Source organism: Balearica regulorum, chromosome W, assembly GCF_011004875.1.
Source record: "Balearica regulorum gibbericeps isolate bBalReg1 chromosome W, bBalReg1.pri, whole genome shotgun sequence".
Classification (NCBI taxonomy): domain Eukaryota; kingdom Metazoa; phylum Chordata; class Aves; order Gruiformes; family Gruidae; genus Balearica; species Balearica regulorum.
In genome coordinates this window covers 18550588-18694766 of record NC_046219.1, presented here as the reverse complement: position 1 = coordinate 18694766, position 144179 = coordinate 18550588, and the positions used below count along the sequence as shown (strand labels likewise).

Here is a 144179-nt window from a genome sequence, read left to right as displayed (position 1 = left end):
TGGGACAGCAAGGGAAACAATCAGCAACGGTACTGATAACGGAATATTCACAATGGGTGATAACAGAAAGCAATTTACCTATCCAACGACCACCAAGGGGATGCTCAGCCCGTCCTGCAGCCACTCCGAACCCACCCCTCCCCAACTAGCCCCCTTTTATGGTGAGCATGATGTCACATGGTATGGAATAGCCCCCAGCCAGCTTGGCTCACCTGTCCTGGCTCCTTGTGAAATTAACTCTATCCTAGCCAGAACCAGGACATGGGGCCTGTTCTCGTTAATATCTTAATCAATGATCTGTATGAGGGAATTGAGTGCACCCTCAGGAAGTTTGCAGATGACACCAAATTGGGCGGGAGTGTTGATCTGCTGGAGGGTATGAGGGCTCTACAGAGGGATCTGGACAGGCTGGATTGATCTCTCTCTGATCTCCTCCCTCTGGTGACCAGTGATAGAACCCGAGGGAACGGAATGAAGCTGCGATGGGGGAGGTTTAGGTTAGATATCAGGAAAAGGTTCTTCACTGAGAGGGTGGTCGGGCACTGGAACAGGCTCCCCAGGGAAGTGGTCACAGCACCGAGCTTGACTGAGTTCAAGAAGCATCTGGATAATGCTCTCAGTCGTATGCTCTGATTTGGCTGGTCCTGTGTGGAGCCAGGAGTTGGACTCAATGATCGTTATGGGTCCCTTCCAACTCAGGACATTCTATGATTATATGATTCTATGAAAGTAAGCTGGAATAATATCTTTCGAGCTCAGAACTCATTACAGAGCAGATAGAGATTGCCATCAACCCCGCCAGTCTACAGAGTTCCTCCTACTAGTGACACACAGAAAGAGGCTGAGTTTTTCAGTTTGATACAAGCTTAGTAGCCTTAGAATATTTGTAAAGGTGAATTTGAATGCCATTGTAATTCACCTATACAATACAAATTTAAACTCATGTGAGACAGCAAAATATGCCTGCTTATTAAGGTTGTTCCCTTTTTTCAAGGATTTCAGTCCTTCCCTAATTAAAGGAAATTGCAAAACTCCTGCCCGTTTCACTGGGAGAAGAATCAGATCCTTTCAGATCTTTACTAGGGACTACACCCTGCTATGCATGTTTTCAGATAAATAACAAATGAATAAATCCATATAATCAAAAAATATTTTTGCAATGGGACTTAACATGAAAAATTAGGCCTATAACACAGAATCCAGAGTAGACAGTCAGTACTGTTTTCTCAACTCCATAGCATTTTGCTATCTTATTCAGTCCCAACAGGCTAGTTATCTATTTCATAGGCTTTAGGATGTACGAAAGACCCAACAGTATTTAGCTGAAAAAAATAATAATTGTGGAGCAGGGAATCTCACTTGCTTCATTAACAAGCCCTCAGCATACATGTGCTCAGCTGAGTGTCACGCTCAATCACACTGTAGGGCATCATAGTAACCAAAGCAGCGCTCACTGTAGTTGCTTTGTATCCGTATCAGACTGTGCTACCCTTAGGAGAAGGACTGTGGTGTATGATAGGCACGGACTCCATAGGGTGCAAGTACAGAATCAACGTTATTACAGAATTTTCTGATTATATAGTATTTCTTGTTAAAAGGGGAGGCTCTTTTATTCCCCAGTCATCACCCGATTCGTGTTCCCCGCAAGATCTGCTATTCTGTTTTTCTCTTGCACCTGGCAGGCGCCTGGCTGTCTGTTCTCAGCTCCTTATCTCCTGGATTCGGCCAGTCACATGTTATTTACGAGCTACTGAAGAATGCAAGGCCTGTTTTGTGCATATCTTTTCTTTGAACTGCTGTTTTTTGCTGCTTTAGTGCACAGGTCGAAATCACTCGTTTCCCACGCCGTATTTATTAGCTAAAGCATTGTTCTCCACAAAGGACTTGGGGCTACTGATTGATGAACAGCTCAACATGAATCAGCAGTGTACGCTTGCAGCCCAGAAAGCCAACCATGTCCTGGGCTGCATCAAAAGAGGCGTGACCAGCAGGTCGAAGGAGGTGATCCTGCCCCTCTACTCCACTCTCGTGAGACCCCACCTGGAGTACTGCATCCAGCTCTGGGGGCCCCAGTACAGGAGAGACATGGACCTGTTGAAGTGAGTCCAGAGGAGGGCCACGAAGCTGATCAGAGGGCTGGAGCACCTCTCCTATGAGGACAGGCTGAGAGAGTTGGGGTTGTTCAGCCTGGAGAAAAGGCGGCTCTGGGTAGATCTAATTGCAGCTTACCAGTACCTGAAGGGGGCCTACAGGCAAGATGGTGAGGGACTGTTTATCAGGGAGTGTAGTGACAGGACAAGGGGTAAGGGGTTCAAGCTGAAGGAGGGTCGATTCAGATTAGATGTTAGGAAGAAATTCTTTACTGTGAGGGTGGTGAGGCACTGGAACAGGTTGCCCAGAGAGGTTGTGGATGCCCCATCCCTGGAAGTGTTTAAGGCCAGGTTGGATGAGGCTTTGAGCAACGTGGTCTAGTGGATGGTGTCCCTGCCCACAGGAGGGGGGTTGGAACTACATGATCTTTGAGGTCCCTTCCAACCAAAAACATTCTATGATTCTATGGTTCATCCCAGGAAAAATAGTCAAATTCTCCACTTGGGCACACCTTACAAAACACTAAAGTCTTGGTATACAACCATTTCTAACATTTCCATAATTAGACTGAGCTCTGACTTGGAGGGGGTTGGGGAAGGAGCAGGAGGAGAGAAAAAGCTGTGTGTTAAATATTGTAAGACTTCCGCCATTTTATATGTAATATCAGAAGGAGAGAACTTCTGCATAAGGTCATTCTCATGGTTTTCATTACTACATATAGTTAATCAAAACCACCTCAACTCCAGTTGTCGTGGTTTAGCCCCAGCCAGCAGCTAAAAGTGCCATGCGCTGCTCACTCACCCCTCCCCCGGCGGGATGTGGAGGAGAAGGGAAAAACAAAGGCAAAGCCTCGAGGGTTGGGATAAGGGCAGTTTACTGGGACAGCAAGGGAAAGGGAAACAATCAACAACAGTGCTGATAACAGATAGTAACAATGGGTGATAACAGAGAACGATTTACCAATCCGAGGACTGATGAAGCCATGCCGAGCTGCCCCTGCCCGACTAGCCCCCTTTTATGGTGAGCATGATGTCACATGGTATGGAATAGCCCCCAGCCAGCTTGGCTCACCTGTCCTGGCTCCTTGTGAAATTAACTCTATCCTTGCCAGAACCAGGACAGCAACCAAGACACTGCAAAGAGAATATTAAGAGGGTATAAAACCATCATACTTACTTGGAAACTAATTAACTTGGTTAAAAATGAAATATTTTTTTAGAAAGTACTGTAGTGTCAGGAAGGGCTTGTTCATACCTCAGATTTACTATGTGTGCACACAAATGAAAGCCACTTTTACTTCTGTTGAAGGTAATGGCAAAAGTCCAACTCCAGCACAGGCAGATCAGGCCTGTAACATTAGACTTAAATCTTGGAAGATATAGGATAGCCTTTTATGTACTTATATTTTAGGTAAAACAAATTCAATATACTCTATGGATCTTGAACCCCAAAATCCCACTTCTAGGACATCTCAGTTTTGGAGCTACATAGCGGCTCAGGTTTTTAAAAAAATAGGTTTTAGGTGCCTGATACTTGTTTAAGAGCAATTTAGGCACTTAATTACAAAATAAATGCCCTGAAAATTCTTCTTCAAAAGCTTCCTAAACTTTGCAGGTGCCTCTGTTATCATAAATATCTTTTTCCATTTTGGCACAGACTAAACAGCTTCTTTCTTAAGTGTTATAGCGCTCCCTACTTAACTTACCACTTACCCATGGCAAGATGTAGCCCCAAAGCTCTGGGACCAAGACCCTTCCATCAAATTGCAGGGGTCTACAACATAGGTGCCCCATTCTGATATTGTCAGCAAGAATCATTCTATGGTTGAGGGAGATCAAGGCACTGTAGCTAATGGAGTTTGGGGCACAACTCACCTTCTCCCAAAATTTTCTCAGAACTATGGTATAGATTCCATTCACTTTATCATCAGCGGGACAAGCACCTCAGACATTGATAGAGTTAGGCAAGAAGAGCTCTGCATTTGGGGTCACTCTTCCTATTTCTCTTATCACACACTCATTCTCTGAGCACATCTACTGAACACCAGCTGAAACAGGATCTGCATAAAATGCAATAGCAATTCCTTTCATTTAGAAGATGCCTGGAAGAACTGCCTTCCCTTTTACACCAAGAGATCAGAGCAGACGTGCAGATTATGAAAGAATCATTTTCTACCCAAGGACATTTGAGTTCATGTCCCCAGGTGTGCCTAAACCCTCCAGGTATTGGCTAGTCTGATGACTATGTCAGGTAGGAATAGATGCTTTCAGACCCTTGTGATGAAGCTGATCCACTAAACAAACAAAAAAAAATCAAAATTTATTGATGTGGAAGAAGACAGCAAGAAGGAGCAAGGCTTTCTGCAGCATGGTGCGCAAACCCCCACTCTCCCGGAACAGACTCCAGAAGCAAGCAATGCATCCTTTCTTTTCTGAGGAAATCTACCTCTCAGCATGAGCCCATGTTCCCACCTATCATGAGATGGCTGTGCTTGAATGTGCCACTTGGCACCCTGCAAGGTTTCCAACTTGAGGTCCCTCTCTGAAATCCTGAATAAAATATATAAAACATCCAAGAGCAGAACAAAACCCACCTTTGTTCACTACATTTTACTCAGACTAGCTTGGGTGACTCTAATCAGCTGGTTTGGATTCCATCTTGAGTTTTTTCTCTGTATGGAATTGATATTAATTCTGTGTTATTTTCCAGGCACCAGTTTGATAAGAAGAATGCAGCTTCCTTAAGATGTGCTCAGCCTCTGCCAATTTCAGTCCTGACCTTGCACTGAAAGCCTCCTGGCTGGACCCTATGTCTATATGGGAAGCAAGTGCCTTAATAGGTTATGGGAGTTTTTAAAGAACGGAGGCACTAATGTGAAATTCTCCCATATTGACATGGATTAAAATTAGAATAGGCAAAATGAATATGAATAGTTCTATTTAAAAAAGTGTGGTGGATTGACCCCGGCTGGAGGCCAGGTGTCCACCAGAGCTGCTCTATCATTCCCCTCCTTCACTAGGCAGAGGAGAAAAGGTATAACGAAAAGCTTGTGGGTCGAGATAAGGACAGGGAGAGATCACTCACTAATTATCATCACGAGCAAAACAGACTGAACTTAGAGAGGAAATTCATCTTATTTATTACTAAGCAAAACAGAGTAGAGGAATGAGAAATAAAATCAAATCTTAAAACACCTCCCCCCACCCCTCCCATCTTCCCGGGCTCAACTTCACTCCCGGCTTCAACCTCCTCCCACCCCTCAGCGGCACAGGGGAACGGGGAATGGGGGTTATGGTCAGTTCATCACACTGTGTTTCTGCTGCTCCTTCATCCTCAGGGGGAGGACTCCTCTCATCATTCCCCTGCTCCAGCATGGAGTCCCTCTCACGGGAGACAGTCCTTCACGAACTTCTCCAACGTGAGTCCTTCCCACAGACTACAGTCCTTCACGAACTGCTCCAGCGTGGGTCTCTCCCATGGGGTGCAGACCTTCAGGAGCAGACTTCTCCAGCGTGGGGTCCCCCATGGGGTCACAAGTCCTGCCAGCAAACCTGCTCTGGCATGGGCTCCTCTCTCCACGGGTCCACAGGTCCTGCCAGGAGCTTGCTCCAGTATGGGCTTCCCACAGGGCCACAGCCTCCTTCAGGTGCCTCCACCTGCTCCGACGTGGGGTCCTCCACGGGCTGCAGGTGGAATCTCTACACCCCCTCATCCTTCCTCCATGCGCTGCTGCACGGGGACAGCCTGCTTCACCATGGTCTTCACCACGGGCTGCAGGGGATCTCTGCTCCGGTGCCCGGAGTACCTCCTCCCCCTCCTTCTGCACTGACCTTGGTGTCTGCAGATGTTCTTACATCTTCTCACTCCTCTCTCCGGCTGCAAAAGCTCTCCCTAACTGTTTTTTTCCCTTCTTAAATATGTTATCACAGAGGCGCTGATTGGCTTGGCCTTGGCCAGCGGCGAGTCTGTCTTGGAGCCGGCTGGCATTGGCCCTATCAGACACAGGGGAAGCTTCTAGCAGCTTCTCAAAGAAGCCACCCCTGTAGTCCCCCTGCTACCAAAACCTTGTCATGCAAACCCAACACAAAAAGTCACATCAAATCCTACATTAGAGTATCTTTAAACATAGCATCATAATTATTTAAACAAGGTTCTCAAAAACTGAGTGTAGAATAGATCAGGAGTCTTTAAAATTGTTACTGATGTCTATTGCACACTGAGATATTTTAAGAGTTATTTTCTTGCACTGATTAATAATAAATAGAGCACATTAGAGTAGTTTTATTTACTAAACTTTCTCTCACATGAAACTAATCCACACATACATTATTGATAAATAATGCACTCCTCCCCAGTTCACATCATCTAAATTATGCAGAATTAGGAACAGCTGACAGACTAATACACATAACTGTTTATCCTAGTAGATATCACTGTATTTGTTGCCAGCATACTTGAACTGCAGTTTTGAGTAAAATCTATATAGGTGGACTTTTTTCCATAGATGCCACAACAATATTTGGCATTCAGATCAATACCACTCTTATTATTCTTTTGTTCAGATAAAACCTATTAGAATTAACTTAAATATATACAGAAGCATAATTTGAAAGCAATAATGCAGTTTAGTGCTTTTAGTCAGCCTTATAAAAATAAAAAGTTTTGCAGTATTTTAGAGTGTATTAATTTGCAGATGTTTCAATACTGCATTACACTATAGTTGTTCCATCAACATTAAATCATCTTCTACCAATGCTCACTCCTGTGTTTATTTTCATCTAGGAACTAAACGTTGCCAAGCAACATCTCTCAACAGTCATGAAGTATAATATTCACCAAAACAGCACAATAGTCACCTAAGAGCATCACCTAGCACAGATTTTCAAAGCAATAATCTTAGGTTACATTTTCATTGGGTTTCCAAGAGGAAGTATGTTTTCCTATGCAGATACACAAGGCCAAATTCACCTCATCAGTTCGCTTAATTCATGTCTGGAATGAATTTGGGCTATTCTCTATTCAAGTGTGTTGAATTACACTTTGCATATGCAGTTTTATTTAGATGGAAGTAATTACCTGAGAAAAGCCCCACAGAATATTCATTGCTTAATATTCATAGAATCATAGAATTATTTTGGTTGGAAAAGACTTTTAAGATCAAGTCCAACCATTAAACTAGCACCGCCAAGTCCACCACTAGACCATGTCCCTAAGCACCACATCTACGCATCCTTTAAATACCTCCAGGGATGGTGACTCAACCACTTCCCTGGGCAGCCTGTTCCAATGCTTGACAACCCTTTTGGTGAAGAAATTTTTCCTAATATCCAATCTAAACCTCCCCTGGTGCAGCTTGAGGCCATTTCTTCTTGTTATTATAGTATTACAGATATGTAACACTGTATGTTCTGCCAGTTATAACTGGACAACTTAGGTGAACAATTCGTAGGGCCAACTACATACATTGTGGGGTTTGGGGCTTTTTTGATCACTGGGGCAATACAAGTATGAGACGAAAGCTTAAAACTCTAAAAGCAAGCCATTCTTCAAATACTGAAATCTAAATCCCATTTTATTATGCTGTCAATGAATTGCCAAGATTCTCCTTTGCTTGTTAACATGATAGTGGACAGATGAGAAGAAATAAAAAGTACTGACCTGTGAAAAGCAAAACAAAAGGGGAGATTGAAGGGATTTCTCGAGTTACTCAGGTGAGTTTTTATGCCCCAGCCAGTGACCCAGCCAGTGGTCAGAATGGCTCAGAATGCTTAGACACAGTATCCAATTGTCTGCCCAAAAGGCTGAGAATTTGCAGTTTCATTGTAAGCTCACTGCACAATAAACAAAAGAAGGGAATTTGATACTTACTAAACAGAGAATGAATAGTCAGTAACATTGTATAAGCTTTTTCAAGTCACAAATCTTTATGCAGCAGGAAAAAATTTGCATGTTACTGGAGTCTTTTACTGCAAAGATTGCTTTTTTGTTCCCTCCACTCATTTTTTAGGTGTAAAATGTATTTTTCTAAAATGAAACCCTCACCTGTTCACAGATAACAGCATTGAATCCCTAACTTCTATAAAAGAAAGGTAAACCACAGATTAAATACACATTAAACTAAATGAAGGACACTGAGAGCACTAAGATTACAGAGATACTTAAATATTCTGCAGAAGTGCAAAATAATTATTTTATGACTTTCAACATGGGTGGCATAATGTTTATGAAAAAAGATTCCAGTAAAATAATACCCCTTGTCCTATCACTACACTCCCTGATAAACAGTCCCTCACCATCTTGCCTGTAGGCCCCCTTCAGGTAGTGGAAGGCTGCAATTAGATCTCCCCGGAGCCTTCTCTTCTCCAGGCTGAACAACCCCAACTCTCTCAGCCTGTCCTCATAGGAGAGGTGCTCCAGCCCTCTGATCAGCTTCATGGCCCTCCTCTGGACTTGCTCCAACAGCTCAATGTCCTTCTTATGTTGGGGCCCCCAGAGCTGGACGCACTACTCCAGGTGGGGTCTCACAAGAGCGGAGTAGAGGGGCAGGATCACCTCCCTCGACCTGCTGGTCACGCCTCTTTTGATGCAGCCCAGGACACGGTTGGCTTTCTAGGCTGCAAGCGCACACTGCTGGCTCATGTTGAGCTTCTTGTCCACCAACACCCCCCAAGTCCTTCTCCTCAGGGCTGCTTTCAATCCATTCCTCGCCCAGCGTGTAATTGTGCTTGGGATTGCGCCAACCCACGTGCAGGACCTTGCACTTGGCCTTGCTGAACTTCATGTGGTTCGCACGGGCCCACCTCTCCAGCCTGTCAAGGTCCCTCTGGATGGCATCCCTTCCCTCCAGCGTGTCGACCGCACCACACAGTTTGTTGTCGCTGACAAACTTGCTGAGGGTGCACTCGATCCCTCTGTCCATGTCACCGACAAAGATGTTGAACAGTGCCGGTCCCAATACCGACCCCTGAGGAATGCCACCCGTCACTGTTCTCCACTTGGACATTGAGCCATTGACCACAACTCTTTGAGTGCAACCATCCAGCCAATTCCTTATCCACCGAGTGGTCCATCCATCAAATCCATGTCTCTCCAATTTAGACACAGGGATGTCGTGCAGGACAGTGTCAAATATATGGAGTTAAAAGGCTTAAGGTTTGCAAAAGTATAACAGTGAGTGAAATTTCACCCACTTTTATTGTTTGTTGAACAGAATGAATTCCTTGGCATTGCATAAGACAAAACATGAAAACAAATACTGTGTCTCAGAACCTACAGTATAGAAGAGAGGCTCTGAAATGACAGATCATACTAGGAAGCCTTGAAACAGTCATTAATTATTGTCATTGTTAGGAGTGAGCCTTTAGGAAGAACTTGACTGCAAACAAGGATGGGAAGACACTGTAGCATAAGGAGCTGCAGAGGAAGAGAAGTGAGATGAGTTTATTATTACAAGCTCAGCCATAGCAGCCCCTTGGCACAACAGTGTAGAGATATAGATATAGGCACACACCTTCGCCCCATAGCTAAGAATCATTTCTATATTGCATAAAACAGAGAAAATAATTATATCATAGTCATGGAAATTAGATTATGAATCTTTCAGTTGAAAGCACCTGAAGAACTGTTACATTGTGAAAAATTATGAATGCCTTGGTGACTTTCAAACAGATTTCATCTTCCACTGTTTTCCCCTGTTCCTGTGCATTTTTTTGTGGATGTTCCCTGAGAAAAGTTTCACTGATTAGAACTGTAAATTTAAGATATAGCTTGTAATACTCTAGATTATTCCATTCCTGAAGTATTTTTTTTCCCCAGCAAAGAAAGTTTTCTTGGCATAGAAACAGAAATAGTGTGCAAAGATTTAAACAAACACCTCTGGAGCAAAATTAACCTCACTGAGTCTAAGCGCGCAGTCACCCAGTTCAGATAACCAATGTGACCACCACCAGTGAAGTTTGTTTCCACAGAAACATGCACGAAACAAACCCATCAAGATACAGTTTAATATAACATCTTGCATCTGGCTTACATGATAAAAAATAAACTAAGTTATGTCAATATGACTGTTTGGCAGCCACTGTTAAGTTACTTGTAACTATCTCAAAATCATCATTCTGTTAGCAGCCTCAGTAGAAAAATACTATATCTAGATATTTATTTAGGTGATATTCTTTCAGGGAACAAGTGCCTTTTTCCAATCAAAAGCCCCACTTTACTATTATCTACTTATTACAACCAGTATTACATAAGAATTATTCAGCAGTTATTATTATTACATAAGAATTATTCAGTTAGATACAAACACTAAGTACATATCCATGATATTCTCATTTTCCATGTCAGGGCTTGAACTGTGTGTTGCTAACAAACACAGTGATTAATTGTGTATTTCTCCAAAACACTTTCTCCCTGCCCCAGTGTGAAATGCTACTTCCCTGTAAGAATAGTTATTTTTAAAATATGACATATCTGCAGTACTTTCAGAGACCAACAGGTTTTACATCGAGAACTGGAAAAGCAAAGTGTCAACGCTTTAGTCTGATTGATAAAAAGTTTTCACAAATGGTGGCAGCATGCCACATTTTTTCCAGTACAATCACGCTAACTTTAGGACTACCAACAGAAAGGAACAACACGCACTTTGAAAGAGAGTCTAAAGGAAATGCGGGAATGGAGATATGGCAAATGTTTTACAGAGCTCCTTTCTGCCTTCAGTTGCTTATTTCAAGCTTGCTAGAAAGGAAACACTACGAGGTGGGAGCCCAGAGAACATTTTCTTTTCAATTTTCTGTTTAAATGCAAGTTTGTATCTTACCTTTTTGCTGTATTCTAAGAAACTTTTATTTTACCTTCTTATTTTTCTTCTATTATGGCAGGCTGGTGTGATTAGGAATTCCTCCCCACTGGGTAAGTCTCTGCTTATAGACCTAAGGAGGCAAGGTACCTTATCTGTATAGCTATTTATACAGATCACATCAGTTTATTCAGAAGACTCTTTGTATACCTGTGGAAGTTCAGGACTTGATATGACAGTGCTCCCATTTGTTAAGCATCAACCTTTTAATGCTTAAAAAGTAAGAATATTTCCAAAGGAAAGCAGCAGCAGCAAAGAATAAAATTCCCAACCAAAAGGCAGGAAAAAAAATGCATTCAAACTAGACACCCCACCCTCCCACAACTAACTGGCACAAAACTGATTAGCTGTCTGAGGCCACTGAGAGGATAGACATGAGATGTTTCCCTGAAAGAAGAAGGAGTTACTTTGACCTTACAGGTGCTCTAAGGGACTCTTCTGGACAACAGTGATGCCAGTGTCACAGCCAAAGTTGCACAATTACCTCTGCGTCTTTCCTAGAATGAAGGAGTCAAGTTTGCACGGCTCTTCTGACCCAAACTGTGCCAGCATGGCAAAGAAAGTTGGGCACTATTTCAAACAAGCAAGAAAAAAATATTTCTCAGGATGTCATCACAGAACCAATAGTGAGAGAAATAGAATATGCTGTGGTGTTCCCAACCTCTAGTATCTTGAATCTCTCCAAAGATTTATAGGTGCTGTCCTAACAGTGTTGCTTGTTAGTACGGTCTCAGGTTTGTATAAAACAACCCTAACCATAGAAGGTGTACACAGTAGACCCTTTGGCCATGATATTGGTTCAAGGATAAATCTGACTGTAAAAGTTTAAGAAGTCAATTGTTTGGGGTTTTTTAATGGAGGTGAATGATTGCTTGTATCATCCACCCAGGAAACGTAGGGCCCTCTGTGGGACGAGACCTATCATTTATTATATGGATATGCAACTTTTAGCATATTGTAAGGTCTTGGACAATCTTCAAGCAAGAAAGAGATTCTTCCCCTCTACTAAAGTGACTGGTATTTGATCTGTCATCAATTACCCACAAGAGAGAAGGAAGGTAAAAATAACCATTCTTCACTACAAATTCCTTTCCAAATATTTCACATTCCCTGTCAATGCCTTTTCTGCGGTTACTATTCTTGCAGCTACAGGGGACCATGGCCAAAAGGATGGCACACCAGCCATACAGTGGAAACTCTGTGAAATCTTGAGATTGGCACAGAAAGATGTCAAAACTTGCCAACAGAGTTACATTACTGCAATGACTAACAACAAGCCGGGATACCGCAATCTGGTTGCCACTCTTGCAAAGACTTGTATATAACCCCAAATTAACACACTCCTAGCCTTATCCAGAAAAGACTGATATTAATGGAGACCTTTTTCCAGCTAATGTCACAGACCTTTGGCTCAAGAACTGTGAACACCTTTGAGTGAGTAGGGTTTCTTTCACTATGTGAAAGGCTTGACAGGCTGGAGAGCTGGGCCCGTGCAAACCGCATGAAGTTCAACAAGGCCAAGTGCAAGGTCTTGCACATGGGTCGGCGCAATCCCAAGCATGACTGTAGGCTGGGTGGGGAATGGATTGAGAGCAGCTCTGAGGAGAAGGACTTGGGGGTATTGATTGATGAGAAGCTCAACATGAGCTGGCAGTGTGCGCTTGCAGACCAGAAAGCCAACCATGTCCTGGGCTGCATCAAAAGAGGCGTGACCAGCAGGTTGAGGGAGGTGATCCTGCCCCTCTACTCCGCTCTTGTGAGACCCCACCTGGAGTAGTGCGTCCAGCTCTGGGGGCCCCAGTACAGGAGAGACATGGAGCTGTTGGAGCGAGTCCAGAGGAGGGCCACAAAGCTGATCAAAGGACTGGAGCACCTCTCCTATGAGGACAGGCTGAGAGAGTTGGGATTGTTCAGCCTGGAGAAGAGAAGGCTCCGGGGAGATCTAATTGCAGCCTTCCACTACCTGAAGGGGGCCTACAGGCAAGATGGTGAGGGACTGTTTATCAGGGAGTGTAGTGACAGGACAAGGGGTAATGGGCTTAAGATGAAGGAGGGTCGATTTAGATTAGATGTTAGGAAGAAATTCTTTACTGTGAGGGTGGTGAGGTACTGGAACAGGTTGCCCAGAGAGGTTGTGGATGCCCCATCCCTGGAAGTGTTTAAGGCCAGGTCGGATGAGGCTTTGGGCAACATGGTCTAGTGGAGGGTGTCCCTGCCCATGGCGGGGGGGTTGGACCTAGATGATCTTTGAGGTCCCTTCCAACCCAAACCATTCTATGATTCTATGATTCTATGATTGTATGAACTTAAATCATGAAGGTTATGAGAGCAGCACCTACGTGGGACATGCTGGGATATTGCAGCCAAAAGCATTACGAAGGAATTAACACAGCGTGCTTTTTTTTGTGTCATGGTTTATCCCCAGCCGGCAGCTGAGCGTCACGCAGCCACTCGTTCACTCCTCCCCCGGCAGGATGGGGAGGAGAATGGGAAAAACAAAGGCAAACCTCGTGAGTTGGGTTAAGGACAGTTTACTGGGACAGCAAAGGGAGAGGGAAATAACAACAACAGTACTTAGAACAGAATAAACACAACAGGTGATAACATAAGGCAATTTACCATCCTGACAACCAACCAGACACTCAGCCCACACTCAGACCATCCCAGAGCCATGCCAACCCACCCCTCTCCCGACTACCCCCCTTTTATGGTGAGCATGACGTCACATGGTATGGAATAGCCCCCTGGTCAGCTTGGCTCACCTGTCCTGGCTCCTTGTGAAAATTAACTCTATCCTAGCCAAAACCAAGACATCTTGAAATATTCTCTTTATTTCTAATGTTTGCTGACATTTAATCTTGCATCAACAAGAAACTTTAAATAAAGACAAACCAGCCATTTGGTTTTGTCTTCACTGTTCAGAAATTTCCTCTCTAAGGTTTTCATGGGAAGAAAATAAAAAACAAATCTTAAATTTCAAACTTCTAGAATAACCCATAAGCTCAGACATGTCCATTTTTTTTCCCACGAAAATGAACAAGTATGTTTTTCTAAAGGAAATGGCATATGAAAAACTTGGCACTGTAAGATCTGATTCACTGCAATGTCTTCTTCCATTCCATTCCATTCCATTCCATTCCATTCCGACTAACACAAAAAAACAGTGATGTAGAAATGTAAGCCATCATTTTATATGATATAATATTTTCCACAGCTTTGATGATACTCTAAGACAAAAATTACAACAGAATCAGTTCTGCTATCTTTAGGTTTAATGAAGAAAAATTTCAGCATTTTCTAAGATTCACAGAACTCTCTTTTCTTTCATCAGAGCTAAAAGTTAATTTGCCACGGCACAAACAGGAAAGAGAGAGAAAAATTATTTCTGAATGCATCTGTTGGTTATGAGCACAAATTAAGCTGAGTTTTTGTTCTTTTTAACTGATGGAAAAGTTTTAAACCTCAAAAATACAGTAAGAGCAGAAAATAAAATGTGGCAGTTTCTTCAATATTTCATCCAAAAATAAATGTCCTGAACTTAATCACTAATTACTTCACTTTTATATAACTGGAACATCTTTTCATTGTTTCAGTTTTGATTTTTGGGGATAAGGCTATTGTATAGATTCATGAATTTCTAGTCCATAAGCCAATGGATGTCATACTCGGGGCTTGTTCCTCCTCACACTGCTGGCTAGCATCCACTGTTGGAGGCTTCTGGAAAGTTACTTTTAACTACAAGTTATTGTACTACCTGCAGGAATTGTGTGGAAGATAGATACGGGAAAGAGGAGGTTTCTGTAGCATATATTAGAAAGCAAGTTGGATCTGATAGCCATAATACTTATTCCTAGCTCTTAAGTTGGTGAAAAGAAAAGAAGCTTAATAAATAACAGATGTAAATTTTATTCCATATTTTAAAGAAGCCTACCGTGCACAAAGCTACAGAGCTGGTAGTAATAAAAATAAGAAAGGCAAGATGTAATTGAGAAATAGAGAAGCAAATTCAATCGTTTATTTCTTAAATTTTAAACTACATCAAATGAGCAAAATAGCAAATGAACAAATGAGCAGATGAACAAAATCTGATTTTGTCAGCTATTTTACAATAAAAGGTAAGTGGACAAGACACTGGAAGAAAGAATTTGCTACATAGATGGAGTAGAAGACTAGGATTCTGGAGATTTGGCTCTGTCATGGTTTAACCCCAGCTGGCAACTAAGTACCACACAGCTACTCACTCACTCCTCCCACCAAGGGGATGGGGGAGAGAATCAGAAGAGTAAAAGTGAGAAAACCTGTGGGTTGAGATAAAGACAGTTTAATAAGAAAAGAAAAAGCCACACATGCAAGCAAAGCGAAACAAGGAATTCATTCAATGACCTGGATTAAGGGACAGAGTGTACCCTCAGCAAGTTTGCTGATGATACAAAACTGGAAGGAGTGGCTGTGCTGCCATTCAGCGAGACCGGGACAGGCTAGAGAGTTGGTGTGTTGTTTTTGCGTGGCAAGGTTTTGGTAGCGGGGGGGCTACAGGGGTGGCTTCTGTGAGAAGCTGCTAGAAGCTTCCCCTGTGTCTGATAGAGCCAATGCCAGCCGGCTCCAAGACAGACCTGCCGCTGGCCAAGGCCAAGCCAATCAGTGCCTCTGTGATAATATATTTAAGAAAGACAAAAACAGTTAGAGAGCGCTTTCGCAGCCAGAGAGAGGAGTGAGAAGATGTAAGAACATCTGCAGACACCAAGGTCAGTGCAGAAGGAGGGGGAGGAGGTGCTCCAGGCGCCGGAGCAAGATTCCCCTGCAGCCCGTGGTGAAGACCATGGTGAAGCAGGCTGTCCCCCTGCAGCGCATGGAGGGAGGATGAGGGGGTGTAGAGATTCCACCTGCAGCCCGTGGAGGACCCCACGCCGGAGCAGGTGGAGACACCTGAAGGAGGCTGTGGCCCCGTGGGAAGCCCGCGCTGGAGCAAGCTCCTGGCAGGACCTGTGGATCCGTGGAGAGAGGAGCCCACGCCAGAGCAGGTTTGCTGACAGGACTTGTGACCCCGTGGGGGACCCATGCTGGAGCAGTCTGCTCCTGAAGGTCTGCACCCCGTGGAGGAGACTCACGTTGGAGAAGGTCGTGAAGGACTGTCTCCCGTGAGAGGGACCCCACGCTGGAGCGGGGGAACAATGAGAGGAGTCCTCCCCCTGAGGATGAAGAAGTGGCAGAAACACCGCGTGATGAACTGACCGTAACCCCCACTCCCCATCCCCCTGTGCCTCTGAGGGGGGCGGAGTTTGAAGCCGGGAGTGAAGTTGGGCCCGGGAAGATGGGAGGGGTGGGGGGAGGTGTTTTTAAGATTTGGTTTTATTTCTCATTCCTCTACTCTGTTTTGCTTAGTAATAAATAAGATGAATTCCCTCTCTAAGTTTGGTCTGTTTTGCTCGTGATGATAATTAGAGAATGATCTCTCCCTGTCCTTATCTCGACCCGTAAGTTTTTTTTTCCATTGTACCTTTTCTCCCCTGTCTAATGAAAGAGGGGAGTGATAGAGCGGCTCTGGTGGGCACCTGGCCCTCAGCCAGGGTCAACCCACCACAGCTGGGCAGAGAGGAACTTAATGAAATTCAAGAAAGGCACATGTAGAGTCCGCCACCTAGGGAGGAATAACCCCAAACACCAGTACAGGTTAGAGGTTGACCTGCTGGGAAGCAGCTCTGCAGAGAAGGACCTGGAGTTCTTAGGCATTGGGGATTTCTGGTGCATGCATGTTTCCCATATTACAGATTGTAAGCCCTCTCTATCAGGTGACCTGGAAGAAGAACTATTTCAAATGGGGCCCTGAGCAACGACAAGCCTTTGAACAAATTTAAACATGAAATAGTTCATGCTGTACCCCTTGGGCCCATCTGGGCAGGACAAGATTTAAAAAAATGTGCTCTACTCCACAGCCAGGGACAACAGTCCTACCTGGAGTCTCTGGCAGAAAGCACCAGGGGAGACTCGAGGTCGACCCCTGGGGTTTTGGAGTCGGGGATACAGAGGATCCGAGGCCTGCTACACTCCAACTGAAAAGGAGATATTGGCAGCCTACGAAGGGGTTTGAGCTGCATCGGAAGTGATTGGCACTGAAGCACAGCTCCTCCTGGCACCCCGACTGCCGGTGCTGGGCTGGATGTTCAAAGGGAGGGTCCCCTCTAACACATTATGCTACGTGGAGTAGAGTGGGTCGCAGTGATCACACAGCGGGCTCAAATACGAAACCCCAGTCACCCAGGAATTCTGGAAGTGTTCATGCATTGGCCAGAAGGCAAAGATTTTGGAATATCACCAGAGGAGGAGGTGACACGTGCTTAAGAGGCTCCACTGTATAATAAACTAACAGAAGATGAGAAACCATATGCCCTGTTCACTGATGGATCCTGTCACACTTGAGAAAACATTGAAGGTGGAAGGCTGGTGTATAGAGTCCTACACGATGAGTCACAGAAGTTGCTGAAGGACAAATTGAATTGAGCCAGTTTGCGGAAGTGAAAGCCATCCAGCTGGCTTTAGACATTACTGAACAAGAAAAGTGGCCAGTACTCTACCTCTATACTGGCTCGTGGTTGGTGGTTACAGCAATGGAAGCAGAGCAACTGGCAGCACAGAGGCAAACCCGTCTGGGCTGCCTCATTGTGGGAAGATATTGCTGCCCGGCTAGAAAAGCTGATTGCAACAGCACGTTATGTAGATGCCCACACACCCAAGAGTCAGGCCACTGAGGAACATCAAAACAACCAGCAGGCGGATCAGGCTGCTAAGACTGAAGTAGCTCACACTCCCAGAAACCTGCCAAGGCAGGCGCTATGTACTTACAATGGTGGAAGAAACCACCAGATGGCTGGAAACATACCCTGTGCCCCATGCCACTGCCCAGAACACTATCCTGAGCCTTGAAAAGCAAGTCCTGTGGCGATACGGCACCCCAGAGAGAATTGAGTCAGACAATGGGACTCATTTCTGAAACAACCTCATAGACACCTGGGCCAAAGAGCATGGCATTGAGTGGGTGTATCACATCCCCTACCATGCACCAGCCTCTGGGAAAATCGAACGATACAATGGACTGTTAAAGACTACCCTGAGAGCAATGGGTGGTGGGACCCTCAAACACTGGGACACACATTTAGCAAAGGCCACCTGGTTAGTTTACACTGGGGGGTCTACCAATCGAGCTGGCCCTGCCCAATCAAAACTTCCATGCACTGTAGAAACTGATAAAGTCCCCATAGTGCACATGAAGTGTATGTTAGGGAAGACAGTCTGGATTAGCCCTGCTTCAGGCAAAGGTAAAACCATCTGCGGGATTGCTTTTGCTCAGGGACCAGGGTGCACTTGATGGGTGATGCAGAAGGAAAGGAGAGTCCAATGTGTACCTCAAGGGGATTTTATTTTAGGTGAGAATAGCCAATAAATTAAATTGTATGATGTTAATTGTTAAATAACCCTGCCATTGTATGTCATCACTATTACAGTTGCTATGTGCTCTATCAATGTTATTACAGTAAGAATCACCCAAATTAATGAAGGATGAACTTTGATGAAACCGAGCAAAATGCCGTGATGGTAGTTTTGGCTGGGACAGAGTTAATTTTCTTCATAGTAGCTAGTATAAGGCTATGTTCTGGATTTATGCAAAAAAACAGTATTAATATTATAGAAATGCTATTGTTATTGCTGAGCTATGCTTACCCAGAGTCAAGGCCTTTTCTGCCAAGACACACCGCCCCACCAGCGAGTAGGCTGGGCGTGCACAAGAAGTTGGGAGAGGACACAGCCAGGACAGGTGACCCAAACTAGCCAAAGGGGTACTCTATACCATATGACATCATGCTCAGTATATAAAGGGGGCTGGCTGAGGAGGGATCACTATTCAGGGACTGGACTGTCCTTATCCCAACCCATGACTCTTACCTTTTTCTTCCAATTCTCCTTCCCATCCCACTGGGGGGAGGACTGAGTAAGTGGCTGTGTGGTGCTTAGCTGCTGGCTGAGGCTAAACCACCAGAAATAGTCATACTGTCTGACAGGTATTCAGTGAACTATGTAAAACAAACTGCTAAGTCAAGCTTCCAGTGGATGTGCACACATGACACAAATATATTACCCTGGAAAAGCTATAGGCAGAATGAAAAAAAAAAATCAGCATGCATTGAGCATTAATTACTTTCTTCCTTAGTCTGTGCTAGGAATTTCCAGGGAATTTCTAGAATTATCTGCAGTGTGGTCAGCACAGGAAAACTACATAGAATCTGTTGAAGTCAGCTACCCAGAATCATCTGAAATTTGAGTCCTGTTTTTTCTCTAATTTTTGCAAAATTAGAGTTTTAGAGGGAGAGGATCATCATAAAAAGAAATGGAAAAGAAATTATTGTGAAAGGATGAGAGAGCTTGGTCTGTTCTTGCTTATGCTGTAGTTTTGCAGGAGATGTCACTTAGTAATACAAGCATTTTGTTAAGCTTTTAATTGAGATTTATTTGGTTTCTTCAACATAATAAAAACTATAGAAAAAGAATCCAGCGATCATCTAAACTGATCCTTGCATCAGATTATACAACATACTGGTTCCTTGTAATGCTCATCAAAAGCACCAAACATTGTGTCTGTAATAATGATCTTCTCCTGGGAGCATATATAACAGCTACTTTGAATCACAGAATCATAGAATGGTTTAGGTTGGAAGGGACCTCAAAGATCATCTAGGTCCAACCCCCCTGCCACAGGCAGGGACACCCTCCACTAGACCACGTTGCCCAAAGCCTCATCCAACCTGGCCTTGAACACTTCCAGGGATGTGGCTGCCACAGCCTCTCTGGGCAACCTGTTCCAATGCCTCACCACTCTCACAGTAAAGAATTTCTTCCTAATACCTACTCTCCTTCAGTTTAAGGCCATTACCTCTTGTCCTGTCACTACACTCCCTCATAAACAGTCCCTCACCATCTTGCCTGTAGGCCCCCTTCAGATACTCCTATAAGGTCTCCCCAGAGACTTCTCTTCTCCAGGCTGAAAAAGTCCAACTCTCTCAGCCTGTCCTCATAGGAGAGGTGCTCCAGCCCTCTGATGAAATTTATAGCCCTCCTCTGGCCTCGCTCCAACAGCTCCATGTCCTCCTTATGTTGGGGCCCCCAGAGCTGGACGCAGTACTCCAGGTGGGGTCTCACGAGAGCAGAGTAGAGGGGCAGGATCACCTCCCTCGACCTGCTGGTCATGCATCTTTTGATGCAGCCCAGGACACGGTTGGCTTTCTGGGCTGCAAGGGCACACTGCCGGCTCATGTTGAGCTTCTCATCAATCAATACCCCCAAGTCCTTCTCCTCGGGGCTGCTTTCAAGCCATTCCTCGCCCAGCCTCTAGTTGTGCTTGGGATTGCGCCGATCCACGTGCAGGACCTTGCACTTGGCCTTGCTGAACTTCTTGCAGATTGCATGGGCCCACCTCTCCAGCCTATCAAGGTCCCTCTGGATGGCATCCCTTCCCTCCCGCGTGTCGACCACACCACACAGCTTGGTGTCGTTGGCAAACTTGCTGAGGGTGCACTCGATCCCACTGTCCGTGTCGCTGACAAAGATGTTGAACAGTGCCGGTCCCAGTACAGACCCCTGAGGAACGCCACTCGTCACCGTTCTCCACTTGGACATTGAGCCGTTGACCACAACTCTTTGAGTGCGACCATCCAGCCAATTCCTTATCCACCGAGTGGTCCATCCATCGAATCCATGTCTCTCCAATTTAGAGACAAGGATGTCATGCAGGACAGTGTCAAATGCCTTGCACAAGTCCAGGTAGATGATGTCAGTTGCTCTTCCCAGAATCCTCACCCAGAAGCTCTCAGTCAGCTCCTCATCCATCCCCAGGTGGGGTTGCATGCACTCCAGCTGGGCACTGACATAGAGGGCAACATCCTTTCGTCTACCCTTACTAAAAAGCCTGTACCCTTCCATCCCACCACTCCAGTCATAGGAGCTATCCCACCACATCTCTGTAATGCCAATAAGGTCATAGCCTTGCAGGCGTGCACACGTCTCCAACTCCTCTTGTTTATTCTCCATGCTATGTGCATTTGCATAGTGGCATTTAATTTGTGCCCCCGATGAGGCTGACTTATTGGCTGGAGTGGCTGGAATTCCTTTGATGCAACTTCCCAGTGTTACCCCGTTGGTTCCTGTTGCATCCGGAGCCCCTGGCTCATCTCCTCTAGGCTTCAAGTGTGCTGCAGTGTGTCCAGCACATCTCTGAGCAGCAGGCTGAGGGCCCTCACCAGCACCCTGTCCCTCCAATCTGGGCACATCATCCCACAACATGTTGCTGGCAAGCCTGATGTTATCCCCCTCCCCCTTCGAGCCTAGTTTAAAGCTCTGTCGATTAGCCCGGCTAGTTCCTGGGCAAAGATCCTCTTCCCCCTTTGAGAGAGATGAATCCCATCAGGGTTCATCAAGCCTGGTGCTGTGTAGGCTGTCCCATTGTCAAAAAATCCAAAGTTGTGGCAGTGACACCAGCCACGGAGCCATGCATTTATGGACTGCGTCTGCCTGTTCCTCCGAACGTTGCTGCCCTCAACTGGAAGGAGGGAAGAAAATATTACCTGCGCCCCCGAATCCTTCAGTGACTGTCCCAAGACCCTGAAGTCCCTTTTGATTGCTTTTGCATTACATGTCTCAGCTTCATCCCCACCCACATGGAGGAGCAGCAGTGGGTAATAGTCAGAGGGCTGTACCAGGCTGGGGCGTTTCCTTGTAATGTCCTTAACACAGGCCCCCGGGGAGGCAGCAGACTTCCCTAAGAGGAGAGTCTGCCCTGCATATCAGGGCCTCTGTACCCCTCAGAAGGGAGTCCTGGACATCGTTGGACTCAGTGATCCTTATGGGTCCCTTCCAACTCAGGATATCCTATGATTCTATGTCCCCTACAACTATAACCCGCTTTTTTTTTTTTTCCTTTGTGGGGGTGGTCACGATACAAGGTGCGGGCCTTTCTGGCCTAGGTGCTACCTCTGGAGTAGATCAACTATCATCCATATCCTCCTTCGAGTGGCCTTCCACAGCCAGAGCCTCGTACCTGTTGTACAGGGGCACTTGGGAAGGTGAGGTGGGCAAGGAGGACAAGGTTCACCTGCCATGCCGAGTGTGGACTTGCTTCCATTCACTCCTCCTTTTTAAGCTACTGCCTTCTGCCTGGCAAGGGGAGGATACAGGGTCCCCTTCAACTTGTTTTTTGTCTGTTAGTTGTCCCTATTTCTGTCTCAGGGAGGGCAGAGCTTGGCTCTACCAGTCTATCTCTCTCTCAGCCTCTCTGATGCTCCTTAACCTCTCCACTTCTTCATGTAGTTCTGCCACCAGGCTGAGCAGATCATCCACCTGGTCACACCTCACACAGCCAATCTCATTACTGCCATCCCCCACCAGTGCCAAGCTCAGACATTCCCTGCAGCCTGAGATCTGGGTGGCTGCATGTTTCTGTGGCAGCTCTGTCTGGGTTGCCACATGCCTTCTGGCAAGCACGGAGGTTAGAGCTTTCTGCCAGGTGGGTGCCATGGCTAAACTCCTTCTGAGGGGGTGATGACCACCAATGGACTCCCCTATTGGGCAGGTAGAGTGACTAGGCCCTACTCGCATGCCCTGCCTGCGTGAACTGCTGTGCAAACTGATGCGCCATGCCCTTTAGTACCATTCTTTCCAGTTATGAAAATACCAGACTTGAAAATGTGCCATGAAAAAATAGGTTTTCTTCTCACAGTTTGCATAGTTTTTAATCCCTTAAAAATCTTGATAATCTCACTCCTAATACCCAGATTTGTAGAAGAGGACTTCCATACCTGAGGAACTTTTTGTAAGCCAGCTGAAAGTTTAAGTAGGAAAAGTTCAATGATCCTGCCCTAAGAGTACTTAAACACACATATAGCTTTGAATATAATGTGGTAGGTTAACCCTGGCTGGAGGCTAGGTGCCCACCAGAGCTGCTCTATCACTCCCCTTCCTTAACCAGACAGGGGAGAAAAAGTATAATGAAACGCTTGTGGGTCGAGATAAAGACAGGGAGAGATCACTCACTAATTATCATCATGAGCAAAACAGACTGAACTTAGAGAGGAAATTCATCTAATTTATTACTAAGCAAAACAGAGTAGAGGAATGAGAAATAAAATCAACTCTTAAAACACCTCCCCCCCACCTCTCCCTTCTTCCTGGGCTTAACTTCACTCCTGGTTTCTACCTCCTCCCCCCTCAGCAGCACAGGGGAACGGGGGTTATGTTCAGCTGATCACACATTGTCTCTGCTGCTCCTTCATCCTCAGGGGGAGGACTCCTCTCATCGTTCCCCTGCTCCAGCGTGGGGTCCCTCTCATGGGAGACAGTCCTTCACTAACTGCTCCAGTGTGGGTCTCTCCCATGGGGCGCAGACCTTCAGGAGCAAACTGCTCCAGCGTGGGGTCCCCCACGGGGGTCACAAGTCCTGCCAGCAAACCTGCTCTGGCATGGGCTCCTCTCTCCACAGGTCCACAGGTCCTGCCAGGAGCTTGCTCCAGCGTGGGCTTCCCACGGGGTCACAGCCTCCTTCAGGTGTCTCCACCTGCTCTGGCATGGGGTCCTCCAGGGGCTGCAGGTGGAATCTCTACACCCCCTCATCCTCCCTCCATGGGCTGCAGGGGAACAGCCTGCTTCACCATGGTCTTCACCACGGGCTGCAGGGGAATCTTGTTCCGGTGCCTGGAGCACCTCCTCCCCCTCCTTCTGCACTGACCTTGGTGTCTGCAGATGTTCTTACATCTTCTCACTCCTCTCTCTGGCTGCAAAAGCGCTCTCTAACTGGTTTTTTCTCTTTCTTAAATATGTTATCACAGAGGCGCTGATTGGCTTGGCCTTGGCCAGTGGTGGGTCTGTCTTGGAGCCGGCTGGCATTGGCTCTATCAGACACAGGGGAAGCTTCTAGCAGCTTCTCAAAGAAGCCACCCCTGTAGTCCCCCCGCTACCAAAACCTTGTCATGCAAACCCAATACAAGCTGCTTAAATCTTTAACATGCTGTAAACATTTTAAATAATGCTAGAAAGAAGAGACCATATTGTTATCCTTTGTCTCTGTGTTTAATAAAAAGCTAAACAATCTGCTAATAAACATAGAACTAATTAAGCTGCATTTCCAAAACTATAATCAGCAGCTGGAGAGTACCTTCTAACAGAAGAAAATAATCTTTAAAAAATCACAATTCAGCAATAAGCTGACTTTGAGGGACTTGTTCTTTGATATAGAGCCTAGCAGAGCAGTAGAGCCTTGCTGTTCTTTCTGAAATCCAGGACTAAATAACAAGAAGGGTGTATCTAGCTCAGCAATCATAGCTGAGTAACAGTGTTCTTACTAATAACATTAAGGGTACTAGTATGCCCTAAGCTATGAAGTGTTTAGGAAAAAATCCAGCATATTTCAGCTGATTCCATTCACATTTAATTTTTGTCTTCATGGTATCTTCAGTGACACATAGTTGTCACATATATGCAAAAAGGTATGGTTAAAGCCTTAGGAAAGGCGGTATCCAACCCTGCACAGCACTTCTGTGGAAACACAGGTGGAACGTACCCTATAAGAAATACTGTGCTACATATCTCCTGAATTATGCCATACATAGGAAGGCTGACAGGTGCCCAGCCTGGCTTACAGCAGCTCCAGCACCGCCCACCCAGTGGGAGGCACGGGGAGCTGTCCTTTGCTTCCCAGCCCTGCCCCACACTTCTTAGCTAGCAAAGGACTTGCTTCCATCACCCTTCCTCACGCTGAGAGATGATTACTCACAGAAGTAATTCAAGTGACTGCTATAAATTAACTGACAAAGGCAATGTGTGAGCAATTAACTAGCTCAGAGGGAGCCCAGCTGGATACCCTGGTTGCCTGTGGTGAGGCAAACATGTTCAGCTGTTGGGCTGATGTTCGTAGCTATCAGCTGTGTTTCAAATAGCTCCACAAGCAATGCCTAATAATGACGACTTTGCTCCCTTCCAGTAGCACTCAAGGAGGATAGAGCCTAGCAGAGCTGCAGAGTTTTGGTTTGGCTTTGTTGCTTTTGTAAAAGGGATCTTGGCTGGATCCAGAAAAAGTACTGGATAATTAGCGCCTTTCAGGGTACATACCCCTGTTCATAAAAAAGTTTGTATCACTTTGGTTTTGTCTCAGTTACATCCCATACAAAGACCTTTTCCAGTAAATTAATAGATACAGTTCAAAGATACAAAGATGATCTTACATATTTAAGTACCAAATTATCTCTATTTCTGGAAAGCTTCCTCTGGGGAACAGGAGCTTCAGTGTCACAAATAAACCAACACCTTGTTTCAGCTGAAGGTTTGGATCCTGGGAATGATTAGTGAAAATGTTTATAGTATATCTTCAGAAGAAGAGAAGAAGTTGTATAAACAGAATAACCAGTGTGGGAAAAAAAATAAATTCATTACCTTCATTACCATCAGCATTATCCATTACAAGGAAAACCCACAGGTGTATTAGTTTATGTAAAGGGAGCATATATCAGAATGCACAACGTATTTCCTCAGAGGCCTGGTAGGTTTCCCCATGGAAAATGTAGGCTTAGATGAGATGGGGGGGGGGGGGGGGAGAAAGAATTCTGCATAGACCTGACTAACACTTGACTCTTCCTGGCAGTTTCTGACAGTTTTTTTTCTCAATTGTTTATATTTATAGGAGTATTTAAGTGGTCTGCGTTCATGGTAGTTCTATATGAAATGAGAAAGAAAAATGCTCTAATATTAAAGTAATTCCCTGAAAATATTGCCTTTTTAATTATTTTTGTGCTGCAGTGTATGCAAAACTGGCTGCCAGCAGACCATTACTAAACATGGTCAGTGTCCAACCCACACACATAGCTATTTATGGCACTGCAGTTCAATGTCTGGGTGTCTGTAGTCTCCTCTAGCTGACCTCTGTAGAATGCTTTATTTTTTTTTAACTTATTTCTTCTTCTTTTTTAATAGCTATATTTATTGAACAAAAATAACACAGACATAGCACAACCATAAACATATTCTAGAGAATAGCCGTAATTAGCATTTTAAGAAGAATAAACAATTTTCTTAATTGTCTGCTTGAAGTGCAGCATTCAGACAGCTTTGCCAGTACATCCATAAGAGAGAAACACATCCTACTAATCTAAGTAACAGGGCAAATTCCAATGACCAAATCCTGTCTGGTCCCACAATTTATATGTCTGTATACAAGATGACCTGTGTGGTCCTAAGAGCTGCCATATTTTGATTCTGTTTCTTAAAAGAAAAACATAAACCATGGTATATTCCAGCTAATCATTACTTATTGCCAGTGGCAGTGCTAGCCCAACCAACTCTTCATTCTTCCACCAGATCTCAGAGCGTGAGGACCATCTTACTCTTCCTAAGGACTAGCCTCAGCCTGGGCAAGGCACTTGGCCATTCTCACTAGCTATTCTGTAGGCTGGGTGGAACCAGGTATGGCTTAACTAAATTTTGGTTATCTATCTCAGACTCATTTTTGCATGTGTCTGTTGTTATACCTGACCTAGAAACACAAGTGGTTTTGAAATAAAAAAGAAATGCTGAAACAAGCATTTTATTAACCTCTGCTAAACTCTGCTTGAGTTCTTTTCCAGTTTTGGATGCTTAGTTGGAAAGGAGTGTGCACAGAGGAGCCAAGGAGTATGTTCCACACACTACCAAATCCCAATACAGGCAGCCAAAATAGTATTTTGGCTTTCTATGTCTTATTCCAGCTACATATGGCACACAGATGAGTTACACCTCTTTCAGTCTTGATCTTTGACAACTTAAGGAATTATTTTATACCTCATTCTATATATAAAATTAGAATAATATTAGTATTTGGACACTTTTTAAATGACATGGAGGTACATGAAAAAGTAAAAAATAAAGACAAATACAACGATGGTGATTTTTCAGATTTCTCAGAAGAAAACAGCTGTAATGATTTTTTTTTCAAGCTTTAAGACACTTAATTCAGATAAAATGCAACGGCCTTCAGTCCCTGTTGTTGGTGGGCATGAACTCTACAGTGTAAAAATTTCAGCAAGTAGTACTGCATCTCAAATCAAACAGCTTGTCTCATTACTGGTTGGTGATTGTGGACATTTTGCGCCACTGCCTTTTCTTTATAACCGAGATTAGTGTTTTACAACACTGCCAAGTTCTGCAGTTTGGAACTGGCATCTAGATGGAGGCATCTGAGCTATCACTGACATTTGGCATTCCTTGCCTCATTTCTGGCAGTGACATTCCTGGCCCAAATCTCTCTCAATGAAATCACTGGCAAATTTCCCAGCACCTTGAATAAGAACAGAATTGGGTCCCATGACCAGAAGATGCATATGCATCTCATCATACTGTAAGCAGCAAATGGTCATGACTGCTATCTAGCAATCTAAACTGAGGGGCTTGTGTCATCTGAGAGTGAATTGATTATATTAACACTCAAAGGTATAGACAGAACTTATTTACAACACCAGAAAAGATAATGCCTTGCCTAAGGGAAATCATACAAGGCAAAATCTATTCCAACTACCTTAAAATATTCCTTCTCTGATTAAAGTTATCTACTTACCACGGGGAGGGGAAGCAACTTGAAAACATGCCTCCTTGCTGATCAAAAGACAAAAATATGACATAAGCAATTGCTAAAAGTATAAAAAAATATTTTGTTTAGACTATTTTTCATTAAAATCCACCTGTGCAATTCATTTCCCTGAACATTCTTTGGAAAGAAAACAGCCCAAAAAGAAAATCCTTAAAATGTATTTTCTAATTTTTGTACATTTTTTAGAAAGGGTTTTCTTTATTTCATTCTGGATGACTCAATGTAATTCAGCATTTATAAAACTGCAGTGCAGGAAACTTTTCACAAAATCTTAGAACAGTAAGAGGCAAAACAGAAACAGTGTTTTAGAAGCAGCAGGTACCATTTCTAATCTAGGACCTGTACTGAAGGTCAAAACTTCACAAGGGAACAATTAATAAAGGAACCCATTAAGGTCTGATTGTTGCTGCTAAAAAGGAAGGTTAAATTTCAGTCCTTTGAAGTAACTGAGAATGATTCAGGCCTCATTACAGAGATATAATCTACATTCATACATTTATGTTAGTGATTCAAATCTATTGGGACAGACTGAATTCCATTAAATACTGCATCTTTCCTGTGGAACTTTTCTCAGGCTTTCTCAGGCTAACCTAAGAGGTGACCTGACAATACATAGTAGTGGGGTATTTAGGAATTCAACTGTGCTACAAAAGAAAGGCTATACAGAAAGTAGAAAAAAGAATGAGATATAATCTAAAAAGCTATGTCAGTTTTTCATTTGGACTCTGTTTTATAAATGCCCTCCCTGTCATCACACAGGATTGAAAAGGACTCTATGCGTTGTAGTAGTTTTAAGTACTGCACTGAATGCCAGAAGCAGATTTAATATGAAATTCTAGATATGTGGGTTTTGTTCTTAACCACAAGATCTTACAACCAACATACAGCCAATTACAAGGTAGAAATAGGTCTAAGCAGAACTCTTCTTGAGAAGAGTAAATTCAAGATGGTACCTATTTTTTTATATATCTGTTTGACCCTCACACTGCTATTTTCTCCTGCCACCAGAGATCCTAAAATGCCAATTTACTGTATTTTCCAGCATTTGACAGGAAAAAGAGAAAAAATTAAAGGTTTCTTCAAATGTATAGTTTTAAGACATTATGGTAATTATTTATAATTTAAGCTGTTGGAATCAAAAGAACATTTTAGAAATGTGTTGTACCTTTCCTGACCTAGACAGCGAGCACACACTGACATCAGCTTTGTAGACATACATGTAAGCTGTCAGGCATTCATTGAAGAGTAGGCTTTTGCTTTTCATTTTGGTTTTATTTCTTTTTTCATTGGTTGCCACAAAAGGAAAGCCTAAATCAGATTCACCAAAAATTTTCTGAAATCCTTTGCACTCAGTGCAAATACATGCAGAATAAATACTCTGAAGTACCATAACCAACATCATAAAACATATTGATTCTAACATTAAATGGTTTCATATTTAAGGCTGTTTAAATGTCAACCCCTAGAAGCTGAACACATAAATTTAGGAGCCGACTCTCTCAAGAATAAACACCATAATTGGAGAAAATAATTTCTAATTTCTGTTGTGAAGTTAACAATATATTTAACACCCTAATCTAACGAATCAGTCTAATTTTAGAACTATTTGTTCTTTTTTGCATTTTCTGTTGTTTAAATTAAGATTGACTCCAAATGCCAAATGTAATTGCATAGGCAGTTTTCCATTGTATTCCACTGATCTGTGTTATTAAACTGCCTCTACTTCAAAAAAGTTCTGGTTTTATGTATTGAGTAACTCACTGCGTTTCTGTACCACTTCTCTGCTACTCCATTCTCTTAGTGAATGTTCCACCTACTTGCATTCCAAAACAATTATTTTACAATACTAAATACTAAACCATAATTTAATGTCTTGCATGCTGCCCACATCCTGTCAGTCCCTGATCCTGTATCCTGGTGTTAAAAGATAGTACATCATATGGAAGATGCCTGTTAATTACTGGGGAAGTTGATAGTTCAGTGATGGGATAGAAATATGAATCTGTCATAACATTCAGTATGTGAAATGACAAATCTATTAGGAGAGATGGAATCAAAGGAAAAACCAACATATGCTCCTCCAGGAAAATAATAGCTTGGAAAATCGCTTTAAAATAGCCTTGAAAATGGAAAATTTGTTTCTTTCTGGGAAAGGACTGCGTTAGTTAAAAAGAAAAAGCAAAACATTCAGATTTTATGGGGAAACCTTTGCAATCCCAATAAAGCCCCTTTTGCTTTGAAGTCAGATGCGTGATTCAGTAAATGACTCATGTTAGCAAATAGAAAATGGTCATTTAGAGCCCTGATTTCTTTTGAGACAATGAGGGTGGGGAAAGAGACACAATAAACCTTGAGAGGCTTAAAAGGAAGAGCAGGCTAAAGTGTGAACTTTTTATTTCGGCAACGGAAGCAAGAAATCAGTGATTCATTAAAAAAGGGAGAAAGACCTCCATGGAAGCTGGCAAAGAAGGAAAAGGAGCTAATTACATCTCTTCCTTTTTTTACTCTCTCTGACCAGTATATAATCTGTTTTTCCAGGGTCGGCCTGTAATATATACTTCTTTCCAACCTCTCCACCCAACCCCTCCTCCAGCGTGGGGGGGGGGGGAAGGGGGAAGATCTAGCAGGCAACAAACTCCAGGTGGCTTTCTCAAGCACTTCACTGCAAATAAATAAAATAAAATACCTGCTAGAAAACAAGTTTCTTTTTTTGGTGGGGGGGTGTGTGTGTGAATGGGGGGAGGGAAACCTCCCTAGAGGGGACTGATCCAGCCTGAAAGAAAGGGAAATTAGTAAAGCATGAGTCTCTAAACCATACTGGTGACCGGCGCTCTGAGAAGAACACTTTAGGAGCAATTAGCAGCAAGCAAGCTGCTTTAGAGAGGGAGAGCAACTCCTAAAACTCCCTCCACAACAGCAAGCACCGCTCACTCCAACTGTAAAAAGGATTTCAGATGTCCCACCCCTGCTTGACCCCCTGCAAATAAGGGTTGACCACCAGAGCCCCATCCCACCTCTAACTTGTAATCGCCGACATTTAGGCTACAGCTTCTAACCTATTTACAACCAAAGGAGGGGAGACAAGTTGGGGTTTATTTCTCTCTTTTTTTTTTTTTTTAAATACTATTCTGGAGAATTCAAAGCAAAACAAAGAAACTGCTTCCTCTGGGGTTGTCAGTGAGAAAGGACGAGTTGTGCAACTGGTTTGGGATTTGCAAAAAGGCGAGGGGGTGGGGATCAAAAAAAGGTGCAAAATCACAAAGTGTGAGTGTGTGTGGATAAAGGGAGGTGTGTGGAAAAAATCCCTTCTAGAGCTCTCTTCTGCTGGTTATTATTTATTTTTGTTGTTCACTCTGCTGTCATCTATTTTTCAGACCTTTCTGTATCTAAGATGGTGAAGAAAGGAGTGAGGAAGAGAACAAAATAACTACTGGGAAGTCTCAAACCAGGTTGGGGAGTGGGGGGGGGGGGAAGAGAAAAAAGAAAGAGGATTAACCACAGCAACCCCCTCAAAAAACCCAACCAAACAAAAAACAACCAACCCAAACCACAAATAGCTCTTTTTTTTTTTTTTCTGAGGGAGGACTAGAAGGATTAAAAGGCAGCAACTTCTGAGGCGATTTATCCTGAGTTATGGATGTTGGTGCACTTCAGGCCAGATCAGAGCTCAGAGGGATCTAACCAGAAGCAGCAAACACCAGCTCTCCACTTGCCTTCTACCAGGTTTTACCCTTCCAGTATGTTTCATTTGATAAGACGTTTTCCAGTGCCCAGAGTTTCAGTACAATGTGCAAATGGATACTGACAAATGGTGCCTCAACCTTTTCCCACCTGCCTTGTTGCTGCTTGCTGCTGCTCTTCTTGGTGTCTTCTGTGCTTGTTACCTGCCATTACCTCGGCCAAGACATACTGTCCCCAGAGGCCATCAACTATTCTTCTTCTTCTTCTTCATCATCATCCTCCTCCTCCTCCTTCCCCTCGTCCTTCTCCTCTCCTTCCAGTGCGGGGAGACACGTGCGGAGCTACAATCACCTCCAAGGAGACGTGCGCAAGAGGAAGCTCTACTCTTACAACAAGTACTTTCTCAAGATCGAGAAGAACGGCAAGGTCAGCGGTACCAAGAAGGAGAACTGCCCCTTCAGTAAGTACCGTTCTGCCGCCGCCTTTCCCCCCCCCCCCGAGCGCCGCGGCAGCCCCGGAGCGCCCGAGCTCCCTCGCTGGGGAGGGAAGGGGAAGGTGACGCCTCGGTGGGGAGGGGGTGCGGGTGCGGAGCAGAAGTGAAGCAGGGCAGGGTGGGGTGGGCTCGGCTCCTCTGGGATGCCGCTAACCGCCAGCCCGTATCTGCAAATATCTCCGGTTACGTTTGTTTTGCAAATGGCTTCGCCGAGCACAGTTTGCTTCTTTGCCTGGCAGAAGAGCAAATTAGAAAGATTTGTAAGGATATGGTGGAGAAGCATTGTCTCCCGAATCTGAAAATCATTATCCCCTTTCATTAAAGTGGCTTGACGAGAACACTATGTTGAAACAATGCATCGATTTTCCCCGTGCACGCACACACACTCTTCTCCCCGAACCGCAAAAGAGCTGTCTGCTCCGCGCTCCCTCCTCCCCGAGCCCGGAAAAGGGTGTTTTCCTTCGGGCTGGGATTTTGCCCGGGTTTGCTCTCCGCCGTAGGGGTGCCGGGTGGGTGCTGGGAGCCAGTGCGGGGCCGTGCAGCCTCCCGCGGTAAGGCGACGCTCGTGCCTGACGTGTGCGCTGCGCCCCGCCGTTCTCGAGTTGCGGCGCTGCTATACTATTTGCTACTCGCTCCACTGTAAATATCTGGGGTTGGATTCGCACAGATCTCACACGCATTTCATTGTCTTTTTTTTAATTAAATTATTTCAAATTAAAAGTCATACGGCCGTTTCCATGGCTGTAGTTTCAAGCTTTTTTGTAGTACTAATTAGGCTTTTAGTAATAGCATGCTTCTAGTAATGTATTTTTGGCTGTCAGTGCTAGAAATGTACCTCTTTTTTTTTTTTAATTTTCCTGCCTGTGCAATCTCAAATTGAAGTAGCTGTAGTAAATCACAATATATCACATTGTAATTTAAGTGACTGCATCCCACTATAGGAGCATGCTGAAAAAGTAAGCTCTGTTATGCAAGTGTTGGAGGAAACTCTCTGACTTGTTTCACTGGTGGAGAACTGCATTTTGTTTCTTGGACTGTCTTACATAAATCCAGATAAACCCGGGAATAAATCTTCTATTAGATTAAAATAACTTAAAGTAACTTAAGTAGATCCCTTGTTAGCTAATGTGTAAAGTGTGGAGTACTTCAGCAGGCTGCCATGCTGTATGATAGACATTGGTGTTAATTCCACTGTATTTTTATTAAATACCCATAATATAGGCTTGCAAACAGGGAGGAGAGAGCTGCTGTGTCATATTGTCACTGCTTCACTTGCTCCACCTTGCAACTTCATATTTTATCATGCACTTAATGTTTGTAAAAGCTTTAGATGTCAAAGCAGCTGAATCTTACCACCCCCCTTTCTATATTTCATAGAAAACCAAATTCTTGAAAAACAGAGCTATGATGAAGGCTTCACTTTGATGAATGTGTGTGGAACTAGGTCCTAGCATTGTATTTCTTAGATTATTTTTATTTGTGGAGGAAGACAGTGTCATTCCCCTAAAATGGGATTCTGAAAGCTTTGTGTGCATCTCTGAGAACACCAAGCCATTCTGTGTAGAATATTGCTGCCAAAAAGGCTATAAGGGGCCCAGTCTGACAACAGTGTATTCAGAGAAGTAACTACTCATATGAGCAGTCCCACTGTTCAGTGAGTAAAGTTGCATGCATGCATGAGCTTCTGTGAGATCTTGCCAAGAAGAGTTAGAATACACTGAAATACACGTATAAATTTTCCTACTCTTTCAGTCTACGTGCAAGAACAACCCCCTGTAACTATAGGGTGTGATTTTTTTTTTTTTAATTTATTTTTTAAATTTTTTTTTCCTAGTTTTCCAGTCAGTGCATCAGAGAGAGAATTGGCATTCTTGGTGATGTTGTGGTTATTGTCACATCTGCAGAGATGAAAGAGAGAAGAATGTAATTTTTTTTTCATATAAATGCAAACCAATGCTGCTGTTATACATAGTTGTATACTGTCCCTCAGGTTTATGTACAGTGAAGATGCTCATTGTCTTAAAACTTGCAACTTGCTAACCACGCTTACATCACAAAGTCATATGTAGTGTATAACATCTTTAAACACAAAACAATTAGGATCTTGTTGGCAGAAGATAGGTCAAACAGTTGTATGTTCATCTTTAATAGTCATTATAATTTGCAGTGGGAAATTGTTTTTTGTAAAAGCACATGTAGGCTGAGACCATTTAAGTAAATATTTATTGTGCCTTCATTTCAAGGGTGTCTGTGTAGCAAAATGTTGCAAGTGATTCACAAAAATCTATGCTTTTCATAATCTCACATATAGCTGTTCAATCAGAATACCGCTGTAATCCCTAGCTGGACTGATTCCAAGCAAATATGTAGTATCATTAAGGTAGTCTAAAATATGTAATTACATGTGAACAAATTTCTGCCATGCATAAAGGGTTAGCCAGCCCATTAAATTGTAGCCTGTTTAACATCAAAGGCTATTTAATCTCTAATATAAATTCCTCTTTCAAAACCACACTTTCCTAAACAAATAACAGTGACTATTGACACACAAGACTTTGAAATATTCCAATTTGGGGGCTAATTTTCTTTTTCTCATATGCTAATGTTTAGAATCCATTTATGCTGCAGTAAAGCCTTATCTGTAGGGCTGTAAAATCATAATATGGTGTGTAATTAAACAATAGCTTTCATGGATGGCTTCCAATTAAGCACTGTCAAGTAAGAACAGTTGGAGAAAGTCAGAATAAACATTCAGAAAACAGAATTTAGTCCCTGGCCTTTAAAATGGCTCAAATAGCATTCATAGATTTGCTCTATAAATATTGTGTAGAGTGCACTAAATAAGTTTACTTTGGCAGATGTTTTCCAACTTGATTGCTGGGAACAGAGGTGGCTTCTGACTGCTCTGTCAGGAGGCTGGGGGAACTTGCAGCATTTGGCATAGATGGAGAGTGTCAGTCACTAGATAAGAAGTAGGACACTTTTTAGGCTTTATTGTTCCTTACATCTGGAGTTTTGTCCTCAAATGCAACTACTCAGTATTAGCTCATCCCTCAGCACCACAGCTGTGAAGTCCCTTGCCCCTGTTCTTGATAGATCCATTTGCATGCATGAATGAGGACAGCCGTACTACTTTCTGGTGACTTAAGTACTTGTGTGTGGGGGAAACAAAACCAAAAAACCTCCAAAGAGTAATTACAAAAGCTTTTGCTATAACTTGAGATCTGGGCTGAACAAGAGGAGCTTAAGTCGTATATAAAAATGGAGAGAAAACTGCACGTGTGCAGATTCTGACTGTACTTGCACCCAGAAAGCTTTCTTGAAGATAGTGAAACTCTTTGGGTTTAATGAACAGCATGCATTGGGCTACATGATATATGATAAGCTGGTTCAGGAAAACTTGAACATATTTTCGAGTGTTATGCTATTTTTAGTTGACTTTTAAGGTAATTGTTAAGTGTTATGAAGCACACACTTGACATTTACAGGACAGATCTTAGTAGCTGAAGAATGGTAACACAATATGCAATGCTTAATTAGCAGCAGCTAACCTGCAGTTTGTAGGGGGAGTTCTGCCTGAGCAAGGATTGCAGGATCAGGCTATTATTTAGGTACGTGTTTAGGGAGCGGGGTCTGTGTCATTGAGCCTGGATATTAGTGGGAAAAATTGCTGGAGCGATTCCTGCGGGCTTTGGACCAAGCAGTGCTATGCAAAACCTACGGTAGATGGCGGCACAGCCACTGCCTGGTGTCATCTCTGCTCGAAGTAGGCGGACAAGAAGGGGATGGATCCTTAGCTGTATGAGCTAATTTAGCTCAAGCAAAGCTAAAAGGGCTTACACCAGCTGAGAGACTATTAATTGGCCTTCTGAGTATCCACAGTGGAGTAATCCAAACAGTGCAATGGTACTGTAATTGCAGAATAAGAGCGTTTACTGGGGGAGCTAGCATGAAATAATTAGCTGCTGCTCACAAGCTAACCTATTCCAGGCTTTTCCCCTGAGTATTTGATTATATAGCTTTAGGATCTGCTGAAGGCCCTGATAATCTTTTGTTTTGCTTTAGTTAGTGTGGGATCAGATTAGCAACATAGTGACTAATAGCAAGAAAGTTTCGAGCCTCGTTCTGTAGCCCAAAAGATTGTAAACAACCACTGTAATCGCTAAAAATGCTGAAGGCTACTACTGAGGGTTTTAAGTGTGTGCATATATATGTGACATATAAATACAGATTTATACTATATATTGGGTTATATACATAAAAATAGCATTAAAAGTGTTTTGATTAAGTATACTCAGTTTGATACTCAGTTTTTTGATTATACCTCAGGTGTAATAAAATCATAGAGCTTGATAGGTACATTAACCTCAGATGTACAGCTCAAACCAGATTAGAATACTTGGTAAAATATGTTCTTTTGCTACTCAACATATTTTAAGCTAGCTGTTTGGGATTATTGACTCCTCACAAGCTGGTGTTTGTAAATTAATGTGAGAACTTTTCTCCATTTTTCTAAAGACTGGTTAGTGGGTGTATGTGTTTTGTTGTTTTACTCTCCATAGAGATCTTGTTTATTTTTTTTTTACCAATTAAAAGACATAAAATAGGAAATAATACTTAGTGAAGTAATTTGAATCTTAGGTTCTTTAATATGAAATTTATATGTTCTTGTGGAGATGATTTCTCGCTTTGTCTTTATTATTTTTTTCTTTCCCCTGAAGAACTCAGTTACATACTTTATAACCAGCAGTATATGACCTTAGGCGCTTAGTACAATTCTTTCCACATTCATAAATCCTGTTTAATGTCTACATTACACTCTCCTGTTACCCTTACTGCATTCCTGCCTTGTGGACCCTCCATGCTGATACTGTAGCCCTGTCATAAATCTGTTCAAAATATACAGTTGTAAGAAGTAATTCTGTCTTCATAAATCTAACTTATAGCCACTTGCAAAAAAGAAAGTTAGGGGCAATTGGAAGTTTGTTCTTAAAACCTCAGAAGAATGAGACCAAGGGGCATACAGGCTTATAGATGCTGTGCTGCTGTTTTAATGGGAGGGTTCTCAGGTTTTGGTGTTAGCTGAGTAAGCACTATAGAATGTGCTTGCGCTTTTGAAACATCTTGGATGTATTCAGTCATAGGATAAGATCCTCTGTTTTGAAATAAGGCATTTTAAGATGAATTTCAGATGTCTTTGAGCTGTGTGTGAATAGGGGCCTTTTCACTTCAAATGGGAGTCAGATCAGATCCTACAATAGGGGAGCTTTCTTCCACAGAGCCTTTAATTTTGAAAAAGGAAAAACCCTTCTATGAGCAAATCTTGTTAACCTGTGTGTCTTAAGTTAAAAATAGCAGGTACCTGTATGAACATAGGACATCTCTTCTCATGGAGGATTCCTGACTTTTCCTCTGAGCAAATAATATAATCACAGAAGGAAGGTTCTAAATAGGGAAAAAACATCTTTGTAAACAATATTGTATTTTTATTATTAAGCTTAATATTTAGGATGATAGAAATAGTGTCAGCAAGGCAGAGAAATTATTTGGTCAACTTGGGATTTGTTATAATGCTCCCTTCATTGCCTGGGGTTTTTTTTTTGTTTGTTTTCTCAGTTCTCTGAAGAGCTTTTTGAATCTCTTAGGGTCCCTTCTTCCCCAAAATAGCACTGAGTTGAAATTTCAGTTTGCACGTTTTGAACACTTGCTACCATTGCTTGCAGTCACCATAAGACACTGAACTACCTTATCCTAATATTCTGGGGTTTATCATCTAATGACCTCTTTGACACTTTGAACAGCACAAATAGTTTGAATGTTTATCAGCATTGCCAACCAACATCAACTTGATGAGACTGCATGGAGAAGTAAGCTTTGCTTGCTTTGGGCTATGAAAACCAAATTATCAGATCAGAAACAAAGGATGCATTTAGTTAATGTGAGCACATGTATACCTACCAAGAAACATACTAGTACCGCTAGTCTAACTGTATGTACTTATCAAACAAATTTTCCTTCTTTTGCTTCAACAACTTATTTTGATGCAATATTTTAATATCTTGCAGTCTTTCATTGTTCAGATACTTTGAACACAAAAAGTAGTCAGTGGTACTTGCAACCATTAGTTCTGTTAACTGGAAAGATCCTTTCCTAGCAGTATTAATTGCTTTTGTTGTTGGTGCCAATTTCTTGTAAAACGTCTGTGTTAGTTACAACATAGTAAAAAGGAGACAGGAAACACTGTTACATGAAGTCAGCCTGGGAAAGCTCTCTGTGTTTATGAAGAAAATGAAAATATTTAATGGAAGGAGTGAGGAGGAAATGGCTTACACTTTAATCACTGAATGGATATTAAAACTGAATTCACTAGCCAAGTGGATTAATAAAACTGATTATGCTACTTCATGAGTACAGTGCAACAAATGGAAGTTGCAGGGGAAAGAAATGGTTACAAGTGAGCCAGGTCACATGCTAAATAATAGCTTTAAAGACACTCTTTGCTTTTAAATTAGTTCACTCATGTTCTCTCTTTGAACATTCAGTTCTAATTGCAACAGTAAATCAAAGAATACATTCGAAGTAGGTTCCCATATAAAGTGGACAACTGGACAGTGCCTTTTTACTGCTACTAACATGTGCATCCAATTACTGGGTTGATATATTCACAGTGTCAGCTGTAAAGCATTCCCCTATTTTATAGTTAGCCTAAAGAATTATTAGCCTGTGCCCTTTCGCATTTACCTCTGAATAATCTGTCAATACTGTATGTCTTCTACGGTTAAAGAGGAATTTTCACACACATTGAAGCTGACTTTCAGAAAAAAAAAAAAAAGAAAATGTTGAAACTAGACCAAAAAGTCTAGTTTTTTCCCCTCCCCCCTTTTTCAATTTGTAATGTGCAAAAGAGGAAAAGGCTACAGATTCTAGAAACATGAATGCTCATGAAATTTATAAAAACAAAGATCAAATATTTCATAAAACTTGATTTAGTAAAACAATATGATGCCTACTCCTTTCATGGTGAAAAACATATGTGAAGGACAATAAACTTAGTTGTTTTTTGCAGTTCCTGACTCCTCCTCCTACATGGGGAGCAGAGGTGAAAATGAGGGGCCTGAGGAGTCTAGTTGCTCTTCCTTCTTCTGCCACTGATATTAGAGGTTCAAAACATTGCCTAGAAATAAAGGAAATATAATTTTTCTTTCTGGTTCCTGATGCACATCTGTGCAGCTGTAGTCAGTGTGTGTGTGAGGGAGGGAATGCTGAAGCATTTTGAAAACATTCAGAATGATGTTTAATTGGAATTGATGTTGTTTAATTGGAATTAAGGCATAGTGCAAAGTGGAGACTGGGTATAAATCAATGATATTGTGCCCACATTAGAGAAAGGGGATGGGAATTGTGACAAGTGCCAGAGCAACACTAGAAAGGATGATAAGAAAGAAATAGGGGCAGATGTGTCATGAGTAGGGGAGATGGGGGAGTGTGGCCTACCTATTTTGGCAGCAATGAACTGTCAGTGATATTGAATTGTCCTGTCTCATCTCACTGCGTCATCAGTTTGCTCACAGCCTGAACTTATGAAGCCATTAAGGTACCAGTTGAATTTGTCTAAAAGCGTGTGATTGCCGTTGGGATATAAACTCTTCCCACTCCCACTCCCAACTTCATTGCATTGTATTGTATTGTAAGTTCTGTGGCCGAATGCTAGATTAATGCAGATAGGGGGCTCCCGGAGCCAGGGAAACCCGAGGAAGGGCGGAGAGACCCGCCAGGGGCCGGCAGCTCTGACAAGAGAGACTGACGTGGATTGGGCGTTGCTAGGAGCAACCGCGGGAGATTTAAACGGCCCTAGGGAGCACTAGTAACCCGGAGCGCTGCGAGCAGGGCAGGCAAACAGGGTATGGTATGTCAGCCAGGGTGTGGCAGTTTGTGCGGGAGGGCATGCAGGGAGGGCCCTGCAACCTGCTTGTAGGCCCACAGCCCAGGGAAGTGCTCTAGGTCTCTGCCAAAATGGTGGGCACTCACCTCAGAGCTAAAACCAGTGTTCCTACAGAGAACATCTCCCCTGAGATGTCTGATGTATCCACCCAGATGGAAGTGGTAAGGAAAGAGACTTCAGTACAGGTGGTAGGTTGCAATGAGTGCCCAAACCCTTCTCCTGGTGAAAAGGTAAGTACCTGCACAAGGTGTGCACAGGTTGATGATCTGTTATGTCAGGTGGCTGAGTTGCAGGAAACAGTTAAAAGACTGCGCAGTATTAGAGGGGCTGAGACAGAGGTAGGTGGTTTCATAACTGTCCTGGTTTCAGCTGAGAGGATTGATTTTTCTTCATAGTAGCTAGTGTGGGGATACGTTTTGGATTTGTGCTGGAGACAGCATTGATAATATAGAGATGTTTTTGTTCTATGGACTTATTGTTGAGCAGTGTTTACACGAGGCCAAGGCCTTTTCTGCTTCTTGCACTGCCCTGCCAGCGGGATGGCTGGGGGTGGACAAGAAGTTGGGAGGAGACACAGACAGGACAGGTGACCCAAACTGACCAAAGGGGTATTCCATACTATATGACGTCATGCTCAGTTTATAAGGAGCTTGGGGGAAGAGAGAGGGGGGGGGGCGGCGTTCGGAGCAATGGCGTTTGTCTTCCCAAGTAACCATTACGCGTGACAGAGCCCTGCTTTCTTGGAGATGGCTGAACACCTGCCTGCCCATGGGAAGTGGTGAATTAATTCCTTGCTTTGCTTTGCTTGTGCGTGCAGTTTTTGCTTTACCTATTAAACTGTCTTTATCTCAACCCACGAGTTTTCTCACTTTAACTCTTCCGATTCTCTTCCCCATCCCGATGGGGGGGGAGTGAACGAGCGGCTGCGTGGTGCTCAGCTGCCGGCTGGGGTAAAACCACGACAGTCTTTTTGGCGACCCAGATGGGACTCGAAGGGTTCGAGATAATGACAGATTTGATCGGAATGTGCTAGATTGAATTTATAGCTGCTATTAGCTATTTAGTATTAGCTGTTTAGCTATTAATTGGCAGGCTCCTGTGCTTGCCATGGGGCTTGCTTGCCTTACAATCTATTAGAGTCTAGTGCTCGTTAGTGGCTGCTTTCTGCTTTCGCTGCTCGCTGTACTGCTGTACTTCTTATCATTTTACTGTGCTGTGCCTGGGAACATTTTGATAACAGCAATGGCGATGCGCCTGGGCTGGCAGGTGGCCAGGGTATCGCTGCTGTTTTTGTGCTGCTGTCCTGGACAGGCTGGAACTCCTGTGTGCACTCGAGTCGAAGGGACTGTGACCTGTGGATGATTCCACGTCGGAGCAGGACACCCCAAAGCGTCTGTGGCTGTGGTTGCGTCTGTGCCGCAGAAGGTATATCTCGAAGCGTCTGGGGCCGTGGTTGCGTCTGTGCCGCAGCAGGTATATCTCGAAGTGTCTGGGGCCGTGGTTGCCTCTGTGCTGCAGCAGGTATACCTTTGGAAGGACTGTGAGCCAAGGATAAGTCCATGCTGGAGAAGGTACACCTCGGAGCATCTGTGGCAAGGATAAGTCCATGCTACAGCAGGTACACCTTGAAGCATCAGTGGCTGTGCATGGGTCATGCTGGAACATTTCAAAGTGTGTGGCCATGGACGAGCCCACGATAGGGCAGGTTTATTTCTGAGAGGACTGAAGCGACTGTGACTGTGGGCGAGGCCACACTGGAGCAAGTGTATCTATGAAGGCATTGTGGCCCATGGAGAAGGCCATGCTGGAACAGGTGCACCTCTAAGTGACTGTGGCTGTGGATAAGTCTATGCCACAGCAGGTGTACCCCTGGAGAAACTGCGGCTCATGGATAAGGCTCCACTTGGAGCAGGTACTCCCCTAAGGGACGGCAGTCTGGGGATAAGTCCAAGCCAGAGCAGGGGCAAGGGGAGGTGTTCATTGCAATGGTAAACTTGATGGTCTGACTCGAAGGGACCAGGGGTGGAGATTGTAATGGAAATACCTTTAAATTGTTGTAACCCATGATTTGAGTTGCACGTTACAGGAATTACTGTAGCAGAAATCACCGGAACCAATGGAGAACAAGCCTTACAGGAGGCAGCGCAAGTGCAGCAGTGGGCCTGACCTGAGCTGGTTTTGGTGCGCAGTAACTCCACGTCAACCACCTCTCCTGTCCTGAGTGACCACCATGGTGGATGGAGCCCAAGGTTGTGGACCAAGTGAACCCAATGGACATTTTGCAGACATTTATGGACATTTTAAAAGGGTGGTCCACAGACTAAGGGAATGATATCAGCATATTATATCAAGGGATGAGAAGGGTGGTGGTGCTTAATGAGGATGTATTGAATTGTGTGGGACCTGAGCATGATGTAAATAGTATGGAATAAGGGGTGGATAATGTCCTGGTTTCAGCTGAGAGGATTGATTTTTCTTCATAGTAGCTAGTGTGGGGATACGTTTTGGATTTGTGCTGGAGACAGCATTGATAATATAGAGATGTTTTTGTTCTATGGACTTATTGTTGAGCAGTGTTTACACGAGGCCAAGGCCTTTTCTGCTTCTTGCACTGCCCTGCCAGCGGGATGGCTGGGGGTGGACAAGAAGTTGGGAGGAGACACAGACAGGACAGGTGACCCAAACTGACCAAAGGGGTATTCCATACTATATGACGTCATGCTCAGTTTATAAGGAGCTTGGGGGAAGAGAGAGGGGGGGGCGGCGTTCGGAGCAATGGCGTTTGTCTTCCCAAGTAACCATTACGCGTGACAGAGCCCTGCTTTCTTGGAGATGGCTGAACACCTGCCTGCCCATGGGAAGTGGTGAATTAATTCCTTGCTTTGCTTTGCTTGTGCGTGCAGTTTTTGCTTTACCTATTAAACTGTCTTTATCTCAACCCACGAGTTTTCTCACTTTAACTCTTCCGATTCTCTTCCCCATCCCGATGGGGGGGGAGTGAACGAGCGGCTGCGTGGTGCTCAGCTGCCGGCTGGGGTAAAACCACGACAATAACCAAGTACCTGTAGTGGGCACCACAGAGAATGAGGCACCTTGGACCCTGGTGACCCACAAAAGCAGGACTCTGCTTCAGTCTCCACCCTCCAGCTTCACAACCAATAACAGATATGAAGCTTTAACAGCTATAGACACCCACGAGCAAGGTCTGCAAGGAGAAACTGTACCAGCAGCACACAGTGGATACTGTAAAAAAAAAAACAACAAACCACCAATGAGTACTTGTAGTGGGTGACTCTCTGTTAAGGGGCACTGAGGCGCCCATCTACCAACCTGACAGGGAGTCACGAGAGGTATGCTGCCTTCTGGGAGCCAAGATCCAAGACGTTGCTGAGAGGGTGCCACAACTTGTCAAGAGCACAGACTACTATCCACTGTTACTCTTTCATGTGGGCGTGAATGACACTGCATGCTGAAAGATGGGGAGAATTAAGGAAGACTATAAAGCCCTAGGGGCGCAAGTGAAAAACATTGGTGCCCAAGTTATCTTTTCCTCCATTCTACCAGTTAGAAGAAAGAGGGCAGCCAGAAATAGATGCATAATGCATATCAACTCCTGGCTACATGGCTGGTGCCATCACGAGGGTTTTGGCTTTTATGACAACAGGACATTCTTTGGTGACTATAACCTGTGAGGGAGGGATGGGATCCACCTGTCCGGAAGAGGCAAGGGAATCTTTGGCAGCAGGCTGGCCAGCCTGGTGAAGCAGGCTTTAAACTGGAGCACTTGGGGAGCGGGGTCCAAAGTGGCAATGCTCATGCCGTTGCATCCAACTGTGGAATAAGCCAGGCCAACTAGAGTGGCAACAAATATTCCTTATCTGCCTCCCAAGATGAGAACCAGGAGGCCAGCCACCTCAAGGGTGTGTATGGCTATGGTGGACCCTCCTGCACCCCTCCAGGAAAACCTCCATGCTCAATTACCTCTCTGAAATGCCTGTACACCAATGCACGCAGCATGGGGAATAAACAGGAAGAACTAGAGGTCTGTGTGCGGTCACAGGGCTACGATCTCATTGCAATTACAGAGACATGGTGGGATAGCTCACATGACTGGAATGCTGTCATGGATGGCTACGTACTTTTTAGGAAAGACAGGCCAGCAAGGCGAGGTGGTGGAGTTGCTCTTTATGTGAGAGAGCAGCTGGAATGCATCGAGTTCCACCTAGGGGTGGATGAAGAATGAGTCCAGAGCTTATGGGTAAGGATTAAGGGGCAGGCTAATATGGGTGACACTGTTGTGGGTGTTTACTACAGGCCACCTGATCAGGAAGAGGAAGTCGATGAGGCCTTCTACAGACAGCTGGGAGTAGCCTCACAATCACAGGCCCTGGTCCTCATGGGGGACTTCCACCACCCTGATAGTTGCTGGAAAGGCAACACGGCCAAGCATGCACAGTCCAGGAGGTTCCTGCAGAGCATTGATGACAACTTTTTGACACAGGTGGTGGAGGAGCCCACGAGGAGAGGGGTGCTGCTGGACCTTGTACTAACAAACGAAGGAGGACTGGTTGAAGATCTGAAGGTTGGGGGCAGTGACCATGAGATGGTGGAGTTCAGGATCCTGCGTGGAAGGAGCAGGGCAATAAGTAGGATTACAACCCTGGACTTCAGGAGAGGGAACTTTGGCCTCTTCAAAGACCTGCTTGGGAGAATCCCATGGGTTAGGGCTCTAGAAGGTAGGGGGTGTCCAAGAGATCTGGTCAATATTCAAGCACCACTTCCTCCAAGCTCAAGATCGGTGCATCCCAAAGAATAGGAAGACAAGCAAAGGAGGCAGGAGACCTGCATGGATGAGCAAGGAGCTGCTGGAAAAACTCAAAGGGAAGAAGGAAGTTTACCGAATGTGGAAAAAGGGAATGGCCACTTGGGAGGAATATAGGAATGTGGTCAAAGAATGTAGAGATGCAACAAGGAAGGCTAAGGCCCCCTTGGAATTAAAACTGGCAGGGGAAGTCAAGGACAACAAGAAGGGCTTTTTCAAGTACATCGGCAGCAAAAGGAAGACTAGGGGAAATGTGGGCCTGCTGCTGAATGAGGTGAGTGCCTTTGTGATGGAGGATACAGAGAAGGCAGAGTTCCTGAATGCTGCCTTTGCTTCAGTCTTTACTGCTAAGGTCAGCCCTCAGGAATCCCAGACCCTGGAGGTAGGAGAGAAAGTCTGGAGAAAGGAAGACCTTCCCTTGGTTGAGGAGGATCGGGTTAGAGAACATCTAGGCAAACTCGACATCCACAAGTCCATGGGCCCTGATGGGATGCACCCACGAGTGCTCAGGGAGCTGGCAGATGTTATTGCTAGGCTGCTCTCAATCATCTTTGAAAGGTCATGGAGAACAGGAGAGGTGCCTGAGGACTGGAGGAAAGCCAATGCCACTCTGGTCTTCAAAAAGGGCAAGAAGGAGGACCCAGGAAACTACAGGCTAGTCAGCTTCACCTCCATCCCTGGAAAGGTGATGGATCAGCTCATTCTCAGGGTCATCTCTAAGCACGTGGAGGAGAAAAAGGTTACTGGGAGTGGTCAACATGGATTCACCAAGGGGAAATCATGCCTGACCAATCTGTGATGGCATGACCGGCTGGGTGAATGAAGGGAGAGCAGTGGATGTTGTATACCTTCAGTTCAGCAAGGCTTTTGACACCATCTCCCATAGCATCCTCATAGGCAAGCTTAGGAAGTGTGGGTTGGATGAGTGGACAGTGAGGTGGGTAGAGAACTGGCAGAATGGCAGGGCTCAGAGGGTTGTGATAAGCGTCGCAGAGTCTATTTGGAGGCCTGTATCTAGTGGTGTTCCCCAAGGGTCAGTGCTTGGTCTGGTCCTATTCAACTTATTCATCAATGACCTGGAAGAGGGGACAGAGTGTACCCTCAGCAAATTCACTGATAATACTAAGCTGGGAGGAGTGGCCAACACACCAGAAGGCTGCGCTGCCATTCAGTGAGACCTGGACAGACTAGAGAATTGGGCAAAGAGGACCCTACACTTGCCCTTGTTGAATTTGATATGGTTCCCGCATCTAGGGAGGAATAACCCCAAGCACCAGTACAGGTTAGGGGTTGACCTGCTGGGAAGCAGCACTGCGGAGAAGGACCTGGGAGTCCTGGTGGACAACAAGCTCTCCATGAGCCAGCAATGTGCCCTTGTGGCCAAGAAGGCCAATGGTATCCTGGGGTGCATTAAGAAGAGTATGGACAGCAGGTTGAGGGAGGTTATCCTCCCCCTCTACTCTGCCCTGGTGAGGCCACATCTGGAATATTGTGTCCAGATCTGGGCTCCCCAGTTCAAGAAAGACAGGGACCTACTGGAGAGAGTCCAGTGGAGGGCTACAAAGATGATTAGGGGACTGGAGCATCTCTCTTATGAGGAAAGGCTGAGCGATCTGGGTCCGTTTAACCTGGAGAAGAGAAGACTGAGAGGGGATCTCCTCAATGCTTATAAATATCTAAAGGGCAGATGTGAAGAGGATGGGGCTAGATTCTTTTCAGTGGTGCCCAGCAACAGGACAAGGGGCAATGGGCACAAGCTGGAACACAGGAAGTTCCATCTGCATATGAGGAAAAAACTTCTTGACTCTGAGGCTGACGGAGCCCTGGAACAGGTTGCCCAGAGAGGTTGTGGAGTCTCCTTCTCTGGAGATATTCAAAACCTGCCTGGATGTGATCCTGTGCAACCTGCTCTAGGTGAACCTGCTTTAGTAGGGTGATTCAACTAGATCATCTCCAGAGGTCCCTTCCAACCTCCACCATTCTGTGATTTTGTAATGGTAGTTTCAGAATCTTTCTTTTTCCCAGTGCATGAGATAGATATCATCATTTTCAGAAATATTTCATTGGAAGACCACCAGCCAGATCACATTTTCTGCTTTTCACAGTAGTGAAATACACAGTAGTATAAATATATATAACCTCTTCATTTATAGATGTTTTGTGTGCCAAGGTATGGAAATTCCAAGTGCAAAACTCCTGTTACACACTTATAGATGTACTGATAATGCAAGAGTAGATTGCATGACAATGCAACTGATGTACCACATAAGATTAAGTTTCCAAAGAATCTATAAGGGCCCTAACAACTGAAGAGCACACTTATATTTTCAGGTGTAATCCTTGTGTAGCTATTGCTGTGAGCACCTCCCTCTATCAAGTGTATGATGTAAAACCTCTCATGATGTGAAATATCTTGAGAATAAGTAGAAATTTGTATTATTATTGGTGTATTTGGACACTTTAATACCTTCAGGAGGATCATAGTATATGCTTTACCTAGCAAAGAATGACAAATGTGAGAGACTTCTAGATATCTAATAATAATATCAGAGTTTAGTCAGTTAAAGAACTTATTCTCCTGTTCCACTGAATACCTTGCTAATGAATTTTAGTTAATGTGACCTTGTAGCACAGGTTTTTGTTGTTAACTTTTGTTTTGCATTCCTCATCCAAATGGTAGATTTGTATTCTGATTTTGTATGAGAGCTGATATTCATATGTCACAAGCCACTAAAAGGGTCAAAATCTTACAGCAGGCGCTTGGTGGTTTGTTAATGTCTCCTTTTTTCCCCCCTCCTTTTTTAAGGGAAACAGATTAATTCATTGAAATATAATGAGAGCCATGCCTGCCATAGCCTACTTTTTTAAGCAGTGTCAGCTCAAGTAAGATCTTATTCCTTCATCTTTTATTGGCTCCAACAATTAAACACAAAGCTGAAAAATACAGGGTTTTATGGCAGAGCTATTTCATATGTCAAATGAGAAATGGAGGCTGACATTTCCATAACAGAAAAAAGTGTTAGGGCAGGGAAGTTTTTCTTTTCCTTTGTGGTCTCCTCCTAAATTCTCATCAGCAACATGCAAAAGATAAACCTCTGTTAAATAGGGAGACTAGATGTATGTCTAACCTCTTGCTTTCATTTTTCTAATTGGCTTTCATTATGAACAAAAATTTAAAATACCTCTAAACAAAAATAACCGACATGGTAAGGTGAATTTTTCAATTCGATAAGAGCTCTTTATAAAAAGACAGTATTACAGAGTCCTGTGTTAGGCCAACAGACTGTTTTACTGTAGTAAAGATCTATACTTCGAGCAGTAACTCTGTGTTTACTTTTGATAAGTAGTGGCAGAAAGTTTGTTGAGTTGTAGCAAAAATTTAAGTGACAAGTAGTAAAAATTCTCACTTGATAAAGAAAATCTAGGAGTATCAAGAAGGATTACAGAGCCCTGGGAGCAGCAGTAAGGGACTGGAGCACAGACAGTTTTTTTCATCAGTCCTCCTGGTCAAAGGGAAGGGATTTGAAAGGGCCAGTTAATCTGGCAAGTCACCAAATGGTTACAGGACTGGTGCCACAGCCAGAGGTTGGGCTACTTAGACCATGGGACTCACTTTGAGAAACCTGGTCTGCTGGGGTCCATCTGTCAGAGAAGGGGAAGAGCATGTTTGGTCATAGGCTTGCCAAGCTGGTGAAGAGGGCTTTAAACTAAAGTTGCTAGGGGAGAGTAACCTCAATCCATCCCACTCTTATTTTGATGCCAGTACCAGCAATAGAAGCCCAGAGCCAGGAGAAGGATCACAGGTCAGCAGAACACCTGAAGCACAGCACAAAGGAATTCCAGGCACTCCAGCCAGTGAGTCAGCTTCATTGGGGGCCCAACTTAAATGCCTCTATGCAAATGCATGTAGTATGGAGGATAAACAAGAGGAATTGGAGACGTGTGCATGCCTGCTGGGCTATGATCTCATTGGCATCATGGAGATGTGGTGGAATGGCTCCTATGACTGGAGTGTTGGAATGGAAGGATACAGGCTCTTTAGGAAGGACAGGCAGGGCAGATGAGGAGGGGGTGTTGCCCTCTATGTCAGTGACCAGCTGGAGTGCATGGAACTCCACCTGGGGATGGATGAGGAGCCCACTGAGAGCTTCTGGGTCAGGATTAAAGGGAGCACTGGGGCAGGGGACATCATAGCAGGGGCCTGCTACAGGTTACCCAACCAGGAAGACTGAGCAGATGAGGCCCTCTATAGGCAGATAGGAGCAGCCTCATGTTCACAAGTCCTGGTACTCATGGGGGACCTCAACCACCCTGATATCTGCTGGAGGGACAACACAGGAGGGCACAAGTAATCCAAGAAATTCCTGGAATGCATTGCTGATAACTTCCTTCTCCAAGTGATAGAGGAGCCCACGAGGAGAGGTGCCATGCTGGACCTTGTACTCACCAACAAGGAGAGGCTGGTAGGGGATGTGAAGCTCAAGGGCAGCCTTGGCTGCAGTGACCACGACATGGTGGAATTCAAGATCCTCAGGGCAGTGAGGAGGGCGCACAGCAAGCTCACTACCCTGGACTTCAGGAGAGCAGACTTTGGCCTCTTGAGGGATCTGCTTGGTAGAATACCATGGGACAAAGCCCTGGAAGGAAGAGGGGCCCAAGACAGCTGGCTAATATTCAAGGGTCACCTCCTCCAAGCTGAGGAGAGATGCTTCCCGACAAAGAGGAACTCAGGCAAAAATGCCGGGAGGCCTGCATAGATGAACAAGGAGCTCCTGGGAAACTCAAACAGAAAAAGGAAGCCTACAGAAGGTGGAAGCTTGGGCAGGTAGGTTTATTGTGGTTTTGCCCCAGCTGACAGCTTAAGCACCATGCAGCTGCTCGCTATCTCCCACCCCCCTGGCAGGATGGGGAAGAGAATCAGAAGAGATAAAGTGAGAAAACTCATGGGTTGAGATAAAGACAGTTTAATAAGTAAAGCAAAAGCTGCACGCACAAGCAAAACAAGACAAGGAATTCATTTTCTACTTCCCATCGGCAGGCAGCTGTTCAACCCTCTCCAGGAAAGCAGGGCTCCATCATGCGTAACGGTTACTTGGGAAGACAAATGCCATCACTCCTAATGCCCCGCCCCCCGCATCCTTCCTTCCTCTTCCCCCAGACCCTTACATGCTGGGCATGATGTCATATGGTATGGAATATCCCTTTGGTCAGTTTGGGTCACCTGTCCTGTCTGTGTCCCCTCCCAACTTCTTGTGCACCCCCAGCTATCTCACTGGCGGGGCAATGTGAGTTGCAGAAAAGGCCTTGACTGTGTAAGCACTGCTCAACAATAACAGAAACCTCTCTATAGTATCCACACTGTTTCCAGCATAAATCCAGAACATAGCCTCATACTACCTACTATGAACAAAAGGAACTCTATCCTAACCAAAACTAGGGCAGAGGAATACAGAGAAACTATCTGAGCTGCCAGGGATCAGGTTAGGAAAGCTAAAGCCCTGTCAGAATGAAATCTGGCCAGGGACATCAAGAGTAACAAAAAAACCCTCTATAGGTAGGTCAGTAATAAAAGGAAGACTAGGGAAAATGTAGGCCCCCTCCGGAATGATACAGGAGACCTGGTTACCCGGGATATGGAGAAGGCTGAGGTACTCAACGACTTCTTTGCCTCAGTCTTCACCGGCAAGTGCTCTAGCCATACTACCCAAGTCACAGAAGGCAAAGGCAGGGACTGGGACAATGAAGAACTGCTTGCTGTAGGAGATCAGGTTTGGGACCATCTAAGGAATCTACAGGTGTACAAATCCATGATGAGATGCCAACATGGCTTCACTAAGGGCAAATTGGTGGCCTTCTATGATGGGGTTACAGCATTGGTGGATAAGGGAAAAGTGACAGATGCCATCTACTTGGACTTGTGCAAGGCATTTGACGCTGTCCTACACAACATCCTTGTCTCTAAATTGGAGAGAAATGGATTCGATGGATGGACCGCTCGGCGGATAAGGAATTGGCTGGATGGTCACAAAGAGTTGTGGTCAATGGCTCAATGTCCAAGTGGAGATCAGTGACGAGTGGCGTTCCTCAGGGGTCGGTACTGGGACCGGCACCATTCAACATCTTTGTCAGCGACATGGGCAGTGGGATTGAGTGCACCCTCAGCAAGTTTGCTGACAACACCAAGCTGTGTGGTGGGGTTGACACGCTGGAGGGAAGGGATGCCATCCAGAGGGACCTTGACAGGCTGGAGAGGTGGGCCCATGCAAACCGCATGAAGTTCAACAAGGCCAAGTGCAAGATCCTGCATGTGGGTCGACGCAATCCCAAGCACGACTGTAGGCTGGGCGGGGAATGGACTGAAAGCAGCCTTGAGGAGAAGGACTTGGGGGTGTTGGTGGATGAGAAGCTCAACATGAGCTGGCAATGATCACTTGCAGCCCAGAAAGCCAACTGTGTCCTGGGCTGCATCAAAAGAGACGTGACCAGCAGGTCGAGGGAGGTGATCCTGCCCCTCTACTCTGCTATTGTGAGACCCCACCTGGAGTATTTCATTCAGCTCTGGGGCCCCCAACATAAGGAGGATGTGGAGCTGTTGGAGCGAGTCCAGAGGAGGGCCATGAAGCTGACCAGAGGGCTGGAGCACCTCTCCTATGAGGACAGGCTGAGAGAGTTGGGATTGTTCAGCCTGGAGAAGAGAAGGCTCTGGGGAGACCTAATTGCAGCCTTCCACTACCTGAAGGGGGCCTAGAGGCAAGATGGTGAGGGACTGTTTATCAGGGACTGTAGTGATAGGACAAGGGGTAATGGTCTTAAACTAAGGGAGGGTCGATTTACATTCAGTATTAGGAAGAAATCCTTCACTATGAGGATGGCAAGACACTGGAACAGGTGTCCAGAGAACTTGTGAATGCCCCCTCCCTGGAAGTGCTTAAGGCCAGGTTGGATGAGGCTTTGGGCAACCTGATCTAGTGGATGGTGTCCCTGCCCGTGGCAGGGGGGTTGGAACTATATGATCTTTGAGGTCCCTTCCAACTCAAACCATTCTATGATTCTGTAAATTACTGTGCTACAGGTCTTAGGTTTGCTATTCAGTGTTAGAGTTTTTTATCTCTACAGACATTATCTAACCAAACCTTGAAATATGTCTGGGTTATTTTCCCCTTTTTCAGAGACAGGGACTGATTCACAGAGTTTGAAGACCTGGATTTTCTCTCTTTTATCTTTTTTGAAGCTTATTCCACTCAAATCCCTGAACTGATGATTCTACGCTGTTCCTTATTTTGTGTTTGCAACAGAAAGGATAACATTCATGTTTGTAATAGATATGGGAATTGAAGGGTAAAGTGTAATTCTGTTTATTTTGTATAGCAGAGTATGTCTCCAACATAGATGTATATGTATGATAGATTAAATGATGACTTTAACATTACTTAAAGATACAGAAATTAAAAGAAAAGTTTACCGAAATGATTGAAAATAGACATTATGCAATTCCATCTAAATACAGAGGTATCAGAATGTGGCTCCTCTTGGTAAAATGCCCTTCAGCCAATGGAGTTGAGAAAATTAACAACCTTTTGAAAATTAATTGTTCTTAATGAGCATAGCTAGGAGCTGTTGGTAACCCATAAGCTATCCTTTGGAAGAGTTTGGGAACTGAGTTTGTTTTATCATGAAAAATAAATGTTTTAAGTGTTGTTAATGCATTCACCACTGATATCAGCTGGAGGGAGTCTGTCCTTTAGGGAGTGCACAGTCTGAAAGCCAGCAGATTTTTTCATATGGATTCTAAATTCATAATTTTAATTGCTTCCTTCTCACATTGTTAAGCTTTTATGGAGGAGTTAGTGTTTAGGAGAGTTTTAACTGTAGAAAAGGTATTCACTCAGGAACAAAAGAAAATTGCCTACAGAAAGGCAGGAGAAACAGGTCTGACATTGAAATAAATGAAGAGACTATTGCAGTCAGGGATTCAGGGATTTGAGTAGTTATTTGCAAAGACACTAAGAAATCTAAGGCTGTGGATGCTTCTACCAGAAGCGATGCCTCTACCAGTACCTCTGCTGGAGGTTACTAAATCTCACCAGCTCATGTGAGTGTTCCATAATTTCCCCCCTGCAAAATCACCCAATTTAGATTTACTAGCTTAAATACAAGATTTCAGCCATCCTGGTTGATATTATCTAAAGCAAGTGTACACTGGAGTGTTGGAGAGCAGCTAAGCTCCATCTGGGGACAGTGATGAGCAGCTAGAGACAGAAGGCTTTTCTGCCAGTGCAGGAAAGAATGTCTTCATTCCTACTGAAATCAGGGATATTTTAATATCTGGATTTCTTAGAAGTTGAGATCTAAAAGTTTCTAGGGACACTGAGATCAGACTTCTTCAAAGTGTAGCCAGGAAGAATTTTACAGCAGAATTTTTCAGTCCTTTGAAATATCTGGTACTGCCATTGAGCGAGGTAGGACATGAAATCACGTAAAGACTACCTGGGATAGATTATTTTTTTTTTCCTCCTCTTTATTCATGATTCGTAACAGAGATCCAGGATGTTTTAGAAGGAAAAAAGTAAAAGGAGTGTTTAAAGGAGTGACATTTGATATAAAATCACCAAAATCATTTAGACTTTGAACAGAGAGGATGTAGTTTTGACCCCATACCAAAGTGCAGCAGTCCAGGATCTCAGTTATGTATTCCTTGTATTTCTCTCAAATTGACAATGTAAAGTAGCCAATTTAATCACACTGTGATTTCAATTTCTATCAAGAGTATCATTTCAGCACCTTAGAAAAGTAATAATACCACCTTAGAACATAGTCCAGGAGAAAATACTCGTTGATTTTATGGATTGTGCCAATCCTGGAAAAAGTTGCAGATGTCAGCTTTACAGAAGGCTGAAATAGACAAAAGAAAAAGTCAGTTGTGGGATAGAGGAAAAGGAAATCAAAAAAGAATTCTTTGTACTGCAAGCTGCAGTGGGGAGGCAGGAACATTCTGAATTCACATGATAAGCTCCTCATCTTTTGTGCCCTGCAACTCTGTCTTCTCTTTATATGCATAAACTTCAAAGCTAAAACAGTAGTATTGGAACCATTCCTACTGGATAGCTTCAGCAGTTTCTGTGGAACAGCAGTCTAAACATGGTATCAGTGGCATCTTTACTACACTTCCAGAATGCTCTCTTCCACACGATGGGCACTTCCAGATGGCCTCTCTCACCTACAGACATCCAGTCTGTGGCAGTTTGAGAGCTGTAGGTAGATGAGGAGTGGTTTGTGGTTCTTGGCCTAGAACAGGGAAGTCCTATAAAGCCATGTCATATGTAACCAGTGAACTTATGGTACAAAAAAAAAAAAAGTCTCTACTCATCTTTCTTTGGCTTCTTCTTTTAACATCAACTTTTGGTGGATCACTTCAAAGTGGTCAAGCAGGCCATGTGTCCCAGGATCAGGAAGCAGCCAGCATCTCTGTGTGGCTTATGATTGGCAAGCTCTGCTGCGTGCACAGCCTCACCATGGGCATTTGTTACACTTGGTTGGTGTGTGTGCATTAATTAAAATGTGTCAAGGCACAGGAAAGCAAGACCAACTAAAACCTTCTGGGAATCCTAATATAGCCCCTGTTATCACCAGCGCTTGTCATATAAATTTGTTCAGAAGTTTATCAAGTTCAATTAAAACCAGGTACGTTCTGCTCACCATACTACTTCACTGAAGGCTGTTCCAAAATCTCACTCCTCTAAGGGCTACAAATAATTCTTATTTTTAGTCAAAATGCATTCATAGTCAGTGCTACTCTTCCCACTCTTTTGCCAGTAGTGTCCTTCACTGCCCCACAGCTTTTCTTCTTTAGAGTTCACCACCACAATGTACACATGGGGAGCAGTTATATTCTCTTCCTTTTTTTTTTTTTTCTTCTGCTAAACTGCCAAGTTTGTTGCTAAACAGAGAACAGTGTGGGGAGATGTAGCCCACCATCTTCCTGCTGGTTCTGGACATGAAGCAACGTAGCTACATCCACATAGGCTAATAAGTTACGCATCTTGGTGGAGCATATTAATTCCAGTGTGCCCTTCTGGCCAAGAAGGCCAATGGTATCCTCAGGTGCATTAAGAAGAGTATGGACAGCAGGTTGAGGGAGGTTATCCTCCCCCTCTACTCTGCCCTGGTGAGGCCACATCTGGAATATTGTGTCCAGATCTGGGCTCCCCAGTTCAAGAAAGACAGGGACCTACTGGAGAGAGTCCAGTGGAGGGCTACAAAGATGATTAGGGGACTGGAGCATCTCTCTTATGAGGAAAGGCTGAGCCATCTGGGTCTGTTTAGCCTGGAGAAGAGAAGACTGAGAGGGGATCTCCTCAATGCTTATAAATATCTAAAGGGCAGATGTGAAGAGGATGGGGCTAGATTCTTTTCAGTGGTGCCCAGCAACAGGACAAGGGGCAATGGGCACAAGCTGGAACACAGGAAGTTCCATCTGCATATGAGGAAAAAACTTCTTGACTCTGAGGCTGACGGAGCCCTGGAACAGGTTGCCCAGAGAGGTTGTGGAGTCTCCTTCTCTGGAGATATTCAAAACCTGCCTGGATGTGATCCTGTGCAACCTGCTCTAGGTGAACCTGCTTTAGTAGGGTGATTCAACTAGATCATCTCCAGAGGTCCCTTCCAACCTCCACCATTCTGTGATTTTGTAATGGTAGTTTCAGAATCTTTCTTTTTCCCAGTGCATGAGATAGATATCATCATTTTCAGAAATATTTCATTGGAAGACCACCAGCCAGATCACATTTTCTGCTTTTCACAGTAGTGAAATACACAGTAGTATAAATATATATAACCTCTTCATTTATAGATGTTTTGTGTGCCAAGGTATGGAAATTCCAAGTGCAAAACTCCTGTTACACACTTATAGATGTACTGATAATGCAAGAGTAGATTGCATGACAATGCAACTGATGTACCACATAAGATTAAGTTTCCAAAGAATCTATAAGGGCCCTAACAACTGAAGAGCACACTTATATTTTCAGGTGTAATCCTTGTGTAGCTATTGCTGTGAGCACCTCCCTCTATCAAGTGTATGATGTAAAACCTCTCATGATGTGAAATATCTTGAGAATAAGTAGAAATTTGTATTATTATTGGTGTATTTGGACACTTTAATACCTTCAGGAGGATCATAGTATATGCTTTACCTAGCAAAGAATGACAAATGTGAGAGACTTCTAGATATCTAATAATAATATCAGAGTTTAGTCAGTTAAAGAACTTATTCTCCTGTTCCACTGAATACCTTGCTAATGAATTTTAGTTAATGTGACCTTGTAGCACAGGTTTTTGTTGTTAACTTTTGTTTTGCATTCCTCATCCAAATGGTAGATTTGTATTCTGATTTTGTATGAGAGCTGATATTCATATGTCACAAGCCACTAAAAGGGTCAAAATCTTACAGCAGGCGCTTGGTGGTTTGTTAATGTCTCCTTTTTTCCCCCCTCCTTTTTTAAGGGAAACAGATTAATTCATTGAAATATAATGAGAGCCATGCCTGCCATAGCCTACTTTTTTAAGCAGTGTCAGCTCAAGTAAGATCTTATTCCTTCATCTTTTATTGGCTCCAACAATTAAACACAAAGCTGAAAAATACAGGGTTTTATGGCAGAGCTATTTCATATGTCAAATGAGAAATGGAGGCTGACATTTCCATAACAGAAAAAAGTGTTAGGGCAGGGAAGTTTTTCTTTTCCTTTGTGGTCTCCTCCTAAATTCTCATCAGCAACATGCAAAAGATAAACCTCTGTTAAATAGGGAGACTAGATGTATGTCTAACCTCTTGCTTTCATTTTTCTAATTGGCTTTCATTATGAACAAAAATTTAAAATACCTCTAAACAAAAATAACCGACATGGTAAGGTGAATTTTTCAATTCGATAAGAGCTCTTTATAAAAAGACAGTATTACAGAGTCCTGTGTTAGGCCAACAGACTGTTTTACTGTAGTAAAGATCTATACTTCGAGCAGTAACTCTGTGTTTACTTTTGATAAGTAGTGGCAGAAAGTTTGTTGAGTTGTAGCAAAAATTTAAGTGACAAGTAGTAAAAATTCTCACTTGATAAAGAAAATCTAGGAGTATCAAGAAGGATTACAGAGCCCTGGGAGCAGCAGTAAGGGACTGGAGCACAGACAGTTTTTTTCATCAGTCCTCCTGGTCAAAGGGAAGGGATTTGAAAGGGCCAGTTAATCTGGCAAGTCACCAAATGGTTACAGGACTGGTGCCACAGCCAGAGGTTGGGCTACTTAGACCATGGGACTCACTTTGAGAAACCTGGTCTGCTGGGGTCCATCTGTCAGAGAAGGGGAAGAGCATGTTTGGTCATAGGCTTGCCAAGCTGGTGAAGAGGGCTTTAAACTAAAGTTGCTAGGGGAGAGTAACCTCAATCCATCCCACTCTTATTTTGATGCCAGTACCAGCAATAGAAGCCCAGAGCCAGGAGAAGGATCACAGGTCAGCAGAACACCTGAAGCACAGCACAAAGGAATTCCAGGCACTCCAGCCAGTGAGTCAGCTTCATTGGGGGCCCAACTTAAATGCCTCTATGCAAATGCATGTAGTATGGAGGATAAACAAGAGGAATTGGAGACGTGTGCATGCCTGCTGGGCTATGATCTCATTGGCATCATGGAGATGTGGTGGAATGGCTCCTATGACTGGAGTGTTGGAATGGAAGGATACAGGCTCTTTAGGAAGGACAGGCAGGGCAGATGAGGAGGGGGTGTTGCCCTCTATGTCAGTGACCAGCTGGAGTGCATGGAACTCCACCTGGGGATGGATGAGGAGCCCACTGAGAGCTTCTGGGTCAGGATTAAAGGGAGCACTGGGGCAGGGGACATCATAGCAGGGGCCTGCTACAGGTTACCCAACCAGGAAGACTGAGCAGATGAGGCCCTCTATAGGCAGATAGGAGCAGCCTCATGTTCACAAGTCCTGGTACTCATGGGGGACCTCAACCACCCTGATATCTGCTGGAGGGACAACACAGGAGGGCACAAGTAATCCAAGAAATTCCTGGAATGCATTGCTGATAACTTCCTTCTCCAAGTGATAGAGGAGCCCACGAGGAGAGGTGCCATGCTGGACCTTGTACTCACCAACAAGGAGAGGCTGGTAGGGGATGTGAAGCTCAAGGGCAGCCTTGGCTGCAGTGACCACGACATGGTGGAATTCAAGATCCTCAGGGCAGTGAGGAGGGCGCACAGCAAGCTCACTACCCTGGACTTCAGGAGAGCAGACTTTGGCCTCTTGAGGGATCTGCTTGGTAGAATACCATGGGACAAAGCCCTGGAAGGAAGAGGGGCCCAAGACAGCTGGCTAATATTCAAGGGTCACCTCCTCCAAGCTGAGGAGAGATGCTTCCCGACAAAGAGGAACTCAGGCAAAAATGCCGGGAGGCCTGCATAGATGAACAAGGAGCTCCTGGGAAACTCAAACAGAAAAAGGAAGCCTACAGAAGGTGGAAGCTTGGGCAGGTAGGTTTATTGTGGTTTTGCCCCAGCTGACAGCTTAAGCACCATGCAGCTGCTCGCTATCTCCCACCCCCCTGGCAGGATGGGGAAGAGAATCAGAAGAGATAAAGTGAGAAAACTCATGGGTTGAGATAAAGACAGTTTAATAAGTAAAGCAAAAGCTGCACGCACAAGCAAAACAAGACAAGGAATTCATTTTCTACTTCCCATCGGCAGGCAGCTGTTCAACCCTCTCCAGGAAAGCAGGGCTCCATCATGCGTAACGGTTACTTGGGAAGACAAATGCCATCACTCCTAATGCCCCGCCCCCCGCATCCTTCCTTCCTCTTCCCCCAGACCCTTACATGCTGGGCATGATGTCATATGGTATGGAATATCCCTTTGGTCAGTTTGGGTCACCTGTCCTGTCTGTGTCCCCTCCCAACTTCTTGTGCACCCCCAGCTATCTCACTGGCGGGGCAATGTGAGTTGCAGAAAAGGCCTTGACTGTGTAAGCACTGCTCAACAATAACAGAAACCTCTCTATAGTATCCACACTGTTTCCAGCATAAATCCAGAACATAGCCTCATACTACCTACTATGAACAAAAGGAACTCTATCCTAACCAAAACTAGGGCAGAGGAATACAGAGAAACTATCTGAGCTGCCAGGGATCAGGTTAGGAAAGCTAAAGCCCTGTCAGAATGAAATCTGGCCAGGGACATCAAGAGTAACAAAAAAACCCTCTATAGGTAGGTCAGTAATAAAAGGAAGACTAGGGAAAATGTAGGCCCCCTCCGGAATGATACAGGAGACCTGGTTACCCGGGATATGGAGAAGGCTGAGGTACTCAACGACTTCTTTGCCTCAGTCTTCACCGGCAAGTGCTCTAGCCATACTACCCAAGTCACAGAAGGCAAAGGCAGGGACTGGGACAATGAAGAACTGCTTGCTGTAGGAGATCAGGTTTGGGACCATCTAAGGAATCTACAGGTGTACAAATCCATGATGAGATGCCAACATGGCTTCACTAAGGGCAAATTGGTGGCCTTCTATGATGGGGTTACAGCATTGGTGGATAAGGGAAAAGTGACAGATGCCATCTACTTGGACTTGTGCAAGGCATTTGACGCTGTCCTACACAACATCCTTGTCTCTAAATTGGAGAGAAATGGATTCGATGGATGGACCGCTCGGCGGATAAGGAATTGGCTGGATGGTCACAAAGAGTTGTGGTCAATGGCTCAATGTCCAAGTGGAGATCAGTGACGAGTGGCGTTCCTCAGGGGTCGGTACTGGGACCGGCACCATTCAACATCTTTGTCAGCGACATGGGCAGTGGGATTGAGTGCACCCTCAGCAAGTTTGCTGACAACACCAAGCTGTGTGGTGGGGTTGACACGCTGGAGGGAAGGGATGCCATCCAGAGGGACCTTGACAGGCTGGAGAGGTGGGCCCATGCAAACCGCATGAAGTTCAACAAGGCCAAGTGCAAGATCCTGCATGTGGGTCGACGCAATCCCAAGCACGACTGTAGGCTGGGCGGGGAATGGACTGAAAGCAGCCTTGAGGAGAAGGACTTGGGGGTGTTGGTGGATGAGAAGCTCAACATGAGCTGGCAATGATCACTTGCAGCCCAGAAAGCCAACTGTGTCCTGGGCTGCATCAAAAGAGACGTGACCAGCAGGTCGAGGGAGGTGATCCTGCCCCTCTACTCTGCTATTGTGAGACCCCACCTGGAGTATTTCATTCAGCTCTGGGGCCCCCAACATAAGGAGGATGTGGAGCTGTTGGAGCGAGTCCAGAGGAGGGCCATGAAGCTGACCAGAGGGCTGGAGCACCTCTCCTATGAGGACAGGCTGAGAGAGTTGGGATTGTTCAGCCTGGAGAAGAGAAGGCTCTGGGGAGACCTAATTGCAGCCTTCCACTACCTGAAGGGGGCCTAGAGGCAAGATGGTGAGGGACTGTTTATCAGGGACTGTAGTGATAGGACAAGGGGTAATGGTCTTAAACTAAGGGAGGGTCGATTTACATTCAGTATTAGGAAGAAATCCTTCACTATGAGGATGGCAAGACACTGGAACAGGTGTCCAGAGAACTTGTGAATGCCCCCTCCCTGGAAGTGCTTAAGGCCAGGTTGGATGAGGCTTTGGGCAACCTGATCTAGTGGATGGTGTCCCTGCCCGTGGCAGGGGGGTTGGAACTATATGATCTTTGAGGTCCCTTCCAACTCAAACCATTCTATGATTCTGTAAATTACTGTGCTACAGGTCTTAGGTTTGCTATTCAGTGTTAGAGTTTTTTATCTCTACAGACATTATCTAACCAAACCTTGAAATATGTCTGGGTTATTTTCCCCTTTTTCAGAGACAGGGACTGATTCACAGAGTTTGAAGACCTGGATTTTCTCTCTTTTATCTTTTTTGAAGCTTATTCCACTCAAATCCCTGAACTGATGATTCTACGCTGTTCCTTATTTTGTGTTTGCAACAGAAAGGATAACATTCATGTTTGTAATAGATATGGGAATTGAAGGGTAAAGTGTAATTCTGTTTATTTTGTATAGCAGAGTATGTCTCCAACATAGATGTATATGTATGATAGATTAAATGATGACTTTAACATTACTTAAAGATACAGAAATTAAAAGAAAAGTTTACCGAAATGATTGAAAATAGACATTATGCAATTCCATCTAAATACAGAGGTATCAGAATGTGGCTCCTCTTGGTAAAATGCCCTTCAGCCAATGGAGTTGAGAAAATTAACAACCTTTTGAAAATTAATTGTTCTTAATGAGCATAGCTAGGAGCTGTTGGTAACCCATAAGCTATCCTTTGGAAGAGTTTGGGAACTGAGTTTGTTTTATCATGAAAAATAAATGTTTTAAGTGTTGTTAATGCATTCACCACTGATATCAGCTGGAGGGAGTCTGTCCTTTAGGGAGTGCACAGTCTGAAAGCCAGCAGATTTTTTCATATGGATTCTAAATTCATAATTTTAATTGCTTCCTTCTCACATTGTTAAGCTTTTATGGAGGAGTTAGTGTTTAGGAGAGTTTTAACTGTAGAAAAGGTATTCACTCAGGAACAAAAGAAAATTGCCTACAGAAAGGCAGGAGAAACAGGTCTGACATTGAAATAAATGAAGAGACTATTGCAGTCAGGGATTCAGGGATTTGAGTAGTTATTTGCAAAGACACTAAGAAATCTAAGGCTGTGGATGCTTCTACCAGAAGCGATGCCTCTACCAGTACCTCTGCTGGAGGTTACTAAATCTCACCAGCTCATGTGAGTGTTCCATAATTTCCCCCCTGCAAAATCACCCAATTTAGATTTACTAGCTTAAATACAAGATTTCAGCCATCCTGGTTGATATTATCTAAAGCAAGTGTACACTGGAGTGTTGGAGAGCAGCTAAGCTCCATCTGGGGACAGTGATGAGCAGCTAGAGACAGAAGGCTTTTCTGCCAGTGCAGGAAAGAATGTCTTCATTCCTACTGAAATCAGGGATATTTTAATATCTGGATTTCTTAGAAGTTGAGATCTAAAAGTTTCTAGGGACACTGAGATCAGACTTCTTCAAAGTGTAGCCAGGAAGAATTTTACAGCAGAATTTTTCAGTCCTTTGAAATATCTGGTACTGCCATTGAGCGAGGTAGGACATGAAATCACGTAAAGACTACCTGGGATAGATTATTTTTTTTTTCCTCCTCTTTATTCATGATTCGTAACAGAGATCCAGGATGTTTTAGAAGGAAAAAAGTAAAAGGAGTGTTTAAAGGAGTGACATTTGATATAAAATCACCAAAATCATTTAGACTTTGAACAGAGAGGATGTAGTTTTGACCCCATACCAAAGTGCAGCAGTCCAGGATCTCAGTTATGTATTCCTTGTATTTCTCTCAAATTGACAATGTAAAGTAGCCAATTTAATCACACTGTGATTTCAATTTCTATCAAGAGTATCATTTCAGCACCTTAGAAAAGTAATAATACCACCTTAGAACATAGTCCAGGAGAAAATACTCGTTGATTTTATGGATTGTGCCAATCCTGGAAAAAGTTGCAGATGTCAGCTTTACAGAAGGCTGAAATAGACAAAAGAAAAAGTCAGTTGTGGGATAGAGGAAAAGGAAATCAAAAAAGAATTCTTTGTACTGCAAGCTGCAGTGGGGAGGCAGGAACATTCTGAATTCACATGATAAGCTCCTCATCTTTTGTGCCCTGCAACTCTGTCTTCTCTTTATATGCATAAACTTCAAAGCTAAAACAGTAGTATTGGAACCATTCCTACTGGATAGCTTCAGCAGTTTCTGTGGAACAGCAGTCTAAACATGGTATCAGTGGCATCTTTACTACACTTCCAGAATGCTCTCTTCCACACGATGGGCACTTCCAGATGGCCTCTCTCACCTACAGACATCCAGTCTGTGGCAGTTTGAGAGCTGTAGGTAGATGAGGAGTGGTTTGTGGTTCTTGGCCTAGAACAGGGAAGTCCTATAAAGCCATGTCATATGTAACCAGTGAACTTATGGTACAAAAAAAAAAAAAGTCTCTACTCATCTTTCTTTGGCTTCTTCTTTTAACATCAACTTTTGGTGGATCACTTCAAAGTGGTCAAGCAGGCCATGTGTCCCAGGATCAGGAAGCAGCCAGCATCTCTGTGTGGCTTATGATTGGCAAGCTCTGCTGCGTGCACAGCCTCACCATGGGCATTTGTTACACTTGGTTGGTGTGTGTGCATTAATTAAAATGTGTCAAGGCACAGGAAAGCAAGACCAACTAAAACCTTCTGGGAATCCTAATATAGCCCCTGTTATCACCAGCGCTTGTCATATAAATTTGTTCAGAAGTTTATCAAGTTCAATTAAAACCAGGTACGTTCTGCTCACCATACTACTTCACTGAAGGCTGTTCCAAAATCTCACTCCTCTAAGGGCTACAAATAATTCTTATTTTTAGTCAAAATGCATTCATAGTCAGTGCTACTCTTCCCACTCTTTTGCCAGTAGTGTCCTTCACTGCCCCACAGCTTTTCTTCTTTAGAGTTCACCACCACAATGTACACATGGGGAGCAGTTATATTCTCTTCCTTTTTTTTTTTTTTCTTCTGCTAAACTGCCAAGTTTGTTGCTAAACAGAGAACAGTGTGGGGAGATGTAGCCCACCATCTTCCTGCTGGTTCTGGACATGAAGCAACGTAGCTACATCCACATAGGCTAATAAGTTACGCATCTTGGTGGAGCATATTAATTCCAGTGTGCCCTTCTGGCCAAGAAGGCCAATGGTATCCTCAGGTGCATTAAGAAGAGTATGGACAGCAGGTTGAGGGAGGTTATCCTCCCCCTCTACTCTGCCCTGGTGAGGCCACATCTGGAATATTGTGTCCAGATCTGGGCTCCCCAGTTCAAGAAAGACAGGGACCTACTGGAGAGAGTCCAGTGGAGGGCTACAAAGATGATTAGGGGACTGGAGCATCTCTCTTATGAGGAAAGGCTGAGCCATCTGGGTCTGTTTAGCCTGGAGAAGAGAAGACTGAGAGGGGATCTCCTCAATGCGTATAAATATCGAAAGGGCAAGAGTCAAGAGGATGGGACCAGACTCTTTTCAGTGGTGCCCAACGATGGGGCAATGGGCACAAGCTGGAACACAGGAATTTCCATCTGAATATGGGGAAAAACTTCTTGACTCTGAGGCTGACGGAGCCCTGGAACAGGTTGCCCAGAGAGGTTGTGGAGTCTCCTTCTCTGGAGATATTCAAAACCTGCCTGGATGCAATCCTGTGCAATCTGCTCTAGGTGAACCTGCTTTAGTAGGATGATTCAACTAGATGATCTCCAGAGGTCCCTTCCAACCCCTACCTTTGATTCTGTGACACCCTGGAAACATAGCTGTCTTGCTTTGCAAACCCAAGTTTAATGTCTTTTTGATGACAGTTTAATTTGAAGTAATTTTTGTGGGTTTTCTGTTTGGTTTTGTGTAGAAGTTCCCCTTTCTTGTAAGATAATGCTTTCATTCTCCTGCCTTTCTATAACTGCTTCTAGGTGCCTGGTCTTAAACCAGAATTCCACATCATGTCCCAGGCCTAATAAGAAGAATTCTAAGATTACCCAAACTAACAAATCCTCAAAGCAAACCTTACAGGTGCCAACTGGCAAAGGCCACCCTTTGACCAGTAAGAGAAATGTGGGCTAAAGAAATGGGCCTGTTTTACAGTGTGTTTGACAGGGCAGAGTGCTGGAAAGGCTAAAGTACTCTGTTAAGAGTGATGGTCAGAATATAGCTGATTTAGTGTGTTGGGTTTGGATGGCAAGGTTTTGGTAGCAGGGGGTGGGGGGGGCTACAGGGGTGTCTTCTGCGAGAAGCTGCTAGAAGCTTCCCCTGTGTCTGACAGAGCCAATGCCAGCCGGCTCCAAGACGGACCCGCCCCCGGCCAAGGCCAAGCCAATCAGCGCCTCTGTGATAACGTATTGAAGAAGGGAAAAAAAACAGTCAGAGAGAGCTTTTGCAGCTGGAGAGAGGAGTGAGAAGATGTAAGGAACTCTGCAGACACCAAGGTCAGTGCAGAAGGAGGGGGAGGAGGTGCTCCAGGTGTTGGAGCAGAGATTCCCCTGCAGCCCATGGTGAAGACCATGGTGAAGGAGGCTGTCCCCGTGCAGCAGCTGTCACGTGAAAGGATACAAGTCTGATATGTGGCTGAGGGAGGCCCTCCCGTTGAGTCACGAGGTTCAGAAAGGACCCCCTTGCTTTCTAAACTCCTTCTCAGAGAGCAGCCTAGGTGCGGCTAGGTCCAGTCTCAGTCCCAGACTTGGTCAACGGTTTATGCCTAAAGGGTTATGTGTGTAGCCACTTATCAGAGTCAACGTTTGCCTGTCAGAGCCCCACTAAGGACTTTCACTGAAACAGTTTCGCAAAGTTGAAAAGGAAAATAGGTAATTTATTGAAGCGACAGATATAAAAGTTCGGAATTGCCGTTGATAAATGCACTAACTGCAACGATTTTGAGCTCAAGTTAATAGTTCAGCGCTTTTGTTAATGATAGTTTTCCCGGGGTAACATCCGACATAATCGGAGGCGCAAGTCTTACCAAAGAGGCGTCCCTGCTTGGGGAGGAGAGAGGTCCAGGCCCGTCGACCCGTCCGGATAGTTGGAGTTCTCATCCTCAGAAAAGAGGATTCTAAATGCCAGATTTATACTTTTGGCGAGGTGGGACTAAGTCAGGTATTGTGTGTCGATTGGCCCTTAACAAGGCTTGTTGTGCAGTTGATCGGGTCTGGAGGGGGAAGTGGCGGAGAACAAAGGCGTTCAGTACAGAGGAGCGGTGGTCTGTTTAGTTTTACCAAAGTAACGTCAAGCTGTGAAGGCTCCCCCTCACCCCAGGCGTCACTTAGTTGATTAAGGAGCAGACCCGTCAGGCGCTGCATCTTGTTAAGATGAACAAATTGCTCATCTCCTGCCCCTGTTCAGGTCCAGTGCTTATCGGTGCAAGATAAGCAAGTTGCTCAATCCCTGCTCTCACCCAAGCTGGACTCCCCCAGGGCCCCTTCTGCTGGGTCATAATGGCCCTGTATTCGGCACCAACAAGCCTGGACAAGTCCGGCATCCCACAGCAGCCCATGGAGGAAGGATGAGGGGGTGTAGAGATTCCACCTGCAGCCCGTGGAGGACCCCACGCCGGAGCAGGTGGAGACACCTGAAGGAGGCTGTGGCCCTGTGGGAAGCCTGCGCTGGAGCAAGCTCCTGGCAGGACCTGTGGACCTGTGGAGAGAGGAGCCCACGCCAGAGCAGGTTTGCTGGCAGGACTTGTGACCCTGTGGGGGACCCCACGCTGGAACAGTCTGCTCCTGAAGGTCTGCACCCCATGGGAGAGACTCACGTTGGAGAAGTTCATGAAGGACTGTCTCCCGTGAGAGGGACTCCATGTTGGAGCAGGGGAATGATGAGAGGAGTCCTCCCCCTGAGGATGAAGAAGCGGCAGAAACACCGCGTGATGAACTGACCGAAACCCCCATTCCCCTGTGCTACTGGGTGGGAGGAGGTTGAAGCCGGGAGTGAAGTTGAGCCTGGGAAGATGGGAGGGGTGGGGGGAGGTGTTTTTAAGATTTGGTTTTATTTCTCATTCCTCTACTCTGTTTTGCTTAGTAATAAATTAGATGAATTTCCTCTCTCATTTCAGTCTGTTTTGCTCGTGACGGTAATGAGTGATCTCTCCCTGTCCTTATCTCGACCCACAAACTTTTTGTTATACTTTTTCTCCCCTGTCTAGTGAATAAGGGGAGTGATAGAGTGGCTCTGGTGGGCACCTGGCCCCCAGCCAGGGTCAACCCACCACATGTAGGCAAAGGTGAATTGAAACAATTTATCACGTAATCGTAGAATCATAGAATCATAGAATGGTTTGGGTTGGAAGGGACCTCAAAGATCATATAGTTCCAACACCCCTGCCATGGGCAGGGACACCCTCCACTAGACCACCTTGCCCAAAGCCTCATCCAACCAGGCCTTGAACACTTCCAGGGATGGGGCATCCACAGCCTCTCTGGGCAACCTGTTCCAGTGCCTCACCACCCTCACAGTAAAGAATTTCTTTCTAACATCTAATCTAAATCGACCCTCCTTCAGCTTAAACCCATTACCCCTTGTCCTGTCACTACACTCCCCCATAAACAGTCCCTCTCCAGCTTTCCTGTAGGCCCCCTTCAGGTACTCCTATAAGGTCTCCCCAGAGCTGCCTTTTCTCCAGGCTGAACAACCCCAACTCTCTCAGCCTGTCCTCATGGGAGAGGTGCTCCAGCCCTCTGGTCAGCTTCATGGCTTTCCTCTGGACTCTCTCCAACAGCTCCATGTCCTTATGTTGGGGGCCCCAGAGCTGAATGAAATACTCCAGGTGGGGTCTCATGAGAGCGGAGTAGAGGGGCAGGATCACCTCCCTCGACCTGCTGGTCACACTTCTTTTGATGCAGCCCAGGACACGGTTGGCTTTCTGGGCTGCAAGTGCACACTGCCGGCTCATGTTGAGCTTCTCATCAATCACTACCCCCAAGTCCTTCTCCTCGGGGCTGCTTTCAATTCATTCCTCGCCCAGCCTATAGTCGTGCTTGGGATTGCACCCACCCACGTGTAGGACCTTGCACTTGGCCTTGTTGAACTTCATGCGGTTCTCACGGGCCCACCTCTCCAGCCTGTCAAGGTCCCTCTGGATGGCATCCCTTCCCTCCAGCGTGTCAACCCCACCACACAGCTTGGTGTCATCGGCAAACTTGCTGAGGGTGCACTCGATCCCACTGTCCATGTTGCCACCAAAGATGTTAAAATATTTTACTCTCATTGATTTGCATATGAGGCTTCTCTGAATTTTAAAGGAGAGTATTGTTTTATGGGTGTTTTGGGGAAGGAACTAATTTTTCCCACTTTCTGAAAGATGTTGACATGTCAAAGCATTTTCCAGAGTGAATATGAAATACTTAAACAGACTTTCCTACAAAATCCAAGTCCAAAATAATGTCTGTTTAGATTAAGCAGGGCATTTTGTGGGAATCAGTTAGAAATATATCATGAAAACTGTCAAAATCGAAATATTTCTTTACTATATTAAGCTTAACAAGATATTTCTGTTTTTCTTTTAAATGTATAAAAATAAATTTTATTATAATTTTTAGAATTTGATTGAATCCCATTACTTCTTGTGGTGGGTTGACCCTGGATGGGGGCCAGGTGCCCACCAGAGCCGCTCTATCATTCCCCTCGTTCACTAGACAGGGGAGAAAAAGTATAACAAAAAGCTTGTGGGTCGAGATAAGGACAGGGAGAGATCACTCATTATCGTCACGAGCAAAACAGACTGAAATGAGAGAGGAAATTCATCTAATTTATTACTAAGAAAAACAGAGTAGAGGAATGAGAAATAAAACCAAATCTTAAAACACCTCCCCCCCACCCCTCCCATCTTCCCGGGCTCAACTTCACTCCCGGCTTCAACCTCCGCCCCTCCTCAGCGGCACAGGGGAACGGGGAATGGGGGTTACAGTCAGTTCATCACACGTTTCTGCCGCTTCTTCATCCTCAGGGGAAGGACTCCTCTCATTGTTCTCCTGCTCCAGCATGGAGTCCCTCTCACGGGAGACAGTCCTTCACGAACTGCTCCAGCGTGAGTCCCTTCCACAGGGTGCAGACCTTCAGGAGCAGACTGCTCCAGCGTGGGTCCCCCACAGGGTCACAAGTCCTGCCAGCAAACCTGCTCTGGCATGGGCTCCTCTCTCCACGGCTCCACAGGTCCTGCCAGGAGCTTGCTCCAGTATGGGCTTCCCACAGGGTCACAGCCTCCTTCAGGGGCCTCCACCTGCTCCGGCGTGGGGTCCTCCACGGGCTGCAGGTGGAATCTCTACACCCCCTCATCCTCCCTCCATGGGCTGCTGCAGGGGGACAGCCTGCTTCACCATGGTCTTCACCATGGGCTGCAGGGGGATCTTTGCTCCGGCGCCTGGAGCACCTCCTCCCCCTCCTTCTTCACTGACCTTGGTGTCTGCAGAGTTTCTCACATCTTCTCACTCCTCTCTCCGGCTGCAAAAGCTCTCCCTAACTGTTTTTTTCCTTCTTAAATATGTCATCACAGAGGCACTGATTGGCTTGGCCTTGGCCAGCGGCGGGTCTGTCTTGGAGCCGGCTGGCATTGGCTCTATCAGACACAGGGGAAGCTTCTAGCAGCTTCTCACAGAAGCCACCCCTGTAGCCCCCCCCTGCTACCAAAACCTTGCCACGCAAACCCAACACACTTCTATAGGCCAGTGAAATTTAGTGATATTTTCAAAGGAAATAATGTTTGGCCTTAGAAGTTCTATATATAGCTTACTAATTTCAAAATAAGAAAGGATTTGGAGAGTGAGCAAATCAATGCTCAGAAGAGAGTTGTAGTTTTCTTTGCCAAAATAATCAGACTCTTCACTGACATGATGCTAAACACAGAGAACGACTATGTTTTGTTTTACACAGGCCTGTGTCCAAGTCCTTGGTCCAGGCAAGCAGTTTGACCATCTGTAAAATGTTTGTTAATACTTGACGCTCAAGGCACTGATGTCTGTACGACTGAACGAATAGACAGTTCCATCCATTCCTTACGTACCTTCAGTCCCTAAGAGTTAATGAGTTATTGAATTATTAATACCAGAGAATTAGGGGGCATACCCGTAATGACTTAACACTGTGCACAGAACTGTTGCTTTCCATGCAGAAACCTGCCCATGGGTCATTATCTCTCTGTCCCACGTATAGAAGGGAACAGGCAGCTCTCTACATTTAGTTCCTTGGCTTCATTCCCCAGTATTATCAATGGTTTTAGGGTAAACATTAGGAAATATGCTTATTTTCTCCTCTCCAAGCAAAGCATTGCTTCCCCTGACTTTTTTCAGGAGTAGCAAGACAACTGCCATTTGTTCCGGATACAGTGCAAGCTGAGGAATCAGGACTTTTGTTCATTAAGTTTTATCTTTTTTTTATGCTAAACACACATTTGTATTTAGAAAAGCACTTTAGGAAACAGTGTGTTTTATGTGGCTGTGTATTTGTATTTAATATAATCCACACTGGTCTCTTGTTTCTGTGTTGAGGAGAGGTGAAAAGAATGTGCTGACTTTTTTTTTTCTCATATTGTGACAGATCTTTTCACTATAGTCTTTCCTGTCACCTTTAGGTATAATTTCACTTGTTCCTGCCACTGTAAGATAGATATATCAACCAAAGTTATTCTTAGTGCTCCCCTGATGCATCAAGATGTCATAGAAGTGTGGACTGTTGCAGCTGATATATGGAGATAATGGTCATCACATGACAAATTTTTTTTCTGTTTCTTTTACTGTCTGTATGTCTGGCTTTAATCAGTGACTTCTCTGTGAAATGTTGTAATTGGGCCTGAACAAGCTCTTTGCTCTTCTCTGATATGGACCTGTGGATTATAGGTGAAACTGCATTAAGAGGCTACAAGAGGTTAGTTATGCCTGAAAGTTTCCGGTACTATCCACATCAGTTGACACTCTCAGCACAGTACATAAACAACCTGGGAGAAGCTATAGCAAAGCAGGAGAGCTGCGTTTGCCCAGCCCCTGCACTATCTGCTTGCATTTCAAAGCCTTCACACATGGCTGTGTATTTTTAATGAGTCATTTATGCATTCAAATAAGATCGTTGGTCAGCTGCACATCTTGTGTGGTATTTCTTTCATATATACAAGGAAAAATATTCCTACTTATCCTCAAAAAATTTAACACCTAAATAGACCTTTCTAAAAGCTTTCTTTTTATTTAAAGTACCTAATCTTTCTTTTTTTTTTTTTAATAATAGTTTGAAGTAATTTTGGTAGAACACCTGCATATATTGTACTTGTCAAGAACTTTTGAGGTTCTGTGATCACATTTTGCTAGTTTAAAAACCATTTTTTCCTCTGTTCTGTGAAAATTTCATATTGACCCAGAAGCTAATTTTTATTGGGAAAATAGTAAAACTGATTAAACAGAAGCGGTCAAGAGTGCAGTGTAAACATACTGATAAGTCATTGCTCTCTCTTTTTAATAGAATCCTTGTAGTTGTTAGGTTAAAAACAGAAAGCATAAGTTTTTCAAACAAAAAGCAGTCCTCAAGACAATCATGTCTCATTTAAGATTATTTTATTTCAACTCAAACTCCAGTGAAATTGGTTATCTCCTATGCAAAACAGAGAACTGAATGTGCAAGTACCTGCTTCCCTCCATCTCTTGTTATGATGTTTTCTTACATTCCAACTCCATTTTCTTTACTCTTTTTGAAGAGAAGAGGCAGCTTTATGCTTTGGAGTGTGAAGGAACAAGTTGAGGAAGGGTTGGAAGGTCAGCCAATGAGCTTAAAGAGTGGCAATTCACTTCTGTCTCACCTCATTCCTGCTTCTTCAGAGCAGCAGCACAATAATCTTTTAAATCTGTTTGATATGGCTTGTATGCTTGAAGCAACTTGGACACTGCTTGCATAGGAGCTGTCTTGAATTTGCCTATGTGAGATAACAGCAAAAAAAATCATAGGACACTCAAGGAATTCTCCAGATTGCTAGATTTAATTATCACAATTTTTAAGGAATTCTTTTTTACCAAAAATTATCAGATCATCATTTTTTTAAAGTGGGTTAGATACAAAAATATAATGTAAAACAGCCACTATATTGAGGTATGATGTGTGACATTTTTAGCTGTCAAAATGTGCTTAGAAATGTATAACAAATGCCAGCATGATAGTGTGAATTGTGAAAAGGAAGAAGACGTAAGTTCTGCTGTTTGCTGTTGCTAGCAAATGTCTACTTTTGTTTAGACATTATGACTACAAAAGCCAAGATAAGATTGTCATTTGCCAAATGTTGCATTGTGCTGTCCAAATCAGGTTTTGAATTAAAATACATATATGCCAAAAATTATCTTTATATCATCTAGTATGTTGTATAATAAAAATGTTAGGTAGTCCAGTTAATGAAATTATTAAATTTTGGCAGAGTAGTGTTAAATTGAGTTTATATTTAATATTGTTTTGGAGGAGAGTGGGTGGAAGGAGAGTTGAATTCTACTTCATATTAATTGAAACAGACTAAGCTGTTGTTGATATAATAATGCTTGTAAATAGCAATTAAATGCTATGTGATAGTTGGTTTTTCTAAGACGACAACTTGAAAAGTGTTTGCTTTGGAATGGAACAGTCTAAAGTGGAGCTTTTATTCCCTGTAAGCAAAAGTTTGTGTAGCCGACTTCCCTTTTGGACAGGTGAGATATTGCTGGTCCCAGGAGAACCATGCACTGCGAAAAGGGTCTTTTAGCTCATAGTGCAAGTCAAAAAATGAGAGTTAAATATTCTGTGGTAGAGGTTGGCCCATGGGAATTAGCACACCTTATTATCTTCTGTCAAATGAGATCTTGGTTCTCAAAACAAGTGTGGCCTTTTCCATTTTTTGTAAATTAGAATCATAGAATGGTTTGGATTGGAAGGGACCTTTAAAGGTCATCTAGTCCAACCCCCCTGCAATGAACAAGGACATCTTCAACTAGATCAGGTTACTCAAAGCCCTGTCCAACCTGATCATGAATGTTTCTGGGGATGGGGCATCTACAACCTCTGGGCAACCTGTTCCAGTGTTTTACCGCCCTCATTGTAAAAAATTTCTTCCTTACATCTAATCTGAATCTACCCTCTTTTAGTTTAAGGCCATTACCCCTTGTCCTGTCACTACATGCCCTTTTAAACAGTCCCTCTCCAGCTTTCTCGTTGACCCCCTTCAGCTACTGGAAAGCTGCTCTAAGATCTCCCCGGAACTGCCTCGTCTCCAGGCTGAACAACTCCAACTCTCTCAGCCTTTCTTCATAGGAAACATGTTCTGTCCCTCTGATCATTTCTGTGGCCCTCCTCTGGACTCACTTCAACAGGCCCATGTCTTTCTTGTACTGAGGACTCCAGAACTGGATGCAGTACTGGATGCATCCCTCAGGCATGTCAACTGCACCACTCAGATTGGTGTCATCTGCAAATTTAGTGAGGGTACGCTCAGTCCCATGTGTACATATACAATTTAAAAGATCTCATTCTTTATATCAAAACCCTATTGTAGTCAGATAATTTTCTTCTGGATAAATATCACTTGGATGGAGGGGTTTGCAGGATCAGCTTTGGTCTTCTTGCAAGTTGCCCAGGCATTTTCAGTTGGACAAAATCTGCACAGCCTAGCTTTTGAGTTATGTTTGTTGTTTATTTTTCCATTATCAAGATGATCAGTCATATGTTTCATAAGGAGATTTTTGATAAAGAGTGTGGCAAACAAGCTCCATTCGTCCCTTGTTTGATTTGACACCCTTCCTGGATGCTACCACTTAATTAGTCATTGTCGAATCTGAGGATTTTGAGTAGCTTGTAGATTTTGTTTGTTTACTCCATCCCATCAGTAAGTACAGCAGTGTAAGACGTATGTTGAAACAGAACATGATGTGAAATGTCCATTGTAAAATTGCTCGTTATGGGTAACAGAAGTTCCCATTTTTAAAAAGGGAAAAAAGGAAGACCCAGGGAACTACAGGCCGGTCAGTCTCCCCTCTGTGCCTGGCAAGATCATGGAGCAGATCCTCCTGGAAACTATGCTCAGGCACATGGAAAATAAGGAGGTGATTGGTGACAGCCAACATGGCTTCACTAAGGGCAAATCGTGCCTGACAAAATTGGTGGCCTTCTATGATGGGGTTACAGAATTGGTAGACAAGGGAAGAGCAACAGACGTCATCTTCCTGGACTTGTGCAAAGCATTTGACACAGTCCTGCACGACATCCTTGTCTCTAAATTGGAGAGACATGGATTTGATGGATGGACCACTCGGTGGATAAGGAATTGGCTGGATGATCACACTCAAAGAGTTGTGGTCAACGGCTCAATGTCCAAGTGGAGAACAGTGACAAGTGGTGTTCCTGGGTACTGGGACCGGCACTGTTCAACATCTTTGTCGGCGACATGGACAGTGGGATTGAGTACACCCTCAGCAAGTTTGCCGACAACACCAAGCTGTGTGGTGGGGTTGACACGCTGGAGGGAAGGGATGCCATCCAGAGGGACCTTGACAGGCTGGAGAGGTGGGCCCGTGCGAACCGCATGAAGTTCAACAAGGCCAAGTGCAAGGTCCTACACGTGGGTCGACGCAATCCCAAGCACGACTGTAAGCTGGGCGGGGAATGGATTGAGAGCAGCCTTGAGGAGAAGGACTTGGGGGCATTGATTGATGAGAAACTCAACATGAGCCAGCAATGCATGCTTGCAGCTCAGAAAGCCAACCGTGTCCTGGGCTGCATCAAAAGAGGCATGACCAGCAGGTCGAGGGAGGTGATCCTGCCCCTCTACTCTGCTATCGTGAGACCCCACCTGGAGTATTTCATTCAGCTCTGGGGCCCCCAACATAAGGAGGATGTGGAGCTGTTGGAGCGAGTCCAGAGGAGGGCCATGAAGCTGACCAGAGGGCTGGAGCACCTCTCCTATGAGGACAGGCTGAGAGAGTTGGGGTTGTTCAGCCTGGAGAAGAGAAGGCTCTGGGGAGACCTAATTGCAGCCTTCCACTACCTGAAGGGGGCCTACAGGCAAGATGGTGAGGGACTGTTTATGAGGGAGTGTAGTGACAGGACAAGGGGTAATGGGTTTAAGCTGAAGGAGGGTCGATTTAGATTAGATGTTAGGAAGAAATTCTTTACTGTGAGGGTGGTGAGGCACTGGAACAGGTTGCCCAGAGAGGCTGTGGAGGCCTCATCCCTGGAAGTGTTTAAGGCCAGGTTGGATGGGGCTTTGGGCAAGGTGGTCTAGTGGAGGGTGTCCCTGCCCATGGCAGGGGTGTTGGAACTAGATGATCTTTGAGGTCCCTTCCAACCCAAACCATTCTATGATTCTAAGTTTAACCATTGCACCATTCTTAAATTCATGTTCATTGTGTAATGAGAGACAACACTCTTTTAAATTACATATCAGAAAAAGAGAGGGATGAATTGAAATTGTAGCTAAGAATATCTCTGAAGTTTGAAGGTGAAATTAAACTCTTTTCTAGGAAAAAGAAGTAGGACAAAATTTGAAAATACAATGTATTTAAGAGAGTTTCAAATAAAGCTGTCTGAAAATTGACAGTTGCAGCTGTAAAGGGCTCATGCAACTGCTGTGCTGTCAGCCTAGACATATACTTCCCCTTTGAATGATTTGTGTGAACACTTGCAACAACTCAGTCCTAAAATGTTCATTAATGTCAATGTCTCCTAAGCTTCACAATTTCTGGCTTTACTGTGAATATTTCCAGTTATTGCAAACTAGGTAATGTTGGGGTTTTTTTCCATTTTACTTAGCAATAAACACAGAGGTAGGTAAAGATGTTTTAAAGTATTTTTTTTGTTTGATCAATTCAAGACAAACCTTGATAGCTAGTATTTGTATGAAATCTTTCCCTTCATATTTTTTAAAAATTAAAATTGCTTTAAAATCTTTGATGCTGGAAGCTAAGCCTTTGGGCATCCTCTAATAGTGTCCAAATGTGCATAGTTTTTTTTACACGTTCAAGCATTTATAGCTGCTGTCGAGAAAGACATGGCAAATAATTTCACTCTGCTCACATTGTGGTGGGTTGACCCTGGCTGAGGGCCAGGTACCCACCAGAGCCACTCTATCACTCCCCTCCTTCTCTAGACAGGGGATAAAAGGTGCAACGAAAAGCTTGTGGGTCGAGATAAGGACAGGGAGAGATCGTTCTCTAATTATCGTCACGAGCAAAACAGACTGAACTTAGAGAGGAAATTAATCTAATTTATTACTAAGCAAAACAGAGTAGAGGAATGAGAAATAAAATCAAATCTTAAAACACCTCCCCCCACCCCTCCCATCTTCCCGGGCTCAACTTCACTCCCGGCTTCAACCTCCGCCCCCCTCAGCGGCACAGGGGGACAGGGAATGGGGGTTTCGGTCAGTTCATCACACGTTGTTTCTGCCACTTCTTCATCCTCAGGGGGAGGACTCCTCTCATTGTTCCCCCGCTCCAGCGTGGGGTCCCTCTCACGGGAGACAGTCCTTCACGAACTTCTCCAATGTGAGTCTCCTCCACGGGGTGCAGACCTTCAGGAGCAAACTGCTCCAGCGTGGGGTCCCCCACGGGGTCACAAGTCCTGCCAGCAAACCTGCTCTGGCATGGGCTCCTCTCTCTCCACGGGTCCACAGGTCCTGCCAGGAGCTTGCTCCAGTATGGGCTTCCCACGGGGCCACAGCCTCCTTCAGGGGCCTCCACGTGCTCCGGCGTGGGGTCCTCCAGGGGCTGCAGGTGGAATCTCTACACCCCCTCATCCTCCCTCCATGGGCTGCTGCAGGGGGACAGCCTGCTTCACCATGGTCTTCACCATGGGCTGCAGGGGGATCTCTGCTCCGGTGCCTGGAGCACCTCCTCCCCCTCCTTCTGCACTGACCTTGGTGTCTGCAGAGTTTCTTACATCTTCTCACTCCTCTCTCTGGCTGCAAAAGCTGTCCCTAACTGTTTTTTTTTCCTTCTTAAATATGTTATCACAGAGGCGCTAATTGGCTTGGCCTTGGCCAGCGTCAGGTCTGTCTTGGAGCCAGCTGGCATTGGCTCTATCAGACACAGGGGAAGCTTCTAGCAGCTTCTCACAGAAGCCACCCCTGTAGCCCCCCTGCTACCAAAACCTTGCCACGCAAACGCAACACACACATATATTGCAACAAAATAGTTAGGAGTAGATAAGAAGGGCAAGACAAGGCCCAGAACAATAAGATAAGAGATGAGAGATCTGGTTATTTAAAATTATAAACAAAAGTGTCATTGTTGACATGCATCTCATGCATCTCATTTCTTAGCAAAAATGTTTATATAAGATGACCTGGTCTGACTGCCCAGCTATAGGAGAGTATTAGGTGTCTTGTAGTGCTACAGGTGTAGTGAAACCATGAGAATTAAAAAGAGTAGGTGTGTATGTGTGTGTGTATTTACAAAGAATAGATTAAACAACAGATCTTATCTTACTCAAGGTGGTTTACTGCAAAATAACTTTTTTTTTTCATTAATCATTTTGTTTGTTATCTAGCTGCCTGGTTTTGTTGTCATGGCTACAGTTGTTTTTCCTGTACACACACATGCATGAACATACATTGTAGGGGATTTGGAGGAAGGATTTAGAGTAATTTATGGAATTTAGCCACATGAAATGAAAGCAAGGACATTCCTTTTAGAAACCTGGCTTCAGCTAGTGTCTGCCTAACCACTGTTGAGTTTAATGAATAGCAATGGAGCCTGGTATTAAGAAGTGCAGGGAATCATCAAGGTAATAAAATTGAGGTTAGACCCAAGCAGCATCTGGGAGTGAAGTTTTAAGTAGCAGACAGGTATGTGTATTAATTATTGCATTGTTAATATGGTGCATGTGTTGGTTGAGTAGAGATGGTATGACTAAGGGCAGGCAGTACCACGGCCAGTAGCCCTGGATTTTATCCATCACAGATTCTGTATGAAATCTCCAGCTGCTTTATAACTTTCCTAATATGACATATTCCCATGCAAAACCTGTCTGTCTGACTAAGCACACCAGTTCTCTGAGATGTCACCAAATTCATGTAACAGCCTAGGACCATTTGGTTTCCTGCTAAACTGGATTGAAAGCTTAGAAGAGACAGCTGGACAATATTTCACTGGTGCTAAAATATTTGCATTGTATACATCAGACACTCAAGTTCATCAATGTGCTGTGATGGTTTCTTTCCTATATATACAATAGGAACATTTAGTTGAAATAATGTTGCAGTGTTGCCTTCAAACACAGCATTCCAAGGGGTCTTTTATCCATAGAGAAAACTGTTCTTCAGTCTGTTCTTCCTTTTTATAGATCAGGAGGCTTTGGAGAAAGTACTGGGGGTTTTTTTCTGTATAAGGTGTGCCAAAGAAATACAGAGCAAGCACATTTCACCAGCCAAAAAAACCTCTTCATCCTGAATTTTACATGTATCATTTTACTCTGAAGTATCAAAGTTGTGAAATTAAGCACAATACTAATCAACCTGTTGAACAGAATGGTATTTAGTGTTTGTATTTCAAGTTTTCAAACTATAGCGACATAAGCTAATTAATGTTCTGGAAGCACAGGAAGCAACAAAAGTCCTATAGTGCTTTGAATAATCAGCTTACATGTTTCTCTGCATGAGAAATAGTCTTGAATATTGGCTGGAGTAATATTGTAGTAAGTGAAGCCATCATTTTTCTCTATGAAGTCTTCCAAATTTGATGCTTTTGCCATCAATATCTATTTAAAATGCAGAAAATTCACCTGTTATCATCATTGCTGTTTGCATCGTTCTCAGTTTATGTCCTGTTCTGCTCCCAAACTTCCTCGGGCTATCTACTGTCAGTGAAAAATCATAGGATTATGCCATATGTCAAGGGAATTTGCCTCTCACACCTAGTAGCCTTGTGAAGCTCTTATGGAAAATTTTTATTTCTCATGTCAGTCTGAATGTTGCCTTCATGTTAGGGAAATATTTTACTTTTTTTTTAATTTGTACGAAATGGATCTTGTCTATCAAGGGTATTTGTAGGTATCAAATACCTCATGGACACTCTGCTAATGTAGTTGTCAATCCATGATGAAAACTTTTGGTTAGAGTGAGCGAAAAGTAGAGAGGCACCGAAGGACCTCGCAGCACCATCCCTTTGAATGGGAATGGAATTACATTTATGATTTGATCAAGAGCACATGTCAGGAACAGTCACATTTTGATGTGGCTCCTGTCACAGGGCCATTGAGAAAGAAGGTAGAAGGGTGCAGGCCACCAGCTTGATTATGGTGGTCTGGATGTGCCCTATGATATTCTGGATTTCCTCACCCCAGTCTGTTTTGGGTTTGGGTGGCAAGGTTTTGGTAGCAAGGGAGGCTACAGAGGTGGCTTCTGTGAGAAGCTGCTAGAAGCTTCCCCTAGGTCCAACAGAGCCAATGCCAGCTGGCTCCAAGACGGACCTGCCGCTGGCCAAGGCCAAGCCAATCAGTGACAGTGGTAGTGCCTCTGTGATAACATATTTAAGAAGGGGAAAAAAAAGGAGCGGCAGTTTTTGCAGCTGGAGAGAGGAGGGAGAAGATGTGAGAAACTTTGCAGACACCAGGGTTGGTGAAGGAGGGGGAGGAGGTGCTCCAGGCACCAAAGCAGAGATTCCCCTGCAGCCCGTGCAGGACCCCACGCCGGAGCAGGTGGAGGCACCTGAAGGAGGATGTGACCATGAGGGAAGCCCATGCTGGAGCAAGCTCCTGGCAGGACCTGTGGATCCATGGAGAGAGGAGCCCACGCCAGAGCAGGTTTGCTGACAGGACTTGTAACCCTGTGGGGGACCCACACTGGAGCAGTTTGTGAAGGACTGTAGCCCATGGGAAGGACTCACGTTGGAGAAGCTGTTGAAGGACTGTCTCCCATGAGAGGGATTCCACGCTGGAGCAGGGGAAGAGTGTGAGGAGTCCTCCCCCTGAGGAGGAAGGAGTGGCAGAAACAACGTGTGATGAACTGACCACAACCCCCATTCCCCATCCCCCTGTGCCACTGGGAGGGGGTAGGTAGAGAAATCGGGAGTGAAGTTGAGCCCAGGAAGATGGGAGGGGTGGGGGGAGGTGTTTTAAGATTTGCTTTTATTTCTCATTGCTCTACTCTGTTTTACTCGGTAATAATTTAGATTTTTTTTTTTTTTTTTTCTAATTTGAGTCTGTTTTGCCCATGATGGTAATTGGTGAACAATCTCTCCCTGTCCTTATCTCAACTCACGAGCCTTTCGTTATATTTTCTCTCCCCTGTCTAGTTCAGAAGAGGGAGTGATAGAGCGGCTTTGGTGGGCACCTGGCCTCCAGCCAGGGTCAGCCCACCACACAGTCTTAAGCTATCCAATGACCAGATGCTATCACACTAAAGAATTTACATTTGAAAAGAGAAAGGGGAAGCGTGCTGTAGCTCTTCTGGACTTTGTCCATTCTCCTGTACATTATTTTTGCCAGGCTACCAGGACTCCAATTAGGGTTTTCCTATTCTCATTTTGCTCTCAGACTCTAGTAGTAAGAAAGTGTGATTTCCCCAACTCAGTGGATTTTTGAAACATATCTTGTCACTATCTGTTTTGCTTTGTAACATATTTTACATTGGACACAAATACTCACCCATCTGATTCCAGTGGTAGCAGTGGCTTGGTCAGCCTCCTTGGTGCACAGCGGGAATACTTTTGAAATCTTGAACTGCTTCCTGGGTGTCGAGGTTTAACCCCAGCCGGTAACTAAGCACCACGCAGCTGCTCACTCACCCCTCCCCCCCCGCCCCCAAGGGGATGGGGCGTTGACGTGGTTTAGCCCCAGCCGGTAGCTAAGTGCCACGTGCCACTGGCTCACCTCTCCCCCGGCGGGATGTGGAGGAGAACTGGAAAACAACGGCAAAGCCTCGAGGGTTGGGATAAGGGCAGTTTACTGGGACAGCAAGGGAGAGGGAAACAATCAACAACAGCGCTGATAACAGATAGTAACAATGGGTGAAAACAGAGAACGATTTTACCGATCTGACGACCGACCGACCGGACGCTCGACCCGTCCCGGAGCCACGCCAACACGCCGAACTCGCCCCTGCCCGACTAGCCCCCTTTTATGGTGAGCATGACATCACATGGTATGGAATAGCCCCTGGCCAGCTTGGCTCACCTGTCCTGGCTCCTTGGGAAATTAACTCTATCCTTGCCAGAACCAGGACATTATCCACCCCTTATTCCATACCATCTACGTCATGCCCAGATTATTTTACAGAACTCATTGCCTTACTCTATGGGCTATCGCTCTAAAATGTCTGTCAAGTTCATTTAGTCCATGGTTTTGGGTTCCATCTGCCATTACAGTCTCTCAGAGCAGGAGCAATGGTGCGTGCAGCTGGATGGTTGCACGCTGCATCCAGAGTTTTCACAGTCGGTGTATCTGGTATGGTCCATGCTCACAGTCTGGATGCCAAAGATGTGATTTTTCGATGAAGTTCCTGGGCACCAGTTGAAGGCAGTTCTAGTTCCATCATCGTGGCACTTTGTTCAGTTCCAAAGTCCATCCTTCATTAGTTTGGGGTGATTCTTATGGTCATACAATTGATACAGTATATAGCTATTAACATCATGCAATTTAATTTATTGGCTATTTTCACCCAAAATCAAATCCCCTTGGGGTACACACCGGACTTCCCCATCCTTTCTCATCACCCACCAAGTGCACCCTGGTCCCTGAGCAAAAGCAATCCCGCAGATGGGCTTGCCTTTGCCTGAAGCAGGGATAACCCACACTGTTTTACCCAACATATTTTTCATGCGCACTACAGGAACTTTATCCCCTTCTACTGGGCGTGGGAATTTTGACTGGGCAGGGCCAGCTCGATTGGCATATCCCCTAGTGTAAACTAACCACGTGGCCTTTGCTAAATGTGTATCCCAGTGTTTGAGGGTCCCACCACCCATTGTTCTCAGGGTAGTTTTTAGCAGCCCATTGCACCTTTCAGCTTTCCCAGAGGCTGGTGCATGGTAGGGGATGTGATACACCCACTCAATGCCATGCTCTTTGGCCCAGGTGTCTATGAGGTTGTTCCAAAAATGAGTCCCGTTGTCTGACTCAGTTCTCTCTGGGAAGCCATGTCGCCACAGGACTTGCTTTTCAAGACCCAGGATAGTGTTCCGGGCAGTGGCATGGGGCACAGGATATGATTCCAGCCACCCAGTGGTTGCTTCCACCATTGTAAGAACGTAACGCTTGCCTTGGCGGGTTTGTGGGAGCGCGATGTAGTCGCTTTGCCATGCTTCCCCATATTTATATTTCAACCATCGGCCTCCATACCACAGAGGCTTTACCCGCTTGGCTTGCTTGATTGTGGCGCACGTTTCACATTGATGGATGACCTGTGAGATGGCGTCCATGCTCAAGTCCACCCCTCGATCACGGGCCCATCTATATGTCGCATCTCTTCCTTGATGACCTGAGGTGTCATGGGCCCACTATGAGCTATAAATAATTCACCCTTACGCTGCCAGTCCAAATCCACCTGAGCCACTTCAATCTTGGCAGCCTGATCCACCTGCTGGTTGTTCTTATGTTCCTCAGTGGCCCGACTCTTCGGTACGTGGGCATCTACATGACATACCTTTACAATCAGCTTTAGCTGGGCAACAATATCTTGCCACAATGGGGCAGCCCAGATGGGTTTGCCTCTGCGCTGCCAGTTGCTCCACTTCCACTGCTGTAACCACCCCCACAGGGCATTGGCCACCATCCATGAATTGGTATAGAGGTACAACGTTGGCCACTTTTCTCCTTCAGCAATGTCTAAAGCCAGCTGGATGGCTTTCACCTCTGCAAACTGGCTCGATTCACCTTCTCCTTCAGCAGCTCCTGCAACTCGCCGTGTAGGACTCCATACAGCAGCCTTCCACCTTCGATGCTTTCCCACGATGCGACAGGACCCATCAGTGAAGAGGGCATATGGCTTCTCATCTTCTGTTAGTTTATTATACGGTGGGGCTTCTTCAGCATGTGTCACCTCCTCCTCTGGCGACATTCTGAAATCTTTCCCTTCTGGCCAGTCTGTGATCACTTCCAGAATCCCTGGACGATTGGGGCTTCCTATTCTAGCCCGTTGTGTGATCAGTGCAACCCACTTACTCCATGTAGCATCGGTTGCATGATGTGTAGAAGGAGCCCTCTCTTTGAACATCCAGCCCAGCACTGGCAGTCGGGGTGCCAGGAGGAGCTGTGCTTCAGTACCAATCACTTCTGAAGCAGCTCGAACCCCTTCGTAGGCTGCCAATATCTCCTTTTCCGTTGGAGTGTAGCGGGCCTCGGATCCTCTGTATCCCCGGCTCCAAAACCCCAGGGGTCGACCTCGAGTCTCCCCTGGTGCTTTCTGCCAGAGACTCCAGGTAGGGCCATTCTCCCCGGCTGTGGTGTACAGCACATTTTTCACATCTGGTCCTGCCCGGACTGGCCCAAGAGCTACGGCATGAACTATTTCTTGTTTAATTTGTTCAAAAGCTTGTCGTTGCTCAGGGCCCCATTTGAAATCATTCTTCTTCCGGGTTACATGGTAGAGAGGGCTTACTATCAGACTGTAATTCGGAATGTGCATTCTCCAGAAACCCACAACACCTAAGAAGGCCTGTGTCTCCTTTTTGTTGGTTGGTGGGGACATGGCTGCTATTTTGTTGATAATATCCATAGGGATCTGATGCCGCCCATCATGCCATCTTATTCCTAAAAACTGGATTTCCTGCGCAGGCCCCTTCACCTTACTTGGTATTATGGCAAAGCCAGCCTGCAGCAGGATTTGTATTATTTTCTTCCCTTTCTCAGAGACGACTTCTGCTGCTGAGTTGCCCCATACAATGATGTCATCAATGTATTGCAGGTGCTCTGGGGCTTCACCCTTTTCCAGTGCAGTCTGGATCAGTCCATGGCAAATGGTGGGGCTGTGTTTCCACCCCTGGGGCAGTCGATTCCAGGTGTACTGGACACCCCTCCAAGTGAAGGCAAACTGTGGTCTGCACTCTGCTGCCAAAGGGATCGAGAAAAATGCATTAGCTATATCAATTGTGGCATACCACTTGGCTGCCTTTGACTCCAGTTCATATTGAAGTTCCAGCATGTCTGGCATGGCAGCACTCATCGGCGGTGTGACTTCCTTCAGGCCACGATAGTCTACCGTCAGCCTCCACTCGCCATTGGACTTCCGCACTGGCCATATGGGACTGTTAAAGGGTGAGTGGGTTCTGCTGATCACTCCCTGACCCTCCAGTTGACGAATTAGCTTGTGGATGGGAACCAGGGAGTCTCTATTGGTACGGTATTGCTGCTGGTGCACAGTTGTAGTAGCAATCGGCACCTGTTGCTCTTCAACCTTCAGCAACCCTACAACAGAAGGGTCCTCTGAGAGACCGGGCAAACTAGACAATGGTTCAATTTCCTCCGCTTCTAAGGCAGCTATTCCAAAAGCCCACCGGTAGCCTTTTGGGTCTTTGAAATACCCTTTCTGGAGGTAGTCTATGCCCAGGATGCACAGAGCCTCCGGCCCAGTCACAATGGGGGGCTTTTGCCACTCATTCCCAGTTAGACTTACTTCAGCCTCCAACAGAGTCAACTGTTGGGATCCCCCTTGTCACTCCAGAAATAGATATCGCTTCCACCCCTTCATAGTTCGATGGCATTAGGGTACACTGTGCACCCGTGTCCACTAGGGCCTTGTACTCCTATAGGTCTGATGTGCCAGGCCATTGGATCCACACAGTCCAATACACCCTATTGTCCCTTTCCTCCACCTGGCTGGAGGCAGGGCCCCTCTAATCCTGCTCATCATAGTCACTACTCACCTCTTGCAAAAAGGACTTAGAAGTCCCTTCAAGAGGATCAGAAGTGCGATCGGGCCTTTCACTTGGTCTGGGGGGCTGCCCGGTGGAAACTGGAGCAGCATTCTTTCTGGAAGACTCCCTTTTTACGACTGGCTTGCCTTGTAGCTCATGTACGCGTGCCCGCAGGGTTGAGGTGGGCTTCCCATCCCATTTCCTCATGTCTTCTCCGTGGTCACGCAGATAAAACCACAGGATACCTCGTGGTGTGTACGGTCTATATCCCCTCTCCGGAGCAGAAAAATGCTTACTCCTAACAGCTGAAATGCGGGTCTGTACAGGTGGGGAGTAAGATATATCCTCTTTGAGTTGCCGAACGTCCTGAGACAGTTTCTCCACAGCTGAGACGAGGGAGGAAGAAAGGCTCTCTTCATATTGCCGGAGTCGGCCAGCCATTTAGTCCACCGTGGGTGCCTCTTCACTCTTCCAGTCAATTACCGCCAGTGAGTTGGCGTACGATGATGGTGCACTTCGCACAAATTTTCGCCACATGGGTCGGGTACACTGGACTTCATCGGGGTCTGTGGGCAACTGTGCATTGTCCGGATCATAATAAACCATCTCCCGCACAGCTAATTCCCTCAGATATTGGATACCTCTCTCCATAGTGGTCCACTTGCCTGGCCAGCATACGACATCTTCGCTGAAAGGATACCTTTCCCTCACACTTGACAGGAGTCACCTCCAGAGGCTAAGGGCCTGTGCCTTCTCCCCAATTGCTTTGTCAATGCCCCCTTCCCTAGACAAGGATCCTAGCTGCTTGGCATCCCTGCCCTCCAGTTCCAGGCTACTGGCCCCGTTATCCCAGCGGCGGAGCAGCCAGGTAATGATATGCTCCCCTGGAAGGCGGCTGAAATCTTTCCGCATATCTCGCAGCTCACTCAGGGACAGGGATCGAGTGATCGCTTCTGGTTCTGGCTCTTCTTCCTGTTCTCATGATGGCCCCGGTTCATCATCATCTTTCACTAAGCGAACCGATTTCCTTGTGTATTTCTTTTTGTGTATAGGGGCGACTGATACTGGTGTGGGTTGATCTTTTGGCTCGGCTACAGTGCCTGTTGCAGGGGTTTGTGTAGCTGCAGTGCCTGTTGCGGGGGCCTGGGCAGCTGCAGTGCCTGTGGGTCCGCTCTCTCCCTCTGGATGGTGCTGTCTACTATCAAGCAGTGTTTGATAGACTGTGGCCAGGGCCCAGCACAGCGCAGTAAGTCATGTCTCCTTAGAATCCCCACAGCATTTTCCTTTCAAATATTCTACCATTTTGTCAGGGTCTTGCAGTTGTTCAGGAGTGAAGCTCCAAACCATTGGGGGTGAAAAGGTCTCTAGATACCCACCCATACTCTCCCACATGCCATGTCAGCCCTGACCACTCAGCCTTGGGGAAGATCCCTGGGTGGTATTCTTGAAAAGATTTTTGCTAACCCTGAACAGGAGTGGGAAAGCATTCAGGAGACCTAGCAATAGGAATATACTGGCCTGAACATTCCAAGGGTATTCAACATTCTCAAAAATTGTTGTAACCAACCAAAAGGGAAAAGAGGAGGTGAAAGAGTGGGAGAAGGTATCCCCCCCCTGTCTTCCCCATAGATTGGGTGCAATTATTAATCAATTCTGAAAGATATTGACCGAGGTACGGGCCTGACCGAATTGCTACATACACATACCAGCTCAGACCCATGACTGTCAATGATATCTTATCATAAGTCATTATCACACAATACAACAACATGAGAACACAAACCCCTCTCCCAGAGGTGATATACAGCACCGCAGGGATTACATAGAGTAAACATGGGTTTACAAACCAGAGCCATGTGACCAAACAGAACATCATTATGACCAGCGACTGTTTCAATAACATTAGAAATGCTTATAACAACTTTGTTTTAACACACTTGGGTCAGACCTGTCATTATCACAACCCCTCGAGCCCCACGTTGGGTGCTAAAAAGGACTGACGTGGTTTAGCCCCAGCCGGTAGCTAAGTGCCACGCGCCGCTCGCTCACCCCTCCCCCGGCGGGATGTGGAGGAGAACGGAGAAACAACGGCAAAGCCTCGAGGGTTGGGATAAGGGCAGTTTACTGGGACAGCAAGGGAGAGGGAAACAATCAACAACAGTGCTGATAACAGATAGTAACAATGGGTGAAAACAGAGAACGATTTTACTGATCCGATGACCCACCGGACGCTCCACCGGTCCCGGAGCCATGCTGACACGCAAAACCCGCCCCTGCCCGACTAGGACTAGCCCCCTTTTATGGTGAGCATGATGTCACATGGTATGGAATAGCCCCCGGCCAGCTTGGCTCACCTGTCCTGGCTCCTTGGGAAATTAACTCTATCCTTGCCAGAACCAGGACAGGAGTAGAATGGAAAAAACCTCATGGGTTGAGATAAAGACAGTTTAATAGGATAACAAAGGTAGAGAATAACAATACCAATACCACTAATAAAAGTGATGCACAAATGCAATTGCTCACCACATGTGAAAGGAAAAAAGAACCAACCCAATGCCCAGTCTGTTTCCAAGCAGCGAATCTGCCTCCTGGCTACCTTCCCCAGTTATATAGGGAGCATGATGTTATATGGTAGGGAATATCCCTTTGGCCAGTCTGGGTCAGCTGTCCTGGCTATGCTCTCCCAGCTTCTTCTTGTGCACCTGGCAGGGCATAAGCAGCTGGAAAAGTCCTTGACTTAGTGTAGACACTACAACTACCTAGCAACAACTAAAAACATCAGTGTGTTATCAACATTATTCTCATCCTAAATCCAAAACACAGCACCATACCAGCTACTAGAAAGAAAATTAACTCTATCTCAGCCGAAACCAGGACACTGAGCTAGAGAGATGGTTTCCCACCCAGCTCTTCCTAGCAGTCACATACTTATCCATGGAATTCCCATATTCCTTTGTGGGTGGTAATGTGTAGAGGGCAGCTTTCCCGCCACAGCAGTTTCCCTCAATACAGATTTATTTCACTTTTGTTTTGCAGAATTTTCAATCTTAATCACTGCTGAACTTAGGACTGGTGTTTGTATTAACTGTATGAGGAAATAGCCTATGCTGAACCTTATAGCTCCTTGGAGACCCATTTGTTACTTTTTGTCTTTAAAATTGGATAATTATTTTTAAAGTTTCCTTTAAAGGCATAATGGAATGTACAAAATCCTGGCACCAAGACTTTCATTACAAACTCCAGCCTGGAGGCAAATTGGTGTCTCTGATGGTTGAAAACCTCAGCCATGTAGAAAACAGAGAAGAACCAACCCACAAAAGCAGAGTCCTCTGGCTGATTCCTGTAGATGAGAGCACTGCAGTGCTCTGTGTACATAGCAGGGGTCAGACAGCAGTCAAATTTTGGCATCTTAAGTCAGCTCTGAAGTAAGCACTCCTCAGAAATTCATGGCACAAAAGTATGAGAGCAACAGGGTCACCCTGAGATTGATAAATACCAGTTTGAAAATGTCTTCCGTTATATAAAGATTGGCTGGAACCAGAATGAGTGACACATATCCTGCCCTGTTAACTTGTGAGTTGAATCCAGGTATTTGAGATGTGTACCTGTCTTTTTTTATTAATATGCTACAAGGGGCTGAGAAATCTTTTAGTCCCGATCCAGTAGATACAGATCTTAGCTCAGTTAGAAGATACCTTTCTGGCAAATACCACTTATTCTCTTACTTTGAGGAAATATTGTTCTTATATTGTGGGGGGAAAGGGAAATAATAAGGCATGATTCTTATATCCTGTCCTCACTTGATACCTAGGGTGTAAGAGGCATTTAATGCACACTGTGGCCTTCCATTGCAGCCTGGTCCAAAGGCAAACATTGTGGCTGGATACTGCAAACACTCATCTAACAGACCAAAGCCAAAGTGAAGGGGACCCTGTATCCCTTGCCAGGCAGAAGGCAGCAGCCTCAAAGAGGGGAGTGAAGGGAAACAAGTCCATGCACGGCGTGGCAGGCGGCGAACCTTCTTCTCCTCACACACCTCGCCTTCCTGTGTACCCCTGTGCAACAGGTACGAGGCTCTGGCTGTGGAAGGCCACTCAAGAGAGGATATGGATGACAGTCAAGCTACTCCAGAGGTAGCACCTAGGCCCAAAAGGCCCATGCCTCGGGTCGTGACCACCCCAACAAAGAAGAAAAGGAGAGTTACAGTCGTAGGGGACTCCCTTCAGAAGGGTACAGAGGGCCCGATATGCAGGGCAGACACTCCTCTCGGAGAAGTCTGCTGCCTCCCCGGGGCCTGTGTCAAGGACATCGCTAGGAAACTCCCCAGCCTGGTACAGCCCTCTGACTATTACCCACTGCTGCTCCTCCATGTGGGTGGAGACGAAGCAGAGACACGCACCACGAAAGCGATCAAAAGGGACTTCAGGCTCTTAGGACAGTCACTGAAGGATTCGGGAGCGCAGGTAATATTCTCCTCCCTCCTTCCAGTTGAGGGCAGCAATGTTGGGTGGAACAGGTGGACGCAGTCCATAAACACATGGCTCCGTGGCTGGTGTCAGCGCCACAACTTTGGGTTCTTTGACAATGGGGTGGCCTACATGGCACCGGGCTTGATGAACCCTGATGGGATTCATCTCTCTCAAAGGGGGAAGAGGATCTTTGCCCAGGAACTATCAGGGCTCATCGACAGAGCTTTAAACTAGGCTCAAAGGGGGAGGGGCATAACATCAGGCTTGCCAGTGACATGTTGTGGGATGATGTGCCCAGGTCGGAGGGATGGGGTGCTGGTGAGGGCCCTCAGCCTACTGCTCAGAGATGTGCTGGACACACTACAGCATGCTCGAAGCCTAGAGGAGATGAGCCAGGGGCTCCGGATGCAACAGGAACCAACGGGGTAACACTGGGAAGTTGCATCAAAGGAATTCCAGCCACCCCAGCCAATAAGTCAGCCTCATCGGGGGCACAACTGAAATGCCTCTACGCGAATGCATGGAGCTTGGGGAATAAACAAGAGGAACTGGAGACGTGTGTGTCTGCAAGGCTATGACCTTATTGGCATTACAGAGATGTGGTGGGATAGCTCCTATGACTGGAGTGGTGGGATGGAAGGGTACAGGCTCTTTAGGAAGGACAGGCAGGGCAGATGAGGAAGGGGTGTCACCCTCTATGTCAATGACCAGCTGGAGTGCATGGAACTCCACCTGGGGATGGAGGAGGAGCCCACCAAGAGCCTATGGGTCAGGATTAAAGGGAGGGCTGGGGCAGGGGACATCATAGTGGGGGTCTGCTACAGGCCACCTGACCAGGGGGACAGAGCAGGTGAAGCCCTCTATAGGCAGATAGGAGCAGCCTCACGCTCACAAGCCCTGGTCCTTGTGGGGGACTTCAACCACCCCGACATCTGCTGGAGGGGCAATGCAGCTGAGCACAGGCAATCCAGGAAGTTCCTGGAATGTGTCGATGACAACTTCCTCCTCCAAGTGACAGAGGAGCCCACGAGGAGAGGTGCCATGCTGGACCTTGTACTCACCAACAAGGAGAGGCTGGTAGGGGATGTGAAGCTCAAGGGCAGCCTTGGCTGCAGTGACCACGAAATGGTGGAATTCAGGATCCTCAGGGCAGTGAGGAGGGTGCACAGCAAGCTCACTACCCTGGACTTCAGGAGAGCAGACTTTGGCCTCTTGAGGGATCTGCTTGGTAGAATACCATGGGACAAAGCCCTGGAAGGAAGAGGGGCCCAAGACAGCTGGCTAATATTCAAGGGTCACCTCCTCCAAGCTCAGGAGAGATGCATCCCAACAAAGAGGAAGTCAGGCAAAACCACCAAGAGGCCTGCATTGATGAACAAGGAGCTCCTGGGCAAAGTCAAACACAAAAAGGAAGCCTACAGAGGGTGGAAGCAAGGGCAGGTAGCCTGGGAGGAATACAGAGAAACTGTCCGAGCAGCCAGGGAGCAGGTTAGGAAAGCCAAAGCCCTGATAGAAATTAGTCTGGCCAGGGCTGTCAAGGACAAGAAGAAAAGCTTCTATAGGTATGTTAGTGATAAAAGGAGGATGAGGGAAAATCTGGGTCCCCTCCAGAATGAAACAGGTGACCTGGTTACCCAGGCTATGGAGAAGGCTGAGGTACTCAGCGACTTCTTTGCCTCAGTCTTCACTGTCAAATCCTTGAGCCACACTGCCCAGGTCACAGAAGGCAGGGCCTGGGAGAATGCAGAACCGCCCACTGTAGGAGAAGATCAGGTTCGAGAATATCTAAGGAACCTGAAGGTGCACAAGTCCATGGGACCTGATGAGATGCATCCGTGTGTCCTGAGGGAACTGGCAGATGAAGTGGCCAGGCCACTCGCCATCATATTTGAGAAGTCCTGGCAGACTGGCGAAGTTCCCGTCGACTGGAAGAGGGGGAACATAACCCCCATTTTTAAGAAGGGAAAAAAGGAAGACCCAGGGAACTACAGGCCGGTCAGTCTCACCTCCGTGCCTGGCAAGATTATGGAGCAGACCCTCCTGGAGACTATGCTCAGGCACATGGAAAACAAGGAGGTGATTGGTGACAGCCAACACGGCTTCACTAAGGGCAAATTGTGCCTGACAAACTTGGTGGCCTTCGATGATGGGGTTACAGCATTGGTGGATAAGGGAAGGGCAGCTGACATCGTCTACCTGGACTTGTGCAAGGCATTTGACACAGTCCCGCACGACATCCTTGTCTCTACATTGGAAAGACATGGATTCGAGGGATGGACCACTCGTTGGATAAGGAATTGGCTGGATGGTCACACTCAAAGAGTTGTGGTCAACGGCTCAATGTCCAAGTAGAGAACGGTGACGAGTGGCGTTCCTCAGGGGTCGGTACTGGGACCGGCACTGTTCAACATCTTTGTCGGCGACATGGACAGAGGGATCGAGTGCACCCTCAGCAAGTTTGCTGATGACACCAAGCTGTGTGGTGTGGTCGACACACTGGAGAGAAGGGATGCCATCCAGAGGGACCTTGACAGGCTGGAGAGGTGGGCCCGTGCAAACCGCATGAAGTTCAACAAGGCCAAGTGCAAGATCCTGCATGTGGGTCGGCGCAGTCCCAAGCACGACTGTAGGCTGGGCGAGGAATGGACTGAAAGCAGCCCCGAGGAGAAGGACTTGGGGGTGTTGGTGGATGAGAAGCTCAACATGAGCTGGCAATGAGCGCTTGCAGCCCAGAAAGCCAACCATGTCCTGGGCTGCATCAAAAGAGACGTGACCAGCAGGTCGAGGGAGGTGATCCTGCCCCTCTACTCCGCTCTTGTGAGACCCCACCTGGAGTACTGCGTCCAGCTCTGGGGGCACCAGTACAGGAGAGACATGGAGCTGTTGGAGCAAGTCCAGAGGAGGGCCACGAAGCTGATCAGAGGGCTGGAGCACCTCTCCTATGAGGACAGGCTGAGAGAGTTGGGGTTGTTCAGCCTGGAGAAAAGAAGGCTCTGGGGAGATCTAATTGCAGCCTTCCACTACCTGAAGGGGGCCTACAGGCAAGATGGTGAGGGACTGTTTATGAGGGAGTGTAGTGACAGGACAAGGGGTAATGGGTTCAAGCTGAAGGAGGGTCGATTTAGATTAGATGTTAGAAAGAAATTCTTTACTGTGAGGGTGGTGAGGCAGTGGAACAGGTTGCCCAGAGAGGTTGTGGAGGCCCCCTCCCTGGAAGTGTTTAAGACCAGGTTGGATGAGGCTTTGGGCAAGGTGGTCTAGTGGAGGGTGTTCCTGCCCATGGCAGGGGGGGTTGGAACTAGATGATCTTTGAGGGTCCCTTCCAACCCAAACCATTCTATAATTCTATGATTCTGTGATTCTATGAGTACCTCAGTCTTCTCCATATCCCAAGTAACCAGGTCTCTGGTATCATTCCAGAGGGGGCCCACATTTTCCCTAGTCTTCCTTTTATCACTGATGTACCTATAGATGCTTTTCTTGCTGCCCTTGATGTCCCTGGCCAGATTTAATTCTATCAGGGCTTTGGCTTTCCTAACCTGATCCCTGGCTGCTCGGACAGTTTCTCTGTATTCCTCCCAGGCTACCTGCCTTTGCTTCCACCCTCTGTAGGCTTCCTTTTTGTGTTTGAGTTTCCGAGGAGCTCCTTGTTCATCTATGCAGGCCTCCCGGCATTTTTGCCTGAGTTCCTCTTTGTTGGGATGCCTCTCTCCTGAGCTTGGAGGAGGTGACCCTTGAATATTAGCCAGCTGTCTTGGGCCCCTCTTCCTTCCAGGGCTTTGTCCCATGGTATTCTACCAAGCAGATCCCTCAAGAGGCCAAAGTCTGCTCTCCTGAAGTCCAGGGTAGTGAGCTTGCTGTGTGCCCTCCTCGCTGCCCTGAGGATCTTGAATTCCACCATGTCGTGGTCACTGCAGCCAAGGCTGCCCTTGAGCTTCACATCCCCTACCAGCCTCTCCTTGTTGGTGAGTACAAGGTCCAGCATGGCACCTCTCCTTGTGGGCTCCTCTATCACTTGGAGAAGGAAGTTATCAGCAATGCATTCCAGGAATTTCTTGGATTACTTGTGCCCTCCTGTGTTGTCCCTCCAGCAGATATCAGGGTGGTTGAGGTCCCCCATGAGTACCAGGACTTGTGAACATGAGGCTGCTCCTATCTGCCTATAGAGGGCTTCATCTGCTCAGTCTTCCTGGTTGGGTAACCTGTAGCAGGCCCCTGCTATGATGTCCCCTGCCCCAGACCTCCCTTTAATCCTGACCCATAGGCTCTTGGTGGGCTCCTCATCCATCCCCAGGTGGAGTTCCATGCACTCCAGCTGGTCACTGACATAGAGGGCAACACCCCCTCCTCATCTGCCCTGCCTGTCCTTCCTAAAGAGCCTGTATCCTTCCATCCCAACACTCCAGTCATAGGAGCCATTCCACCACATCTCCATGATGCCAACAAGATCATAGCTCTGCAGGTGTGTTCTTGTGTACTATAATAACTACTAATTTTGCAATATTCACTAAATTCTGATTTTTAGTATTCATTATGTTTTCAGGCATCTGAGACTTTTTTTCAAGCAGGAGATTTTTTCCAGTGTTGGCAAACTTCCAGGCTGTGAAGCGAAAGTATGTTATGTGTAGAAGTCAGAGAGCAAACTTGAGATTTAATTATAGCTGACACATCTCTACTAAAACTGTTGTCACCACTGTTTTTGCCAGCCTTGCTCTTGGCTCACAGGAAGAAAACCTGTAAACTCTAGCCATTTTTTACACTCATTTTCAGACGCTGCATTTCATAATTAACTTTCAAAATTCCTTTTCAGCAAAGCTAGCCAAATGTTTCATTTCCAACTCTTTATTAATGAAGCGTCCCTGTACAGACCAATGTTTTTGTTGATGCATTGGTGATGTATCTGCGGTCAATCTGTGAGTACATTGCATTAATACATTTCAGCCCTGTGCTGAAGTGCACACTGCAATGTAGTCCATCAATTTCAGTTTCATTATTTATTCTCTTTTATATCACTTGACGGTGTTTCTGCTTACTTATGGGATTAGTGAAAAATCATCCATTGGGATATGTGGTAGAAAATTTCTGTGACATGGTGAGTGATGCAAACACCTGCATTAATGAGCATAATATTAATAAATTAGATTATTAGTAGTAGATATTATTATTTTTAGGTATATATGGATGTAAACATTTGTGTTGTCTGATGTCACCAAAAACAAATATTTTTTTTCATACATGTTTCCTAAAGGTTGACTAAACACAGTTGAGCTGAAAAGATACTCATAATTAGTGAAAAACTTCGAATACATTCTGAAAGACATCCTTCTCTGGTTCTAGCTGTTATTTCTTTTGTTTTGCCTGCCTCTTGATGGGAAATAGCTTAGACCAGATCTATCAATTAGACAACATTGACATCTGTCTTGTAGGTAGAAATATGAGAAGGGAAGATGAATGATGTCTCATGCCTGTGCTGAAATATATCAAATTTTAAGAGAAGCAAATTCACCCTGTGCCCTTGAACTACATGAAGTATTTACAAGAGGTCACTATAATTTTGACTGCATTTATGATCCTGTAATTTTTCTACATCATTTTCTGTCTCAAAAATATTCATTACTAGCTAGTGCATTTTATAATTCATAGAATCATAGATTGGTTTGGGTTGGAAGGGACCTCAAAGATCATCTAGTTCCAACACCCCTGCCATGGGCAGGGACACCCTCCACTAGACCACATTGCCCAAAGCCCCATCCAACCTGGCCTTAAACACTTCCAGGGAGGGGGCCTTCACAACCTCTCTGGGCAACCTGTTCCAGTACCTCCACCACCCTCACAGTAAAGAATTTCTTTCTAACATTAATCTAAATCAACCCTCCTTCAGCTTGAACCCATTACCCCTTGTCCTGTCACTACACTCCCTCATAAACAGTCCCTCTCCATCTTGCCTGTAGGCCCCCTTCAAGTAGTGGTAAGCTGCAATTAGATCTCCCTGGAGCCTTCTTTTCTCCAGGCTGAACAATCCCAACTCTCTCAGCCTGTCCTCATAGGAGAGGTGCTCCAGCCCTCTGGTCAGCTTCATGGCCCTCCTCTGGACTCTCTCCAACAGCTCCATGTCTCTCCTGTACTGGGGCCCCCAGAGCTGGACGCACTACTCCAGGTGGGGTCTCACAAGAGCGGAGTAGAGGGGCAGGATCACCTCCCTCGACCTGCTGGTCATGCCTCTTTTGATGCAGCCCAGGACATGGTTGGCTTTCTGGGCTGCAAGTGATCATTGCCAGCTCATGTTGAGATTTTCATCCACCAACACCCCCAAGTCCTTCTCCTCGGGGCTGCTTTCAGTCCATTCCTCGCCCAGCCTACAGTCGTCCTTGGGATTGCGCCGACCCACATGCAGGATCTTGCACTTGGCCTTGTTGAACTTCATGCGGTTTGCATGGGCCCACCTCTCCAGCCTGTCAAGGTGTCCTGGTTCTGGCAAGGATAGAGTTAATTTCCCAAGGAGCCAGGACAGGTGAGCCAAGCTGGCCGGGGGCTATTCCATACCATGTGACATCATGCTCACCACAAAAGGGGGCTAGTCGGGCAGGGGCGGGTTCGGCGTGTCGGCATGGCTCCGGGACGGGTCGAGCGTCCGGTCGGTCGGTCGGTCGTCGGATCAGTAAAATCGTTCTCTGTTATCACCCATTGTTACTATCTGTTATCAGCGCTGCTGTTGATTGTTTCCCTCTCCCTTGCTGTCCCAGTAAACTGCCCTTATCCCAACCCTCGAGGCTTTGCCCTTGTTTTTTCCGTTCTCCTCCCCAGCCTGCCGGGGGAGGGGTGAGCGAGCGGCTGGGGCTAAACCACGTCAGTCCTTTTTGGTGCCCAACGTGGGGCTCGAGGGGTTGTGATAACGACAAGTCTGACCCAAGTGTGTTAAAACAAAGTTGTTAAAAGCATTTATGATGTTATTGAAACAGTCACTGGTCATAATGATGTTCTGTTTGGTCACATGGCTCTGTTTTGTAAAGCCGTGTTTACTCTATGCAATCCCTGCGGTGCTGTTTATCACCTCTGGGAGAGGGGTTCCTGTTCTCATGTTGTTGTATTGTGTGATAATGACTTATGATAAGATATCATTGACAGTCATGGGTCTGAGCTGGTATGTGTATGTAGCATTTCGGTCAGGCCCCTACCTCAGTCAATATCTTTCAGAATTGATTAATAATTGCACCCAATCTATGGGGAAGACGGGGGGGGATACCTTCTCCCACTCTTTCACCTCCTCTTTTCCCTTTTGGTTGGTTACAACAATTTTTGAGAATGTTGAATACCCTTGGAATGTTCAGGCCAGTATATTCCTATTGCTAGGTCTCCTGCATGCTTTCCCACTCCTGTTCAGGGTTAGCAAAAATCTTTTCAAGAACACCACCCAGGGATCTTCCCTGAAGCTGAATAGTCAGGGCTGGCATGGCATGTGGGAGAGTATGGGTGGGTATCTAGAGACCTTCTCACCCCCAAGGGTTTGGAGCTTCACTCCTGAACAACTGCAAGACCCTGACAAAATGGTAGAATATTTGAAAGGAAAATGCTGTGGGGATTCTAGAGGAGACACAACTTACTGCGCTGTGCTGGGCCCTGGCCACAATCTATCAAACACTGCTGGATAGTAGACAGCACCATCCAGAGGGAGAGAGTGGACCCACAGGCACTGCAGCTGCCCAGGCCCCCGCAACAGGCACTGCAGCTACCCAAACCCCTGCGACAGGCACTGTAGCCGAGCCAAAAGATCAACCCATACCAGTATCAGTCGCCCCTATACACAAAAAGAAATACACAAGGAAATCGGTTCGCTTAGTGAAAGATGATGATGAACCGGGGCCATCATGAGAACAGGAAGAAGAGCCAGAACCAGAAGTGATCACTCGATCCCTGTCCCTGAGTGAGCTGCGAGATATGCGGAAAGATTTCAGCCGCCTTCCAGGGGAGCATATCATTACCTGGCTGCTCCGCTGCTGGGATAATGGGGCCAGTAGCCTGGAACTGGAGGGCAGGGATGCCAAGCAGCTAGGATCCTTGTCTAGGGAAGGGGGCATTGACAAGGCAATTGGGAAGAAGGCACAGGCCCTTAGCCTCTGGAGGTGACTCCTGTCAAGTGTGAGGGAAAGGTATCCTTTCAGCGAAGATGTCGTATGTCGGCCAGGCAAGTGGACCACTATGGAGAGAGGTATTCAATATCTGAGGGAATTAGCTGTGCGGGAGATGGTTTATTATGATCCGGACAATGCACAGTTGCCCACAGACCCCGATGAAGTCCACTGTACCCGACCCATGTGGCGAAAATTTGTGCGAAGTGCACCATCATCGTACGCCAACTCACTGGCAGTAATGGACTGGAAAAGTGAAGAGGCACCCACGGTGGACAAAGTGGCGGACCGACTCCGGCAATATGAAGAGAGCCTTTCCTCCTCCCTAGTCTCGGCTGTGGAGAAACTGTCTCAGGACGTCCGGCAACTCAAAGAGGATATATCTTACTCCCCACCTGCACAGACCCGTATTTCAGCTGTTAGGAGTAAGCGTTTTTCTGCTCCAGAGAGGGGATATAGAGCATACACACCACGAGGTGTCCTGTGTTTTTTCCTGCGTGACCACGGAGAAGACATGAGGAAATGGGATGGGAAGCCCACCTCAACCCTGCGGGCACGCGTACATGAGCTGCAAGGCAAGACAGCTGTACAAAGGGACTCTTCCAGAAAGAATGCTGCTCCAGTTTCCACCGGGCAGCCCCCCAGACCAAGTGAAAGACCAGATCGCACTTCTGATCCTCTTGAAGGGACTTCTAAGTCCTTTTTGCAAGAGGTGAGTAGTGACTATGACGAGCAGGATTAGAGGGGCCCTGCCTCCAGCCAGGTGGAGGAAAGGGACAATAGGGTGTATTGGACTGTGTGGATCCAATGGCCTGGCACATCAGACCTATAGGAGTACAAGGCCCTAGTGGACACGGGTGCACAGTGTACCCTAATGCCATCGAACTATGAAGGGGTGGAACCAATATCTATTTCTGGTGTGACAAGGGGGATCCCAACAGTTGACTCTGTTGGAGGCTGAAGTAAGTCTAACTGGGAATGAGTGGCAAAAGCACCCCATTGTGACTGGGCCAGAGGCTCCGTGCATCCTGGGCATAGACTACCTCCGGAAAGGGTATTTCAAAGACCCAAAAGGTTACAGGTGGGCTTTTGGAATAGCTGCCTTAGAAGCGGAGGAAATTGAACCATTGTCTGGTTTGCCTGGTCTCTCGGAGCACCCTTCTGTTGTAGGGTTGCTGAGGGTTGAAGAGCAACAGGTGCCGATTGCTACTACAACTGTGCACCGGCGGCAATACCGCACCAACAGAGACTCCCTGGTTCCCATCCACAAACTAATTCATCAACTGGAGGGTCAGGGAGTGATCAGCAGAACCCACTCACCCTTTAACAGTCCCCTATGGCCAGTGTGGAAGTCCAATGGCGAGTGGAGGCTGACGGTAGACTATCGTGGCCTGAATGAAGTCACACCGCCCATGAGTGCTGCCGTGCCGGATATGCTGGAACTTCAATATGAACTGGAGTCAAAGGCAGCCAAGTGGTATGCCACAATTGATATAGCTAATGCATTTTTCTCCATCCCTTTGGCAGCAGAGTGCAGGCCACAGTTTGCCTTCACTTGGAGGGGCGTCCAGTACACCTGGAATCGAGTGCCCCAGGGGTGGAAACACAGCCACACCATCTGCCATGGACTGATCCAGACTGCACTGGAAAAGGGTGAAGCCCCAGAGCACCTGCAATACATTGATGACATCATTGTATGGGGCAACTCAGCAGCAGAAGTCATCTCTGAGAAAGGGAAGAAAATAATCCAAATCCTGCTGCAGGCTGGCTTTGCCATAAAACCAAGTAAGGTGAAGGGGTCTGCGCAGGAAATCCAATTTTTAGGAATAAGGTGGCATGATGGGCGGCATCAGATCCCTATGGATATTATCAACAAAATAGCAGCCATGTCCCCACCAACCAACAAAAAGGAGACACAGGCCTTCTTAGGTGTTGTGGGTATCTGGCGAATGCACATTCCGAATTACAGTCTGATAGTAAGCCCTCTCTACCATGTAACCCGGAAGAAGAATGATTTCAAATGGGGCCCTGAGCAACGACAAGCTTTTGAACAAATTAAACAAGAAATAGTTCATGCCGTAGCTCTTGGGCCAGTCCAGGCAGGACCAGATGTGAAAAATGTGCTGTACACCACAGCCGGGGAGAATGGCCCTACCTGGAGTCTCTGGCAGAAAGCACCAGGGGAGACTCGAGGTCGACCCCTGGGGTTTTGGAGCCGGGGATATAGAGGATCCGAGGCCCGCTACACTCCAACAGAAAAGGAGATACTGGCAGCCTATGAAGGGGTTCGAGCTGCTTCAGAGGTGATTGGCACTGAAGCACAGCTCCTCCTGGCACCCCGACTGCCAGTGCTGGGTTGGATGTTCAAAGAGAGGGCTCCTTCTACACATCATGCAACCGATGCTACGTGGAGTAAGTGGGTTGCGCTGATCACACAACGGGCTAGAATAGGAAGCCCCAGTCGTCCAGGGATTCTGGAAGTGATCACAGACTGGCCAGAAGGGAAAGATTTCAGAATGTCGCCAGAGGAGGAGGTGACACGTGCTGAAGAAGCCCCACCGTATAATAAACTAACAGAAGATGAGAAACCATATGCCCCGTTCACTGATGGGTCCTGTCGCATCGTGGGAAAGCATCGAAGGTGGAAGGCCGCTGTATGGAGTCCTACACGGCGAGTTGCAGGAGCTGCTGAAGGAGAAGGTGGATCGAGCCAGTTTGCAGAGGTGAAAGCCATCCAGCTGTCTTTAGATATTGCTGAAAGAGAAAAGTGGCCAACACTGTACCTCTACACTGACTCATGGATGGTGGCCAATGCCCTGTGGGGGTGGTTACAGCAGTGGAAGCGGAGCAACTGGCAGCACAGAGGCAAACCCATCTGGCCTGCCCCATTGTGGCAAGATATTGCTGCCCGGCTAGAGAAGCTGATTGTAAAGGTACCTCATGTAGATGCCCATGTACCCAAGAGTCAGGCCACTGAGGAACATCAGAACAACCAGCAGGTGGATCAGGCTGCCAAGATTGAAGTGGCTCAGGTGGATTTGGACTGGCAGCGTAAGGGTGAATTATTTCTAGCTCGGTGGGCCCATGACACCTCAGGTCATCAAGGAAGAAATGTGACATATAGATGGGCCTGTGATCGAGGGGTGGACTTGAGCATGGACGCCATCTCACAGGTCATCCATCAATGTGAAACGTGCGCTGCAATCAAGCAAGCCAAGCGGGTAAAGCCTCTGTGGTATGGAGGCCGGTGGTTGAAATATCAATATGGGGAAGCATGGCAAATTGACTACATCACGCTCCCACAAAGCCGCCAAGCCAAGCGTTACGTTTTTACAATGGTGGAAGCAACCACTGGGTGGCTGGAAACATATCCTGTGCCCCATGCCACTGCCCGGAACACTATTCTGGGTCTTGAAAAGCAAGTCCTGTGGGGACATGGCACCCCAGAGAGAGAATTGAGTCAGACAACGGGACTCATTTTCGGAACAACCTCATAGACACCTGGGCCAAAGAGCATGGCATTGAGTGGGTGTATCACATCCCCTACCATGCACCAGCCTCTGGGAAAGTTGAAAGGTACAATGGACTGCTAAAAACTACCCTGAGAGCAATGGGTGGTGGGACCCTCAAACACTGGGACACACATTTAGCAAAGGCCACGTGGTTAGTTAACACTAGGGGATCTGCCAATCGAGCTGGCCCTGCCCAGTCAAAATTCCCACGCCCAGTAGAAGGGGATAAAGTTCCTGTAGTGCACATGAAAAATATGTTGGGTAAAACAGTTTGGGTTATCCCTGCTTCAGGCAAAGGCAAGCCCATCTGCAGGATTGCTTTTGCTCAGGGACCAGGGTGCACTTGGTGGGTGATGAGAAAAGATGGGGAAGTCCGGTGTGTACCCCAAGGGGATTTGATTTTGGGTGAAAATAGCCAATAAATTAAATTGCATGATATTAATAGCAATATACTGTATCAATGGTGTGACCAGAATAATCACCCAAAACGAATGAAGGATGGACTTTGGAACTGAACAAAGTGCCATGATGATGGAACTAGAACTGACTTCAACTGGTGCCCAGAAACTTCATCGAAAAATCACATCTTTGGCATCCAGACTGTGAGCATGGACCATACCAGATACATCGGCTGTGAAGACTCTGGATGCAGCATGCAACAATCCAGCTGCATGCACCATTGCTCCTGCTCTGAGAGACTGTAATGGCAGATGGAACCCAAAGCCGTGGACTAAATGAACTCGACAGACATTTTAGAGCGATAGCCCATAGAGTAAGGCAATGAGTTCTGTAAAATAATCTGGGCATGACGTAGATGGTATGGAATAAGGGGTGGATAATGTCCTGGTTCTGGCAAGGATAGAGTTAATTTCCCAAGGAGCCAGGACAGGTGAGCCAAGCTGGCCGGGGGCTATTCCATACCATGTGACATCATGCTCACCATAAAAGGGGGCTAGTCGGGCAGGGGCGGGTTCGGCGTGTTGGCATGGCTCCGGGACGGGTCGAGTGTCCGGTCGGTCGGTCGGTCGTCGGATCAGTAAAATCGTTCTCTGTTATCACCCATTGTTACTATCTGTTATCAGCACTGTTGTTGATTGTTTCCCTCTCCCTTGCTATCCCAGTAAACTGCCCTTATCCCAACCCTCGAGGCTTTGCCCTTGTTTTTCCGTTCTCCTCCCCAGCCTGCCGGGGGAGGGGTGAGCGAGCGGCTGGGGCTAAACCACGTCACAAGGTCCCTCTGGATGGCATCCCTTCCCTCCAGCGTGTCGACCACACCACACAGCTTGGTGTCATCAGCAGACTTGCTGAGGGTGCACTCGATCCTGCTGTCCATGTCGCCGACAAAGATGTTGAACAGCGCTGGTCCCAGTACCGAACCCTGAGGAATGCCACTCATCACCGTTCTCCACTTGGACATTGAGCCGTTGACCACAATTCTTTGAGTGTGACCATCCAGCCAATTCCTTATCCACCGAGTGGTCCATCCCTCGAATCCATGTCTTTCCAATGTAGAGACAAGGATGTCGTGCGGGACTGTGTCAAATGCCTTGCACAAGTCCAGGTAGACGATGTCAGCTGCTCTTCCCTTGTCCACCGACGCTGTAACCCTATCATAGAAGGCCACCAAGTTTGTCCGGCACAATTTGCCCTTAGTGAAGCCATGGTGTCTGTCACCAATCACCTCCTTATCTTCTATGTGCCTGAGCTTAGTCTCCAGGAGGGTCCGCTCCATAATCTTGCCAGGCACGGAGGTGAGACTGACCGGCCTCTAGTTCCCTGGGTCTTCCTTTTTTCCCTTCTTAAAAATGGGGGTTATGTTCCCCCTCTTCCAGTCGACGGGAACTTCACCAGTCTGCCAGGACTTCTCAAATATGATGGAGAGTGGCCTGGCCGCTTCATCTGCCAGTTCCCTCAAGATCCACGGATGCAACTCGTCAGGTCCCATGGACTTGTGCACCTTCAGGTTCCTTAGATATTCTCGAACCTGATCTTCTCCAACAGTGGGCGATGTTCAGTATAATTTGAGAGTATGAACAATTTGATAGCTATGCAACAATTTGGCTTCTGATGGGAAATATACCAGGGATTTCGCATCCAGTTAGATGTACTTCAGAGTTTAGGAATACATTTCTAAATTATATGTGAAATGCTCAATATATATATAAGAAGCCTTCATGAACAGTATTTTAGTAGCTAACATTCATATGGTTGGATCTATGTTTTTACATCACAGACATAGTGAAGTACATATATATACGATGATATATATGTTTAGTACATATGGAAAAATATACATGTATACATGTGAAAAAAACCTTTTTCCTACATATGTTAACAAAGATTCTTCACTTTAGGTTTCCCACAGCAATGTTTCAGGATCTAAATCCCGTGTGATAATTTATTTGGGTGGTACAGCAGTTGTAACAGTTTGAGCTGGGTGCCTCTGAAGAGGGACCCTGAATAAAGAAATCCCTGGGCAATTATACCCTTACAATCCAAGTTCCCCTCCCCTCGCAGCAGTTCAGACCAGTAATAATATTAGGTTGTGGGGTCTTGAGATTCTTCATTGGGTCCTTTCTTTGTCTCTAGGTGGACTTTAGTAAAGCCTTCGATACTATCTCCCACAGCATTCTCCTAGAGAAGCTGGAGGCTCGTGGCTTAGACAGGTGCATTCTTTGCTGGGTAAAAAACTGGCTGGAAGGCTGAGCCCAGAGAGTTGTGGTGAACAAAGTTAAATCCAGTTGGCGGCTGGTCACAAGGTGGTGTTCCCCAGGGCTCAGTCTTGGGGCTGGTCTTGTTTAATATCTTTATCAATGATCTGGATGAGGGGATTGAGTGTACCCTCAGTAAGCTTGCAAATGACACCAGATTGGGTGGGAGTGTCAGTTTGCTCGAGGGTAGGAAGGCTCTGCAGAGGGATCTGGACAGGCTGGATCAATGGGCTGAGGCCAAATGTATGGGGTTCAACAAGGCCAAGTGCCAGGTCCTGCACTTAGGTCACAACAACCCCATGCAACACTACAGGCTTGGGGCAGAGTGGCTGGAAAGCTGCCCAGCAGAAAAGGACCTGGGGGTGCTGGTTGACAGCCAGCTGAACATGAGCCAGCAGTGTGCCCAGGTGGCCAAGAAGGCCAACAGCATCCTGGCTTGCCTCAGGAATAGTGTGGCCAGCAGGAGCAGGGATGTGATCGTCCCCCTGTACTCAGCTCTGGTGAGGCCGCACCTTGAATACTGTGTTCACTTTTGGGCCCCTCACTACAAGAAGGACATTGAGGTGCTGGACCGTGTCCAGAGAAGGGCAATGAAGCTGGTGAAGGGACTGGAGGACAAGTCTTATGAGGAGTGGCTGAAGGAACTGGGGTTGTTTAGCCTGGAGAAGAGGAGGCTGAGGGGAGACCTTATCGCTCTCTACAACTACCTGAAAGGAGGCTGTAGTGAGGTGGGTGTTGGTCTCTTCTCCCAAGTAACAAGTGAAAGGACAAGAGGAAATGGCCTCAAGTTGTGTCAGGGGAGGTTTAGATTAGATATTAGGAAAAATGTCTTCACCGAAAGAGTGGTCAGGCATTGCTTAGGGTTTTCTGCTTTCTTCTGGCTAAACTTCCATGCTACATTTGATTTACAGAACTGAATTTTTCACAATAAATTGTATAGCCTGTATACTCCTGATGTCCCCAAGCATCTCTACTTTATTTCCACCACCCTCATTTATTTTTCCTGTGGTAGATAAATGGTCAACAACTATAAAACAATGTTTAGTGATCCTAGCTCAGATATTATAGCATTTCTTATAAATAAAGTTATGCTAAAACTGTATGTGGCTCTTCAAAACTGCTAGGCAGCTTCTGTTACAATTCAGCCTTTATATATTATGTTTTCTTTGAACTTGCACTGCTATGAGGAAGATGAGGAAAAGGCTCTATTGATATTTGAAACACATCAAAGGCTTAAGAAACTAAACATGCGAGACATGCTTTTGTTAACATGTGCTGTATCTCATTTCACCATACATATACAGCTTCATGATTTGAGAGACTTACTATTTTGGTGTTTATTGATGTGAAAATTTGATAGAGTAGGAAACACTTGTTTCTGGAGGGAAATCTCATTATTTTACAACAATTCTAACCTAAAAATAAAACTTTGAAGAAAAATAGGAAATAAATAGATAAAAAATTCCTAATATACAGCAATTTTTTGAATTCTTAATTGTATTGAAAGATCCATAGCATCTAGTCTGACTGCTTATATATCCCAACCTATTGCATTTCCCACAAAGAGAATAGTGACTTGCACTTTGAGCATAACTAATCTTTGGCTAGTTGTATATCCCAGAAGGGCATTAGTCTTGGTTTAGACACATCAATATATGGAGAATCTTCATTTTTCTTTGATAGTATCAAAGGCTGATCAAAATTTTTAATTCAAATGTTGTTTGTACCAACATCTGACTTCCAATATTTTTTCTTGAAGTAAAACAATAATGATGGTGATGATAATCTAATAAATTGGCTAATGAATATGAAATAAATTGGCTAATGAATGCTGCCCTCTACTGCATAGACTCTAGGGTATGCATAGGTCTAGCCTGTTTACACTTAAAGACTTCCTAAGTTCAAGTGATAGAGACCTGTTATAGCAGGAAAATCTGGGTCTGATCCCCACTTATGCTTTGGAACCACAAAATTGTTACAGTACTTTACATATATTGCTTTTCATTTGTAGATCTCACTGAAAATATTAATCTCTAAATATTCCCAGCTTTCCTCCTCTTTCAGAATATGATATATCACTGGGATTTCCTTATCTTGTTTTAACTGAAAATGGGCATGGATTAAGACTGTCAGTTTTGGTTTATTCCATTATAGTTGAAATAGTAGCTTTTAATCATTACCAGCAATATTAGTGTCATAACAGAGTTTACATCTCAAATATGCTTCTAATTTTCCCAGTCAAATGCAAATTGTTGGCGATATCTTAATTTTTTTTTAGGTATCTAATACTAAAATGCAAGGTGATGATCTTGATCTGAATATTTCCCAGATGTGTGGTAAAGTAAAAGGTGGAACAGCTAACAGAACTTGACTTCCTATGTGTGTTAGTCTAAGTTAAATGAATTCTAAAAGTCAGGCATAATTAGAGAATGAGACCCCCAGAAGCCTTCACCTTCACAACTGTTTGAGATGAAAGCTTAGCGCTTGGGTGGATGTAACATAATCCACATGTTGGAAGAGAAATCAGTCAACTGTCACTGTATTCTTGCATATGTTTTACAGTGCCCCATTAGCCACCTTCTTGTCAGAAGTCAGTGATCTTCTCCAAGCTTAAAGCTTCTAATTAATTTTCAGTGGAATCAGGACCAGATCCTGAATCTGATGCCAGTTCTACCACAGTGACTTCCACTGAGGTTTCAGTTTGCATATGACAGATACAATTTTGGAAGAGATTGTTAATAGAGATGTATTCTAAGGATCCTGTTATGGAAGTCACTTAACTCTTTTCCAGGACAGCCATGTGAGAGATAACATAGATACCAAAAAGAAGAAATAGAGCAACTTAATGAAATTTTGAAGTTGGCCCTGTTCTGAGCAGGGGATTTGGAACAGATGACCTCCTTTTCCAACCTAAATTATTGTACAAATCAAAAAGGCATCTGGAAATCTTTTCTGTGTCCCACAACACTGGAATTTTTAAGCTGAGAATCAGAGATTGATATTCAAATCAGTTAAGATAATTAGAAAACTTTGCTCATATTAAACACTGAAATAGAACTCAGATACCCAAGTCCTATTTCAAGCTTTGCTATTATTCTGCTAGGTCACTAATGCAAAACTGTCAGTCTCCTGAACCAATGAGGTTTACTGGCTTCTCAAACTGATCTTACTGGCTCTGATACCTAATGATCCTGGAATGAGGTTCACACTCTTTCAGGGTATTGTAATATGTATACTAATATGTACATAAAGGGGAAATGGCATTCAGGGGTATGTCTGTTAACAGTAAACAGGTAATAGCCTGCTTTTAACATATGTGGTCTAGTGGAGGGTGTCCCTGCCCGCAGCAGGGGGGTTGGAACCAAGTGGACCACTATGGAGAGAGGTATCCAATATCTGAGGGAATTAGCTGTGCGGGAGATGGTTTATTATGATCCGGACAATGCACAGTTGCCCACAGACCCCGATGAAGTCCACTGTACCCGACCCATGTGGCGAAAATTTGTGCGAAGTGCACCATCATCGTACGCCAACTCACTGGCAGTAATGGACTGGAAAAGTGAAGAGGCACCCACGGTGGACAAAGTGGCTGGCCGACTCCGGCAATATGAAGAGAGCCTTTCTTCCTCCCTCGTCTCGGCTGTGGAGAAACTGTCTCAGGACGTCCAGCAACTCAAAGAAGATATATTTTACTCCCCACCTGCACAGACCCGTATTTCAGCTGTTAGGAGTAAGCGTTTTTCTGCTCCAGAGAGGAGATATAGAGGATACACACCACGAGGTAGCCGTGCAGCCCCCCAGATCAAGTGAAAGACCAGATTGCACTTCTGATCCTCCTGAAGGGACTTCTAAGTCCTTTTTGCAAGAGGTGAGTAGTGACTATGATGAGCAGGATTAGAGGGGCCCTGCCTCCAGCCAGGTGGAGGAAAGGGACAATAGGGTGTATTGGATGGTGTGGATCCAATGGCCTGGCACATCGGACCCACAAGAGTACAAAGCCCTAGTGGACACGGGTGCACAGTATACCCTAATGCCATCGAACTATGAAGGGGTGCAACCGATCTCTATTTCTGGTGTGACAAGGGGGATCCCAACAGCTGACTCTACTGGAAGCTGAAGTAAGTCTAACTGGGAATGAGTGGCAAAAGAACCCCATTGTGACTGGCCCACAGGCTCTGTGCATCCTGGGCATAGACTACCTCCGGAAAGGGTATTTCAAAGACCCAAAAGGCTACCGGTGGGCTTTTGGAATAGCTGCCTTGGAAGCGGAGGAAATTGAACCATTGTCTAGTTTGCCTGGTCTCTCAGAGGACCCTTCTGTTGTAGGGTTGCTGAGGGTTGAAGAGCAACAGGTGCCGATTGCTACTACAACTGTGCACCGGCGGCAATACCGTACCAACAGAGACTCCCTGGTTCCCATCCACAAGCTAATTCGTCAACTGGAGGGTCAGGGAGTGATCAGCAGAACCCACTCACCCTTTAACAGTCCCATATGGCCAGTGCGGAAGTCCAATGGAGAGTGGAGGCTGACGGTAGACTATCGTGGCCTGAATGAAGTCACACCGCCCATGAGTGCTGCCGTGCCGGATATGCTGGAACTTCAATATGAACTGGAGTCAAAGGCAGCCAAGTGGTATGCCACAATTGATATAGCTAATGCATTTTTCTCCATCCCTTTGGCAGCAGAGTGCAGGCCACAGTTTGCCTTCACTTGGAGGGGCGTCCAATACACCTGGAACCGACTGCCCCAGGGGTGGAAACACAGCCCCACCATCTGCCATGGACTGATCCAGACTGCACTGGAAAAGGGTGAAGCCCCAGAGCACCTGCAATACATTGATGACATCATTGTATGGGGCAACAGAGCAGCAGAAGTCGTCTCTGAGAAAGGGAAGAAAATAATCCAAATCCTGCTGCAGGCTGGCTTTGCCATAAAACCAAGTAAGGTGAAGGGGTCTGCGCAGGAAATCCAATTTTTAGGAATAAGGTGGCATGATGGGCGGCATCAGATCCCTATGGATATTATCAACAAAATAGCAGCCATGTCCCCACCAACCAACAAAAAGGAGACAGAGGCCTTCTTAGGTGTTGTGGGTATCTGGCGAATGCACATTCCGAATTACAGTCTGATAGTAAGCCCTCTCTACCATGTAACCCGGAAGAAGAATGATTTCAAATGGGGCCCTGAGCAACGACAAGCTTTTGAACAAATTAAACAAGAAATAGTTCATGCCGTAGCTCTTGGGCCAGTCCGGGCAGGACCAGATGAGAAAAATGTGCTGTACACCACAGCCGGGGAGAATGGCCCTACCTGGAGTCTCTGGCAGAAAGCACCAGGGGAGACTCGAGGTCGACCCCTGGGGTTTTGGAGTCGGGGATACAGAGGATCCGAGGCCCGCTACACTCCAACGGAAAAGGAGATATGGGCAGCCTGTGAAGGGGTTCGAGCTGCTTCAGAGGTGATTGGCACTGAAGCACAGCTCCTCCTGGCACCCCGAATGCCAGTGCTGGGCTGGATATTCAAAGAGAGGGCTCCTACACATCATGCAACCGATGCTACATGGAGTAAGTGGGTTGCACTGATCACACAACGGGCTAGAATAGGAAGCCCCAGTCGTCCAGGGATTCTGGAAGTGATCACAGACTGGCCAGAAGGCAAAGATTTCAGAATGTCGCCAGAGGAGGAGGTGACACGTGCTGAAGAGGCCCCACCGTACAATAAACTAACAGAAGATGAGAAGCCATATGCCCTGTTCACTGATGGGTCCTGTCGCATCGTGGGAAAGCATCGAAGGTGGAAGGCCGCTGTATGGAGTCCTACACGGCGAGTTGCAGAAGCTGCTGAAGGAGAAGGTGAATCGAGCCAGTTTGCAGAGGTGAAAGCCATCCAGCTGGCTTTAGATATTGCTGGAAGAGAAACGTGGCCAGCGCTGTACCTCTATACTGGCTCATGGATGGTGGCCAATGCCCTGTGGGGGTGGTTACAGCAGTGGAAGCGGAGCAACTGGCAGCGCAGAGGCAAACCCATCTGGGCTGCCCCTTTGTGGCAAGATATTGCTGCCCGGCTAGAGAAGCTGGTTGTAAAGGTACGTCATGTAGATGCCCACGTACCGAAGAGTCGGGCCACTGAGGAACATAAGAACAACCAGTAGGCAGATCAGGCTGCCAAGATTGAAGTGGCTCAGGTGGATTTGTACTGGCAGCGTAAGGGTGAATTATTTCTAGCTCATGGTGGGCCCATGACACCTCAGGTCATCAAGGAAGAAATGTGACATATAGATGGGCCCGTGATCGAGGGGTGGACTTGATGATGGATGCCATCTCACAGGTCATCCATCAATGTGAAACATGCGCTGCAATCAAGCAAGCCAAGGGGTTAAAGCCTCTGTGGTATGGAGGCCGATGGCTGAAATATCAATATGGGGAAGCATGGCAAATCGACTACATCACGCTCCCACAAAGCCGCCAAGGCAAGCATTACGTTCTTACAATGGTGGAAGCAACCACTGGGTGGCTGGAATCATATCCTGTGTCCCATGCCACTGCCCGGAACACTATCCTGGGTCTTGAAAAGCAAGTCTTGTGGCAACATGGCACCCCAGAGAGAAGTGAGTCAGACAACGGGACTCATTTTCGGAACAACCTCATGTTGTAGGGACCTCAAACAACCTCATGTGGGACCCTCAAACACTGGGACACACATTTAGCAAAGGCCACGTGGTTAGTTAACACTAGGGGATCTGCCAATCGAGCTGGCCCTGCCCAGTCAAAATTTCCACACCCAGTAGAAGGGGATAAAGTTCCTGTAGTGCACATGAAAAATATGTTGGGTAAAACAGTTTGGGTTATCTCTGCTTCAGGCAAAGGCAAGCCCATCTGCGGGATTGCTTTTGCTCAGGGACCAGGGTGCACTTGGTGGGTGATGAGAAAAGATGGGGAAGTCCGGTGTGTACCCCAAGGGGATTTGATTTTGGGTGAAAATAGCCAATAAATTAAATTGCATGATGTTAATAGCGATATACTGTATCAATGGTATGACCATAAGAATCACCCCAAACTAATGAAGGATGGACTTTGAAACTGAACAAAGTGCCACGATGATGGAACTAGAACTGACTTCAACTGGTGCCCAGAAACTTCATCGAAAAATCACATCTTTGGCATCCAGACTGTGAGCATGGACCATACCAGATACATCGGCTGTGAAGACTCTGGATGCAGCATGCAACAATCCAGCTGCATGCACCATTGCTCCTGCTCTGAGAGACTGTAATGGCAGATGGAACCCAAAGCCATGGACTAAATGAACTCGACAGACATTTTAGAGCGATAGCCCATAGAGTAAGGCAATGAGATCTGTAAAATAATCTGGGCATGACGTAGATGGTATGGAATAAGGGGTGGATAATGTCCTGGTTCTGGCAAGGATAGAGTTAATTTCCCAAGGAGCCAGGACAGGTGAGCCAAGCTGGCCGGGGGCTATTCCATACCATGTGACATCATGCTCACCATAAAAGGGGGCTAGTCCGGCAGGGGTGGTCTCGGCATGTCTCCAGGACTGGGTGAGCTCAGGTTGTGGGATTGGTAAATCGTTCTCTGTTATCACCCATTGTTACTATCTGTTATCAGTACTTTTCTTGATTGTTTCCCTCTCCCTTGCTGTCCCAGTAAACTGCCCTTATCCCAACCCTCCAGGCTTTGCCATTGTTTTTCCCTTCTCTTCCCCATCCCACCGGGGGAGGGGTGAGCGAGCAGCGCATGGCACTTAGCTGCCGGCTGGGGCTAAACCACGTGAGTGTCCAAGCAATATTAGGAATATTTCATAGAAACATAGAATGGTTTGGGTTGGAAGGGACCTCAAAGATCATCTAGTTCCAACACCCCTGCCATGGGCAGGGACACCCTCCACTAGACCACCTTGCCCAAAGCCTCATCCAACCTGGCCTTAAACACTTCCAGGGAGGGGGCCTCCACAACCTCTCTGGGCAACCTGTTCCAGTGCCTCACCACCCTCACAGTAAAGAATTTCTTTCTAACATCTAATCTAAATCGACCCTCCTTCAGCTTGAACCCATTACCCCTTGTCCTGTCACTACACTCCCTCATAAACAGTCCCTCACCATCTTGCCTGTAGGCCTCCTTCAAGTAGTGGTAAGCTGCAATTAGATCTCCCCTGAGCCGCCTTTTCTCCAGGCTGAACAACCCCAACTCTCTCAGCCTGTCCTCATAGGAGAGGTGCTCCAGCCCTCTGATCAGCTTCATGGCCCTCCTCTGGACTCGCTCCAACAGCTCAATGTCTCTCTTGTACTGGGGCCCCCATAGCTGGATGCAGTACTCCAGGTGGGGTACTCCACAAGAGCGGAGTAGAGGGGCAGGATCACCTCCCTTGACCTGCTGGTCACACTTCTTTTGATGCAGCCCAGGACACGGTTGGCTTTCTGGGCTGCAAGCGCACACTGCCGGCTCATGTTGAGCTTCTCATCAATCGATACCCCCAAGTCCTTCTCCTCAGGGCTGCTTTCAGTCCATTCCTCGCCCAGCCTGTAGTCGTGCTTGGGATTGCGCCAACCCACGTGCAGGACCTTGCACTTGGCCTTGTTGAACTCTATGCGGTTTGCAAGGGCCCACCTCTCCAGCCTGTCAAGGTCCCTCTGGATGGCATCCCTTCCCTCCAGCGTGTCGACCACACCACACAGCTTGGTGTCGTCAGCAAACTTGCTGAGGGTGCACTCGATCCCACTGTCCATGTCACCGACAAAGATGTTGAACAGTGCCGGTCCCAATACCGACCCCTGAGGAACGCCACTCGTCACTGTTCTCCACTTGGACATTGAGTCATTGACCACAATTCTTTGAGTGCGACCATCCAGCTAATTCCTTATCCACCGAGTGGTCCATCCCTCGAATCCATGTCTTTCCAATGTAGAGACAAGGATGTCGTGCGGGACAGTGTCAAATGCCTTGCACAAGTCCAGGTAGACCATGTCAGCTGCCCTTCCCTTGTCCACCAACGCTGTAACCCCATCATAGAAGGCCACCAAGTTTGTCAGGCACGATTTGCCCCTAGTGAAGCTCTGCTGGCTGTCACCAATCACCTCCTTATCTTCTATGTGCCTGAGCTTAGTCTCCAGGAGGGTCTGCTCCATAATCTTGCCAGGCACGGAGGTGAGACTGACCGGCCTCTAGTTCCCTGGGTCTTCCTTTTTTCCCTTCTTAAAAATGGGGGTTATGTTCCCCCTCTTCCAGTCAGTGGGAACTTCACCAGTCTGCCAGGACTTCTCAAATATGATGGAGAGTGGCCTGGCCACTTCATCCGCCAGTTCCCTCAAGACCTGCGGATGCAACTCATCCTGTCCCATAGACTTGTTAGCCTTCAGGTTCCTTAGATATTCTCGAACCTGATCTTCTCCTACAGTGGGTGGTTCTGCATTCTCCCAGTCCCTGCCTTCTGTGACCTGGGCAGTGTGGCTCAAGGATTTGACAGTGAAGACTGAGGCAAAGAAGTCGCTGAGTACCTCAGCCTTCTCCATATCCTGGGTAACCAGGTCACCCGTTATTTGTGGCACTGTCGAAAAACACCTGCTGAAAGTGTTGATTAGTAACTGCCACCTAAGATAATTATGGAAAAAGAGCTATCATTATAGCTGTCCAGGGGTAGTTTGCATTATAAAGATGTGGAACTCATATTTTAAAATACCATGGTTTCCTTTTTCCTGTGTGGAGACAGACATAAACCATTAGAATCAACAACTAATTGATATGGTGGATTAGTGTATTTCGCAAGTTTCTGACTTGCAGGAAAAAACACTGAAGCATCCTTTTTTTTTTTTCCAGAGAAACATAGCAGTAGCAGGATACTGCTAGGAATTGTACCTGGTCCCTTAAAGAGGAGCCAACAGAACTTTGTGATTTTCTATTTTACCCCAAAACTAGGTCATTGTGCCCATACCGATTTAGGAGAGGATCCTACCTGGCACAGACAGTGCAATGCATTCCCAAGCTTTGTTATACAATTATGCAGTGAGTTTCCCTCTGTCTCCTACCTTCCACAAGAAGATAAGTATTTGAGACTAGCAAATGAGAGAGTATATTTTTCCAATTCAGTCTTGCATAATAGGGAGTCAAGTTGAGATCCATCATAAGAACAAATGAGGCCCAAAATTAAACATAACTGTTGAATGAAACTGTTGTCTCATTTTGATGTGCAGCTGAGCAGCCTTAGCTAGAACAACAGCTACAGTATGTGTCAGACAGTCTCAGTAGGAGGCAACAAGCCTGTCATTTGGATAAAGATTGCTGAGAGACAAGTAGCAGAGGCCATATGCAGCACATTGAGTTTCATAAGTGTGGTGAGTTGACCTTGGCTGAATGCCAGGTGTCCACCAAGCTGCTCTATCACTCCCTCTCCTCAACTAGACAGGGGGAGAAAAATACAATGAAAGGCTAGTGGGCCAAGATAATGACAGGGAGATCACTCAGCAATTACCATCACAGGCAAAACAGACTGGACTTGGGGAAATTAATTTAATTTATTGCCAATCAAAATCAGAGTAGGGTAATGAGAAATAAAACAAAATCTTAAAAACGTCTTACCCCTACTCCTCCCTTCTTCCCAGGCTTAACTTTACTCACAATTTCTCTACCTCCCCTGAGTGGCACAGGGGGACAGGGAATGGGAGTTGCAGTCAGTTCATCACGTTGCCTCTGCCGCTCCTTCCTCCTCACACTCTTCCCCTGCTCTAGTGTGGGGTCCCTCCCATGGGAGACAGTCCTCCACAAACTTCTCCAACATGGGTCCTTCCCATGGGCTGCAGTTCTTCATGAACTGTTCCAGCGTGGGTCCTTTCTGCGCATCCTTTCCATGGGGTGCAGTCTTCAGGAATGGACTACTCCAGCGTGGGTCCCCCAAAGGGTCACAAGTCCTGCCAGCAAACCTGCTCCAGCGTGAGCTCCTCTCTCCATGGGGCCACAGGTCCTGCCAGGAGCCTGCTCCAGCGTGGGCTCTCCACAGGGTCACAGCCTCCTTTGAGCACATCCACCTGCTCTGGCATGGGGTCCTCCATGGGCTGCAGGTGGAATCTCTCTCACTCCTCTCTTCCGGATGCTGTTACACAGCAGTTTTTTTCCCCTTCTAAATATGTTAGCACAGAGGTGCTACCACCGTCGCTGATTGGCTCAGCTTTGGCCAGCAGTGAGTCCATCTTGGAGCTGGTTGACACTGACTCTATTGGACATAGGGGAAGCTTCTAGCAGCTTCTCGCAGAAGCCACCCCTGTAGCCCCCCGTTACCAAAACCTTGCCATGCAAACCCAATACAATAAGTCTTACAACTTTCATATAACATCTCATAGGGATACCTTTTTTAATCTCTTTGTACATACTCTGAGTGCTTTAGCACCCAGGCTCACTTCTGTCTGCTCATACTTGTCAGTGCCTAAGTAGTGATTGGCTCCATTTGATTATAATTTGTGCCCCATTTGTGATTATACATACTGTATCTGCTAGGAGCTTCTGACTGAGCAGCAGCTGACTGCCTGAGCAGCGAAGACCTGCCTTTCCTGAGATTGCAGGTGATGGACAGCTACTTCTCCTGGCAGTCACCATGCGTTTGACTGTTTCTTCTGCAGTGGCACTGCCTATATATTATTCCTTGTGTGTTAGGATGGGCAATAAATGGAATAGCCTTAACTCGGTCCAGTTTCTTCCACTCTGCTGTTATTCACATTGAAACTTATACAAATGGCAAAATGCAGGAGGTGAACATAATGATTATGAATGTGAAAGATAACTCAGGATTCCACCAGGTTGAAACACTTAGCTCCATATACCCCTGAGAAAATTTACTGAGCTATACTAGTCTTATAAGCTTTTGACTGTCAAGTTTTGATTAGGATTTGGATTGGGATCCAAGTTTTCTTATAAACACATGAAGTAATCTTTCTGCTCAATCCAGTACCCATCAGGTCTTAGAATACCGGTCCATTCTTGAGCACCTCACTTCAAAAAAAACTTAGCCAATTGGAAAGAGACCAGAAAGAGAGCAATAGGTCTAGAAAACAAATACTACTAGTAATGACTGCAAAAACTTGGATTGTTTAGCCTTTAGAGTTTTAGGTTGATTTGTTTTCTACTGAGAGTTATTTCCAAGCCAGATCATTCCAATGATTTTGTTTATAGTGCTGCTCCACAGTTTGTCGGGGTTTAGCCCCAGCCGGCAGCTGAGCACCATGCGGCTGCTCGCTCACTCCCCCCTCCCCCGGTGGGATGGGGAGGAGAATGGGAAAGACAAAGGCAAAAAGCCTCGTGGGTTGGGATAAGGACAGTTTACTGGGACAGCAAAGGGAGAGGAAAAATAACAACAACAGTACTTACTACAGAATATACACAACAGGTGATACACAATGCAGTTTCTCACCCAACAACCATACAACTCAGCACGCTCAGACCCATTCGGAAGCCAGACCGCCCCTGAGCCACTCGTCCTGGAGCCACCCTGCCCCTCTCTGACTAGCCCCCCTTTTATACTGAGCATGATGTCACATGGTATGGAATACCCCCTTTGGCTAGTTTGGGTCACCTGTCCTGGCTGTGTCCCATCCCAACTTCTGGTGAAAATTAACTCTATCCTAGCTGAACCCTGGACACAGTTATATTTGAAGAGTTAGTGAACTTCAGCACAGAAGCAGGAAAAGTATCTAGGGGAATGGAGGGCTGAAACACCTTAAGCCATCTTTGTCAAAAGAGCTAACAAATCAGATAACTACAACCCTGCATCTAACCATATATACTAGGTGGGGATTTTTGGGTTTTTTTTGTTGGTTTGTTTTTTTTTTTTTGTCTTGGCATGTGAATTGTTGCCATTCCTTGGTCAGTATGAGTCATCAATTATAACTTCTCCATCCCAGAAACGATTCAGATAATGAATTCTGACACTGTCTGTGTCTAATCTACAAGTTATCAAATCTTGCAATGTTGGGGTCAAGCACACTGAGATCTTCAGACCCTTATATTTTCCATCGACATTCACATAGCTGGCTGTGCCTCTTCCTGTCTTGGCTCAAAGCATGGAGCTCAAGAAATCTGAGCTCTGATTAACAGGGCTAGGTACAGTTGGCTCTACCTGTAGCCATCCCATCTCCACAGCATGAATTAAATCCATATGAAGGAAGCAAATGTGTTTATCTTCCCTCCCGCAAGATAGTTCCAGCACTTTGGCTAAATCTGATGACATGCTTGCATGTAAGTGATGAAAGTGATGGACAAGGTGAGGGCAGATCTGAACTCATCTTAACTGACAGTATAGATGTGTCCTCAAAGTCACTTCTTGCATTGCCTTTGCTTAAGTTTAACCCATCTAACTTTGGACATTTAACAGAAGAGCGGTGGTGTTCAGAACTGTTCTTTGGAGTTGCCTATCTCTCTTCACTGACTAGAGGGGAAAATGCAGACTAACTGTGCTCCGGAATGAATTGTTTCTGTTACATGTCAAGATGTATACTAGCGTAAATTCATTCCTGCCTTTCTTGTAGCTAAACTTAAACTCCTCCTTTGGAGGACTTTAAACTTATACTCCTCTTTTGCTCTTGCTATTGCATCACTAATGAGGTTCTCTCTTCCCATGTACCTACTGCTGCCACCCTTCCATTTACTTGGTCTACAGAGGAGCATTGTTTGAGTGGTCCTTGCTCTGCTCTGAAATTAAAGTCATAAAAGCAGTAGACAAGAAAAGGAGAAGCAGCTTATTTTCCTTACCCTTGCGGGTCTGAGAAAGGGCTCTAATAATTAGTCTTTTATATGGTCTTTATGCACCATGGAGATTTCACATCTTATGCAGAGGTCCTGTTTCCACAGCCTTCCACAAGTTTGGATACTTATCTGAGGCTTATCCAAATGCATCAAATGTGGGAATTGGACTGGAAAGCTCATGGGACATTCACATTTTGACTATAGTTGATCTAAATATGATACATTAGCAGCTTGCTTTGTGGTCTTTCAGTACTTTCACTTCTAATTTAGAGCAAGAAGGGTGGAGGTCTCAGCAAATATTAAATAATAATAAAAAGCACCTAACTGATTTTAACTTCAAATAATATTTTTTGTTTTACGTCAAAGCTCAGGTTATGGTTCAGGTTGGTTCTTATTTGAGATTTCTGCCCAGAACTGTGCCATCGTGGGTTGTGAGATTTGTATCTTAAGCTGCCTTCTGAAGACAACTGCAAATTCCGTAAGATTACATTTTAGTGGAACTACTTTGCTTCATTGAAAAAGCTTCCAAAGGCAAGTCTTGCTTAGCCCATCTTCAGTTTACTAGGTTTGTTTCATCTTCTACTCCACCATCTTCCTGTTTCTGTTGTCAGTAATTCTTATGCAAAACAAATAAAAGATAGGAATAACAGTATAACTTCTGATTTGGGGATGTTTTCAGCTTGCTTTGCACAGGTGTAAATGGTGAAACAGAATGGAAATAGAGTCAGTGGTACTCCACTCCTCTTTCAAAACCACATCCAACCAATCTTCTCACTGCCTCAAGCCACCCTTTTTCAAGACACCTACTAAGAGCAGCTTTTTGAACTAGCAAATCTTTAATGTTATGCCTTATCACCAACTTTGACCCAAGCCAATGCCAGTCAAAGGAACCCCTTCGGAGAAGCTTTCTGGAGGGTGACCAAACCAAAGTTCTGAAAACTCAGTTTAGAGGAACATTACCAAGTTCCCTCTTCTCCAGTTACAGGCCCAGCAGCTTCTTGTCACGATTTGGGAAACTGGAAAGTTTTGGAAGCTCTCAGTCATCGTCACATTCCATCCAGCTGAACTCACTCTTCATCTGTGGTATTTCTGCAGACAGAAGAAAAGGCAAGGGAGGGAGGGACTGCCTGGGGATTTCCACATATATGGGATCATCTCTGAAAGGGGAAGGCTCAGAATAGGGGAGGAAGATGCAAGGTGGTCCTGTTCCTCTACATTAAGAGGACTGCAACTAGGATTGCAAATGTTTAAAGTGGATTTAAAGAACTTATTACACAAATGATGCAGCTACAGAAAAATGGTCACTGCCTCACACTGCAAAGAAGTTGAATTTGGTCCCAGAATCCAGTGGTTCTCATTGCAGGGTATGTTTGGATCCATTGCAGTACTTGCCTTGATAATATATCTGATGATACTCTAAGTTGTCTGGTTCCTAACAAATTGCTTGACATAATTTCACACAAATTCTAATTTTTAGAAACATTTTAAAATGTTTCTAAATATAATGAGTTGGAAATGGTTTGGGTATTGAAAACCATGCTTTTTACAGTGGATGTGGTCAAAGTGGATTAGTTGTAATTGCTGAAGTTTACAGAGTTATGGCTGTAAAATCATAACGTCCTATCTGTTTTAAAACCATAATGGAGGCCACAGAATTTTTTTTTCTTTTTTTTTTTATTATTATGTTTTCCTTTCCAAGTTCCTAAAGAGCATGGAACCAGAAACTACCAATGAGAATTTTCCCCCCAAGAATATTAAGTTTTTGTAGTGCTTATTATCAAGCCTAATTACAAGTCAAATTATACCATGGAAATTATTTACTTTACATATTTTCTTGCAGTGAAAAGTTTTAAGCCATGGAAATGCCTGAGCCCAAGCAGTGGTATAAAATCAGATACAAGAAACATACAAAGTAGTATTTGAAATGCTTTTTTTTGATTCAGTCTTCACAGAAAAGAAACATGAGCTCCAAAGAAAAACTCACATAGGTTGGAATACAAAAAGAACAAGATGAAAATGAATTGGGTGATTTATCTGGTTTTTACTTGATAAAATTTACTCGCTTTACTGAGTAGGTCGGCCAAGCCTCTAGAGATTCATTCTGAAAACTTGAGGAGAAAAATGACTCCCCAGATGACTGAGGAAGTAGTAAATATAATACTTCTCTTTAAAAAGGGAAAAAAAACCAAAGACCTAAAGACAAGTCAGCATATCCTGAGAAAAACTATGGGAAAAGTAATTTTTAAATATATAAGCACCTAAGAAATTATTAACCCAAGAGAATTAATCAAAGAATTAATCAAAGTAATACCAAACCAACCTAATTTTCATCTGTGATGAGATAAAAATCTTCATATATAGGAGAGAAGCAGTAGATATCATAAATTTGGAAGATTTTTGAAACTAATGTCTCTAATGATATTCTCTTAACCAAGATCAGCAAGCAAAATCTAAGTGAAAGTCTTACAGTATGGAAAGCCATACTCAGGAATTAACAGTTTTTCACTGCCAATCTGAACAGAGGCATCAAGTTCCACAAGAGTCTCTTCAAGGTATCTCCTAATAAAAATATCATTAATAACTTGAATGAAATAATTGAAAATATGGTTATAAAAGTTGAAGGCAATATAAAATTTGGAATAGTTGCAAGTATTTTGGAAGACTGAGTAAGGACTCAAAACAACATTGACAAATTAGAGAAATGATAAAATAAATGAGGCCACTTAACAACTGGGGCATGTGCAAAGTATGAAATTCAGTTAGGAGTAATCAAATTCACAACTATAGAATGAGGAATGATTGCTTACATTTCTTCCACATATCCAAGGGTGGTGGATCACAAATTGAACATGAATCAGCATTATCATATTACTGTGAAAAAAGGGAAGTATGCATACATGTATGAGTATGCATAAATCCTTTGAAGGAAATATGAAATGTTCCTTCATGTATCAACACTGATAAGACTTCAATAAGAGTATTATGGCCATGCTCTGGGGACAAGGAACAGGAGCATTCAAAGGTCTAGAAAACCCAAAAACTTTAAGGAAAGCATTGAAAAACTGGGCTTGTTTAGAGAGCAAAAGTTGGTAGGTAAGATAGGTAGATGTGATAATAGTTCCTGAATATGTAAAAGGTTTCTGGGGAAAAAAAATAAATCTCTTTTTCATGTTAAAGTTTAAACAAGAATTAATATGCTCAAATTGCAACAAGGCCATTTAAATTAGATACTAGAAAAACTTTCTAATGTAGATAGTGGAATAGGTTACCCAGGAAGTCGTAGAATCTCGTTTTTTGAAGGTGTCTGAGAACAATCATCTGTCAAGAATGGTTTTTTGTAACTAAGGCCAGTGGAGTACCCTCAGTGGTCTGGTATCCTTTCAGCCATATTGTCTATGACTACACATAGACTCTTACCTCCAAGCCTGCAGCACTTGAAGAATATGAAACTTTACAGAGTTAATCTTGAGGGCCCATGGAAATTTTTTATTGCAGTGGTATAGAGATCCAGTCGTAGCCCATGACTCTACTATATAAACCTGGAAGAAAATACAAAATTTTTTGTGCTCTCAAAGAAGTCAGTTTCATTAAATGGTGAAAACACTACAGTTTTAAGCTTCATGCTATATGTCTCGATTTCTTTTTCTTGCTGAATTTAATAATGACTCAAGAATAATCAAATACATATTTTCACCTTTACATCAAAGTAATTTGATTTAAATCCAGTCTATTTCAAAGTTCTGGAAAGTCCTTATGACTTGTGCTTGTAGATCCATGTCACATTAGTTGGTGCTCTCATGCTGACCTCTGAAATTTGTGTCTACATCACTGACACCTATGAAAAGATTCTTATCATCAAACTCATGAGAGAATCTCGTTCTGAGAAAATCTGTAAATAATGCAATCTAGACAAAAGCTAGTTCTGTGTTTGAAACTAGCATGTAACTCCAGTGAAGTCTCTGGGGTGTACATATAGCAGCAGAGTAGATAAGTACCAAATTAGATGCCTGTTATCCAAGGGGTAATAGATCAAGAGTATTATATTTATTTGAAAGAAAAGCAGATATTAGAATTACCCCTTCTCCCCACAAAATACTGCAGAGGTTAGAATATGAAAAATTATCACTGAAAATTATATAACATTTTTCAACTTCCAAATACACAAAACACACTCAGTGAGAATAAATCCAGGATCATTGGTGATCAAACTGATAATAGTTTCAAAGAATTCAGCTACTTTTGGCTCCAGTTAAATAGCATAACTAGGTATAATCTAGCTAGTTACTGTGGTATATAATGTAAATGTACTATAATTTCTTCTCATGACTTCCTTTCCACTGCCCCATTGGGGATATAATGGAGTGTGAGATTGTGACAAAACTTTATCAGAAAAAAATTACTATATTTTCAGGAATTATATGAATACTTCTGTTGCTTTAACTTGGGTATTGCACTGAAGAGCAGTGTATCTATCTCCATCATTCAAGTGAAAAACAGTTAAAATTAATTAATTCAGTGCAATTTTCTTATTTAAGCACTGTTCTCCTTCAGCTGCTCTAGGAAATTTCACAAGTGTAATAATTGAAATGGTCTAATGTGGTGTTATTATTACAAGGATAATATGACAAAATATAATAGTTTAATCCATTTCAACATTAAAAAAATAATAATGGCACAAGTTATGCCAGTATCTTCTTTTTCTTTCTTTTTTTTTTTTTTTTTGTTTTGTTACTGCTGCTGTTAGAAATGGACCCAGCCTAGTTTTACTGGTTTCACAGTTTGGTTACAGCAATTAATTTCTGTAGAAAGAATTAACTTCTCATCACTTTTTGGCATGGAAAATAGAAACAAAAACATGTCACATGTAAAAAGAAGTGGGCATTGTAGCAGTGTTCACACCATATTCTTACCCTCTAATAGCTTGTCATCCATATAACTTCAGGCACTCCCCTTAACTATGTTTGATTTTGAGCACAAATATTTTAGGGGATGACACATAGGAAAGAAATATTAAAGACCACTGCTCTATATTAATGCTCTTGCAGAAAATCAAGAAAGCAACTTCAGCTTTTCTTTGCTGTGAAAATGAGCAACATTTTAAGAGTAATACAAACATAATAGGCCTTGGCTAGTATGGACTCACTGATCTGCTTGTATCAATAATATGACATTGGCATATGTGAGCTATCAAGACCTAATTAAGGAGCCCTCACAACTTTTACTGAGATTAGAGAGTATAATTCTCTTCATCTTACATATGGAAAATGATATATGGCTCCTTTGCAACTGTGGTGGGTTGACCCTGGCTGAGGGCCAGGTGCCCACCAGAGCCGCTCTATCACTCCCCTCTTTCATTAGACAGGGGAGAAAAGGTACAATGAAAAAAAAACTTACGGGTCGAGATAAGGACAGGGAGAGATCATTCTCTAATTATCATCACGAGCAAAACAGACCGAACTTAGAGAGGGAATTCATCTTATTTATTACTAAGCAAAACAGAGTAGAGGAATGAGAAATAAAACCAAATCTTAAAAACACCTCCCCCCACCCCTCCCATCTTCCCGGGCTCAACTTCACTCCCGGCTTCAACCTCCGCCCCCCTCAGAGGCACAGGGGGACGGGGAGTGGGGGTTACGGTCAGTTCCTCACGCGGTGTTTCTGCCGCTTCTTCATCCTCAGGGGGAGGATTCATTGTTCCCCCGCTCCAGCGTGGGGTCCCTCTCACGGGAGACAGTCCTTCACGGCCTTCTCCAACGTGAGTCTCCTCCACGGGGTGCAGACCTTCAGGAACAGACTGCTCCAGCGTGGGTCCCCCACGGGGTCACAAGTCCTGTCAGCAAACCTGCTCTGGCGTGGGCTCCTCTCTCCACGGATCCACAGGTCCTGGCAGGAGCTTGCTCCAGCGCGGGCTTCCCACGGGGCCACAGCCTCCTTCAGGTGTCTCCACCTGCTCCGGCGTGGGGTCCTCCACGGGCTGCAGGTGGAATCGCTACACCCCCTCATCCTCCCTCCATGGGCTGCAGGGGGACAGCCTGCTTCACCATGGTCTTCACCACAGGCTGCAGGGGGATCTTGCTCCGGCGCCTGGAGCACCTCCTCCCCCTCCTTCTGCACTGACCTTGGTGTCTGCAGATGTTCTTACATCTTCTCACTCCTCTCTCCGGCTGCAAAAGCGCTCTCTAACTGTTTTTCTCTTTCTTAAATATGTTATCACAGAGGCGGTGATTGGCTTGGCCTTGGCCAGCGTCAGGTCCGTCTTGGAGCCGGCTGGCATTGGCTCTGTCAGACACAGGGGAAGCTTCTAGCAGCTTCTCACAGAAGCCACCCCTGTAGCCCCCCCGCTACCAAAACCTTGCCACGCAAAACCAACACACAACAACAGACAAGTTAGCCTTAAAAGTAGGTTGTAGGTCTTAATTGACTCTTCCCTCATGATTTCTGCATCTTCCTAGATTACAGAGTTTCCCTAAGTTATAGCTCCTCTTATTTCCACCTAAGCACATTGTGCTAATTCTCAAGCTAACATTACATATACGTAACTAATGGAAGTTATGTTTAGAGTTTTCATATAGCTAATTGGCCATATCCTTTTCTGCTTGGCAGTATGTCGTGGTTTTGCCCCAGCCAGCAGCTAAGCACCACACAGCCATTGGCTCACCCCTTCTCCCACAAGGGGATGGAGAGGAGAATGGAAAAAAACTCATGGGTTGAGATAAAGACAGTTTAATAGGATAACAAAGGAAGATAATTATTAATAATACTACTAATAATAATAAACAAGTGATGCAGAAATGCAATTGCTCACCACAATGGAAGGAAAAAAACCCAACAACCCAATGCCCAGTCTGTTTCTGAGCAGCGATTCCACCTCCTGGCTAACTTCCCCAGTTATATATGGAGCATGACGTTATATGGTAGGGAATATCCATTTGGTCAGTCTGGGTCAGCTGTCCTGGCTATGCTCCCCCAACTTCTTGTGCACCTGGCAGGGTGAGAAGCTGAAAAGTCCTTGACTTAGTGTAAGCACTGCAACTACCTATCAACAACTAAAACCATCAGTGTGTTATCAACATTATTCTCATACTAAATCCAAAACACAGCACTATACCAACTATTAGAAAGAAAATTAACTCTATCATCTCAGCCAAAACCAGGACACAGTAGTTAGGCAGAGGGGCCTTTGCTGCTACTGAGTTGGATACCACTGATGATGGAGTGAGCTGATTTTGGGAACTGTTGTTCTTACCCCCCCACAGGGAACTGTGTCTTCACTCTGTTCAAGTCCATTTGGTTTCAAGTCTGAGTGGCAATTAGCGCAGAATTGTTCTCACACAGCTATAAGAAACTCAGTGGATATTCAGATCTGTCACAGCACATGTGTAGTTTTTTTAGTTTATATGTGCAAATTCATCCTTAGCAATGCTGATTTTTCATGCTGCAATTAAGAATCTTACTATAAAAACCTTACAGCAGAAGGCTTTATAATTTTTTTTAATAATACATGATCATTTGTGCCTATCAACATTTATATTTGCATTTTGATATCAATATTTGTATTGTGAGACACTCACAAAGAAATTAAAACAAAATAAACCTCCTCTTTCAGCTCTTTATAGGTTTGGACAAGAAACTTTTTTTTAATTATTGTTATTTCTGGTTTAATATGGCCCATTTTCTGAAGGGGCTTTACTAGATCCTAGACCTATTGTTTATCTTGCAGTTCTCACTGAAGTCTTTCTCATATACAAAGACTCTAGAACTTGTAGCTGTGGCCAACCTAATGCTTCTTGCTAAGTAAATACAAAGCCTCTGGTAATTGCACTAGAATTTATATCTTCATATCAAAATGTATGTAATTTATATATATTAAAAAATCTATATTTATATATTTAAAATGCATCCAGGAAAGAGCACTTCTCCTTTCTTGACAATAAAAGGAGGTCTTTCATGTTAAATTGCTTGGTTTGATGTTCTCTCTCTTTTTCATGCACATAAACTATGTCATCGGTTTGCTTCCCAATAAAAATTAGCTATTACTTTGTAATGCTTGATTCACAGCCACTGCCCAGCTACCATCAAAGCCTCTACTTCTAATCACAGAACAAGTAACACCCTCAACTCCTCTGTTAATCCTGAGTTGCATAGACCAGTACAATGGCCATACAGAATGGCTTTTGCATCATATATAAAGCACCCATTTTCAAAAAAATTTTCAGTGAAAAAATTTCCTCCTCACCTCACTGCACACTAAAGTCCACATGGTTCCACAGTCTGAACAGACTGCATTCAGTTTTCAGGGACAGAAAATCAGCATTTCCAGAAAAAGCACTGAATACCAAGTTATACTGTTGGCTTCGGTTGGTGTGTGGTTACCAAAAGGAATTTTTAAGTAAATGAAAAAACATGGATTTTTTCAGTACTTCTCTGTGCAGACAAAAAGCACAGAACAGATTTAGGAGGAAATTATTGCAGATTCCTTTTTTTAAGCAGTGGGCAACTCATCAATGTTTTTCCAGCTTATCTATTTGTCACATTATTTGTTGGCTTGGTCTAGGATGTTTTTCTCTAAAATTTCTCAACACTTTTGCCCCTCCTGTAATTTCCCCAGTGGTAGACCTGTCATGACCATTGAGTTAGATGGACTATTGTTCTGACTACTACTACTTTAAAAATCAAAAGAAAGGTTGGAGCCAGGCATACTACCTGGATAAACCATTTAGAAGAAATTTGGTTGGAGCTATATTTCTCTTATATTAAGACACGATGTCCAAACAATGTAGCCATCCAGTTACTCTAATAATAGCTGAAAAGGGATCTCTAAAGTCACTATGTAAGTTGTAGTAACTTCTACTACTCCCAAATCAGTATGCTTTTGGGCAGAAAATATAGAGATGAAAAGCTCTGTCTCCCATTACTGGCCCCTTGAGCCATCCAATATCCCAGAAAGAGTTTGTTTTAAAGAAAAAAACTTAATCATATTTATTACAAACACAGCAAAATGTTTCCAATATCTGAAAGACAAAGATAATGTGCCTGTTAGGGCTAGTCTTACTATATCCCAAAATGTCAACACACTTCCCAAAAAAGAATTTTATCAGCTCAGTGCAGCCAAGGAATTTAGTTTGTCTAACTGTCTTACAAGGAATAAATAGTTTACCACTGTTTTTGAATATTGGGGTAAATCTAACATTCTACTGACATGCTATAGATTCAATTTAATGCTGTGGTTCAGATATCTCTTCTGATAAATTTTAGTAAAATCTATGCTAAGCAGAATGGAGCTGTTTCAGTATTTATTGGGGTTTAAAATGCAGGGTTAGCAAAGGAAATGTTAATTGAAACAATGTTTGTGTATATTCTTGCAATGATTTGGAGAACGTTGATAAAGTTTGTTGGTCAGTTGGTTCTGAGTATTAGAAGTTTAGTATTTTTCAGATTTATTGGTCTTTTCTATAGTGAGAAAATCCTCTAATGAAGTGATTAAATAGCTCAATTTTTATTTTTTAGGCATATTGGAGATAACATCTGTAGAAATCGGAGTTGTGGCAGTTAAGTCCATTAAGAGCAACTATTATTTAGCCATGAACAAGAAAGGAAAAGTCTATGGCTCTGTAAGTATTTTTTTTTATCTTCCAAATGGATTGCAGTAGTCAGCACAGTTCCCTCACTTATTGAGAACCCCAGTTGATTGTGTATTTCTACTAATTAGAGCTGAAATGAGTTGTTCATCAAAATTTCATCCTGCGGTAAACCAGCATACCCCTCTCCACAAAGCTCCCTGGCGTTTGTTAGGCTCATATCATACCAAAGCAGCTGCTGGAGGATTTATCACGCTTATCGCTTCAGTCAGGTTTCTTATTAAGAAGTGGACAATGGAGAGGGTCCTACAAAATGTAATCTTTAAGGCTGCTTTTCCCTGGTTTTTCTGCAGTACAGCCACATTTATCAGTAATTCTGGGGGGAAGGGGGTAAAGTGTACCTAAAATATTATAAACTTCAGCTGATGGAGAAGACACACCAAATTATCAAACTATGACTACCAAGAAGAAGATTTCTAGAGTAGCCAGCTTTAAATTGACTGTATTAATTAATACACAAGATTATGGGCAGTACAGAGAGACAGAGACATATATCAGCAGACAGATAAGCTTTGACTGAGCAGAATTTGGATATCATATGAAAACTGTCCATATATACTCTATTTGTATTTGTGTAAGTTTGAGGTTACTGATACTTTCAGTAAAAACAAACAAACAAAACCAGTAACTATCTAAATATTGTTCTGGTATGACATCTGGTTTGGTTTGTAATTTTGCAGCTTTTTGCCAGTTCCAGTGAGTTTGAGCCCACATAAATGTAAACTTATTCAAGTCATCTGCAAAGTTTATGAGCCAATCTTCAGATTGCTCAGTATTCAAAACATCCATAGGCTTTAAAGAGAGCACTTCACAGATAGGTACTGGGGCTGGGTTTATCCTCGGCAATGTAGCTAAGCCTACCTCTTCTGAAAATGATGAAGTAATGCCAGTCTGAGACTACCAGCAGAATCAACTGAGATTTGAAGAGGGTTGAAGTCATTTGGCCCTCTGTTTTTTTTAAGGAAGCATTTCTACAGAGTGGGTTTAGTTCATACAAACTATATAAACTGTCCTCCCTCATCTGCACTGTGGCTAGTCACTCCTGGTTCATAAGGTTACTTCTGACCTTCTAAACTCCTGGGCAGTGTCAAAGAATCACATTAAGGAAAGACCAGAACAGAAAAATGTTTCTTAAACTCCCATAAATGTGAATTTTAATTTCTAAAATTACACTGGTAAGAAATACAGGATTATCACTGCTCAGTCCTGCACCACTGAGAGGTATAAGAGTATACGGAGTTGCTGACAAAGTTACCATTTGTCAGTTAAGCTCCATTCATTGATCGTGGGTATGCTTCTGGACATATATGAAGGTGTTAGCATAAATCACCATAGTCAATTCACATGTCTCAATGAACAGTGTTTAACTTACTTTGTGATGATCTATCCCAAAGCCTGAGGTAAGTTTTCCAACCCAAGTTGTTAGCCACGGCTGGTGTGGTGAGAGTTCATTCCAACCCTATACATACACAAAAGAAGGCAAAGCAGCTATCATGTGCCATAAGTGGAAACTGCTGCCATAAGATTCAGTAATTCACAATCTATTAGAAATAGTGTTGACAGGAGGATACAAATGTGGAAAGCCTTTTTTTTAATTCCGGTGGAGATGATAATTTTTCAATATTTACATCATAAAATCACAACATAATTACTTATCAAAACCTATTCCATAATTCTCCAGAGATTTCAAGAATGCTTCTCTTGTTATTTTTCCCATCCTCCCAAGACTTGCAGTTAGATTCATATTACTACAGTGTGGCAGCATGCAGATGGATATGAAAAACAGAACCAATAGAAATTGTAAAAACACTCTTACGCATGTGCACAATAGAAATTGGTGCGGGGTTATACTGAAATTTGTTTGAAATGAACAAAGCGGTCCTGGGCTAACACTCAGACCCCTGCCAATAAGACTTCTTAACCACATCACATCATCTGTTCTCTCTGTATTATCTAAGAATAGAGATAAAAATTTGTATTCAAGTACAATTTTGCATTTGGGAAAACAAGTCAAGACTGTTTCTATGTTTATCAAATAGGTTGCCATTTGACTGACTTTGTTAGAATGAGAGAGCAAAGGAAGATTCACTATTTGGTTACTTTATCAAAATAAGGTGCTGGCAGATAGGAGAAATTACTGCAGTTTAGAACTGTGATTGATGGTCACCTGCCTTCTAACTGCTAATCCCAAAATGGAAGTGCATTTTGGGAGCCAAATTGAGTTTGAATATGTGCAATTCTGTTATGAAAACATAACCATGTGTTCCGTAGTCTTAGCAGCAACTAAGTAAAACATTAATTATAGACCTGAAAATTCTTACTGTATCAAAGTACTGAACATTAACTAGTTTAAAAATTCTAATTTAAATTAATAGGAATGAAAAATATATTTTAAAAATATTCTTATGTCCATTTTATTGGTGTGGATACTTTATATCTTTATTAGCTGAATATCTAAGGATTTTGATCATAAGAAAAGATAAAATATCCCTGAAATTCTTATCTGTACCATGAAAATTGTTTTATTATTCAGACATATTTCTCATCTTGTTTGTAGACACATTAAAAATACCACATGTAGTTAGTATATCATACTCTGAGATTCTGACATGCTTCTGCCTGAGCTGTGAAATAACATCTTGTTTTCTGAAAAGCAGAAACAACAAAATGCTAATTTTTGGCTGTTACTTAAGTATGTTGTAAATGTCCTACTTTCAAAAGCTTTCTAAATGGAATATAAGTAACTTGATCAAAATGGGGTTTTATATGTAGGAATTACTTGTTTGTGAAAACAAAGCATTCTTGGCTTCACTATAGAGAAGATCTGCATAAAAGTGCATTTAACATTATAGAAAAAGTAGTCTTCCCCTACATGCTTCCACATGCTTGTATTTTTTATCCTTTCTAACAAACTGACAACAATTTCTCCTTTTAAAATAGAAAACCTTCATCCCTGGTACTCTACACAAAATTGCTTTCAAGTTTACTTAGTCAATAAGATATGGGATCATATGTGATTCTTTTTTAGGCTAAGCCTCTCCTCAGGTCAGCAAAGTAAACAGGCCTCACATCCATTGTAACAGCAGCATAACAGTGAATTGCACCCATCCAAAAAAAACCCTTTTTCATGGCCAGCGTGGTGTAAAGGATCTTACTTTAAATAAGAAGTAGGCCTATGCCATGCATATTTGTTTAACATATGGTATCAATAATCTGGTTGAAGATATTTAAGGGTTATATTTGTTAGAACTGAAATACAACGAATGATTCCAAGATTGCCACCTCGTACTTTGAGTTTGTGACTGAGAATTTGATTTAATATTGTTGCCATATTCCAACACAGGGAAGTTTCATTTTGGCTGTGAGTGAATGATATCATTTTACTGCTATAATTATACACTGAATAATTGATTATGTCTTTTGTTGGTTTCACTTTTTGCAGTCTAACTGATGTTGCTTTAAATGCTATGAACACAGTGAAACTTTTCTTTAAAATACACTGTAGAATCCTAAAAGGGCATCACATACAGAACACTCAAATCTTCCAAAACATTTTTAGAAATTATTTACCTTCAGTATGCTGCAACTCTGAAAGATTATGTTTATTCTGAATTTGTGCATTTATTTTATTCTTTTAACAGGAGGAGTTTAACAGTGATTGTAAATTGAAGGAAAGAATAGAAGAAAATGGATACAACACATATGCATCCTTAAATTGGAAGCACAACGGAAGGCAAATGTTCGTGGCCCTGAATGGAAAGGGAGCCACAAAGAGAGGACAGAAAACAAGAAGGAAAAACACTTCAGCTCACTTTCTTCCAATGGTAGTAATGCCATAGATGAAGGAACTATTTTATCAATGCAGTTGAACCAAAGGCTCTTATGTCAAGAATATTTGGTAATTCTCTTGAAGAGTAAATGGAAGGAAATAATGCAGACATCTGCTTGTTTGAAAAGAGAGCACAGGAAGCATTTGAAGGTTTTGTACTCATTGCTAGCACATGAAATACTTTTATTTAGTTCAGTATCATATCTTATAATCAAGATACAAGCTGGATCAAATGGGATGGAAGTTATTGCCAGTGTGAACAATATTTTTTAATCTCTGCGACAGAACTTAAGAGACTTGAGACAATCTGTTGAATGATCTTAATGGGGAAAGTTATTTGTAGAATACTAACTCATATCAAAGACCTTAATTACTCATTCAAGCCTAACGATCCAATGAACAGTTAGACACGCTAGCATTTACTGGAAGCACTTGGATAACATGCACAAATAATGACATTTCTGGAGAAGCCTTGTGAAAGACTGCTTATATTCCTTAATACTATCCAAAGTAGTGCAAAACTGTTCTAACAAAACCAATAGTATGTTTTGCTTGTATGTTCTAACTTCATTCCTTTTTATTACTAAGTTATTTATTTAATAGGATGTTAAATATCTTTTTTATTTGAAGTGTTTTCCCCATTTGCTTCTTTGTTATTTTCCCTTTTTCTCAGTACTTGACACAGAGGTTGATAGGTTAAAATGTCAAAACCTCATAAATACTCTGAAAATAGGTATTAGACAAGGCTTTAAAGGCAGAATTTAATATGCATAATCCATTTTTTTCCTAAACTGTCTTGCACTTAAGCAAAAAAGACCAAACAAGCAGTGCTTGGATTTATGGTATTGGTATTTATGGTACTGGATGTCTTTATGTTAGAGGTTTGGGTTTTTTTACTTATCAGCACTCAAGAACAAACTTCAAGAAATTCTTTGTTCAAGGGATCTTTCTGCTATTTTGAAATTGAGAGAAGGGGCCACATCCATACTTGGGTGTCAATACATCTGTGTGTATATTCATCTGACTTTGATTTCAATTTGGAACAAAGATCTAATGCATTGCAATCAGTGTGATATTCTGCAGCAAGCACTGGGCTGGAACCTAGATGTGGACAGCCATTGAGACTGCAAACATTAAAATTAAACAGCATGTAATTGCCAAGTGTAAAATTTGGCCTCTAAAAGATAAGTAAGAAAGCAACACAGTTCTGCACTCCTTATTCAGTTAATACACCCATTCAGCACATTGTTACCAGCTTGTAGAATCACGGGCATATAGTGGGAGCAATAACTAAGTAAGGACTGAGGGACAGGAGATCCAAAATCATGCGCGTGCATTTATCAGAGATTATTACTCACGTGCATATTATATATGAGAGCCAACAACAAAGCGATGCTGTTATCCAGCTTTAGCATGCCTTTCATATCCATCATAGTAACTGAAGGCTCAAAATACATAACATCCAGCACATTTTTATGAAGTGTTACTAGTCCCATGGCTTAACTTGAGCAACTGCAGTATAAAAAAAGTTAAGCATAATATGAAGTCTGTTCAATTACAGGTACATAATGCTTGTGTTATGCTTTGCTTTAATTTTAGAGAGCTCTGGATAGCTCACCAATGTAACCATATTGAAATTTCATTTTATTAGAGCAGATAAATAGAAAACAGTACATCAAAAATTTGTACCACTGTCTTCACATTGTATTCCACTAAATAAATAAAAAAGCCTTTGCAGTGTCTGTAGTAAGAAACAAAAGTAGTATAACATTATTTTGTCCTAAATGCTTTAAGTATGAGATTATATTATTGCTGCAGTTTTATCTTCAATATTTCTTGTTGTGAAAAAGGTTTTATTTTTATTGTTTGGAAGCTGTATTTTGGTACAAAGGAGACTCTTGCTTAATGTGTCTTTTTGAGAATGTTAAACCTCTATAAAGGCTGGTGGTGTTGGAATCTTCTATAACTTATTTAAGTCAATGTTTAACCAGCACTTCAATCTTAATCTGTTATTTAAATATTAGCTGGTTAAAAAAAAAAAAAGAAAAAAGAGAGCTTTCCCATAAAATACAAAATGGTCAGATTGTATTTCCTGTCCTTAAATAAAGTCAACTGTTTTAAAACCAGGAAGTAATTTGAGAAGCAACATTTTAACTGATAGCGAACATTATATTTCATGGTACTTTGTCTCCAGCTTGCTTCTTCACAAATGAGATTTTTCTAGAAAGAGAAATAAGAATTTCAGATTTTAAATGTAACTGAAGGTCACAGCAAAACTTAACTACCATGATAAAAGTGAGTTTCTGTTGTTTAAAATTTGTAATCGATAATTAAAACTGACAAGACATAATGGACCACCCGCAGTGAACATTCAATGTGAGATTGGACAAATGCAGTATTGGATGACCACTTAAAGAACATTTAGGGTACAAATGAAATTCTCTTTTGACAGAATTACCTAGATGAGTTGGTCAGGGGAAAAAAAAATCATGCATAAACATTATCATAGTACTCAAAACACCATGCTGGCCAAAACCAGGAAATATCACTTTTCCAATGTGAGTCAGAAGCCATTTGTGACATGAATAGCAGTGAAACAAAAAAATGCTTGAAGGAATCAATGATTCCTGCATGATTGGCATACTGTGATACCCACTGTGGTGGGAGCAAACTGCAGACACTATCTAGAATATTACAGAGCCTCAGCCATAAGCTCTGTTTTCTGTCACCCTCAGCATAACAGACTCCTGAGCAAAAGGAAAACAGGGGGATGGATTTAAAAAAGGGAAACAAAAATCACTGAGCAACAATGTATAGTATGTTATATTTAAATAAAAATAATAAAATGTGGGGAATGGAGGATAAGAGTATTGTCCCTTGTTTGTTTTATTAACCTGAAATGGTACTGCAGAATAAAAATAAAAAGGAAAAAGATCTGTTGTACTACAGAATGTGGTTTGGTGCTGTATAGCCCCCAAACAAAAAAACAACCAACCAAACAAAAAATCACTTGAACATTTGTAAGTTTCTTTAATTTTTTTGCATGTGTGAGTTGGCAATGTCCACACTAATAACCAAATGCTTTAGATTCTTCCTGTAAGTATTCAGATCCACCTAGGTTATGCAGTGGAAAAAACAATGAATTTAAAGTAAGCACATTTGATGAAAGTATGAAGGGGTTTAAGAAAAAGAACATGTATTCACATTTTTAAAGTAACCTTTAGATTTGAAAAACTGGTTAAATTTTATATAATACTTCATTCAAGACATTTCACATTACAAAGTTCACTAAAGTTTAGCAAGCTTTAGTGTTAAAGAAAAATTCTACCAGACGTGAGTTACCCTAGGTTTGCTTTATTGCAGCGCTGGATGCATGGGGGAAATAGCTCCACCAAACGTGCATGCCAGGTGATCACCAACATACAGGTTATGTAGGATCAAAATATACATATTCATTATTTTTCCGAGAAAAGGCAGTCCTATGATAATCATTTCTTGGAATCCATTTCCATATTCTCCTCCCCATCACGCATGCTCAGTGATTTGAGTTGGTGGTCCTCAGGGGTCTCTGGTGGTCGTCAGTGGTCTCGCACCCGTGTCCGCTGGATGACCCTCTTCTTGCGGGCATGCGCAGTATCCTTGCTGTGGATACACTTGTCCATTATAACTTACTTCATAAGATTAATATTCCCAGGCCTATTGTCCGGTTGGGTAGGGACTGTACAAGGAACGTAGCAGCATTGTACATTGCCATGGTCAGTTAGCTATTACCTTGATTACAAACCCCTTTCCCACGATTATAGGCTTTAAAACAGTTCTAGGCCTTAAGCAGCTTTCTAGTTAATATAAGTTTTCTTATAGCTAAGAAATTATATTATATTTTTACAATTCCCTCCTTTTGTTTTCATTACATCCCTGCCACTATTTATATCTCCAAGCTTCTTGTAATTTTGCTACTATACTAGAAAAACAGGTTATGCAACATTGAAAAATCACTATTATACATACAATCCCTATGATCACTAAGGCTGCTACAGCAAGCGCCTTTTTGAGCCACACAGATAAATCAGGAGCCCAGGAAGTCAACCACGACACAGTATCAGTAAAACCCCAAGATGTATCGTCTTTTTGTACTTGTCGCATTTGAGAACTAATCTCCCAGATTTTATGTACGTCAGTCACTAATTCCCCTGAATGATCTACATACTTGCAACAACTCACATTTAGCATTGTACAAACTCCACCTTGTGATGCTAACATATCTAAGGCCATATGATTTTGTAGGGTAATTTTTGAGAGTTCTGCAATTTCAATTTGCAAGGTTGTTAACCCATGAGCGGTATAATTTGCCAATTTTTCAATTTCCCCCGATATGTTTAAAATCGCTTTTTCCAGTTCACTCACCCCTAAAGATGGTATGAACCATCGGAGAAAAGAGTGAAATCCTGAGGGTTTTTCTATTAGTGGGTTATTAGTCCTTTTAACACGAGTTTAAAAGGTGCGATGCCAGATTGGAACATTTATAGTTTTAGGGAGAATTTGTAAATCCACAGTTACCAATCCTAAAGTGCAAATTCCTCCCCAGCGTGGTGGGAGTACTTTATAAGCTTTGTCACCACATAACCAGAATAGTCCTAGTGCCTTTGGTCCCCTCCAAGCCCAGCTCAAGCGAGATTTAATATGATTAGTTGTGTTGCATTTAGTCCAATTTCCCACAAAAGTGTGGTTAAGACAAAACTGCCAAGTCCAGTTCTCTGGGGGGGGTAACATCTCTCTACACAGAGGATGTTATGATATTCGTCTAAAGGAGGAATTCTGATGGTTAATATTTGCTCCTCATATTTAGTCGTTATAGAGGTATTTCTCCAAAACTTTTCCCAAACTGAATCCTTCGGCATTGGAATACCAATTAAATCAAACCCTCGACCTACAGATTTTGGTAAAGATGCACAAAGCCAACATTCAGTATAATTCAAATTCTTCACAAAGGACTTCATTAAGGAAACGTGAGTGTTATTTAACCAAAAAGTTTCCTCTTCATTTCCAACTAAACTTCGTTTACTTAATCTAGATTTGGTCATTATTTTGTCAGTATTAAAAACACCAGTTTGAAAACCCCAGGGAAATTCATAATCATGTGCTACCGGAAAATTCCTAAACCCATCTTTGATAATGTAATACATTACAAAAAAGGATGGACTCGTCAGATTCAAATTGATACAACACCAATCATTGTTTTTACCCTCTGTCATTACCCATAAGTGATGGTTGACACACCAGGTTCCTGTTTGCGGCTCATATATATATGTGTGATATGGATACATTTTCCATGTATAACTTCTTGATCATTCCGTTCCATTCTCAGGATCTCCCATCACAAATCCAACACAAAACTCTAGAAAAACATTAGGATTAAAAAAAGGATTCCATACAATCTCAGTATTTCTACCCGCTACAATATTTTCTCCTTTTGCATTCTTAGTTCCCCAAACTTTACAAAAGGTTTGCTCCCAGAGACTAGTATTACTATATTGTATTATGGTTCCTTTTGTAATTGCATCTCGGTATCGCAGGATGAACTTTGTCCACAAGGTATCAGTCTTACTCAAGAGAAAACAAATCAGCAAATACAGCAGTGCGTTGATTTTCATTCTGTCGCGGAATCTTTAAGCACATGTGAGTGATGGATCCACGTCTCTTTTCCTTGTACCTTTACAGCATAAAAGGAGGTTAATAACACCATGTAAGGTCCTTCCCATTTGGGCTCAAATCTATTTTTCCATTTAAAATTCTTTATATACACTTTATCCCCTGGTTGAATATTATGTACCTGAATTTCAGGTGTTATCCCTTGATACCAATAAGCATGATTTCGTAATTGCATAAAAGAATTTTGCAAATACAATAAATATTGAGTTACCTGTTCATCTCCATCCAAAAGGCTTGTTTTTGCCGGAATATAAGTTCCAGGTACTGCTAAAATTCTCCCAAATAAAACTTCTGCTGGAGATACACCTACTGGTTGCCTTGGTGTGTTTCTAATGTCCCAAAGTACTAAATTTAATGCTTCTGGACACTTCAAGCCAGTTTGTTTACAGGTCTTAACTAATTTGTCTTTGATCGTCCTGTTCATCCTTTCTACTTGTCCTGATGATTGTGGGTGATAAGGTGTGTGCAATTGCATCTTGATATTTAATGAATGATAAATTTGCACTAAAATTGCGGCAGAGAAATGTGCTCCCCTGTCCGAGTCAATTATTTCAGGAATTCCATACCTAGGTATTATCTCTTTTAACAAGAGCTTTAACCACTGCTTTTGAGTCGTTCTTTCGAGTTGGGAAAGCCTCCACCCAGCCCGAAAGCTGATCAATGATCACAAGTAAATAAGCATATCCCATAGCCCTAGGCATCTCCGCGTAGTCAATTTGTAGTTTTTGAAAAGGATATGTTGCTGGAGGTCGCTTTCCTGCTGGTGCCTTGATTTTCAAAGAGGCATAGGGAAGGCATACTGTTTGCACAGTCGACACCCTTCGCAAACTCTCTTAATAGCAGCATAAATCCCTGGTGCTGCCCACAGTCTCTGTACTCTCAAAGCTATATTCTCAGGTCCACCATGGGTTTTCTCATGGTGCCATCGCGCGATCGGTATTAAATACCTTTTTGGGAGTAATGGTTTCCCCCCTAGAGTCCATTGTCCATTCTGCTGTTCAGCTCCCAGCTTCTCCCAGAGCTGTCTTTCTTCCTCAGGAAGTTCCTCATACAGCTTTTGTGTGTCTGGCAATTCCCGGTCGAGCTCTCCTTGATGGGTCAGTGTCATTGCAAAGATGACTTGTCGGGCTGCCGCTTTTGCAGCCTGGTCCGCGAGCTCGTTCCCTTTTGCCAATTGATTCTCTTGGTTGGTGTGTGTTTTAATATATATTACTGCTAGTTCAGATGGTAATTGGATCGCCTCCAAAAGTTCTTTAATCTGTTGTCCATGGGTGATCGTTTTACCTGCTGATGTGAGAAATCCCCTTTCTTTCCACAGCATACCTGTAGCATGACAAACTCCAAACACATACTTAGAGTCAGTATACAAATTAACCCGTATGCTGATCGCATATTGAGGGCAACAATCTCTGCGCCTTGAGCACCTAGAGTGGGAGGCAAAGGTCCTGCTAACAATACCTTAGTTTCCGTGGTAACAGCAAACCCAGTACATTCCCATCCTTCTTCATAATAGGAGGAGCCGTCGGTAAACAAGTTCATATCTGGGTTATCCAAAGGCTGATCTCGTAGGTCATCTCGTGGTTTGCTCGTCATTTTGATCACCTGTTCACAATCATGTTCATCCTTTTCTCCATCCGTGGGCAGTGGCATTAAGGTGGCAGGATTCAAAGTGTTACATCTTTCCAATCTTAAATTGTCAGCAAGCAGAAGTATTAGTTCATATTTATGTGCTCTTTGTGGAGAAAGTGCTTTCTCGGCATATTGTTTCAATAATATTTCAACTTCATGTGGCACACAGACTACTAGGGGATGTCCCAAGACTATGTTCCGGCTTTTTTCTACTAACTCAGCAGCAGTAGCCACAGCTCTTATGCAAAACGGAGTTCCTCTTGCTACTGAATCTAATGTGCAAGAATAATAGGCTATAGGTCTTTCATGTGGCCCTAAAGTTTGAACTAAAACTCCATTTGCTGTTCCTTTGTTTTCTGTGCAATAAAGTTTAAAGGGCTTAGAATAGTCTGGAAGCCCCAAAGCTGGAGCTTGCATTAATGCTTCCTTTAATGCACGAAAGGCTTTTTCTCGTTCAGGACCCCAAGCTATTGGTTCCACTTCCTCATTTTTCGTTGCCTCATTAAGAGGTTTCGCTATTTCACTGAATCCAGGAATCCATGGCCTACAATATCTTACTTGTCCTAAAAATCCCCTTAATTGTTTCTTTGTTACTGGTCTGGGAATTTCTTGTATAGCTCTTACCCATTCTGGATCTACTTCTCTCCTCCCTGGTTTAAGAATAAACCCCAGATACTTTACCTGTTGTTGACAGAGTTGCAGTTTGGATAGAGATGCACGGTGACCCTTCTTTGCAAGTTGGATGCACAGATATTCAGTATCCCACATACAATCTTCAGCCGTATGGCTTGCTAGTAACAAATCATCAACATATTGAATCAAAACAGAACCCCCAGGAAATTTTAAGTCTCTTAGATCGTTTCTGAGAATTTGAGAAAAGATGGTTGGTGAACTAGTAAACCCTTGTGGCAAGCGTGTCCAAGTCAACTGTTTTCCTTGCCAAGTGAAGGCAAAAATCAATTGACTTTCTTCAGCAATAGGTATACTGAAAAATGCTCCTGTTAAATCCAAAACAGTAAAATATTGTGCCCATACAGGTATTTGGGTAAGAATTAAATTTGGGTCAGGGACAACAGGGTGTGGGGAAATTACATGCTCATTTACTGCACGGAGCTCTTGAACAAATCTATATTCTGGATCCCCATCTTTATCTAATCGATGTTTACCTACTGGCAAGATTGGAGTATTATATGGACTTTGACATTCCTTGAGTATTCCTTTTTCTAAGAAAACTGCAATCTGTTTTTGTATACTTGGGATAGCCTCATCTGCAATTGGGTACTGTTTAATTGATGGAGGTGACCCTCCTTTTGTTTTAATTATTACCGGTTCTGCAGATAACAATAATCCTATATCATCACCAGAGCTGCTCCATAGTTCCCGGGGAACTGCTTCAAGTCCTTTTGGAATTTTAAAAGCCGATTCTTCTTCTTGTGGAATTTGCACAATTTCTGATCCCATGATTATTAACTTGATTCCAGCTGGAGCAAGGAGTATTTGAGTACCAAATTCCTGAAAAAGATCACATCCTAGCAAAGACACAGGTGAATTTGGAGATATCACAAATCTTCCCCATACCATTTTCTCTGCAATGATAATTGGAAGTGGGGTTGAAATAGATTTTATTTCTTGTCCAACAACCCCTCTTATAAGTACCTTCTCTTTAGAAATCAATGTTTGTGGGAGTACATAATTCAAAAGGGACAAAGTTGCTCCTGTGTCTACTAAAAATTCAACAAAAAGTCCGTTTACCTTTGCAGTAATTTGTCCATACTCATTTACCTTCACTCCTTCATTCGACATTTTCACAGTCCTTCGGTAAGCATGGAATTCAGCTCATTAATTTTCTATTGTGAGTGAGGGCGCGGTGGATACGGTGGATTTGATCCTCGTCCAGCACTTACTGGGCGGAGTGGGCACTCTCGCTGGATATGTCCTATATTCCCACAATAAAAACACTCTAAAGTATTAGGATTAGATTGGTTAAGAGAAGAAAGAAAGGGAGCCCTTCCCCCACGTCCCCTTCCTCTTGGCGTTCCCCTTGAAATTCCTCTGCCCCTTCCTCTTGATTGATAATTCTGTGTAATTGCTGCAGCCAACAAACTAATTTCTCTCTCTTTTTCCTGTCGCTCTCGTTTCCTTTCCTGTTTATTTCTCTCGTTCTCTCTCTTTTGTTTTTCTTCATCTCTACCATCAAAAACAAATGCAGCAATACTCAGTATTTTAGTCAGGGTTTCCCCTTGCCACCCAGGCATGTGCTTTTTTAAAATACTTATTTATATCGGGAGAAGACTGCTCCACAAATACACTAATAGCCAATGGTTCTTTAAAATTTTCTCTAGTCATTCCCCCGTGTTTCAACAAGGTAGTTTTCAATCTTATCCAATAATCACTGGGGTGTTCATCAGGTTTTTGTCTGCATTCAAGGACCTTTGTCCAATTTGTAACTCTTTCGCCACATTGCCGTATGGCCTCCAATAATTGTCCGATGGCTGCCCGATAAGCTTGCATTCCATCGGTTGTGGCTAAATTCCAATTGGGGTCCTCATTGGGCCAGGGATTTAATCCTTGACCCCTCTGAGCAATTTCTCGGGCCTTTTGAAAAATTTTATCTCGCTCATCCATCTGGAATAGTTCTCTCAGCAAAGTTTTCATGTCACTCCAATTAGGTGTATAATCAGTGACTATTCCAGATAGCATTTGTGCACATTTTTCTGCATCATCTCTTAATCTTGGCATTTTGCTTTGCCACATAATCAAATCACCTTGTTTCCAAGGTTCGTGGCGCATCACAGCAGTCACTGCAGGAACTTCAGGAGGAGCTCCTGGTCCTGCTCTGGGATTTGGGACGTAATCCAATTTCATGGGAAACATCCCTGCTTGGGGAAGGTCAGTTCCCTCGGCCTCAGGGGCAGAGGGAAGTGGGCTTACCCGTGGTTTAGATGGCTTACGTCTTTAACAAGACCAATCATACCAAATATACCAATAATCAATATTTTGACTTGCAGTATCTTCTAAAACAGTCCTTAAAAACTTTAACTTATGGGGCTTAAAAGTTCCTTTGGGAGGCCAAATATCCATAGGTCCTCGAGTTCGAGTTAGGAATGGCCATTCCTCCTGACACAACACAATCAGTCTTTTCTTTTGCAAAGTCTGTGCCCGATAAACCTTATTCCAATTTTCCAAAACCTCAGCAAGGGGCGTCCCCCTTTCAATGCTGGGCGTATTTCCCATTTCTTACTTCTTTTCCTCTTACCAAATCTTTTAGCAAGTTTAAACACAAGAGTACTCCCAGTATCGTCTGGAAACACCCGTGTCCAAGTCCCTTAGGTGAACTCACCTATTTTGCTGGCAACGAGCGTTGGTCATGGGTTTGTCCAGAAAATTAACTGGTGCTCCTTCCTCTTGCGTCCTAGGGTCCCACCTGGGTCGCCATCTGTTAAAGAAAAATTCTACCAGACGTGAGTTACCCTAGGTTTGCTTTATTGCAGCGCTGGATGCATGGGGGAAATAGCTCCACCAAACGTGCATGCCAGGTGATCACCAACATACAGGTTATGTAGGATCAAAATATACATATTCATTATTTTTCCGAGAAAAGGCAGTCCTATGATAATCATTTCTTGGAATCCATTTCCATATTCTCCTCCCCATCACGCATGCTCAGTGATTTGAGTTGGTGGTCCTCAGGGGTCTCTGGTGGTCGTCAGTGGTCTCGCACCCATGTCCGCTGGATGACCCTCTTCTTGCGGGCATGCGCAGTATCCTTGCTGTGGATACACTTGTCCATTATAACTTACTTCATAAGATTAATATTCCCAGGCCTATTGTCCGGTTGGGTAGGGACTGTACAAGGAACGTAGCAGCATTGTACATTGCCATGGTCAGTTAGCTATTACCTTGATTACAAACCCCTTTCCCACGATTATAGGCTTTAAAACAGTTCTAGGCCTTAAGCAGCTTTCTAGTTAATATAAGTTTTCTTATAGCTAAGCTTCTATATTTTTACATTTAGTAATACGATAATACCAGTGTATGAGCACAAATTCGTAATTCATTAACTGCTGAAACTGATTGTCTCTGTTCATACAATCAGTTGTAACTGCTTCAAGGAGTGATCTTGAAACTACTGCAGGAAGACAGCTCCTCTTGAAGTATCAAGTATCATTATTTACTCTCCTAAGTTAGATTGTGGGACAGAATTTATCCTGCTAATTTCCTATTAAACTGGAGAAAGAAAAGTACAACACATAACATAAACACATTTTCTGTCAAACACTGGTCTACACCTGAATCTGCACTTTTTGTCTAGCTATAAATAGCTGAAAACCAGATTACATTTAATGTTGTACATAGAGGAACTTGTCTTATTCAGTGAGGTGTGTCTGAGTGGGATGAAATATGGCAGTAACAAAATGTTCTCCCCAATTCATTTATCCATTATTTTCATGATGCCCAGATAATTTGCATACTTTCTTGCATTAGAAATATTCTTGAAATCTCACATTGTCCCCATGTTTCCAAAATGTATGTCACAAAATTGTATGAACACTTTAACTTTCTCTTTTGTCTCTTTTTAACAAGTTGAGATAGCACACAGAAAAGGAACTGCCTTATCAGGAGCCTATACATACAATTCAACATACTTTCCAAATTGTACTGGAATAATCCATTCATGACAATCAAAATGTTTTGAGCTTGGTCTTCTAGTATCCATATCAGTATGCTTCAGATACAGTTGACTACTTGAAAAAACTATTTTATTTTTACTCAATTATAGAAAGATATCATTATTGTTATTTACAGTCTTCAGTGCTTTTCTTAACCAGTAGCCAATATATGACCTATTATCCTGGTTTCAACTGGGACAGTTAATTTTCTTCCTAGTAGCTACTATAGTGCCGCGGTTTGGATTTAGTATGAAAATAATGTTGATAAAATTGATGTTTTAGTTGTTGCTAAGTAGTGCTTCAATTAAGTCAAACACTTTTCAGCTTCTCATGCTCTACTGACTGAGAAGGCTGGAGATGCATAAGAAGCTGGGAAGGGAGTACAGCCAGGATAGCTGACTCAAACTAGCCAAAGGGATATTCCATACTATATGACATCATGCTCAGCATATAACTGGGGGGAGTTGGCGGGGGGAACACATGACAACACTGCTCGGGGACTGGTTGGGCATCAGTCAGCAGGTGGTGAGCAATTGCATTGTGCATCACTTGTTCTGTATATATTTTTTTTCCTTTCCTTTTCTGTCCTATTTAACTGTCTCAACCCATGAGTTTTGCCTTTTTCTTTTCCCAATTCTCTCCCCCATCTCACTGGGGGAGGAGTGAGCAAACGACTGTGTGATATTTAGCTGCCTGTCAGGTTAAACCAGAAATCTTGTAAAAGAAGGGTCAGCCTCTCTTCCTTATGGTCAACCAATTTGACTACTGATATAGCATACAGTTTACGGTCACTTAAATAGCTTAGTAAGCTAAAAGATTGAAGCTTTAGAAGAGATATGGCTCTGCTTATACTACTAAATGAGTACTTTATCCTTTACCTGACAGAGACAGATAAGATATAATTCATTCATTCATTCAACGAATTGCTTATTAAATGCTCTGAGGTGAATGATATAGTGAGAGAGAAAAAGTCTTGCTGATAACTGTAATTATTACATTTCTATGGTAATTGGGAGGTGCAGTGGGAAAGTGCAGTGTCAGGACAGCTAAAGTACTTCAGTACAAAATCCCGAGGCAAGGTTCAGCCTATATTCATACTGAAAGCCACCATCAAGTTGTAAATGAATGTCTGGGCCTCCAGACTGAGGAAGACAAGTATCCAGAATCAATGGCAGGCCCTTTGATCCCCTGACTGCTCTAGTGTCTTAACCATTCTCCACATTAAAGTCACAATAAATTTGACTCTGATTACATGTACAGATGTAGAATGGGAGACAAATTCTATTCAGAGTCAGAAAGTGACAGCAACTGAGTTTAAGTCACCTGTGGCACTAATGTGTTTCTTCCCTTTCACTCTTGTAACATTTTCCCTGGACTTCTTGTCGAGTCCTGACACAAATACAGTTTTTCCTCATTGCACTTGAAATGCAATACAGCATGAGGTTCTAACACCAAGTCCTATGTATATCAAGTACTAAGGACTAAAATTCACTTGAGGGGGGAATCAAATGAAAAATGTCAGGTGGAACCCTGCAAGCACAACATTGCTGAAAACTGCCAGTGACACACGGGAGCAGATGTAAGAACAGACTACTCCTCAGCACTTATGTGAGAAGTATTCTGCTTGGGGTTAAGCCTTACATATATCGGATTTTCCCCATACTTGCCATATATTTTGCCAAAAAGGACTTCAGTGAGCTTTGGACAGTTGTCTCAGCTTGTCCACTGAGGACTATTAATACAAGACACCAGGTTTTGGCTCAGGAAGTACTTCAGCTTCTCAGTCCTGGACTTTGGAAGTATACTTTAAGGAAATACTATAAAATTACTCCATTCTTCTGATCATCCCTCTTGCCACACTTTTATGCTCACTGTTGGAAACAGAACATTTTAGAGGATAGTTTTTAGTCTGGCACAATATAGCTCTTCTCATACTTTATTTAGCATGCAAGTAATTCCATTTTGGCTTGCAGACATCCAAAAACATGCCCACCTAGCCACCATTCTTATGCAGATCAACACATAAGCAGTACTGCAGTAGCTGGGCATGCGCAGCTCCATTCAGACTGACTGCATATATGCAAGTGTCCTGGTTCTGGCGAGGATAGAGTTAATTTCACAAGGAGCCAGGACAGGTGAGCCAAGCTGGCCGGGGGCTATTCCATACCATGTGATGTCATGCTCACCATAAAAGGGGGCTAGTCGGGG

The 144179-nt window shown here is 44.2% G+C and overlaps 1 protein-coding gene across 1 annotated transcript; it reads left to right on the top strand.

Annotated features, from left to right (window-relative positions):
* The first annotated feature begins 30711 nt into the window (after positions 1-30711).
* On the top strand, positions 30712-131696 carry LOC142599201 (fibroblast growth factor 10-like). Its single transcript, XM_075739122.1, has 5 exons — positions 30712-30860; positions 30971-31045; positions 31176-31737; positions 126004-126107; positions 129776-131696. The coding sequence occupies exons 3-5, from the start codon at positions 31383-31385 to the stop codon at positions 129971-129973; spliced, it is 657 nt and encodes a 218-aa protein (XP_075595237.1). The 5' UTR covers positions 30712-30860; positions 30971-31045; positions 31176-31382; the 3' UTR covers positions 129974-131696.
* Positions 131697-144179: the final 12483 nt, after the last annotated feature.

Coding starts and splice junctions, on each gene's coding strand:
- LOC142599201 (XM_075739122.1), top strand. CDS start 31,383: ATGTGCAAATGGATACTGACAAATGGTGCCTCAACCTTTTCCCACCTG. Junction 31,738..126,003: donor GAAGGAGAACTGCCCCTTCA/GTAAGTACCGTT, acceptor TTTATTTTTTAG/GCATATTGGAGATAACATCT. Junction 126,108..129,775: donor AAGGAAAAGTCTATGGCTCT/GTAAGTATTTTT, acceptor TTCTTTTAACAG/GAGGAGTTTAACAGTGATTG.